General features: G+C 46.4%; 1 protein-coding gene across 1 annotated transcript; it reads right to left on the reverse strand.

The window, feature by feature from the left end:
• Positions 1–51,627: 51,627 nt before the first annotated feature.
• Positions 51,628–121,455, reverse strand: MYD88 (MYD88 innate immune signal transduction adaptor). Its single transcript, XM_085628863.1, has 6 exons — positions 121,136–121,455; positions 82,134–82,670; positions 71,064–71,195; positions 68,064–68,244; positions 56,704–56,795; positions 51,628–51,907 (listed from the first exon to the last, which is right to left on the reverse strand). The coding sequence occupies exons 2-6, from the start codon at positions 82,453–82,455 to the stop codon at positions 51,753–51,755; spliced, it is 882 nt and encodes a 293-aa protein (XP_085484989.1). The 5' UTR covers positions 82,456–82,670; positions 121,136–121,455; the 3' UTR covers positions 51,628–51,752.
• Positions 121,456–123,872: the final 2,417 nt, after the last annotated feature.

A 123,872-nucleotide genomic window follows, 5' to 3' on the forward strand; every position in this document is an offset into this window, starting at 1 on the left:
TCTGTGAATGCAGTTATTCCTGAGTCTTTTCCTTCAGTTATCTGGACTCTTCCTGCAAACATTTAGAACTGGTTCTTCAAGACAAAGGGAGATTTGCTACATTTGACATCATAAACCATCTGAAGGTTGGCGATCATGCTGCACAAGTTTATGTTAAGTTGAAGTATTCCTTCTGCAAAGTTATTGTTGTTACTCTTAACCTGTGAACTATATGTAACAAAAATGGAACCTCGATAAGGCCCCAAATGACGACTTGCATTTAGCACCAATCAACAAGAGGAGAACTGATTACTGCCTTATTTTGTGTGTATAGTTATGTTATGTTAATGGGTGACTTGTATAGCGCACGGCTACTCCAAGGAGTGTCCCGGCGCTTTCTGACCCATTACTGAGAAAGGAGAAAAGACAACAGAAACATAACAGAATTACTGATTAAAAAGCCAGGTTTTCAAGGCCTTTCTAAAGGCAAACAGGTTGGGAATGCGACGGAGATCAACAGGAAGGGAGTTCCATAGTTTGGGGGCGAGATATTTAAAGGAACGTCCACCTATTCTGACTTTCCTAATGGGAGGCACCATTGCCAGGCCAAGATTTTCCGACCGGAGAGATCTGGTGGGTTTGTAGAAAGAAAGCCGTTTCTGAATGTAGGAGGCCCCCACCAAATGGAGTGCCTTATGGGCCAGTGTAAGAGCTTTGAATGTGATTCGCTTCTTGATCGGAAGCCAGTGAAGGGAGGAAAGCAACTCAGATGATCTGGCTTGTCGGGGTAGGCCGAAGATGGCTCTTGCCGCAGAATTATGTACAACCTGGAGTTTGTGCAAGAGATAATCCGGCAAACACAGGTAGAGGACATTTGAATAATCAAGCCTGGAACAGATCAGAGCTTGTACTGTCAGCCACTGTGGCAATAGCCTTTTTATTCCTGTAATTTCCACTGGGTCTTTTGGGACGGGCAGGACACTCCCGTACGTAGTGCCCCTTTTTACCGCAGTACATACACAGACCCTGTGTTCTTCTGCTCTCTCTTTCAGTCCTTGACAACTGAGCACGGACCGCCCCCACTTCCATGGGTTCAGAGGCCCCCCCACTCCCTGTGGCTTCCTTACTCACTCTGTCGCCCCTAAACCTATCGCCCCCCCGGTCTGTAATCCTACCATCTAAACACAATGCTAGACTTATCAGTGCCTCGCATGTTTGGGGCTGGGGATCTATTCGAGCTATAACATCCTTTAAATCATTGCATAAACCCTGATAGAAAAGAGACATTCTTTTTTCTTCGGGCCACGCTGCTTCCGCTACCAATCGATTAAACGTGGTTAAGTAAGTTACTAACTCGGTTCTTCCTTGTTTTAATTCCAAAAGCTCCCTATCTGCACTGAACGTGGTAGTTCTTCTGTCAAAAACCCCCTCCAAAGCTGTTCGGAACTCATCCCAATCTGATAAGACCGGGTCGTTATGGCGTACTAAAGGAACCGCCCAATTGGCTGCATCTCCAGCCAAGTAGGAGATAGCAAACGCCACCCTAGAATGATTGGTAGAAAGGAGGAAGGCCTACAGGAGAAATGCATCAATATCTGAGTGAGGAACACCTGTATCTTATGGGGGTCTCCTGAATATCTCTCGGGGTTGGCTAACGGAATGGGGGGAGGTACCGTAACCTGTATCGGATGCACCCCTGAACCTACATCAAAGGGATTCCTCGACAGCCTCTCCACCTTGTCCCTTAAGTCCGCCGTTTCAGCCCTAGAGGCCGCCAACTCCCGCTGTACTGCGGCAAGTGCCGCTACAACCTCTTCCATATCGCGTCTCTAACCACCCCCGAACCGGGAGGAGTCTCAATACTTGGGTGCGTAATTCTGTCAAGAATCAGTCCCAGGTCCGATACTCCTCAGGATTCGGGCGACGCTATATGGGGTCCACCTCTCGACGTCACCAACTTCCTGCACTAAAGGCACGGAAGACTGGAGCAATCGAGCGAGGGAAGGGAAGGATGGGAACAGCGGGGAGTAGAACCTGTAAAGAAAGTTAACATACAAACAAATACATAATACAATGCAAGACAAAATACCTACTCTCAGTACTTCTCGCTACTTGGCACTTTTCTGTTAATCGGCTTCCATCACTTTATCTCGTAACCATACACAACTTGCACTCGCTGACCACACAATAGTTGACCCACGGTTTTCTGGGTTCTGACCAGGTAAATAATTAGAGGTACTGGAGATGAAATGCAGCCTCCTTCACTTCCATAGTTAGTGTGAGAGACTAGGGTATTTATCTGTGGAGATTTATACGGATTCTAAATCAATGCGCCAGACAGTATTCAAAACAACATAGAGCATTGCCCCCCCGTCAGTATTCCTTAGGAGAGAAAAGGTCTATAGGTTGTGGAATGGCACTATAAATAGTCTGCCGGATTGACTCTCCAGCGATGTACTCGAAAGAACAAAGAATGGCACCCCGCCTGCCTCTGCACCTGAACAATCTCGCAATCGCTATGACGGCGGTTTTCTCACCGCGGCGCTAGCTAATCAATAACCCCAGGTCATACCCTTGACCATTACGGGAGTTCGGGGAACGAAATGTATTTCCAAGAGGCCACTCGGAAAAGATAAATAGATCAGTTAGCAAATGTACTTGTCCACTTTGGGACTCACGCGCACACCCCCCTAACGGCTACTTGCAGTTTGCCGATACAACAGGAGCTCCGCATGCGATATCCAGGATCGTCGGATCGTGGACGTCTGACCCCTCCAGGTCTGTCGGAAGTCCGAACCCAAAGCAGAGACCGCCCCCAGCCACCAATTGTCTCCGCGTGGAGACCAGGACCTTGGAACGGCTCAACGAGGCTGGGTCTCGGTCCGTGAGACAAAGATGCCGAATAACCTCGGCCGCAGCTTAAGCACTCCCCGCGTCTTTCAAAGCAGATGCGGGAACGAAGATCTCCGGGATGCTGCTCGTCGATTTCAATTTCCTCAATTACGCACAATGTCGTGCATACGTTCCGGGCGTTTTATGCCCGTGGCTCCTCCCACTCACACCCATGTCATTCTGGGACTTGTAGTCGTGGCAGGCGCTCTGAGCCCAGATCCTGACAACCCCAACAGATGTGGTAGCTCCCCCAGCGATCACGTATGGGGCCCCGCAGGGACCGGGCCAGGCGCACGACAGGGAGGAGAGGCCCCCGGCGGGAGTGCACCACAGTTAAACTCACACAGGGAGCCCACGCTGTATCAGGCCTATTCTTCAGATCTCCAGAAGGCCCCAGCGCATCCCAGCAGCCTGAACCAGGAAAGCAGAGCCAGGGGTGACCATGGTAGATGTGCCCCAGCCAGAAGAAGGGGGCCCAGCAGAATCCCAGGGCCTCAGGCGGTCACATCCGATAGGGGGCACCCCTCCAGCGAGTCCCTAGGGGTAAGAGACCGGGGGATAGCAGAGCCAGTCCAGGGCCTATGTCCAGTATGCAGGAGGTAGCGGGCCCAGGAGAGAAGCCTGGTGTGGATCACTACTCACCTCATCCCGTGAGGATGGCACAGCTTCGCAGAATCTCCAGAGCACCAGCGATGGAGGAGAGAGTCAGCCAGGGGCCCCGCAGCACAGTCTCCTGCACCGCACAAAGAGGCGCAAGATTGCGGCAGTCTCAGCGCTGGAAGCACGACACACCTGCTGCGCATCAAGACAATGAGTGCAAGTCACTGCACCTCTGCTCCGATCCCCAGGTGGTCCGGCGAAGCTCCCTGGTGTGCCGCTGTGCGCCAGAAGGAGACCCTCGCTCGCTGGGCGTTCTCTGGAGCCGAAGGGATTTAAGATGGCAGCCGCGAGCTCCCAGGCCCGACACCAAAACCGCCAAAAACACAGCCACCAGCGCCCAAAGAGGCGCACTGGGCGGGCAGAGGATTCCCGGACACCTTCGATGCCCAGGTTGTCCGATCAGTGTCACGGTAATGCCCTGATGCCTCGATAAAAGCTTCAGAAGGCAGTGGCTGGCTAGAGCTCCCTTGGTGTGCATCTCACTCCATGCGTAGCGAGAACACGCCCCCGCATCCATTTTTTTAATGTAGTAATGTAGTCTCCTGCATTTACCCCAAACATTCTCTGCTTCTTTGCAGTGCAGAGTGAAATCATCCCTCAAGGTCATTACAGATACTGCATCCAGTCGAAAACTATTATGTTAAGCCTGGTGTATTCTGGGTGTTGTACTTTTGTTTGCTTCCATGAAACTAATTAGACTAACATGTCTGAAATCAATGCTGTATAGGCGAGAAGTTCAGGACCTGAGACTGTGTTTGTAGTGACCTGGCTTCAGGTGGTTACCCTATTGCATTGACAACAAGTTGATGGACATGAATGTGTATGGGGTGTACATACAATAAGGTATAATTTATGATATACAAATGTTTACATGCACATACATAAAGCAAGGTCTACACCTTGACTTTGATAGGAAAATAGAAACAATTTCATTAGAACAAAAGGTATGAAGGGGCTATGTTATTGTCTCCTGTGTCCATATGACATCATGCTTATTCCACGTTTTTTAGGTCACCTTGCCTGCTTTGCAATTTGGAACTGCTAGGCCAGTGGCAATCAAAATTAAAACCTAGTTTGTGCTTTGTGCGAGGGTCTGTGAATGCAGTTATTCCTGAGTCTTTTCCTTCAGTTATCTGGACTCTTCCTGCAAACATTTAGAACTGGTTCTTCAAGACAAAGGGAGATTTGCTACATTTGACATCATAAACCATCTGAAGGTTGGCGATCATGCTGCACAAGTTTATGTTAAGTTGAAGTATTCCTTCTGCAAAGTTATTGTTGTTACTCTTAACCTGTGAACTATATGTAACAAAAATGGAACCTCGATAAGGCCCCAAATGACGACTTGCATTTAGCACCAATCAACAAGAGGAGAACTGATTACTGCCTTATTTTGTGTGTATAGTTATGTTATGTTAATGGGTGACTTGTATAGCGCACGGCTACTCCAAGGAGTGTCCCGGCGCTTTCTGACCCATTACTGAGAAAGGAGAAAAGACAACAGAAACATAACAGAATTACTGATTAAAAAGCCAGGTTTTCAAGGCCTTTCTAAAGGCAAACAGGTTGGGAATGCGACGGAGATCAACAGGAAGGGAGTTCCATAGTTTGGGGGCGAGATATTTAAAGGAACGTCCACCTATTCTGACTTTCCTAATGGGAGGCACCATTGCCAGGCCAAGATTTTCCGACCGGAGAGATCTGGTGGGTTTGTAGAAAGAAAGCCGTTTCTGAATGTAGGAGGCCCCCACCAAATGGAGTGCCTTATGGGCCAGTGTAAGAGCTTTGAATGTGATTCGCTTCTTGATCGGAAGCCAGTGAAGGGAGGAAAGCAACTCAGATGATCTGGCTTGTCGGGGTAGGCCGAAGATGGCTCTTGCCGCAGAATTATGTACAACCTGGAGTTTGTGCAAGAGATAATCCGGCAAACACAGGTAGAGGACATTTGAATAATCAAGCCTGGAACAGATCAGAGCTTGTACTGTCAGCTTCCTGTGGGCTAAAGGGAGCAAAGGAAGGAATTTACGCATCATTTTAAGCAGACCAAAACAGGTACCCGTGAGACCTGTGATCTGTGTTTTCAAAGCCAGGGTGTTATCGATTTTGACCCCAAGGTTTTTAGCGACCAAAGAGGAAGAGGAAGGGGGGGACATGCAAACCGGCCACCATTCCTGCCAGGGCGGTTCTGCCTGACAGCCGAAGAAGAGCACCTCGGATTTATCAGGGTTGCACTTGAGGCTGCTCCGCTGAAACCAGTTGAAGACAGCCCCAAGGCAACCACGGATGCTCTCCCCGTCAAACTCCATGCCCTTCTTGCAGGTGAAGAGGAGCTGGGTGTCGTCAGCGTATGATATGATCTGGGCACCCATCGACTCCGCCAGTATCGCCAATGGAGTCATGAAGATGTTAAAAAGGGTCGGGCTCAGCACCGACCCTTGTGGGACTCCGACATTCATAGGCGGCACCTCGGCGGAGTACGGGGGGGCCCAGACCACTTGTTGACGACCCGCTAGGTAAAATCTCAGCCAGCTCAACACCGTCCCTCTGAGACCGATCTCGTGAAGTCTTCTCAAGAGGGCCTCATGCGGGACGGTGTCGAAGGCCGCCGACAGATCCAACATCACCAGCATTGCTCTTCCGCCTGAGTCGAGAACTTCCTTAATGGCTTCATTAACTTCCAGAAGAGCGGTCTCAGTGCTCAAGTTGGAGCGGAAGCCAGATTGGGTAGAGTGGAGTAACCCATGGTCTTCAAGGAAGGAAGAAAGCACAGAGTGGACGTGCTTCTCGACGATCTTAGCCAAGCTGGGCAGGAGAGAAATGGGCCTATAGTTAGCATGTATCTCTGGGTCAAGGCCTGGTTTTTTAAGAAGGGGAACGACCATTGCCTTCTTCCAGGCTGGCGGAACAATGCCGCTGGACAAAGATAGGTTCAAAACAGGAGAAATTAAGGAATTCAGAATCTTGGCAGTCCTGGCTAAAATGCTCGCCGGGCACGGATCGAGCGGAGAGCCAGATTTAATCCTGAGTAAAAGATCCAGAGAATTAGATTCCAATAAAGGAGGAAACTCCGATAGAATGGGGCAGGAATCAGGAGGTAAAGTCATCAGAATGGAGTCATGCAATGAAGCACTTGGGGCAGCTGGTGGAAAAGATTCTTGAATCAATTTGATTTTCGTATTAATGAAAATGGCCAGCTCCTTTACCCAAGATTCGGAGAACTTATGCTGGACTATGCTAGATTTGGGAGAGATAAACTCTTTAACAATGGTAAAAATTTCTTTACTGGAATTTGACGCAGACTCAATTCTATTTGCAAAATAGTTCTTTTTGGCCTCAAGAATGTCAGAGTGGTAAGATTTAATAGATAGTTTATAGGCAGACTTAGCTTCTTGGTCATATTGCTTCCGCCAAAGTCTTTCGGCTAACTTACAGTTACGCCGTGCCAGAGCAAGTGACTTAGAGAACCAAGGAGCCGAACTGCGCTTGACAGATGAAGAGGGGGTAGAAAGAGGAGCAAGATCATCAAGCCTTTCAACTAACCATTCCTGGAAAGTTTCAAGGTCCCTCTCCAGATGGCCGGATAGAATACAGGGACATTCGTGAAGCGCTTGAGCAAGATTCTCAAGGGTGATTTTATGCAAAGGTCGTCTGGGGTGCCTAAGGTGGTCTGGGTTAATATGAGATGTTTTACTTCTGCCCTGAATTAAAAAACTAATCAAAGAATGGTCGGACCAGAGAACAGGGGTGGGATGGGACATAATAAGGGGAAAGGTGGAGAACACTTGGTCAAGCGTGTGACCCTTATCATGAGTCGCACTTGAGATGTAAGGAGTTAGACCAAGAGGAACAGTGATGTCCTTGATTTTGACCGCTTCACTGTCCAACTCAACGTCCATATGGATGTTAAAGTCCCCTAACATTATGCAGTTTTCCACCTTCAAGCAAAGAGCAGTACTAACAGATTGAAGGTCGTCAAAGAAGGAACCCCACAGACCCGGAGGTCTGTAGACCAGAAGCCCAGAAAAAGATTGATGCGGGGAGAGTGCAATGGAAAAGGCGAGGGATTCGCAGCCAGAAATAGGCAGAGATGGGATAATTGTGCAGGCAAAAGATCTAAGAACTGCAAGTGCAACACCACCACCTTTACCCACTGTCCTATCCTGTCTGTAAACAATATACTCTGGCGGAAAGGCTGCCGCGATGTCAGGATTAGACGACTCACAGAGCCATGTTTCTGTGAGCAAGAGACAGAGTGGGTTCTCAGAGGTAAGTAGCTCAAAGATGTCCAAAACGTGCCTATGTAAAGAACGGGTGTTAAGCAATAAGCACTTAAACAGTTTGGGAGGGAGCGGATGGGAACCCTCAGAAGCCCGGTATATGTTGGGATACCATCCACAACCTGGACAGCAGCATTTACCTTTGAATCGGCCAGGAAAGACATACCGACAGGTAGCGGTATTAAGGTTGAATGAGAGTAGATCCGCTGCAGAGTAGGTAAGCCTATGGCCAGAACCTGCCGTCGCGCCGTCCGCTGCCGTGTCGCGGACGGGCGCAGACGGGCAGGACTCTGGCACGACTCCGGCGCAGATCCGGCGCGCCCGCTGATCGCTTCCGCTGCGCGGAGTCATCCCTGCCCGTTTTTATAGTGCTCTCAATGGCGTCCCCAACCCAGCCCAACCCAAGATGGCCGCCAAAACCGGCGCCCGGTGCTCTCAGCCGAGAGCAGGACCGGAACAGCAGGACGGGTAATAGTAGACTTCTGGGTGCTGCTGGGCGCTGGGGGGTCTCAACACACCTCTAAGATCAGGTGTGGAGCAAAAACAGGTACAAATACAAACGCTAATAAAAACGAGTTAAAAGCGATTTAAAACACAGGGACAGACAGGAGACCTCCCGGCTTCCGCCTCAGGAGGGAAAAGGTGCGTGCAGTGTCAGAATAGCCGATTACCTGCACCTGGCGCCTTTTATAGTGCTCTCAATGGCGTCCCCAACCCAGCCCAACCCAAGATGGCCGCCAAAACCGGCGCCCGGTGCTCTCAGCCGAGAGCAGGACCGGAACAGCAGGACGGGTAAGAGTAGACTTCTGGGTGCTGCTGGGCGCTGGGGGGTCTCAACACACCTCTAAGATCAGGTGTGGAGCAAAAACAGGTACAAATCCAAACGCTAATAAAAACGAGTTAAAAGCGATTTAAAACACAGGGACAGACAGGAGACCTCCCGGCTTCCGCCTCAGGAGGGAAAAAGGTGCGTGCAGTGTCAGAATGTACATAGTGTGGAGACTAGGATTAGTAGTAAAACATCTCCATACAGCTACCCACTCCACCATCCAAATCTGCATCTATACCTGCTAACACACCTAAAACACCTTACAAGCAACTGGACTATGCCTCCTCCTGGGCTGAACTGAACTCATCACTACCTAATGTTCCAGCAATCTCAGTTTAACAGTTCTATCTCCTGCTGACATCCATCCTTGACATCATCCTGGCAAGAAAGACCACCCCTTGCTCTCACCAGCATCAGAAAACATTCAAGAAATGATCTCTGTAAAGACAGCAAAAAGACAAACAACCCAAAGACAAACCACTCTAGAATCTACAGAGCAACTCTATATGGGAAACCCTTTAGTACTTTCACTGGATACATGAAGCAATAAATTCAACCAAGAAACATAACAAGATAATTGCTAAAATCCTAACCCCAGAATGCACAACCTCTAAAACCACTCCAGCATAAGAATTAGGTGAACCCCCGCTTACCATTCCTTTCCCAAAGCAAACGATATTGAAAATGATCTTGAGGCTTAAACAAAGAGTAACCTTCAATTCAACTCACACATTGCCTTGATATCTCAGACCATGCCTCAATGCAGCCCTCATCTACGGATGACTTCACCAGTCTCACAAAAGTCTGGATCACCAGTGCAACCCTTTCAGATCCATACATATTCCAGGATATCCTCATCAACAGCCATGCTGCCATCTCAGCCAAAGCTATTATCAACCATTCCTTGGAGTTGGCCTATTCCCTAAAGAACTGAAAACTGCCTTCATAAAATCTATTTTAAAACAAGAAACTGAGCACGCACCCGACCTAAAAGTCCTCTTAAACATCACACAATTTGTAACGGTCCATTCTAAGCAAGTTGGTTAAATGCCTCCCTGTATACAACTATCAGCCTGCACCCCAATGTACTAACAAGATGCCACTCTAGTGGTAGAAGAGAATCTGCAAAATTACAACCTTGCTTGATGCCAAGACTACTGTGCATTCAAATGGACTACTCTGCTTTTGCATCTTTCTGCAGCCTTGGTTTATCATACCACTCTGCTCCACGACTGGAATTTACAGGTATTCAAGACACCATAATCCGCTGGAGTGAATCTTTCCGTACTAAAACATCCCTCTTGCTTTCCCTCCTTCCTTTCTCCTCTGATCCTTTTTCACAGAAAACAGGAGTCCCCAAAGGATCGACCAGCTTCCCACATTATTCACTACTGACGCTGATCACCTTCAAAATGAGCTGCTACATCTACACAGATGACAAGGTATTCTAAAACATCAAAGTCCCTTCTATTTAGACTCCTGTGCCTTCACTCAATGCCTTCTAGCTATGAATCATTGAATGCAAATGAATTACTTCAAATTAAACATTTAGAAAATTTGGATGCTAGACTAGGGGAAATGGACCATGTACCACCAGTTTATCATTTGAGCAAAAGAGCTTTGCCTCCCCCTAAACCATCAGTCCAACCAAGGAATCTAGACATGATTATGGATTTGAACCTCACCCTGATGCCTCAGGGATCCTTCCTAAAAGGGCGAAACAACCGTGCTTAGGATTCTGACAAATGGACCAAGTAACATCATTAGCCCAGTACTATCCAGTCTGGACTACAGCAACAGTACATACTGCAGAGCACCAGACCAAGTGATTAAAAAGAATCAGAGTCCATAATGGAGCTGGGAGATAAAGGATTAACCTCAATAGCAGGCTACACATTAACCCTTCTCTTCATCTACACTGACTGCCTGTAGTTAGACATATCACCTTCAAAGCAATGTGCATAGGTGATCCAGCAGTGAACCAGCCACAAATACTCCAATACCATATACTCACCTGGGCCCATAAACTCACAATTTTCACACACACACACTGACCAGTTAAACCGCTGGAGTCTAAGTTTATGTTGTTTCTTATTGCAAGATTAGTTTCCTGTCATTCCTAACTAATCTCTCACTGATCAAAAAGTTCTTTCCTCTGGTCAATGGACCATTAGTTGAACTAGTTGACGGTGAAATGACATAAATGTAATTCTCTTTGTAATTAAATAATCACAGACTCAGGAACGTTTTAAGGCTTTATCTAAATTAAATGCATGTGAAACATTTCAAAGTACAGTACAGTCTCCGTTACTCAAAGGAAGGAAGATTCGATTAGTCAATTAAACAAGCAAATTTATCATTACTTTACATTGACGGAGAGGAGAGAGAGAGAGAGAAAAGTACATTTGAACATTCACGAAAATATAATTACCTAGGATGGTGTGAGAACCAACCCCCTGGCCAAGGAGCTGGGAAGGGTCCCCTGGGAAAGATCAGGCGGAAAAGACTTCAGGACAGGATAGATGACCTCTCTAACACTGACGCTGGCATCGCACCCCTCTCTGACACTCTCTTCCTCCTGGAGATTCTTCCGTGATCTTCTTCTAATTTAAGTTAGTCTAAGGTGATGTTCTGCAATATTCTTCATCAGCATTCGCTCATTACTCCGACAGCATCCCGAGCTCTGCAGCATTCAGCATCTCTTGCGCTAACTAACTAACTAAGGCTACCTCAATTATACCTTTCTATGCTCATGTACCACCCAGTAATGTTTCAATATCATGTAATTTCTAACTCTGATTGGACAGGCAAGGGGGGATGATCATCACACCATGCTTATTTTCCTAATTTGTCTTTCACTTCATTGTTCAATGATCCCACCCCTTAATTTTAATTCATGATTCTTTATTCCTACACATATTCACATCTTATTAGAAACAAGAATATAAAGTTTATAGGTTCCCATCCATTTCTCCGGGCTGGTTCCCAGGGTATCGTTTTCGTCCTTGGACTGTTTACAAGAGTCACATCTCTTCCGGCTCGCTCATACCACGCATGTGCAGAGGCCACGTGGGTTATAGACTCCAGAATCTCACAAAAGTCCCAAATGTGTACTAATAAGAAAGTCAAAAGAGATATATTAATTTCAAAATAAAATGGTTTCACTGTATACCACCTATCTCTACTCGAATCCCATTTAATTATAAATGCTCTCCCCGCATTAGCATTAGTAAATTAGCTGGTTTTAGTTTGAGCAAAGCAGATGCTTAGCATGTGAGCTTTCAAGCAGCCATTTTAAAAGCATCTGCGCAGGTACAAGAAAATCCCACCAAACGTCAGCTCGTCATACTGCGTAGATGTAGTTGACGCATGCGCAATAAAGTTTCCCGCTTTAGCAGCCATTTTAGATCTCACTCAAGTTACTGGTTAGTAAGACACATAGGCAAGCTTCTTCTCTCTATTATATCAAGTGTGGTGCGTATTATTAGTATACACAATACACAGTTAATAAAGGGTTATGAGTTATATGAGGGTTTTGCTTCCGAGCAGGTCTCTTTTCTACGAGTCCTTGCTCCATCATAGGCTCCGGTCTGACAAAAACATCTCATCAGAAGAAACCCCTCCTCAGTCCAGACAAATAAGATATGGAACTCTCTAATAGAAATAGTAAGAGTAATGTCAAACCAGATTGAATTACAGAGAGCACTAAAAACCTACACTTATCATTCCCATGTTATAATTGACCCTACAGATGTGTGGGTTTCCATGTTTGCAAAGGGTCTATTCTAATCAGATTGCTCAACATTTCATGCTTCACAGCATGAACTACATTCTACCATGAGTACAGAACCTCTTCAAATCTCATGGAGGTCAATCTACAACCAACACCCCATTCAACCTTGCACTCTAAAGGGGTGCCAAAGATCCTGATGCAAATCATAGGGCTTCAAAACTCCATCTGGGCTATGAAGATCTAAGTAAATGCAAAAATACAATACATTGAACAGGGCATCCTGCAGGCCCCGCAAGGCACTTAACTTCGATGGAACTGCTAACATGACCAGGGATCAGGCTTGATAAAAATGTGGTTAGCCTAGATTTCGTAGGTGTGACCCAGTCTCGTTGTTAAAAAAGTACACAACAATGTTCACAAGGAACTCATTTAAACTAAACAATGTACAGTCTGCAACTAAAGTTGTCGCTCTGAATTAATCACATTCATATAATTCAAATGACCTTATAATGAATCACAGTATTAATCATATACATTTATATTCCTTAATAAGCCCACAAAAAACCTTTTCCTTTAGGAATATACCTAACTTCAGCCGAAGTAGGTATTTTTATTTTGCAATTGTCGTCTGTATCACAGACATAATATCAAAAATGTTTATACAAAAAAGATTTATATTTTTTTTACATTTGTAGTGATATTGTGACCCCAAGTGAAGTGACCATAACCTATTTTAATGAATTTATGTGACAAAGTGAAAAAAACTAAGACGGTTATTGTAAAATTATACAAGGACAGGCTTAATACAATATATAATAATTCAATCAAAGCTATCTCTTTTATATGTTGTCGCCGGCGTTTCGACCCTCTCTAGATACGGGGTGTAGGAACCTGGGGTCACCAGGCCCTATAGGCGGTAGCGTGGCGCGAGCCGGTCGGGCAACCAGAGGGCTATGTGTTAAGCAACCATACACCACACGCTTCTCATGGACTAGAGTCACACACAATAAGGGACGCCACACCGTTTAAATTATGCAAATACTTCAAGTTTATCCAAGTATAGCTGGTCAGATGCAGTTCAGGAAATAACAAGGTAATACATGAATCATAATACCATTGTGACATTACATTCGACACTCTGGGTGATATCTATGCAGTGCCTAACCTTGTTCTAGCGCCGTGCGCGCTTACGTAAAGTCTTTCCCTGAACCGGACGTCTAACTAAGCGTAATACTTGAAAGGGGACACATTGGGTTCACTTAACATGGCGCCTGTAGAACTGAGCGCTCCTCGTGATCAAGGGCCCCTAGTACTGTGAAGCAAGGCATATAAACATAGCGCTACGCGCAATCAGTTGCATGTGGATACGTTTGCGTAGAACATTTAATACATCGCGTGACTCGTAATCAGTCGCATGTCATTACCTTTGAGCAGAGCATATAACACAGTGCGCTACTCGCATTCCTGGGCATGTGACTACTTTCGAGCAGAGCATATAACACCATGCGCTACTCTCATTCCTTGGCATGTAATTACTTCCGAGCAGAACATGTAACACAGTGCGCTACTCGCATTCCTTGGCATGTAATTACTTTCGAGCAGAGCATATAACACAATGCGCTACTCGCATTCCTTGGCATATAGTTACTTTCGAGCAGAACATGTAACACAGTGCGCTACTCGCATTCCTTGGCATGTAATTACTTTCGAGCAGAGCATATAACACAATGCGGTTACTCGCCGTCCCGGTCGCTCCGGCTGAGGAAGCAGAGTCGTGGCGTGAAGCGCCACACGAGAGTAATGTTAGTCAGTACTTTGAACGGCTTCCAGCGGGGAAGATTACTGGACTTGAGGAGCGAGTCCCTATGCTCCGGTGCAGTTCACAGAGCACCGCGCTCAGTATTACAAAAGGGGGGACACGGACAGGATCCCTCGGCGGGGTCTCTCCGTCGCGCAGGCAGGGGAGGGGACTCCCACGGAGGGGACAACCCGGGCCAAGAGCGGTGTGGTTTCCAGACCAGCAGGGGGCGCACCAGGGGGGATCTCGGCCTCCGGGCTTACCTCCGTCTCGGCGTCAGCAGGCGTCCGTCCTCACGACGTTGGGGGAACTCGGCCCCGACCTTGCGCACCTCCTCACACGGCTGCGACGGCAGCGACGGGGCCCCGGGCTTCGCCTGGGCCTCGCGACACAGCAGGGCACTCCTCCAGGCCTCCAGGCCGCGGCGGTGAGCGCGCTGGCTTCGTCGTCGCAGGGGGGGGCTCAAATTAAGGATGGGGTAAAGTGCTCAGCGGAGCATGCTGCCGGGGGTCCCAGACCAGGGCAGGGAGCGCGGGGGTCACAGCGCTAGTACCTGGTCGATCCCCGGTGACTTGGCAATCGGCTTAGTATTTTGTTCACTAGGGTAGCTTGGACACGCAGTCTCAGCTCTGGCATTCAAGGCTTACAGCTCGCTCTTGTCATGCAGTCTCAGTTCTTAAAGTTAGGTTTCAGTTCTCAGTTGACAGATGAAGTCTTTTGGCGCAGATGTATCTGGCGCCCTTAAGGGGTTCTGTTACAGGGGTAGGGATGGAGAGGGCGACTAGGTCCTTCCTAGTCAGGCTGGCAGAGAGTCTCTGGGTCCTCCTACTACTGGGCAAGATCAGTGGGATTCACAGGGCACCTCACTCACTTAAGAGGCAGTACCTAAATCCTGTCACTCTCAGAGGCATAAGTCCCTGGCTAGGCCCTACCGCCTACACTCCTGGTGGATTCTTCCAGCTCTGCTTCACCCCAATGGCCAACTCACCACAAAAGCTTCCCTCCCACTCTTAAGTAGCCCTAGGTCAGGTGACCTCTAGCCAAGGCGGCAAAAGTAAAACCCCACCTCCCTTCTAGAAGGTTCCAGCTTCTTCCAGGAGCTTCCCCACTCTAACTATGGGACAAAAAGGCGGGCTGGTATCGCAAAATTGTTGTGGGTCCCAGCCAGCTCCTGGCAGCTAGGGTGCTACTATGAAAAACGACCACCCTGCAGTAGCAGGGGTCTGTGGCAGCCATCTTGGGAGAAGGGAGCACCTGCACCTTAACACTGCAAAAACGAAAAAAATGAGGGAAAAAGGGCCAAGTCCAACATAACCCCCTTCCAGCCGAAAGCCAGGGTAGACCGATCAATGCCTTGATGGTCTTCCCTGCTTGGGGCGAGAAAAGGTGGACGCAGGCCCGCAACGGCAGGAGCACCCGCAGGTTCTCCGCCGCTCTGGAACCCAATGGTTCCCTAACAAACCTCCCTGGACCAACGAAACCACCCCACTGGGGCTCCCTAGCTAGTTGTGGCCAGGACCGGCCCCTGGGCCGTCCAGATGTCTCTGGCCCGGGTGATCTCGCGGAGTGGGGGGCAGTAGCCCCAGGCCTGTAGTGCCCGTTGACCACTCCGGTCCTCCTCCTTGCAGTCCTAAACTGCCTCTGGTCCTTCCTCCTGGGGTTCACACCCTTAGGCTGACCAGCCTTCAGGGGCGAGGCTCTCCTCCCCCTAACTCTCCTTCTGGGGTTCCTCACCCTACCCTGCGAGGCACCCTCAGACCACCACTTCCTCCTCAGTACAGGGCCTTGACCCTTCAACTGATTCCTCAACCTAGGGTCTAAACCCTTAGGCTGAGTCGGTGCCCGAGGCGAGACCTTCCTCCCTCTGCACCCCCTCCCAGAGTTCCGCACCCTCCCACCGGGAAAGGTACCCCTGGAAGTCAATTTCGGGGGGACCCTGTTAACAGAGGCCCCACCCGCCAGGTCAGGCAACCCCTGAGCCTGGCATCCCAGCACAGGATCTAAACCCTGCGACTGGGCCAACCCCAGAACCTCAGGCGCGCTGGTTACAGTCGCCCTGGGTCCTCCTGACACTAGGGGCTCCCCTGCACTGTATGGCCCATCGGGACAGCCTAGGCTCCCAACCTGGGGCTCCCTTGCGGAACTCTCCAGGCCCTGAGACTGCGGTTGGGGCACCTCGGGACACCTCCCCGTCTCACGCCTTCCTATAGATAGGTCGTGAGGCCCTACAACCCTCTCTCCCTGGGACCTAGCTGGGCTATCTGCCACTTCTCCCACCTCGCTGGGTTGGGAGATCCCTGCACCACCCCCTTCAGGTTCACACCCCAATGCCTCCTCCGACACCCTGGTGATGTCATCCTGGGGTAAATGAACCTCTAGCTCCTGTGGAGCTTCCGGTATGCTGCCACCAGTGTCCTCACTGGACACACTCATCTGGAGGGCACGCAGCTCCAACTCCTTCATCCGAAGCTCGTACGCCATCCTCCTCTCCTCCATTGCCCATTTCTTATTCTCCCTTTCTTGTTCCAATCTGGCCCTTTCCCTTTCGTTCTCCTGCTCTAATTTGGCCAGCTCCCATTTTAATTGCCTCTCTTCCCTCCTGTCCTCGTACTCTTGTGGAGACGCGCTCCTCCTGGACCCTGTCCTACTACTGGCCCCAGAACGTCTTCCTGGGGGCACATTCTCAGACATGTCTACATTCAAGATGTCTAGGACTTCCTGGGCGCTCTCCTCCTGAGGTGCCTCTGGCGCTTCCTGTCCCTCATCCCCTCTCCCGTCTGGGTGGGCTTCTACCCATGCCCTAATGGCGGTACGGAGTTCCGGCCCTTTGGCCCTCCGCATCCCAGGCACCCCCAACTCCTGCGGGAACTCCCTTAGTTGCTTCGCTGTGTACCCCTCGAGGTCAGCTAACCGGGATTCCATTCCGGCAGATGGGGACCTAGACACTAAGGAGAAAATTCCTAGGGTGTAGGCAACAGTCAATAGCTAACCAGGCTTCTTGCACTCTCTACCTGGACAGTGGAACTAATGATCCAGCAACAATGGTTTCTGAGCTGTGGAACAAAAAAATGTAGGATAGGCGTTTAATTGTGGCGCCCTTCGCCTCACGGAAGGGTGCTGTATGGTCACAAGTCCCAAGGATCCCACCGCTGGCCAACAATGTAGGAACCTGGGGTCACCAGGCCCTATAGGCGGTAGCGTGGCGCGAGCCGGTCGGGCAACCAGAGGGCTATGTGTTAAGCAACCATACACCACACGCTTCTCATGGACTAGAGTCACACACAATAAGGGACACCACACCGTTTAAATTATGCAAATACTTCAAGTTTATCCAAGTATAGCTAGTCAGATGCAGTTCAGGAAATAACAAGGTAATACATGAATCATAATACCATTGTGACATTACATTCGACACTCTGGGTGATATCTATGCAGTGCCTAACCTTGTTCTAGCGCCGTGCGCGCTTACGTAAAGTCTTTCCCTGAACCGGCCGTCTAACTAAGCGTAATACTTGAAAGGGGACACATTGGGTTCACTTAACATGGCGCCTGTAGAACTGAGCGCTCCTCGTGATCAAGGGCCCCTAGTACTGTGAAGCAAGGCATATAAACATAGCGCTACGCGCAATCAGTTGCATGTGGATACGTTTGCGTAGAACATTTAATACATCGCGTGACTCGTAATCAGTCGCATGTCATTACCTTTGAGCAGAGCATATAACACAGTGCGCTACTCGCATTCCTGGGCATGTGACTACTTTCGAGCAGAGCATATAACACCATGCGCTACTCTCATTCCTTGGCATGTAATTACTTCCGAGCAGAACATGTAACACAGTGCGCTACTCGCATTCCTTGGCATGTAATTACTTTCGAGCAGAGCATATAACACAATGCGCTACTCGCATTCCTTGGCATATAGTTACTTTCGAGCAGAACATGTAACACAGTGCGCTACTCGCATTCCTTGGCATGTAATTACTTTCGAGCAGAGCATATAACACAATGCGGTTACTCGCCGTCCCGGTCTCTCCGGCTGAGGAAGCAGAGTCGTGGCGTGAAGCGCCACACGAGAGTAATGTTAGTCAGTACTTTGAACGGCTTCCAGCGGGGAAGATTACTGGACTTGAGGAGCGAGTCCCTATGCTCCGGTGCAGTTCACAGAGCACCGCGCTCAGTATTACAAAAGGGGGGACACGGACAGGATCCCTCGGCGGGGTCTCTCCGTCGCGCAGGCAGGGGAGGGGACTCCCACGGAGGGGACAACCCGGGCCAAGTGCGGTGTGGTTTCCAGACCAGCAGGGGGCGCACCAGGGGGGATCTCGGCCTCCGGGCTTACCTCCGTCTCGGCGTCAGCAGGCGTCCGTCCTCACGACGTTGGGGGAACTCGGCCCCGACCTTGCGCACCTCCTCACACGGCTGCGACGGCAGCGACGGGGCCCCGGGCTTCGCCTGGGCCTCGCGACACAGCAGGGCACTCCTCCAGGCCTCCAGGCCGCGGCGGTGAGCGCGCTGGCTTCGTCGTCGCAGGGGGGGGCTCAAATTAAGGATGGGGTAAAGTGCTCAGCGGAGCACGCTGCCGGGGGTCCCAGACCAGGGTAGGGAGCGCGGGGGTCACAGCGCTAGTACCTGGTCGATCCCCGGTGACTTGGCAATCGGCTTAGTATTTTGTTCACTAGGGTAGCTTGGACACGCAGTCTCAGCTCTGGCATTCAAGGCTTACAGCTCGCTCTTGTCATGCAGTCTCAGTTCTTAAAGTTAGGTTTCAGTTCTCAGTTGACAGATGAAGTCTTTTGGCGCAGATGTATCTGGCGCCCTTAAGGGGTTCTGTTACAGGGGTAGGGATGGAGAGGGCGACTAGGTCCTTCCTAGTCAGGCTGGCAGAGAGTCTCTGGGTCCTCCTACTACTGGGCAAGATCAGTGGGATTCACAGGGCACCTCACTCACTTAAGAGGCAGTACCTAAATCCTGTCACTCTCAGAGGCATAAGTCCCTGGCTAGGCCCTACCGCCTACACTCCTGGTGGATTCTTCCAGCTCTGCTTCACCCCAATGGCCAACTCACCACAAAAGCTTCCCTCCCACTCTTAAGTAGCCCTAGGTCAGGTGACCTCTAGCCAAGGCGGCAAAAGTAAAACCCCACCTCCCTTCTAGAAGGTTCCAGCTTCTTCCAGGAGCTTCCCCACTCTAACTATGGGACAAAAAGGCGGGCTGGTATCGCAACATTGTTGTGGGTCCCAGCCAGCTCCTGGCAGCTAGGGTGCTACTATGAAAAACGACCACCCTGCAGTAGCAGGGGTCTGTGGCAGCCATCTTGGGAGAAGGGAGCACCTGCACCTTAACACTGCAAAAACGAAAAAAATGAGGGAAAAAGGGCCAAGTCCAACACGGGGTCTCTTCAGGACTGTATTTCTGGGGACTGAACAGGAGAAAGAGGTATAACCATAAAGGTAATGAACCTTAATGATGCAATTTGATAAAAAGGAATTAGGGCTTAAGGGGCACACGGCCGTAGCTTACCAGTATAGCACATACACGTGTCCATGTAGGATCCAGTATGTTAGTTGATAGGCAGAGTGGGAAGGATATCCGGACCTGCAATCAGGGAGTAGAGTATTATGATTCCTAACCTCAATTAGAGTGGCCACCCAGGTGATATAGAAAGGGCAGACTTACTGTAATTTATAGCCAGGGTGTGTCTGATAATTATAAATTGTGGTTCCTTGTTACAATAAGGATATTCCACGGTATAGGTTCCTTATGAGATTAATCACTCAACGGCACTGACCCAACTGTAATGAATTAAACAGGGGTTAACACGTCTCCTCCATCTCTCATTATTGTAAAACACATGATTCAGGCGTATGCGTTAAGCACTGCACTTACTAGATCTCAGTCGCCTGTCTCACGATCGAGCTGCTTCCGTATGTAATCCCGCTGGCAAAATTTCCGCTATTCCAACCGGAAGTAGGAAGTGCCTATATGCACGTAATATACGTTGCTAGGAGACCACTTGGATAGTGGTATCGGTGGCCATCTTGTAGTGGTTACGAGATTTGCAACAATCTGACCTCATCTCGGATAAACAATGTACTAGCTGCCGCTAAGATTGGCAAACGAATAAAAAAAAAAAATTGCATATGGCTGATCCTAATATCAAGTACATCTCATACTTGAGTAATGTTATATGATACACTAGGCGTTTTATCAGTAATACGCAGTGTGAGCACTTGATAAAACATATGTTACAAGAAGTCCTGCCATATATACAGTATTTTTACAGTCTCAATTCAGTGTGAAGCTCGAATTTACACACCATGCTGTTCGAATCCTCTCGTGATTTTAACTACAAGGCACACAAAGTACATTGATAATATACATAGTAAGCATTTTCAATTAAAACACAGTGCAAAAAACATGTAAATGGGTATAATAGGGATATATTGACAAAACAACTGGATAGTTATTCCTATGTACTGTATTTACTATTAAACCCAGATTCATCTTATGCATTTGATAAACTATATCTGATACTGAGTGCCATAGTATATACAGTGAACAATAATATACACATCTAATCTATATACAGTAGCAATAGAATATCCAGTATTCCGCATCATATTCCTCTAGTCCACACTGACATTTCGGGATATATCCACAGAACACTATCGATTGTTTCTATGCATAGGTCTATAGGATTACAGTATGCACTAAGTAGGATGCCTTATATACAGTATATCTCATGGTGTTACTACCATGTATATAGTTCCTATTGTGTATTGACAGAGCCCTGTCTGTTTAGGAAACAGGTGAGATAGCCTGTATGGAAAGTATTAGTGTAGGCTTATAAATCTGCGCCACTCCTCAAGACTATTCAGTCCATTGCGGATGAATCTACACTTATTGATCCACTTACACTCCAATGATTGTAAGATGAGTGAAATGTCTCCACCTCTGGGTAGCATTTTCGCTTTCTCTACCACTTGCCATTGCACATCATTAGCAGAGTGGCCTTTTTCTTTATAGTGATCCACCAATGGTGCATTTTCTACTTGACAGCGAATTTGGCTCCTGTGTTGGCCAATACGTGCTTTCACCGTTTGGGTAGTTTGGCCTATGTATATCAGTTCACAGGGGCACCAAATACAATAAATTACATTCGATGTGGCGCAGTTGGTCAAGTCATGCAGTTTCACTTTAACATTGCCATGTGTGAAAAATTTTGTTTCCATAGTAAAACCACAGGCCACACAATTCCCACATTTGTAATGGGCTGTTAAAGCAGGTAGTGACCATAGGTCTTGTATGGTCCTTTTGTTTTGATTTACACTGGTATCTGAATGGACCAGATGATCTTTGATGTTTTTACCTTTCTTAAAGGAGAACATAGGTATTTTACGGCAGGAGTCAAGAGTATTTAGTGTAGGCCAATGCCTTTTGATGGTTTTCTGTATCTGTGTGCTCAATGGACAAAAAGTAGCTACACACACACTTCTTTTCGTACTCTCTCTAGTCGTCTTATCTAACAACACCTCCTGGGTCTGAACCATGCGCTCTTCATTGAGGTTTTCACCAATCTTTTCGGGTATCCTCTGTCGTGTAGTCTGGAGCTTAACATGTTGGCTTCCACAAAGAAGTCCTCCTTTTCTGTACAATTTCGTCTCAGTCTCAAAAATTGGCCATAAGGCAGGCCATCTTTCAGGGACCTTGGGTGAAAGCTAGTATACTGCAGCAAGGTGCTCCTATCAGTGGGCTTCCGATACAGCGTTACATTCAAGTGGTTCTCACGACATCTTATTTTCAAGTCCAAGAATGGTACCATTTCTTTGTTTTTATGGCATGTAAAAGTCAATGCTGATTGGCATGTATGTAGGTATGTGACAAATGAGTCTAGATCTTCCTCAATTCCAGCCCAGATAAAGAACATATCATCAAAATAACGCTTCCAGCATCTTATATTTGTCAAGAAGGGGTTGTTGACATTATTGATGTATTTCTCTTCTAGGTCACCGACAGAGATTCGCCAGATTTGGTACAAAAATTGCTCCCATTGATGTTCCAGAACATTGTTGGTAGTAGTTCAAATTAAATTTAAAATAGTTCTTCGTCAGTGCGATTCCCAGCAGATCAATAATAAATTCAGTCGGAACCTCGTTGTTGACACTTCTCGGAGCAAAAACATGTAAGGATTTTCTCCTCTTCTAGCCAAGCTTCTTACAAGAACAAGTTTATTTAGGTGTTGCACTGTGAAATTTGAAAGAACCATTGCTTTTTACTATGTCTTGGAGTACCTCCCATGTTCTATTGTTTACATGCTTTTGATACTGCACAGTGTCAAAAGATAGCACTATCTTAACAGCTGTGTAAAAATGTCACTGATTTACAGAACTACATAGGTATTATAAGCATATCGGTAAGAAGACAACTGGAAACCGTCATTATCGAAAGAAAGCACACATACCTACACTAGGGTCTTCCATTTTCCCAAACATCAACAGTGTTAGAATTGATCAACACTATAGCATAAGCTCTTGCACTCTTTGAGACAAAATCAAGAGATGGAATTGAAAGATTGTATCAAGAGATAGTTTCCAACCACTCCCTTTATTTAAGTGAAGTCCAGTTAGTAAAAGCAAACTTCTTACTAGAAGAGGCAGATCTTTCTCCTGGTCTAGCAACCAGGTTGTGAAATATGACCCTCTAGCTCCGAGTTGAGAGGTTTGCCTTAAGGACATAACTGCATGAGAGAGACTGTATATCGCTATATCAATTATTACATAGAAGGTGTATCCTTGCAGATAGTAACTTGAGTTGGCAATTTGGGGGCCACAGTGTGCAGACTACTATCATATCTCTAGGCCATGGTGCTTGGACGGTGGTCACTTTCAAAGTTTGTACACAATTAGAGAGGAAGAAGGAAAACTAACCAGGCACGTCCTCCTGTCGAATAACTATACAGACACAAGATGCTTGGGTAGATAATACTTAAAGGAATGAATTATTTTCCTCAAAGTAGAAGTCCTCCTTACCTATAGGCTCAATGAGAGATATCTGAGGGCTCGACTCACCCACAAATTTTCGTGGGATGCTTTATCGTCGGCAGCCCCCCACACTGGGGTAAGATTGTATTACATCGGTGGACTCAACCATAACTGAGAGTTCTTTGACATTAGCATGCAGGACATTACAGCAAGGTCCAGAAAATCGGTTATAAATATCCAAGGGTATACCCCAAGAGTATTTCTTTATTATGGAGTACACTTGATATATTAAAAATAGATAGGGACATGGTTAGAGAGCAGAATTAATGTTTCACTCAACCGTACAGGTTGCCAACATTTTTAGACCAAATTAGTTGCCAAAAACTAGTCACCAGTCTTTTTCAGGACTAAAATGTTTTCCTTATTAATCCAGGAGGGCACTCTTTGGCTTGTAGATTCCTAGTCAATAAACCTTCATGACGGTTATAGTCTTGTATGCCCGTGCAGTTCTGTTGTAATCTCAGAAACTTGCCGAATGGTAGATTGTCACGTAACTTTTTGGGATGAAAACTTATATACCTTAAAGGATTGTTACGGTCTGTGGGCTAATAGTGTGAATGCACTTTATTGGTTTATTTTCTTTAGTCTGTTACTCTGAGTACCATACACTTGAGGATTATTAGATTTTATCAATACTATATGTGTAGTGTGTGACTACAGGGGAAAAGCCCCCAAGTCTGATTCATGGAACACGGACACCCCCAGAATAGGTTAAGTGGCCATCAATTATATTAGTCATTAGTATCACTTGCATGCATACTCACATTGATTTATCTTACAGTTTTGATTACAATACTTGGATCACACACGTTTTAGAGAGATTTGCAGTGCCCACAATTGGGCCGAGTATGCGAAGAATGCTTTTGCAACGGTATCGCGGAGGCACAATTTTTATCAGACTACTTGTCTTATTTATCACTGCAAAAAGTATGGTATGTATTTTTTATTGCGTTTGATAATTGCACTGTACTAATTTCTTTAGGGCTCACTGCTGTTGAACAACATACAGGTATGAGAGTCTTATGTCTCATTTTCTTCTTCCATGCCTAACACTCATTGACTAGGTTGGGATTTCTGTTTCCCTGAAGAAGGACGGTGACCAGTTTTTGGCAACTAATTCAGTCAAAACATGTTGGCAACCTATAGGGTTGAGTGAAACATTAATTTCGCTGTCTAGCCAAGTTCTTATCTGTTTTTATCATATCAAGGGTACTCCAAAATAGAGAAATATTCTTGGAGTATACCCTAAGGTATTTTTAGCTGATGCAATGTCCTGCATACTAACATCAAAGAATTCCCAGTTATGGTCAAGTGCACAGGTGTAGTAGCATGTTACTCCAGTGAGAGGGGCCGCTGATGATGAAGCATGCCACAAAACGTTGTAGGTGAGGTGACCCCTCATATATCGATCATTGAGCCTATGGGTAAGGAGGCCTTCTACTTTGAGGGAAATAATTAATTCCTCTAAACATTACTTACCCAAGCCTCTTGAGTGTGTACACTTTCAAAGTTTGCCATGCAAATTGGCATAATCACTGATTCAAGAAAGGATGCACCATTTTTTTGGGGAAAAAATACACATGCATTAACTGATTTGTTTTAGCATAAAACTAAAATCACTGATGCAGCTGGTTGTGCAATCAAGTCTTGAAGAGAAATGGGAAGAATTCCTTTTTAACCCCTTCCCCGCTCATGACGGAACCACTCCGTCATGAGCCACGGTCGGGCTGTGCTCATGACGGAGTAGTTCCGTCATACTACGGCCGTTGGCGGCCGCTCCACCCACGCGGCGCTAATTCCCCGCCTGTGCGGGCAATTAGCGCAGTGGGCGGAGACGTGACAGAACCACTCCGTCATGAGCACAGCTCAACCGTTGCTCGTGACGGAGCGGTTCCGTCACGAGCAACGCGCCACCGCGCTGCCCCCACCGCGGCGAAGGGGTTAAATGTCTTTATATAAATATATTGTATTTCTCACAGAGGCTAAGGTATCTGTGAAAGGAATCCAACATTAGTTTTTAATTTCACTGGCATGACAGCAACAAAAAGGCCTAGATGTGCATAGGGCATGTAGTTTTCACCAGCACATATTCAATCTCAGCACAACTCTTGCACAATTGCTGGCATCCTTTCAAACATCAATGTAAATTCAACACTGTAACCAAACAAAACTGTGGGATTGATTCACAATAGTCAAGACATTTACCACCTGTAGCGGCTGCTACTAGATGTGTGTGGTGAGGCGGGGGGGGTTAATTAAGATTTTTTACCTTAGAACGGCCGGCCGGCCGCTGCCTCCCCTGCGTCCTCTTTCGTCTTCCTCTGCAGCAGGAAGCACCCGGCACAGAGGCTCTCCTGAGCCAATTACAACGTTGCAATTCAGCGTTGTGATTGGTCTGAGCACCGTGGATCGGCGCTCAGACTCGAACAGGGAGCCTGTGTATGTTCCTGACCAGGCTGTGTAATGCGGCCTGGCAGGAACATGCAAAGTGCGCATGAACTGTTTGGTCGACCCAAACCACTCCTTCCCTGGCAAGCCCTGCCCCGCCTCACACTGCACACAGGCTGCATGGATTAGGATAATTAAAATGGCAATTACGATACGTTGTTATTTTATTTTCATTTTTGTATAGTGGGGCAATGCTCCTCAGCGGAGGAGCTGCCACTGTTTACAACCGTACACTTACTCCTGCAGATGGTGTAGATATACGACTTTTGGAATATTTCCAGGAATATGTCCAGGACTACGCCTGGTAAGCTGCATCAGTCAAAAAATGTAGGTGTGATACTGAGAAAGTAATTTAAAAATTTTAATATTCCCATTTTTACACACACTACTTACTATTCCACATTGGGAGAAGCCAATGTATATGTACAATTGCATATTTTATTTATTTTATTTCCATGGGGAAAAACATTCTGCTCTATGTAGAAAACCCTTCCTCCAGAAATGTGGGGGTGTTCATAGTTACCTTCATAACCTGTAAAGGGTTTACCCCAGCCTTTTGCAGAAACAAATTGTCAACCATTTTATGAATGGGAAGGGATCATAGGGAAATTCGTCAAAGCCCACAAACGTACACGTTTATGGGTAATCGGGAATTCATAAGGCTAATCACCCCTTGTGCAAATTTTACCTGCATATCTGTATGCACAATTATACAGATGTAAATAGATTTATCCTGCTAGACATCTTCTTGTCTAAATCTAACAGGTGTAAAACCAGCCACTTTCGGTTGTAAACCGAGGTCTATGGACAAAGAGAATTTTGTGAATCCAACCCCTTGTGTTTTCGAATTATGTCAGTTAAGAAATCCCTAAGCAGGTGGCAGACTTACTTCCTCTTTACGAAAGGGAGGTAATATTGTGGAATAGTAGGCATATAATAGGTTGGGTTGGACTTTTTCATTCAATAGTGTTTTGTTTCGGGTGCAGCTGGTTTACATGGTAGAAACTACTGGCTATATGCTTCCCTTCATTTGTCTGCCACGTTTGTCCTGATTCAGCTATGCTGACGTAAGTGTGTGTTTCATGCTGCTTTAACCATAGTTTTGCGTAGATAATGTGACGTTCAGCACAGCAGTTAGCATTCTAGTGTACGCGTGCAGAGCCCTGCTAACCCTTTGTTTGTTTTACTGTAATACTGCTTAACAGTCATGGACAACATCTTACAATATTGAAAGAGCCTGTATCTTCTGCTATACTAAAGCAACTTGAAATATGAGACAGAGAGGCTGAGCAGATACCAAAGTCCCAGACTCTGATGGATCCAGTTTTGCTGAGGTGAACCCTCATGGAACCTCCCATTGAGACATTTCCAAGAGATCCTTTCCTCAATTGGTGGAATGGTGCTTCATTGCCACAGTACATCACATGTTCTGGAATAATGCTTTTGTTCCCTTGTTGATGCTGAGGCCTGGTGAACCACTGATTTCCACTCATTTAGAGAGAAGATTGGCTCCGGGATCCTGAAATGCACAGTGAGAATAATTGTTGTCATTGAATGAAATTATTCTCTGCTACGGCTAACAGGCCTGCCTGGGGACTGTGTGACCCCTCCCTTCCCCCGGCCCAACCATTGGCAACCGTTGTTAAAAAAAAAAAAAAAAAAAAATTGCCATTCGTGATACCAAAGATTTTAGGATGGTAGGAGAGCCTGAAGAAAAGGAGGATGCCTTACAGCTTAGGTGCTGCCCTTAAGCTGTTATGCTAGCAACAATCCTTACAAGTTACTGTTTCTTATAGCCAACGGTTATATATATTTCTTACTGCTTCATTGAGTTACAACACTTGTGTGTATTATGCTTTTAGCCAAATCCGCTGCTTCGTGTCAGATCATCATCATCCGCAGTGATGGAATTTCTGTGAGAAACCTAGGTCTTCTCGGGCATTACACTCAAGGGTAGATTTTAGAGTGAGTTAAATGGCTAATTTAATATTTATTTTCATTTTCACCATGGGACTCGCCATGCAGCAAAGAAGTGCTCACTCGGGCCACAACCTCACCAAAAGTGCGTTAAACTCGAGACCCCCTTCAGTTAACCTCACTGTGACTTATATGTAACTTGTCAGAAGGATGTCAAATGTCTTGGTATTGGCGACTAATGTAATGTTGTGCAAATGCACCATACAGTAGACCAGGTAGGTGGCACTGCAGGACCATGCCTCAAAAACGTTCATATGGATTTGGCTAATTGGAAATAAAGCAAAAATAGGATGGACCACTCACCGCATCTCATTATTAGTGATCAAACCCACCCTGACAACTGCACCAGGTCCGTTTTCCCTAAACGTAAAAGTAAAACTTCAGGGCACACTCTAACACCACATTAGATAAGCAACCAAACAATATTGATTTCATCCCTGCAAAACCCCATATTCCTCCCAAAAGGACGTTTTTTTGGCTTGCTTTGCGACCCACTTAATGAGTGTCCAGCTATCCAAATGGAAAAGAAAGCCACCGCCGGTCCTGCCACACAGCCTGAAATGAGAAATAAGAGTCAACAACCACTTACAAGCTAAGCATCCTCAATCTTCCTAATGTACCAAAGACCAATGACCCAATCTTTTGACCTCACGGAGAGAAAACCCCAACTTCGCTGCTTCAGAAGCAGCTCCAATTATAAAAGAATGAGTGCCAAAACGAAAAGGATCTTACCCAATATGACATAAAACCTTTCTCATTACACCCAACACCTGTAACGCAAGCAGCCACAAGCCATCTTGGTGAGCAAAGACTGAACCCGATTCAGCCTCCCCCCCGCTGCTTTGAGATCTTGCCACGTAACCACTGGACACACCAACCCATTGATTTTGTTTAGTAACACCTTTGCCCCCTTACCTCTTTAGTCCATTTTAGATCATTCCAGAAAGATCTGTGTTGCTTCTCCCTCCCACTTCACAGGCCACTTCTCAGCACACCATCTACTGTCCCAGAATAAACCAAAACTGCTGGAGCCAGCAGCATCTAGGAAAATCTGGACCATCCAAACAAAATCCAAATCCAAGGACCACATGGTGATGCCGTTGAAACCTTTTAAAAACATAACCAAACTTCAAAATCCAACTTCATTGCGGAAATCCTGATCCTGTGATGTGGTAATTTAGTTCCTGACATAGCAAAACCTAGCTGCCAACAAAAAATCTTGCCTGCTCTTACACACGAACAACAAAATTCAGATGACCTAACGCTCATTAAACTTGCTTCAGTTGTAGCTTAGGTGCTATCATTGTTTCTTCAAGTAACGCAACAATTTCTTTAACCTTCAATTCAGCTAACCTCGCCTCTATTTTAACTGTGTCCAATTCAATTCCAGGAAAATCTAAACATGTACTAGGACCTTCCGTCTTTTCAGGAGCCAAAGGTACACCCAACACATCTGCCATTTCCTGAAACTATTTTAAGGCTACCTCAAAATCCTGAGTGCCTCCTGCACCTACAAACAAAAAAATCATCCAAATAATGGGTAATCAATTTACTGCAAAAAGGTACTAAGACCCACATGCATCAAGCTAATTTGTGACCGGAAACATTGCGAATAGGTAAAAAATGCCTTTTCCGATCGTAAAATAGCTAGTTCTGATGCATGAAGCAAAGCCGCACAAAACAGTATTTTTCGCAATTTTAGCGCTTCATAAAATACAGAATCAGTAATACCGAATCTGTATTTTAGGAAGCGCAATTTAAAAAATCGCTAAATGGGATGCATCAAGTTTTCGCAAATACAGAACTAGCCAAAAATCGTTATTTGCATTCCTTAATCTAGAAGAAATCAAATCAGGTGGTAAAAATTACACATAAGCAAAAACAGGTGGAAATCATCAGCAAACAACCTAAATAGTCCCAGAATTGATCACAATGACCCACTATGGCAGCGCTCTACATCGTGGCTAGGAGGATGAGGCTGAGAGCAGCAGCACAGAGGAGAAGGAGGATCCAGGAGAGAATCTTTAGAGTGCGCTTCACATTGCTAGGGCAGACGGAGGAGGAGATCTATGATAAATATAGGCTGAATGCTGCAGCTATCTTAGATCTAATTGCTGAGTTAGACCCTATACTGCAGCGGCAGACCCGCAGGACACATGCCATACCCACCCATGTGCAGGTCCTGAGTTCCCTGCATCTCCTAGCTTCAGGGACCTTCCAGGGAGTAATTGCAGCAGCTGGAGGGGTCTCCCAAAGTGCCATATCGCGTTTTTGTTTTTTAACAGTTTCCTAAATGCCATGTTGCAGAGGATACACCACCACATCAGGTTCCCACGACACCACAGGAATTGATGCAAACCAAATTAGATTTTTATCAGGTAGCACAGTTCCCACATGTGATTGGTTGTATCGATGGGACGCATGTACCCATATGTCCCCCTGCAGTGAATGAGTATATCTACCGCAACCGGAAATCTTACCATTCACTCAACATACAGGTAACATGCAACTCCAAAGCACTAATCACTGACATAGTGGCAAGTTACCCTGGCAGTGCACATGACGCCTACATCTTCCGGCACAGTGGTATACACAGACGTCTACTTGCGGGGGAGTTTGGAGAAAGATATCTTCTGGGTAAATCTATGTAATACTGTATTTCAAAACTGTTCGCCATGGTGACACATAGCAGTGACTAATGTATGTTCATCTCTCACATCCTGTAGGTGATAGCGCATACCCTGTGAGGTCTTACATACTCACCCCATACCTGAATCCTGCCACACAAAGGGAGCGACGTTACAATCGTGCGCACATTGAGACGCGCAATGTGATAGAAAGGACATTCGGGGTACTGAAATCACGATTCCGCATCCTACACAAGACCGGTGGGGCAAAACAGTATAGTCCGGAGAAATGCTGTAAGATTGTGGCAACGTGTGCTATATTGCACAACATAGCCACTAATAGAGGCATACCCTTGGTGGACTCTGACAGCAAGCTAGAACAGGACATACAGCCGACCCCCCCCCCCCCCCCCCCCACCCCCATGCAGCAGGCGGACCAAATGCAGCAAAGGGCAGACAAAGAAGAGCAGAAATCACGCAACATTACTTCTAAGGTGGAGAGGAGTGGTGCAGCGGCCAGGGCAGCTGACTTCAGAGCACAGGATTCATGGTTCGATCCCCGGCTCCGGCAGCAGCTCAGCACCATGTGACTCTGGGCAATAGCTCACTTAATTTCCACGATGGCCCCCAGCGCCTTGAGACCCGTAAGGGTGAGTAGTTTGCGCTTTACAAATACGGATTTTAAGGTGAGTAAGCACATGACAACAAAGTATTTGCTTAGAGGTTTAATGTGACAGTTGTGTGGTTCTGTTAATGCACACATACCATGTACAGACAATTACTTTCCATTGCCTTGGGACTGGAACTACAGTGGGAATTAGTAACGCATATCTGGTTACCTCACCAGATTGTTTGAATGTCCAAATGTCTAACTCTTCCTGTGACGCCCTCCTGTGGCCCTTGTAGTAGGCCCAGTTACATCTGACATGGTGCCTTCTGTGCCTGCCTGACTCTGCTACTGCACCTCCTGCTATGTGCCACAGGCTCCAGTAGGCTGCTAAGGCTGGAGACCTCCTCACTGTCCCCCCTCCATGCATGAGGTTCCCACTGGCTGCTGCTGTCTGTAGCCCTTCCACAGCAGTGGTGACCCGGATTAGGCCCCTGGCCACATCCCCACAACAGTGGGTCATCTCAACCTGCATGCCGACTGCACGCCTGTAAAGCTGAGCTGTTGTAGTACTCAGCCTGTTGATGGCCCTGGTGTAACCGCGCATGCGCCCAATAAAATGGTGTTGCCTCCTGGCATTAGAGACATGCTCAGCCTGGATGACCCTACACATCTGTTCAATGGCTGTTGCTACACAGTCAAGTTTCTCATTGTGTGCCCTGAGCCCCTCAACGACTGCAATTGTCTGCTCCTTCCTGAACTCACGTATACCACCCACGTGTGTGACCATTGTTCCCAGTTGCTCCTGCATAATACGCATGTTCTTTTGTTGCAGGCGCTGGACCCTCAGCATCTTGGACTCCAGCACACTGCAGACAGCTTCACCATCGTCCCCAGCAGACCTCGGAAATGCATTTGGCCTTCGCCTGCGGAATGGACTGTGACGTTGTGGGATTGTTCCCTCTGGTGGTGGTATATGGGCAGTGCCCTGTGGGTGCGTTCCTGTTTGGGTGTCCTCCTCACTATCCAAATCGGGCAGTGGTTGAACTCTTCTCCTGCGATGAGTGGGAACAGGTAAGGGCTAGGATGCTGGCATCTTTTGTTCTTCATCTGGCTGTTCTGTATGTCCCTCAGAATCGTGGACGTCTGCCACGTCACTCTCCTGTGATGCATCTGTGAGGGAAACAGTGCAAGATCATTTTTTTTTAGAAAAATGAAAAAAATTTTGCACATGTTTGTGTCATTGCGCTTACCGAGGTCTAATAAATTGACTTCTGTGATGTAGAAAGCCTACTGTTGTCTCTGCCTTGCTGTACTCTGATGTAGTTGAGCTGTGCTACTCCCTCCATGCTTTGCCATTACATTTGTATGCATACAACTCCCACAATGCATTAGGGGGTTGCAAAGAAGAGTTGGACTGGACTCATGTCTGCTACACTACGCAGGGTATGCATTTGTGGCAGTTTGGGTTACATTTCTATGGGAATATGTTTGGTTGTGCTCTTACCTTGGGAGGTCCCCACATGTCCTGAGGTGTCAATCTACGTGATCCTGAAAACTGCCTCTGGCTGCAGAGTGGATTCCACCAAGTCGTCCAGTGGGGTGTTTGCAGACTGAGTGGATGTTCCCCCTCCTGTTTTTCTTGCAGAGGCCAGCCTTTGAGCCACTCTCTCTTTTGCCCGGCTGCGAAGGTCATACCAGCTCTTCTGTAGGTTGTTGATGTCACGGTGTGTTACCCCCACAGAATTCACCTTGGCTTGTATCCCAAGCCAGATCTTCCTCTTCACTGACTCAGCAACATGCAGGGATAGTTTCCCAAACAGCTGGTCATGTTTTTGAACAACTTACTCAATGAGTATTTCCAATTCCCGCTCACTGAATTTAATCTTCCTTTTCCTGCCTTCTCCTTTTTGCTGTTTTTTACCTGTGTCCATGGTGTTTGTTTGTCTCAACTTCTGCAGGACAAAGTGTTTTCCAGGCTGAGCACCAACAGTCTTCCTCCTCCTCAGTCTCTCCCTGTGCACAGGTGTGTGAAATCTGAGAATCATTTCCTGCTTGTGATGTCATCTCCATGAGACGATTGATGCTTTCGCAATTACCGATTCTGTAATTGCAAATTCGCAAATATAGATTCGGTAAATAAGTAATTGGTAAATATTTTTGTGATTTTTAACCCCTTGAGTGCCCCGCCCTTTCCCCGCCCTGTGCCGGCCCTTTCATTAGCGGGCGGGGTTCATGACGAGATAGTCTCATCATGGGCACAGCGCAACCGCGCTCCATGACGAGACCATCTCGTCATGGGCACTGAAGGAGTTAAATAATCACAAATATTTAAGGATTTTTTGGGTGCATTCGGTTTAACGAATCAGTAATAGTGATTCCTTATTTCTCGCTATTTTTGAATCGCTAAATCTCCATTTGATGCATATGGGCCTTTATGACTAAAACCACCTGCAAGAGAGGGCACATCCAATCGGTAACACTTTATCAACATACAGCTGATTTTCAAATTGGATACCTGATAAAAAAAATAGCCCATAGGATGAACTGGGATCAGACGAAAGGCTGACTTGATGTCATATTTTGCTAACTTGGCTCCTGGGCCAACCAATCTGACTAGGGCAACAGCTAAGTCCAGCGAAGCAAACTGCACTGCAGCATTCTCTTTATATATAATCATTCACTGACATACCCTGGGGCCATGAAAGCTGATGAATCATACACAATTCTCCCACAGCTTTCTTAGGTACTACTCCTAGGTAAGAAATCATCAAATTAGTCAAAGACCAGGATGTCAAAGGACCTGCCATCCTTCCTTCCACTACTACCTTGTCCAGTTTTTGTCTAACAATATGATCATCTTCTTTCGCTCACTTTAAATTCTCTGCAAACCTGCGTGTCCTAGGAGCCCGATAACCAAGTCTGAAACCTTCTCTGAAACCCCATTCTAACCTTGTTGCCTCATCTCTGTTAGGATACTACTTTAACCAATAACTTAAACATTCCAACTTAATTGGTGTAACATCCTTTGTAACCAGGTTGAAAGGATCAACCCCTGCCTTGCCTGCTCCCCCAAATCACTGGAGAACTGCGTGCTGACCCCCACTTTTAGAAAGCTTGTGCTTATGCTTACAAGGGGTTCTCAGGTAATATCCCTCCCCCACCCGAGTTGGGTTTCCCGAGAAAAGCCCGGTGAGGAACTGCCACACCACCTGAGGTGCATTGTTAGAGTAGGTCTCTGTGGATACATCCATTAGACCCATAGCTCGTTGTCCACTCCCCCCAAAGGCTTATCAGGTATAGGCACCATACATGCCCAAAATTCCTCATTGTAGTGCTGTCATGCAAAACCCCCAAACTCTGTATGAATGGCATCTATATACTTAAAAAGGGATACCGTCCTCTCGGGTAATTGTTCGCAATAGATGCTGGCAAATATTAAAAATGCAGATGTCCACGTGTCTATTGTGGTGGGCACACTAGGTCTTTTTTCCAGTTCCCAAGCCTCTTCTCTAAAACCGTTCTTAGATTGTATTTTTCTATGTAATAGTTTGTATACATCAACAAATTCATCCCTCCAAATCTTCTATTTCGTCGCATTGCTCAAATGCGCCCCCAAAGGCATAGATATCCCCATGTAGGGCAGTCTTTTCAATCCTTCTGTTTTACTTTTTGCCCCATCTTCATTTGGTGGCACTTCTTGGTCTACCCATGACTTAGAAGTGTCATCAGTGTTACCCTTTACCTTGGCATCCTCTCCTGCACCAGCTACTGTATCTTTCTTACCCGTTTTCTCTCCCTCCTGAGCAGTAGAATCTGTACCCACACCTTTATCTACTGCTATAGGTCCAGTTTATTTGTATACTTTTTTGTGCTGTTCTTTCGCATTACTGCCCTACCAGTAACACCACCACTCTCACCTGTGCTTAGTCTGCTCACCGATTCTGGAGATGCTCACCTTCGAGCTCCTTTTTCTGGTGTTCTTCTACCATCCCACCATCTATCCAGTGACTCCTCTTACGAGTCCCCGCTTGTAAGATATGACTTTTGGAAACAATTTTACAGACCCCCCCCCCCTTTCCATCGCCTCTGCTTTTTTATCTCTTTTTGTTCTTGCCAACAAGGTATTTCCGCTTCCTGTAATTCATCTTCATCATAGCTCCTCTGCATGCACAGAACTCACACCAGGATATTCTCCATCACCCACACCCCATCAAAGTGTTTCCAATTCACTTTTCTGGGGCCTGTAAGAAGTACAGATGAAGTCGTCTTCTTCCACTCTGTGCGGGATGGTGGCACCAAACCGCTTCCTCTCTTCAGGCCAGTCCTCCCGGGTCACTGAAAACCCAGCTGCATCAGTTGGCACCATGCAGCATTCTCTCACCAGTGCTCTGCAAGCCACCACAACCTGCAGAGACTGTGGTCCTGCACTCTGCCTGACCTGTATTACTCTAGGATAAGTCAGCCTCACCAGAGACCCAAACCCCATCTACTGACAGGTAAAACTCCTTGGGGTCCAGTATGACCCTGAAATAACTCACTGGTCATCGCTTTCTGACCTGAAATGAAAATATACCCTGCCTACTAAGAATATTATTCTTTTTTTTTATACTCAATTTTATTGGGATTTAAATCAACACCAGACAAGACAACTCAATGCACTCGTCAGACACCCTGTTGCCTAATACATCTGTTTGCTGGGCAACCGCACTCACACATTTCAAGAAAATTATAAAGTTTAATAGTAAGATTACGAATGCCGTTACTCCCGCCCTTCCCCCCCCTCTATCATTCCAACAATCCCAGCCAATTACACGTTTATGTTTGAATGGGCAACCCCTGGCCTCATACACCAGTCCAATCCTTTCCACCATTGGGTAACAGCAGGGGGGTTTGGGTCTTTCCATTTGGATGCAATGTCTCTCTTGGCCACCATTGTGGCTGTGCCCAGGAATGTTTTGTCTGCTCGAGTCCCGGATGCCCTCCAGGATCCCCAGCAGCAACACCTGGGGAGTGAATGGGACCCCTCAATCCAGAACCTCTCCTAATTTGGCTACCACTTTTGCCCAGTACCTCGATACGATAGGACAGGCCAGGTCATATGATAGACGTCCGTGGACTCAGTCATACATAGTGTGCATCTTGAGGTTGACAGACCTCCCGCTCGGTAGAGCCTGGTGGGAGCGAGATATGCACAGTGGAGATAGTAGGTTTGGATCAGTCTCCGCTGGGCTGAGAGAGTGATTACTCAGGGCCATAAGGGCGTCCCTCCAATCTTCATCCTCCATAGGACCCAACCATCTCTCCCATCTGGCTCTCAGGTGATTTAAGGTGGCAGGAGAGTCATTAACTACTGTCTTGTAGATCTGTGAACCCCTCCCCCTTACCCTACTCCTCCTTAAGGAGTTTGGCTTCGAGGGGTCTGAATTCAAGTAGGGTGGTACCACCGGGGATGTGCATCACGAGCGTGTGTCGGAGCTGCAGGTATTTGTAAGATTGTGTGTTGTTGAGGGAGTGAAGACCCTGCAGGTCTTGGAATGTGTGAATATGATCCCCTCTCCATACATCGCCTTCTTGGGTAATACCAATGAGATTCCACTTTTTGAACCCCTCCAGCCTCGTCACTTCTCTCAACTATGTACCCTGCCACAAGGGTGTTTACGATGTGATTCTGGCTTCCCATTGGGTGTGTCCAAGTGCTGCTCGCCACGCGAGGAAGATTGAACTGGTTACGCTTGGGATGGTGAGAGGAACTGACGTACCATACGGCATTACCTGGATCCGCGAGAGCCCCAGTTCTGCACAGTAGGATGGTTCTGATCACACCCGAAAAACCAGTCATTAACCACAAGTTAGAGTGCGGCCATGTAGTAGAGGAACAGGTTAGTCATCCCCAGCCCACCATCGTATGGTGCTTTTTGATAGTGGACCAGCGCCATTCTCGGTCGCGAGTTGCCCCATAGAAACGTGGTCACCATTTTATCCAGGGGTGAGAACCATTGCGTCGGGACATGAAGAGGTATGTTCTGCAACACGTACAGGAACCAGGGAATAATCCTCATTTTGTAGAATGCGTTCTAACCCATCGGGTTCAGTGGGAGAGCCCACCACTTCCAAAGGTGTTCTCTGGTCTTTTTAAGTAGTGAAGTGAGATTTAGAGACCAAGTTCGTTGCGGATGGAGTGCCACCCAGATTCCCAGGTAGAGAAAGCTGAGCCGCCTGATTGGAATGTTAGTTTGCCATTCCCCACATTCCCGCGAGAGGTGCAGTGGGACCAGAACTGATTTGCCTGGTTGAGCTTCAGACCAGACGCTTCTCCGAAGAGTCGCAGGATTTGCAGGGTGTGGGGGTCTGATCGGGCGGGGTCAGCCATGAATAAAAGCACATCATCCGCATGTAGAGCGATACGCTCTTCGTTGGACTCATTCCACTGCCACCCCCGGATATGTCCATCTCCCCTGATGAGACAGGCTAGTGGTTCTATGGTGAGAGAGCAAAGTGTATGGGGGAGAGGGGTCAACCTTGTCTCGTCACTCGGCCAATGCGGAATTCATCCGATAGGACTCTTTTGGTCAGCACCCGAGCTGATGGTTTGGAATATAGTACTTTTACAAGCCCTCTAAAATACAGGCAGAATCCTGCGTGAATCAGCACGGCCTCCAAGTATCGCCAGTCATCCGTGTCAAAGGCCTTTTCAAAATCAATCAACAATAGGGCAACATATGGAGGGAGAAGATGACTGGGCCAGCGCCACGTGCAGGTGTCTCAGACAAGGTCTCATGCCCCAACGCGGCATGAACCCACATTCGTCAGGGTGTAACAGGGTCGTGATTACTCTTTTGAGATGAGTAGCTAGAATTGTGGCGTATAATTTGACTTCGGTATTAATTAGTGAGATCGGACAATAGTCAGAGCATAGGTTGGAAGGAGGGTCCGTTTTAGGGATGACCACGATTGTGGCCACGTCTATATCTCGTGGAGAGGTCCCTTTCTCTATGGCCTCGGTGTATAGTGCCTCAAGTTGTGGTACGATGATCTCCCTAAACACCGGGTAGTATTCGGCAGGATATCCATCTTGGCGTGGGGTCTTGCCTGTGGCTAACATTAGACATAGCCTGGCTTATCTCTTCTTGTGAAAGAGGTTGGTCAAGCATTTAAATCTCTGCCTCAGGCAGCCATGGGAACGAGATGTCTGAAGAAATCAGCGCCCGTCACCAGATTCAGGCTCCTGGGTTTCGAGTAGACGATTGTAGTAGGACGCGAATGTCTGTGCAATCACCTCTGATGCACGTTGGGTGTTGCCATGTGCGTCAACTATTTCAGGTATTACTCGGTTGGCTAGGGATCGAGAGGCAAGCCAGTAAAGGAGTTGCCATTTTTGTCACCCCATCCACACACGTGTGGTGGAGGACCTCCACATTTGCCTGGCCGAGTCGAAGGAGAGAATTCGTATTTCTTCACATACTAGATCGAGCTGACCGCTTATGCTACCTTCGGGTTCTGCGTCCAATACCTGCTCCAGTTGGATTGCGCGGGCTTCCAACCGGGAAAGGCGTTCGTCTCGGGCTTGATATGTCTATTTGACATATCCTTTAGCGAATCCTCTGATCTTCACCTTGCCAGCCCCCCATAGCGTGCTCGGGGAAGTAACCGAGACTTCATTCGTTTGTAGGTATCTTACCTGCTCGCTCCCGATTGCATCTTTGCATTCTTGCTTTTGTAGGAATCAGGCATTACATCGCCACATAGGACGGAGCACATCTGTGGGTCCTCTGAGGTCCAGAAGCAGGAGTGTGTGATCGGATATTCCTTGGACGAGCGTGTGTATGGTCGCGACCAGTCGACGGTCCAGAGCGGGTATGAACAGGTAGTCAATGCGCGCCCAGGTGTGGCGGGCAACTGAAGTGCAAGTGTATGGACGGAGACGTGGGTTCCATACTCTACGCACGTCGCATAAACCCAGCTGGGTGGCCCAGTCTGTAAGTTTCTTGGCAACTGTCCTCCGGTGCGAGGGGGGGGGGGGGGGGGGGGGTACACCGGTGGCATCCCAGTCTGGGTTCATGACTGCATTACATTTCCTTGCTAGCACGGTTAGCCCCAGGGGGGAGAGACAACAGCAGGGTTGCCAGATCGCGCAGAGAAGATGCAAGAACCGCAGGGGGCATGTAGGCCGTAATCAGATTAATTGCACGCCCTCCCACCACCCTAGTGAGAGCCAAGAAACACCCTTGAGGGTCGCTGAGTTCTCACGCATCTGCAAAGAGAAAGTGACGGTGGAGCAGGATTGCTACTCCTCGGGACCCCCGCCTGAAGCCTACATGGTATACCATGTTAAATCCTTGGCAGGCTAGAAAGGGGCAGTGTTTACCTAATAGGCGGGTTTCTTGCGGCATAAGGATGGAGGAGGTGAAGCGGTTTGAGAACTTGAAGACAGCAGTATGCTTCACCTTATCCAGACCTTTGACATTTCACGAGAGGATGCGTGTGGGTTCTAGATCAAGATTGGGTATTGCCATGGGTGTAGTCACTGGAAGGGTTGTATCTAGGGGTGCGGGGGGGTGTCCGGGCCATTTGTGTGTACGATCAATGAGCTGGCTGGGCAGGCGTGTTCTTGAGGAAGTGTTGTCGTGAGGGTGATGGGAGCGCCACGTCTTGTGTCTTAGGCACCTGAAGGGAATAAAACAGGAACCAAAAAACAGAACCCCCTACTGTCCCTTCCCCTCCCCGTACTTTGTCCCTGGAAGCATCTGTCGCCCAAACAGTGTAAACAAGAACAAGTATTGACATTGCCCGTTGAGGGCAGAGCGGTGGACCCCTCCACTTATCAGGATTTATACTTAGCCAGAAGTCCAGAAATGTTCCCATCAGTCATGACTGAAGTCTTACGACAGCCACAGCCTTGGGGTCTACCGATCAAATTGCTGGGCTGAGCGATAGGTCTGAGTCGCCGCTTTCCTCTATGACTGGGGTCGGCGATCGGGTCCCTTGGCTTGGGTTCCGCTCTTGCGAAGAGGTATGCGTTCTCACTGCTAAAGGAGAACCGGAGGCGCTTCTTCGAATACCCTCTGGCGAGGAGGACTTTCTCCTTTGTGCATTGTGGCCCCACCGGGATCGGGTATGTCTTTGGTGCTGTCTCGCCGCTCTTTCCACCGTGCTTTAAGGCATTTGTGTGGGAGAGGAGGATACAGCTTTACTAGAACGAGGGGGCGTTCCTCTGTGGCCCATGTCCACGCCGCTTCTGGGGAGTCGAATAAGTGACTCTTGTGGATAACCTTGAGACGGGCAGGGAACAGGAATCTATACGAGAGATTGAGAGCTTGCAGCTTTTGTTTGATTGCAGTGTAGGATATCCGTTGGACCTGGACCTCCTTGGTTTAATTTGGGAACACCATAACTTTGGATCCCTGATAGTCAAGAGTGGGTTGCAAGCGGGCTTCCTGAAGAATAGCGTCTGTCCTTGAAGTTAAGGATTTGTGCTATAATGGGCCTGTGAGGGGCTGCCGGGGGCGGTTTAGGTGTAAGAGCTAGGTGCACCCGTTGTACCACAAACCACGCGGAGAGGCGTTCCAACGGCATCCTCGATTTGATCCAAGTTTCAATGAGCGCTGACACCGGATTGGGTTCTGATCCCTCTGAAATATCCACCAGGCGGAGGTTGTTCTGGCGGGACCGAATTTCAGCATCCTCTGCCGCCTGTGTAACTCGGCCGTGAGAGAAAGGAGCTTTAAGACTTGGTGTTTCATAGTGGAGACCTTGTCTTCAACAATGGATAAACTGGATTCAGCTTCTGAGATTCTGGCTGTAGCATTCCAAAGGTCTTGCCTAATAAGTTCCACATACACGCGTACCTCCACAATCTTGGTTTCTACGGAGTCCTGGGAAGTATGGATCGCTTGAAGGATGGTGGCCAGGTCACCCTCTGGTATCGGAGGCCTGGACGTGGCAGCGTTGCCAATGCCAAACAAAGAAAACTGAGTCTGAAATAGTCAGGTGACCTTGAAAGTGCTACACTACAAGTACTACATCAAGTCTGAATATTAACACAAAATAATATCACACTGGATATGTGTATGCATAGAGAGTGTGTATGCATAAAAGATTCCCATCACCCACTAAAAGTGGCTCGCTTCATCATTTGGGAACCCAGGGACTTCCCAGAGAACCATCCACTACCAGATGTAACGTAGATACAGGTTCAAAGTGTGTCCCGGATGCATCTATAGGTATGTTACTTGAGTGGAAGGAACCAAAATTCAAGATGGTGCGGGGTGATGTATGCAGTGCGAGTGATGAAAAAAGTGTGATGAATAAAATTGGTTAACAAGGCACAAAGAAATTTTTTATTTGGGTGCTACCTTGATGCCAAATTAAAACAGTGCTGTTGGAGGGAGGACCACCGGGGAGTCGGGGAGACTATTCCGGGGCACCTTCCTACCGCAAAAGTATAGCCGAGCGCCGCTGAGAAGCCCCCTTCGGGGAGGTCCTTCTCCTAGGATCGTACTAGGCCCAGTAACACCACCACACAGGACTCAATATCAGTTGCTTGACTGGTTCTTTATCAGAAGTAGTACGTTCAATATTTACAGTGGGATCGAGGGATCCAGTAAGAGTCTCAATGTCTGTTAGAGGGATAGGGTAGCGGGACAGTCTTAGTACCAACCAGGTACGGGAGGGCTCTGCGCCAGACCTTGCGTGCTGATCTCAGAGCAGCTCGGACGTGGGGAGCCGCGACGGCGTCTGCAGGGCTCAGGTGGTAGTTCCGCTTGGGTCGAGCCGCGACGAGGTCAGCTGGGCTCTGATGGTAAGGTTCAACAAGGTCGGGCCGCGACAGCGCCAGCAGGGCCCCAAAGGTTCGTGAAGGTCTTTAAGCACGGTGGAGCCGCGACGTCGTCAGCAGGGCTCAGAGTGTGGGTTCAGGATGAGTCTTCTTCCGTAGGGTCAGCTGCGATCCGATCAGCAGGGCTCTTGACTCCGGGATACAACCTTTGTCCTGTTGTCGGATCGCCCCAGATATAGGACTGGAGCCCTTTGATGTCCGGACCCTTGCGCCCGGAGGGGGCGGAGAGGCCGGGTGGGGAGCAGCCAGACGCCCAGCAGGAGAGGCGCCAGGCCCCAGAGAGCTGTGGGGCGATCGCACCTAGGTGTGGAAGGACGGTTGGGGGTCCCATCGATACTGCCCTCCGCCGGGAGTGGGAAGGGTTCACGTGGTATCCCCCGGGCCAGGGGTTGGCGCCTTGATGTCGAGCCTCGCTGGGACAAAGGCCGGGTGAAGCGGGATCACGCAGGTGGTCACATGGAGTGACGTATAATCCAAAATGGAGGAGCCCCGAGGTGCATGGGACCTCGTGCGGCTTAGCGAGGGGGAATAGGACCACGCCACCAGGCCGGCTCCCACACACGTCCCCCCCCAGCTGAAGGCAGGGAGAGTCACCCATCTCCTTGGGGGTTCTCCTCGCCGAGGCGGAAGAATCGGGACAGGCCGTCAGCATTGGCGTGGTCGCTGCCGGGCCGGTGTTCCACAGTGAAGTCCATCCCTTGCAGCGAGATGGACCATCGCAACAACTTGGGGTTCTCGCCCCACATTTGCATGAGCCACCGCAAGGGCCGGTGGTCAGTTTGGACCCTGAAGTGGGTGCCGAAAAGGTAGGGCCGGAGCTTCTTGAGGGCCCACACCACGGCGAAGGCCTCCCGCTCGATGGTGCTCCACCTCTGTTCTCGCGGCAGCAGTCGGCGGCTGATAAAGGCCACAGGTCGGTCGAGGCCCTTGGCGTCCATCTGGGAAAAGACCACTCCGACCCCGTACTCCGAGGCATCGGTCTGGACTACAAATTCCTTGCTGTAGTCAGGGGCCTGTAGCACAGGGGCCGCGCACATGGCCGCCTTGAGGGCCTCAAAAGCGGTCTGACAGCGGGGCGTCCAGTGCACCGCCTTGGGCTGTTTCTTGGAAGTGAGCTCCGTAAGGGGGCCCACAATGCTGCCATAATCCTTGATGAATCGTCGGTAGTAGCCTGTGAGGCCTAGGAAGGCCCGGACAGCGGTTTGGGTTGCGGGGGGCTCCCACGCCTGGATGGCGTCGACATTTAACTGGAGGGGTGCCACCTGGCCACTCCCCACCTGGTGGCCCAGATAGGTCACAGATCCTTGACCGATCTGGCATTTACTGGCCTTAATGGTGAGCCCGGCTCTTTGGAGAGCGGGCAGGACTTCCCCGAGGTGTCCTAGGTGCGCGGCCCAGTGGTCGCTGAAGACTGCGATGTCGTCGAGGTAGGCCGCGCTGAAGGCTTCTAGTCCGGCCAGGACCTTGTTCACCAGTCTCTGGAAGGTCGCTGGGGCGTTCTTCATACCGAAGGGCATTACCCGAAAGTGGTAGTGCCCATCGGGGGTGGAAAAGGCGGATCGTTCCTGGGCGCCGGGAGTGAGCTTGATCTGCCAGTACCCAGCGGTGAGATCAAAGGTGCTCAGGTAGCGGGCGGCCCCTAGGCGATCGATCAGCTCGTCTGCTCGTGGCAAGGGGTGGGCATCGGTCTTGGTGACTGCGTTCAGGCCCCGGTAGTCGACACAAAATCTGAGTTCCGGGGCAGTGCCGGGGGCGGCAGCCTTCGGCACCAAGACTACCGGGCTGGCCCACGGGCTGTCGGAAGGCTCGATGACTCCGAGGGCGAGCATCTTGGCGACCTCGGTCTGTATGCAGGCTCGGACTCGGTCAGGTACTCTGTAAGCGCGGTGTCGCACAGGGGGGCTGTCCCCCGTGTCCACGTTGTGGACGCACCAGGGGGTCACCCCGGGCGTGAGAGAGAAGAGGGCAGCGAAGGGTTGCAGCAGCTTCTGGCAGTCATGACGCTGTTCTGGTGTCAGGGTGGCGGAGAGGCGGACGCCCTCCAAGGAGCCGTCTTGGCCCGAGGACCCCAGGAGGTCTGGTAGGGGCTCGGAGTCACTTTCGCCTCCATCGTCGGTAGCCAGCAGTAGGCTTAGTTCAGTTCGGGCAAAGTGGGGCTTGAGCCGGTTGGCGTGCAGGACCCGGAGGGGGTTCCTCGGGGACTCCATGTCGACCAGGTATGTGACGGGGCTCTTCCTCTCAACTACCTTGAAGGGCCCGGTCCACTTGTCCTGCAGGGCGCAGGGGTCCACGGGTGACATGACCCAGACTTGCTGGCCCGGCTCGAACTCGATGGCTGAGGCATTTTCGTCATACCAGCGTTTCATGTCTTCTTGGCTGGCTTCGAGGTTGGCTTCTGCCAGGGCCCGGAACTTACGAGTCTGGTTCCGCAGGGTCAGGAGGTACCGGAAGACGTCAGGAGGGGCATCTTGGACTTGCGCCGCCCAGCACTCCTTGACCAGGCTGAGGGGCCCTCGGACGGGGTGCCCATATAACAATTCGAAGGGGCTGAAGCCCAGGGATTTCTGTGGTACCTCTCGATAGGCGAACAGGAGGCAGGGCAGCAGGACATCCCATCTCCTCCTCAGGGGCTCTTCCAGGCCCTTGATCATCCCCTTCAAGGTTCTGTTGAACCGCTCGACCAGTCCGTTCCCCTGGGGGTGGTAAGGGGTGGTGAATTTGTAGGTGACCCCACATTGTTGCCAGAGGGATCTCATGTACTTCGAAATAAAGTTCGTACCCCTGTCGCTCACCACTTCTCGGGGGAACCCCACCCTGGAGAAGATGCCCATCAGGGCCCGGCCCACTACTGGAGCTGTCACGGTGCGGAGTGGGATGGCCTCGGGGTATCGGGTGGCGTGGTCGACCAGTACCAGGATGAAGCGGTGCCCCAGGGCGGTTCGGGGGTCGAGGGGCCCCACGATGTCGATTCCCACTCGTTCGAACGGGGTGTGTACGGCTGGAAATGGTTGGAGGGGGGCTTTCACTCGCCCCCCAGTCTTCCCGCTAGCTTGGCAGGTCGGGCAGGACCGGCAGTGATGGTCCATGTCTCTTCTCATTCGGGGCCAATAGAAATGGGTCACTAGGCGGCTGTAAGTTTTGTCCCGCCCGAGGTGTCCGGCGAGGGGCACGTCATGTGCCAGGTTCAGGAGGAACTCTCGAAATCGGAGGGGGACCACCAGCACCCAGCCGGCCCCTAGTTCGGCGACTTTCTGCTCGCTATACAATAAGTCATTGTCCCAATAGACCCAGTGGGTTCCCGTGGGGTCCCCCGCAGCCTGGGCGGCCGCTTGCTGTCGGGCCCCCTCGAGGGACGGGCAGGCCTTCTGCTCTTGCTGGAATTGTTCGCGGGTGGTGCCCCCGTTGTGGCGCCACTGGGCCAGCTCGGGGATCTCGCTGAGGGAGGCGGCCTCGTCGGGAGAAAGTTCGGATGGCCCGGCCTCCTCGTCAGGTTCCTCCGTGCCGGAGGAGGGTGATAGTTCGGGGCCCGTCGGCTTGTCGGGGGCCGTGGTAGCGGCTGGTTGGGCGGTCATGGACCGGGTGGTGGCGCAGGCCCACTCGGGCAGTCCTAGCATCCCCAGATGCTCTCGGCGTTCCACCTGGGCCCAGGGTGAGCTCTCTAGGTCGTTCCCCAGGAGGCAGTCCACTGGGGCGTAGTCGCGGACAGTTACTTTTAGGGTGCCGGACACTCCTCCCCACTCGAAGGGGATCCTGGCCATCCGGCACATGCTCTCGGTGTTGTCTGCGGTCCGGACAGGGCATAGGACATGCGGCAGGATTTGTTCGGGGGTCACCAGGTGGCAGCGGACAGCGGTCACACTGGCCCCAGTGTCCCGGAGGGCCTCGGCCCGTCGTCCATTGATGGTGACCCACTGTTGGTACTTCTGGGTGTTGCTTGGGATGGCGGCTCGGGGCACCATTTCTCGTGAGCCCAGGCATACAAGCGACATGGCAGCTGGTTCCCACTCGGGGGACCCGTCGTCGTGGTTTTCCTCCTCGTCTTCTCCCTCCCCCAGGGCTGCGGCGGCTATTTGTCGGGGAGGGGGCCCAGCGGTCCCGTTCCGTCGGTTCACGGGGCAGGCCGGGTCGCTCGCATAGTGGCCGGTCTGCTGACAGCCGAAGCAGGTCACTGTCGGTCGTGGTCCAGGCCGTGCGATAGGGGTCCCTCTTCGGCCCTGGGTCGGGGAAGTGTGGTTGGTGGCTTGGCCTCGTGGTGGGCTTCTGGGCGGCCCGGCCGGGAACTCTCGACTGCGGTGGGACCCCCCTCCTCCGCCTCGCTGGCGGGGAGGTCCCGTGGTACTCCGTTGGTAGTCCCCCACTGGGTTCCGGGGGACCCGGGTGTTGACCCATCAGTCTGCTTCGGCGGCGAGCTTCCGGGGCTCGGTCAGTTTACTGTCCAGGAGGTGTTGCCTTAGTTCAACAAAGCAGTTGTTGGCGAGGTGCTCCCAGACAATGAGGTCGAACAGTTCATTGTATGAGGTGACCTTGCTTCCTTTTATCCACCCTTCCAACGCTCGGCTGAAGAAGTCCACGTATTCGACCCATGTGGTACCGGGGAGCTTCTTGCAGTCCCGGAAGCGCTGCCGGTACATCTCGGCTGATAGTCCGTAGCGTGTGAGTAGGGCTTCTTTCATGTGGTCGTATGAGGTCATCACCGCGTCGGGGAGTTGCAGCAGGGTATCCCGGCCCTCGCTGAGGAACCTCCCCCATAGGCCGGCACCCCAATCCTTCCAGGGTACCCGATGGGAGGTCATGGCGACTTCGTACGCTCGGAACCATTGCTGGATGTCGTCATTTTTATAGTACTCCTTGACGACATCCTTGGGGATGTGAACCTTTGGCTCGGTCAGGGGCAGAGCGTCCCGGGCTCCGGGGTTGCTGGTCTCCCCCGTTTTAGCTTTTAGTTCAAGTTCCTTAAGGCTCCTCTCGTGCTCGAGGGTTAGCCGTCTCTCCTCTAGTTCCCGATGCAGTTTCTTTTCCTCGATTTCCTCTTGCAGCCGTAGTTGCTCCAAGGCTATCTTCTTCTCCGCCAGTAGGAGCTCACCGTCCAGCCGGAGTCGGGCGAGGTCCATTTCGTGTGTCCGGACCCTCTCCCGTTCTCGCATTTCTTCGGGGGAAAGGCTGGTTTCTGGGACGGTTCGCCCCCCATCTGTCGGGGTTGGGGTCGGCAGGTTTCCATCCCGGGCCGAGGTCCCTTCGGCTCGGGGTGGAGTGGTCTCGGGTTCTGTCCAGGCTTTCAGGGCTTTCTGCATCTCTTCCTTGGTGCCCAATCCTGTGGTTGGGATCCCTTTGTCCTTGCAGAATTGTTTCAGTTCTTTGTGGGTGTATTCTTCCAACCTTTCCGGCTGGAAGGTTGCGGCCACGGTTGCCTCCTGGCCTTCCATGGTTCTCTTTTCTTTTTCCGTCTGGTTAGGTAGTGGGTGCGTTACTTGCCTGTACGATTGCGTCTGGCTCGGATCCCGTCGCTGGCCACCAAATGTTGGAGAGAGGACCACCGGGGAGTCGGGGAGACTATTCCGGGGCACCTTCCTACCGCAAAAGTATAGCCGAGCGCCGCTGAGAAGCCCCCTTCGGGGAGGTCCTTCTCCTAGGATCGTACTAGGCCCAGTAACACCACCACACAGGACTCAATATCAGTTGCTCGACTGGTTCTTTATCAGAAGTAGTACGTTCAATATTTACAGTGGGATCGAGGGATCCAGTAAGAGTCTCAATGTCTGTTAGAGGGATAGGGTAGCGGGACAGTCTTAGTACCAACCAGGTACAGGAGGGCTCTGCGCCAGACCTTGCGTGCTGATCTCAGAGCAGCTCGGACGTGGGGAGCCGCGACGGCGTCTGCAGGGCTCGGGTGGTAGTTCCGCTTGGGTCGAGTCGCGACACAGTCAGCAGGGCTCCGGTGGTAGGTCCGCTTCGGTCGAGCCGCGACGAGGTCAGCTGGGCTCTGATGGTAAGGTTCAACAAGGTCGGGCCGCGACAGCGTCAGCAGGGCCCCAAAAGTTCGTGAAGGTCTTTAAGCACGGTGGAGCCACGACGTCGTCAGCAGGGCTCAGAGTGTGGGTTCAGGATGAGTCTTCTTCCGTAGGGTCAGCCGCGATCCGATCAGCAGGGTTCTTGACTCCGGGATACAACTGTTGTCGGGTCGCCCCAGATATAGGACTGGAGCCCTTTGATGTCCGGACCCTTGCGCCCGGAGGGGGCGGAGAGGCCGGGTGGGGAGCGGCCAGACGCCCAGCAGGAGAGGCGCCAGGCCCCAGAGAGCTGTGGGGCGATCGCACCTAGGTGTGGAAGGACGGTTGGGGGTCCCATCGATACTGCCCTCCGCCGGGAGTGGGAAGGGTTCACGTGGTATCCCCCGGGCCAGGGGTTGGCGCCTTGATGTCGAGCCTCGCTGGGACAGAGGCCGGGTGAAGCGGGGTCACGCAGGTGGTCACGTGGAGTGACGTATAATCCAAAATGGAGGAGCCCCGAGGTGCATGGGACCTCGTGCGGCTTAGCGAGGGGGAATAGGACCACGCAACGAGGCCGGCTCCCACAAGTGCTATAACAGTTTAAACAAATAACTGTGTTGAAAAACTGGTCTACATGTTTCAGCTTATGGATAAATTATATCCCAGCTTTCGTCAGGACCATAAAAAGCTACTGCAATTGTATAAGTGAATAACAGGTAAATCATACAACCTGAACCTGTGAAAGGTATAGGAGAAATTGCCCGAGAAGTTCTGGGTATGCGCCTCGCCTGGCAACTGCTCAGGCTGAGGAGGCACCGCTCTATCCGTCGGTACCTCGTACGGCTGCCGAGCCAGAAGGGGCGTTGCCAATGCCTACAGTGTTTGTGGCATTGTTCCATTCGAGTCTGGGAGGGAGGTGGCTTCACTTCTCGGTCTTTGCCCATATTTGAACTGTTCTGCGTCACCCCCACCGAGAAAGGCTCGGATAGGTTAGGATGGAATAAGACTCACCCGGGAGAGCTTTCACCGTCCTATACCCATTCACCCTTGTGCTCTCATCTGCGCTGCCTCGTTAATGAGCGGGCCACTGGTCTTCCTCACTGTGGGACAAGCCGTAACTGGACTTCTGGGGTGCACTGGGTCAGCTTTCATTTCTTTCGGCTTTGCTTGTAGGGAATGGGTCTGTTCTGCACAGATCTGTGGCTGGGGTCTACTAGAGGCAGTGGGAGGGGGTCTCAGCCCATCTGGCACAAGCGGGAGCTTGGTAGAGTCACTCAGGATTCTTTAACCTTCTGTGAGCCTGCATGGGTCAAAGGTCTCGAGGCCCATTTGTGGAATAGGGGTTGTAAATGGTCAGAATGCCACCCCTGTAAGCTCATTTTTGGTTTGTCTCATTGTCCTGCGTTCCTCCCACTATTGGTGCCCCCTGTTCAAGGAGCAGGGGCCTAGGCGAGTGTGTGATCTGCATCTCCCTCCTGATGGGCAGGGGGGATATAGTGGGGCCTTATAGCACCCTAAAAGCTTCAGGCGCTGCCTCTGGCCACATGCCTGCCCCGCGTTCACTCCCCGGAGCAGGCCTTGGTTCTGGATACTCGCAATGCCCCCAAAGGTGGGGGGGGGGGCTCTCTTAAATTGTGCTAGTGCTCGTGCCGGCTCAGTAGGACCAGGCCCATGGTCAAGGCCTTGGGTAACTTCTGCAACCGCCTCAGCTGCTTCTCACCTGTAGGGGCGGCAACATTGGAGTGGTCCAGGTCCGTGCGCTGAACTACTGCTTATACAGTCCCTTAGTCGCAGGCCCACCAATGTGAACCCTCTGCATCTCTTCGGTCACTCCAGTGGGCCGCAGTCTCCAGCAGCAGATGTCGCATCTGGCGGCTCGGCTTAATTGGGGGCCCCTCCACTCGCCCAGCTCTTGCCTGGACTGTGTCGGCCTGTTGCACCGTGAAGGGCCTCTCGGCGTCCTCGAGGGAGGGTACGGTTCATCTGCCACGTCCTCTCCTGTTGTCAGCAACCGTCCAGAGCCATCCCTCGCTCCCGCCCGCTCCTATGCCAGCAGCCTATTACAAATTGATTTTTCACTGGCACAAGAGTCAGAGCAGCGATGGTTAGCAGCCCTGATACAGCAGACAGCAGAGGGGGGTCCTGTTGGACTGCGAGTCCCCACTCACTTTCAGCCGACCATACTCATGCCTCACCTCCGCTGGAGCTCACCGCTGTGCGGGCACTGCCATCTTGTGCCCGGGTCCCCTTGCTCATTCAAGGCAGTCGCTTGGGTCTTTCTGGCACCCCTGTGGCACAGGACGCACCAGAAGAATTCCGGCTACATATCTCTGGGCTGAATAGAGCGGATGACGGAGGGGTCCCGAGCCCTTTCAAAATGCGACCGCCATCTTGACACTCAAAGAATATTCTTCTTTATGTCCTGCGTATCAATGGCCTCATTACTACTTGCCACCATCTGTTGACCTGCCAACAAACCTGCCTGAATTGCATTTATCATAAAAGTCCCCTTTGAAGAGCATGTAAATGCTGAAAGCGCTCCCTCTAAATTACCACCATCCTCCTCTTGAGCATCCCTACATTGCAATAAGCGTCTTAAAATAGCCACATTTTTAACAGGAAAGCTCTTGCTTAACAGCACGTGAGCACTCTGCTGCCCCCTGCTGGCCTGCATTAGATACCGCGTGGCTCGCATTCGGTGCCAGAACTGTGTACTGCGCATTCTTACCACGCAACACAAAAGACTCCCCTGGGGCCGCCTTTCACTTGCCGTGAGATTGGTTCCCGACGCATGTGTACGCACGCGATCCTGCCTCCTCTCCCTCTAGTTAAAGCCGGCTTCTCAAGCAGTGAGTAATACAATGCATCTGCTTCAAAGGAGTTCACTGGCGTCTGCACGCTTCCCTCCCCTTGGCAACAAGCACCTTGGCGTTTAATTTTTTGTTGTGGCAGTGAGCACGCGAAGACCGCCACAGCAACCCCACTGGCTGCAGCACGTTTTGGAGCTCCATACTCACCTAGGCCTGCAAAAGCACGCCGGGTTGAATGAAATCCTCCCTGCCTGCTTCACATAACATCCTGAGTGCCTCTCCGACTGCCTCAGCTTTATCCGCCATTATACCCCAACCACCACTATGAGCCCAACTGGCTAGGGACAATCAATCAAAATACCCCTAATCTTGCAGGACCACGGGGTCCAAATAACGCAATTAAACCAGAGAGCCCTAGCAGTACTTATAACCCCGCCTCCCATGCAATTCTGACCAGTTGGAGATCCCCCAAGGGCCTGGAATTCACCATTCACCCAATGCTGCCCGGGGGATGTCACCGCCAGGAGCCTACATTCGAGTCAGTGGCTGCAGCTTGTGAGCCTTCCTGCTAGCTGTATGGGAATGCCACCACAAGTGATACATTCCTCATTCTACTGTGACCCGCTGTTCTGTCACACAGGACGTGCTGAAATGGTTATCTTTATAGGAGCTCGCACACGTAACCGGTCATCCACGCTCTACAAGCAAAAACAACGTGATTTCCCCTGGCGGCCACCTCTGCTGAAGTTAAAAATATGCATATTTATTAGTACTAAATACTATGTGGGGATTGGGAGGACACGTCATCAATAATGAGGATATCACGCAGGAAATACTCATGGCATTCTAGAGTACATTTGACGTTGCTTTACATGATCATTGTCACTGGTTGCGGGACCACTTCATGCTGAGAAGTGATTGTAATGTGGAGACTTACTATCGAGGTGCGCTAAAGTACTTTATGATCACAACATACAGGTTTGTGGCCAAACTGTGTACTAATTATTTATTTACTTATGGCAGAGTCAGGTCTGTTGGTAAGGATTCTGATGCCAGTTCAGACACAGTGCCTGTATAGAATAACACAACACAGCGTTGATACACAATAAAATCCATGCTACTTGTAACTATGTATAAAGAATTGTGTATTTATTACAAATCAGATACAAAATAACCATTTACAGAATAGTTTCCTAAATGTTCATATACTGGAATGCATTGGACGGGGTCCTATTGTGTGCCTCTTTTCGTTCACATATTCGAGAGAGCTCTGGCCAATCTATTCCAAAACCAGCCTTGGGTGCAGGGGTTGGTGTAGTCGCACACAGTGATGAACCGCAGGATGCTTGGAAATTCTTTCTTCATGGGCTTATACTTGACTGGAATAAGGCGTTTCTCGCGGGCACCTGCATGGTAAAGGTGGAGACATTAGAATATACCACATTACCTAGGCCATAATATTCCAAAGGTGTGATTTCTGGCAATGAAAAATAATTTACACCGTCTGATAATAGCACTTTGTCGAGTAACAGCTGTGGTACACTATTTATTATGGTATGAGCGTCAGTGACAGATAACCAGGGATTAGCAGAGATTCCAACTGCCATCCCTAGTATCAGTTGTCATGAAGGCAACATCAATTCCAGAAACAGGGTTCTATGAGCTCCCTGCCCCCAATTCCATATAGTTGACTATTGAGACACTAATGCCCCGATTACAATTCTGCAGGTTACGCCAAATTTCCGAACTGAAAACTCTCCGTGGGAGGCAATTACCACACCTCATAAATAAATACCTTACCCCTGGATATGGGTATTTACTGGGTATCAAACATACCTCACCTCAACCTTCCCAACCTGAAATCATGGCCTAAGGGGTCAGACCTGTTAAGTCAATGAGTTTAAGAGTGTATTATGGGACTTTCTCTATCAATGTTATTTTGGTGAATCGAAGTCCTTGGTTAAGAACACGGTGGTATCCCCATTTGTAATGCAGGGAGGAATAAAGGGACATCGATGTTGGTCAGCTTCAGCAATGGAGAGTTCTCCTATTTAATAAGGGTGCGCCTACTGGGGGCAGTTGAACTATACACTAAGGGCTTGTGTAGTTACAACGGGTTACAGGTGTGAGCTAATTTTTTATGGCTAACTTACACCCAAATTGTTCGCCAACTACATCCACAAGCAATCGTCTATGCCAGGATGTTGCTACCTTGCCTGTACCACTCCCTCAGTCTGTTGATTCTCTGCACCACACCTCCATGGAACCCAGAATCTACCTGGCTCCTCTGATCAGTACCCAGAGTTCGTAGCAGTCAATTCTGCCACATCTGTAACGTGCTGACAGTTACATGCATTAATGACTGTCAAACAGATGCAATATATATTTTCCACAATTCTCGTATTAAATGAATATTCATTGCGCAGATTAAATCAGCATTGAGGGTAACTCGTTTAAACTGTCAAAAAGCATGCACATTTAAAGCACTAACTAAACATAGATCTCGAGAAACAGTTATGTGACATAGCTAGCGATCAGAGTTATAGAAGAAATGGCGTGTTAAGACCATGTGGCTAAGCTTTCCTTGTCAAGTATGCAAATGGAGCCATCTTATATTCCTGTAAGCAAATGGAGGATGGCTCCATTGAGACAGCTTGTGCGTCAAGGCAAACTGAGAGTAAAAGGCCTCAGGTGGTGCAGAAATATGCGAGGAAAATCCATACCCTGGATAAAAACGCATAAGTGGTTACAAGTTTTGGTACCTTCACATCAATACGTACTCTGGTAGCTCAGTGGGAAGTAGGGTACAGTCACTCAAGGCTAGTCTTAAAATAAGCGCTTTGTTATATTGTATTAAGCAAGGACAAAAAAAATCTCCACAGCAAATGAGTATCTGCTCAAAGATCTTAGAAGAGTGTACAGAAGCTTCAATATTCCCAGATTTCATACTGTCAAATCCCTCTTGTACAAACAGGTTTGCATTGGTGGTTTCACAATCCTACCACTAAATCCAAAAGTCAATCATGAGTTCATGAAAACCTATGCAAACATGAGTTTGAAGTCTAGACTATGTGACTCTAGATACCTGGATAGGGGTGCACTACATTCAGATCTCAACAAAAATCAACATTATAAACAGCTGATTATTATGGTGAGATTTGTCACAAGAAAGCACCAAAATATTGCTTAGTAAGGAGTATTTTAGGTTACATTTAAATTGAGGCAGAAAAGATAGTTAGCTAGTTGCTCAGTGTAAGTCTGTGAGTTTTCTCCCTGATGCAGTTGAAAATATTATACCTAAGAAATGGAGATAAGTTGCCATGAGCTACTGAGATATTTTTTCCTCACAACAATTTTCCCTGTAATCCATACTTTGTTGTAGGCTTTTTTGCTTAGAACTATTGGGATTTTAATGGATTGTAGCATACTCTGATGTGAAATGAATACCCTAATTATAGAGCAATATTAGTTATACGATAATACAACATTTAAATCAGTTTCATTCTGCAATAGCTCATTTAAATTAACTGGAGCATGCCAACTTCAGGGATGTTTTGTTTTACAATTAAATACTCAACTGCAAACCTCATGTGTTAGAAATGCAATTAAGAATATATTTTGATTGGGTAGCCCTCCTGAAAATAATAGAAGGCGAGTGCTACACATTCTACTCAGACATACTCTGGCAATTCATGACACAGAAGGATGATTTGAAGGGTTTTTCTAAAAAAGGAGGAGTAACCCTATTGTTGAATATAGGGACGGGGTAATTAGACAAGAAAAAGAACAAGTCCCTAATTTTGCATGTGAATCAAGTGTTGTACATAAACATGTACAATGACGGTGGGGTCCTTTTTCATAACCTGTTAAAAATAATCTAGACACATATAAAAATATATTTGCCAATAGTCAATATTTATAGCACACAAATGTAATTTATGAAGGAACAGTACCACATACGAAGGACATTCCTGATTTGAACCAAAATCTACTGGCTGAATGTTTCCCATCTGAATCATACAGGGGTTACATTTACCTGATATTTTAATAGAAATCTCTGTCCTGAAGAAGGTAGTTGGTCCTAATCTCAGCGAAACGCTGCGTCGACGTATGTAGTTTTCTTGTTTATGCAATTCAAATATGAATTTTGTGTAGTTTTTTTGCTTATTTTTAATCACTAATTCAAATGTGTTATAAATATTGACTATTGGTAAAGATATTTTAATATGTGTCTAGATTGTTTTTAACAGATTATGAATAAAAATCGATTGTGTAATTTTTTAAACGTTTTGTGTTCGGTATTATTGTTTTCTGTGCATCCACACGCAAGTGTGTTATCTGGGAGTCGCCATACGTTCAAGGGATATATGATGCAATTGCTGCTGTCCTTGTAACTACAAGTTTTTCTAAATAATTGAATACATTTAAGGACCTCACCGTCATTGTACATGTTTATAGTACAACACTTGATCCACATACAAAATTAGGGACTTGTTGTTTTTCTTGGCTTGATGGGTTTTTCACCAGTATGTTTGTGATGGCATTTGCTACTATATTTCTCTTTATTTTCTTTTTTGAAGGCAGTAATTGGTCATTAAGGTAGAATCAGCTGCTCCGTTCTTTTTCAACAATAGAATAACGGTTACCTTTCCCAGCTAAACAGAACAGATTTAAAAAACTGATTAAAAAAAAAAATGCAAAACCAACACTGTCTAATTTAATCTTATTTGCTTTTCAAAGATCTAAGTGTGAGCCAGATTTAAGTTTCTTTAATTGTCCCTCAACCAGTGATGGCATGACTTGTTCCAACTGATCAAAGCATCTCAACTCAGATCTGAATCATTTAGTATGAAAAGAATAATGCAGCAGTAATCGCTATGTGCAGCTGTCAAATTAAAGCTACCTCTAGTCTTTTCAATTTTGTCTAAAAAGAAGTAACCTTGATGCAAAAATAAAGACACTGTGAGCCTCACACTTCGGGTTAGAGAGTTCTTTGGCTTTGGCTAAAATGCCCTTGACTTGGTGAGAAGCATTTAAAGTTCACCAGGTATGCTCCTCATGCACTTTGCTCCAGGCTTTTTTGAGATAGTTAGGCTTTTCCCAAGCAAGGGTCATTAGGTGAAGATTATTGGGGCGTTTTCCTTACCAGAGTTAGAGTCTAGATCCTCTGTGGTCAAATGATTACATTCAGAAATTGCTAAATCAGTATAATTGGGGCTCTTGCCTCACTAGCCATTCATGGAACAGCTCACTCATTTATTTTCCTCATTCCCATATTTATTTTCACCAAACATATTTTCAAAGTCAATAGCCGAGAAACGGTTACTATTTTTTAATGTTTTAACCTCTTTGTCTTGCTGAAAGCAGGAAGCAAATGACTTTATGGACCGTAGATGTCAAGAATGTACTGATCAGGTAAATAAAGAAAGTACTGATCCGTGACTTACTCCAGAAAGAATTTTTAAAAAGTGAAATGATTGGACAATTTAATGCAACTTAGAGTGTGTTCGTTTTTTATTGGTAGTTTTGGTCTGTCCTTCATTTAGTTGTATATTGTGTCCTTTCCCAGTTTCTTGGCCACTAAGTCGGTTTCTTTATTTAGTAACACCTTTATTCAATGTATGAAAAACATTTTCATCTTCATATGCGTTTTGAAAACAATACATGTATTCACTGTACTGGGGAGATTTGTTAATTTTTAGTTTCGTTGTTTTTTAATTGAACGGCTTTACAAATTACTTTATTGGTATATTCAGTTGTACACACTGACAACCCTATTGTATGTACAGCTGAACCTAGATTTCCTCTTACCACAATGCATGACTAACGGTAGAGGCACAATATGCTTAGAAGGACTCAAGTGCCAATTAAGCCTTTTTTTTACTCTAGTGTTTTCTTGGCCAATAAATAAAAGTATAGTTCCTCACACAAGGTGATGTTCTTCCGAAATAGTCTACCCATAAAGAACCCTTATATTACCAACTAGTTAATTTTTTGCATTTATAAAAGCTTATCAATTGTTCTGACTTTATACTTCAGACCCTAGTGAAGACAATGTTTGCATGGCTTTCTTTTAAACATGACCTTCAAACCTAGTTCTTCTTACACTTTATTCTGCGTGAAGGTTCATTAAATTACTTGTGGGTACCTCTTTTTTTTTAGTAATTTCATAACCTACACACTGGTTTGTGTTTTATCTTACCTGGGCATAGGCCAAGCGCAAATTTGGTCTGGAAATCACATTCACTGCTGGCCAAATAATCATCTGAAATGACGACCACCATCTTCTTACACCTAGAATGAAAAGAAGTATTAGATAATATGCAGAGCCACACAAATACAGAGTCACAAGTATTCACACAGAAGACAACTGTGCCACCAGCCTTAAGTGAGGATTTGTCAAGTCCCTGCTTGGTATTTGGGCCGAACGTTTTAAAGGACTGTCCCTTATGCTACCATGTCTAAAGATGCACAATGGTATTGAACTGACATCTACACTAAAAGGAAACATTTTTAGAGAACATTAATTTTTTTGCAGTTATAGTTGTACATTTTATGACTGTGGCCCTAATCCCAGACCTAGTGATGTCTTGGCAGATGGGAACAAGGAGGAGCATGTCTGTTAGAAGTAGAATAAATGCTAAAATATATTTTCATCAATTCTTTTAACTTAACTTGCCCTATACCTTTGTGAGACACTGGGAGCAAAAATGTGATCAAAACCAGAGTGAGTGCGCGCAGTTGGTCTAATTATGAAAATAATTTTTGGATCTTATCAAGATTATCATTTTTCTTTTTTAAATCGCCAGTGAAATCTCTGCTTGCAGCCTACAAACACTCAGAGAGAAATTGATTGCTTCCAGAGAATACATTGGTTTAATATAAATCTTCAAACTGTGAAGGCTCAGAAGTATGCTTTACTGGGTGACGTCCAGCTGCAAAACCATTTGTAAGATTTCCAGGAGTCCCTCTCTCCATTCCCTGTTTAGATTTGGACTTTCACAAACAATTTACAGGGTACTCTGCCCTACACTTCGCTTTCAGAAATTAAAATAGAAGGCAAAGGGATTTGAGCTGGCACTGGACTCAATTTCTGACCTCCACTATCCTCTGTGGAAGCCAGCATCTCCCAAAGTTTGACATGAATTCCAAAAAAATAGGTATGCAATTTCATGAAGTCCGTACACAACAAGTTAACAGAAACTCTGAACCCGCCTCTTAAGTAATCATTCATGATATTTAAAATATGGTATTGCATTGATATTACTTATCCTCTGTGTCCTGATTCAGTAATCGCTTCAATATTTGAACTACAGTTACATTAACTAAGGGTGTGAAAACGCCACTGGTTGTTTATCAAACTCTGACTCTGTTATCTTCGAAATATCATCATGAGTGGCCTGTTAAATTCCCCATTATGTTCCATCCTTGGAACTACTGTTACAAGGGGTCCCAGTAATTTTGGGGGTGCATAAATAATAGGAATTATATGTTTTGGGGAACACTTGTAGGAATCAGCTTCCATGCAGATTCCTGCATGTTTTCACTCGGAGTTTCAGAAAGATGTCGCTGACTTTCAGAAGTCAAACTCTGTGAAAATAATAAAACGTATAATTGCAATGGGTCTGGTAACGCCTGTTAAATGGGCCCATTAGAAATTATGGGCAATTCGTAGCAAGGGCCATAGCTGAGATGTTCAGTACCCACTAACCATTTAAAATGGCAATCATGCGACTTAACTCGACAGTCAATACAAACAAAAAAAATGGATTACCCGCACAAATGAAACACATTTAGCCTCATCTGTAAAGACAGTCACATGAACTCATCCCATTATCTCACAAACTTGTTCACTTCCAAAAACTCGACCAGAAATCTGCATTCTAGCAAAGCCCCTAACCTTTTCTCAACCAATTGAAACAGTAACATTTTGGACATGGGCACTAAAATATGGAACTCTTTCCCTCTAATCTGCAAAGAAGCTACATCTCTCAAGATCTTGAATTCCAAGTTAAAATGAAACTTTTTGCAATATTACCGCTCTGTACTCGAATTAATCACTGTAGTCATATACACTATATGTATGGCTCCACTGATTTGGTCACGCGTGATGGTTTATTTACTTTTCTATCTTATTTGGCAACATCTTGTAATCTTTTCATACATCCTGAATAACCCTCCTAATAATCTACTGTCATTTTCTCAATCCCTTCCACTTCTATCTCTAGCTTTACTGTGCCTTGAAACTAGATCTGCATGGTGTAAGTTGTGCATGATAAAGAAGAACAAATGTTACTTACCTGTAAACTGTGGTTCTCCAGTATTGGTGTCTTTCATAGATTCACATGCTTGAATATTCCCCGTCGTCGAAGTGGGAGTCCCACGGTATATATAAAAAGCAATAAGTATCATGTATATATACATATACACATACATAACCACATAAGAGTATATACATACCCAAATAAACTTATATATATATAGTTCAAATAACATATCAAGTTAAAATACCATAGGATAGCATTGAGACATAGGAAAGCATTGAGAAAAAGAATCACTTTGCTAACATATCACTGTCATTTTATAGTCCAAACTCCGGCCAATCAGGCGCTAGCACCCTCTAGAACCTTCTCCTCAGAGGCTCAGACCCTCAGATTTTCGAGCACGAGAGTGACCATAGAGCCGAAAGAGGAGAAGAGAGCCTCTGAGGGGAGGAGGGTGGGTCGCATGTGAATCTATGAAAGACACCAATACTGGAGAACCACAGTTTACAGGTAAGTAACATTTGTTCTTCTCCAGTATTTGGGGTGTCTTTCATAGATTCACATGCTTGAATAGAATAGTAAGCAGTAAACAGTATTCGGCTGACCAAGCCGTATTGATATTGCATGTAATACAATGACAATGTATTTAAAACGCAATCAATAATACCCCAGGAGGAGGGAAGTAGCAGAGGCTCACCTTATTTAAACAGATTTCGTAGAACTGCCTGTCCCACAGCCGTGTCTGCTTCGTTAATGGATTCCAGACAGTAGTGCTTCGTAAACGTGTGCCTGCTGGACCACGTAGCTGCCCGGCATATCTGATGGATGGGCACACCAGCGAACAGGGCAGTGGAAGATGACATAGCCCTCGTTGAATGGGCTCTCACTCCCGAAGACAGAGGCTTACCAGCCTTTTGATGGCAAAAAGAGATTGCTGATGAAACCCAACGGGCTATCGTAGGTTTGGTGACCGATTGTCCTTTGCAAGTACGCCCGTAGGCCACAAACAACTGGTCAGATTTGCGAAAGGATTGAGTTCTGCTAATGTAGAATTTAAGACATCTCTTCAAGTCCAGAGAGTGTAAGCTTTGCTCCGCCGGGGTTTGTGGATGCGGGAAAAAAGTCTTTAAAAGCACCGGTTCGTTAAGATGGAAATCGGATGGTACTTTAGGTATAAAAACCGGATTAGTGCGGAGGATGACACAGTCCGATCTGAATTGAAGGAACGGAGGCTTTATTGTAAAAGCGTGAATGTCACTGACTCTGCGGGAAGAGGTCAGAGCAAGGAGGAGGGCCACTTTCCAAGTTAAAAATTTAACATCCGCTGAGTGGATAGGTTCGAAGGGCGCCTTCATAAGCTGAGCCAGCACGATGTTCAGGCGCCACGTGGGTGGAGGACGCCGAATGGGCGGGAACATGCGGAAGAGACCCTTGAAAAATTGTTGTATGACTCTGGATGAATAGAGAGAGGACGAGCCATCTTGTCGGAAGCGAGATATTGCCGCTAGAAAGACCTTTAAGGTAGAGTGCGATAATCCAGACTGCGCTAGTTGTAGGAAGAACGGCAGAATGTGTTCTGGAGGAGCGTGCACAGGATGAATGTGGGCGGAAGCACACCAAAGACAAAATCGCTTCCATTTAAGCTTATACGTTTTCACTGTGGATGGAGCTCTTGCCTTAGCTAACACCTCCCTGCAGGCTGGAGGAATGTTCAAATGAGCAAATTCAAGGTGCTCAGGTTCCAAGCCGACAAGCTGAGAGAGCTGGGATTCGGATGGCATATCCGACCATTGTTCATTGTCAGCAGATCCGGCTTCAGGTGAAGAAGGATGGGCTCGCGTTGGGATAGGAGAAGCAACTCCGAAAACCATGCTTGCCGAGGCCACCGTGGAGCTATTAGAAGTACATGGCACGGTTGTGGTCTCATCTTCCGCAGCACTCGCGGAATCAAAGGAATCGGCGGAAAAGCGTACGCAAATATCCCGTACCAATTGATCGAAAGGGCATTTCCGCACAACCCTTCGTGGGGAAACCAGCTTGCGTAGGACTGGCATTTTGCATTCTGCGGGGTTGCGAAGAGGTCGATTGTCGGGTGACCCCAAAGGTTGAAGACAAATTCCAAAGTCGGTTGATGTAACTCCCACTCGTGGGTTGATGATGCTGACCGACTGAGTGCATCCGCCAGAGTATTGGAAATGCCGGGCAGATGAATTGCTTGTAACGTCATCTGATGGAGTATAGCCCAACTCCAAATCCTCTGTGCCAGACGGGAGAGCAGTGGAGATCTTGTCCCGCCCGGTTTGTTCAGGTAGTGCATGCACGTGGTGTTGTCCGTCTGAATGAGGACTGACTTCCCTTGGAACTGCAGGCGGAAGGATTTCAACGCCAAGAAAATGGCCATCAGTTCCAGTCTGTTGATGTGCCAGCAACGCTGAGCCGCTGACCATTGGCCCTTGACGGATAGATCTTGAAAATGTGCGCCCCAACCCTCCATGGATGCGTCCGTGGTAAGGACGAGTTCTGGGGTGGTCGACAGAAAAGATGTTCCTGCTGCGATGTTGGCTGGATGGGTCCACCAATGCAGCGCTTGAGCCATGCGGGGTGACACCACGATCTGATCGTTGAAGGAACCGGAAACCTGGCGCCACTGCTTGTCTAACTCCTCTTGGATGATGCGACTCTTTAGTCTGCAGAGAGGGATCAAAGCGATGCATGAGGACGCCATTCCCAGAAAGGATTTCAATATGCGGACTGAAACTGACTGCTTTGCTGCGATGGAGCTCGCAAGCTGTTGAATCTGTTCTTGACGCTCTGCTGAAGCGAAAGCCATGGCTGTGCTCGTATTGATACAAGCGCCGAGAAAGGTCTTGCACGTAGTCGGCGTGAGTTGAGATTTTTGTACATTGATCGACAACCCCAGGGACTGGAACAGATCGAGACAGCGCTGGGTATCGAGGGCCGCCTGGTGGGAGGATTGAGCTTTGATGAGGCAATCGTCCAGGTAGGGGTATATCTGAATACCCTCTTGTCGTAAGTGAGCCACCACCGGGGCCAGGAATTTTGTAAAGACCCGCGGGGCTGAGCAGAGTCCGAAGGGTAGGACTTTGAATTGGTAATCCTTGTGGCCCACTCGAAATCGTAGGTATTTCCTGTGGCGTGGTAGAATGGGCACATGGAAATATGCGTCCTGCAGATCGATCGTTGTCATGTAATCCTCCTGAGAAAAGAATTGGAGGATGTCCTTCAATGTGAGCATCCGAAAGGACTGAGTCTTGAGAAATTTGTTGAGCAATCTGAGATCGAGGATGGGACGCCATTCCCCTGATTTCTTTAGTATGAGGAAAAAACGGGAATAGAATCCCAACCCTCTTTGATATTTCGGAACCACTTCGATGGCACCCTTGTTTAACATTATTTGGATCTGTTTGAAAAGTTCTTTGAGATGGGCGGGTGGTGGCCCGGATGGAGGTGTGCGTGGAGGAACCTTCACAAACTCTAGGGCGTGGCCCCTTGAAATAATATCCAGAACCCAGCGGTCCGAAGTGATTGAGGACCAGGTTGAAAAGAACTGGGAGATTTTTCCTCCAACAAGAACTAGAGGATAACTGGGAAAAGGAAGTTTTTTCCGTACACAGTCACTGCTTCTTGGTTGAATTCCCTCTGTAATTCGACTTTCCTCTATATGACTTGCTAGTTTGCTGTCTGTAGGACTGCTGCGGTTGTGAAAAGTACCGTTGTTGCCCTTGGTTGTACGAGCGGTATTGGGACGAGGAGCCACGTAAGGATGATGATGAGGAGGTGCCGCGGCCGCGCGCACCTCGAAAGGGCTGCTTCCTAAACTGTAGAGTGCTGAGGGAACGAGCCGTATCCGTGTCCTTTTTTATGGTTTGCAAGGCATCTTCCACATGCTGGCCGAATAATGACTCCCCGTCATATGGCATGTCCAAAATCTTAGCTTGGACCTCTTGCCGAAAAGAGGTTGATCGAAGCCAGCCCTGTCTTCTTAGGACGGCTGCTCCCGCCAATTGGCGGAAACCGGTGGATGCGATGTCAACAGAGCAGTCAATGATCTCGGATGACGCCCTCTCACCCTCTTGCAGGATCTTCTGAGCTTCCGCTCTAGAATCCTCCGGTATAAGCTTGACCAATGCAGCCATGTCCGACCACATCTGTCTATCATAACGGCCGAGGATTGCCAAAGAATTCGCAGCCCGAACCGTTGTTGACGCCATGGTTGAAAACTTCTTGCCTATGGCATCCAGGCGACGGCCGTCGCGATCCGGAGGCGCCGACATTGGAGATGATGGATTCTTGGAGCGGCGCTGTGCCGCTTGTGTGATCACCGAGTCCGGCTTAGGTTGAGACACCAAGCAGGCTGGGGAAGAATCCGGAGCTTTATATTTTTTCTCCAGGCGTGGGAGCACCGCCGGAATAGAATTAGGTGTCTTCATTAACTTTATGCCTTCATTCCATATGAAGTCTATGATTGGCACAGCTCGTACTTGTTTCTGAGGCTGGGACTTGAAGTCGTACAAGAAACAGTCCTCTTCCCTAACCACCATGGGAAGGTGAAAGCGTTGCGCTGCTCTCTCCATCAGCTGATGGAACCCTGTTATGTCGACAGGTGGCGAGTTGACTGGTGACCTTGGCGGTGATGCGGGCGAATTGATTTGGTAATCATCCCAGTCCGCCATAGAGTCGTCCTCTGGGAGCTCACCCTCTTCCGTATCCAGATTGTCCATATTATCATCCTCTGCATTGGAAGGCAGTGCAGGTGTGGAGGGCGTGGGTATCGTTGGCAATATAGGATGAGGTGGAACCTCAGATGGCGCTTCACGTGGAGAATTTTGAGAGGATGCTGGAAAGCGACGATTATAATCTTCCAACATATATTGGAGGTTGGAAATAAGCCGCACAGGAAGCTGCACCATAGGAACCGGAGCAGAGGAATTTTGCTCTTCTTCCTGTTCATAGTATTCATCCTCCTCAGACTCTTGGCACTTTATATGTAGCTCAGAAGGACTATGAGCATCCCGAAAAAGAGACTGATCGCCCTCATCCGAATCGTCCTCATCCCCTGAGGGAAATAGTTGACGAGGTGGCCGTGGTCCAGGTGGCAACATAACTGGGTCTAGCATGGCCTTACGACGTAGCATTAAGGAGCTGTCCACAGACCCCGGTGCTGGCGTTGACATTGGCACCAATGGCATTGTCGCAAAATTTGACCCCACCGTCGTCGAGGCGACCGTCGACGAAGTAATCGTCGACGGAGCTGTCGTCGACGAGGAGGCTGCCGTCGACGAGGAGGCTGCCGTCGACAGGGTGGCTGCCGTCGACAGGGTGGCTGCCGTCGACGGTGTGGCTGTCGTCGACGAGGATGTCGTCGACGATGAAGATTTCCTCTTCTTCTTTTTATCCATCGTCGACGGAGTTGTAGACGTCGACGGAAGCGCCAGCTTCCCAGTCGTCGACGAAGAAGTGAGTGGTATCGTCGACGAGATAGTTCTAAGAGACACACATACTACCGTCGACGGAGAAGACGTCGACGAAGTCAGTGTCGTCGACGAAGGATATCTGCTCGATACCGTCGTCACCGTCGTCGACGAGGCTGATGAAGTAGCCGATCTCGTCGACGGAGGGGCCGTCGACGGGCCCGTCGACGGTTTTGACAGTTTCTGACTGGAAACATGTACTGACGGAGTCAAAGACGCCTGAGAGCTACGTCTCGGGGGCGCAGACGTGGTAGCAGAGACTTTGCCTGTAGACACTTCCTCAAGGTGAAGTCTCTTCTTTTTCAGAAAAGGAGATGGCAAGTCCTGGACACTTCCACGCTTTGAGGAGACTCCTGTTTTGACAGAGGCTACACTTTCCACCTCAGAAAGTGGGTTGTCTGTATCCTTTAGTTTTTGAAGCCATATTAAAAGGCGACCTTCTCTATCTTTCAAAGTTTTGTGAGAGAAAGTTCTGCAGATCTTACAGTTAGCCACCTTATGATCAGGATACAGACAATAAATACATTTCTCATGGGGATCCTCAGAGAAAAGTCTTGACTTTCCGCAAGATGAACAAGGACGGAAAAGAGATTTCTTACTTGCAGACATGATGAGAGACAAAAAACCTCAAACCAGATGAAGAACTGAGCAGAGCTCAGGGAGACTCCCTTCACACGACGTGCGGTAGAAAATCTGAGGGTCTGAGCCTCTGAGGAGAAGGTTCTAGAGGGTGCTAGCGCCTGATTGGCCGGAGTTTGGACTATAAAATGACAGTGATATGTTAGCAAAGTGATTCTTTTTCTCAATGCTTTCCTATGTCTCAATGCTATCCTATGGTATTTTAACTTGATATGTTATTTGAACTATATATATATAAGTTTATTTGGGTATGTATATACTCTTGTGTGGTTATGTATGTGTATATGTATATATACACATGATACTTATTGCTTTTTATATATACCGTGGGACTCCCACTTCGACGACGGGGAATATTCAAGCATGTGAATCTATGAAAGACACCCCAAATACTGGAGAAGTATGAATACACGTGTTACTTTCTGTACATTTCGTACCTGTCTAATTTTTTTTATTGCATTTTCAACTTTGCATATCAAACCAGCTCCCCTCATATGTCAGATGGTTTTGTGTACTAGGTGTGTTCCAGTTCTCATGCATTCATTTTTAAATGAGAGTACAGGGGCAGATGATGTCAGAGAGAAACTCTGGATCAGGATGGTAGGCTGCATGTTATACGAGGTAGAGTGCTTTGAACTGGACCCACAAAAAGGGGTTTAAGGAGTTTTCTGAAGAGTGAATAATAGGACATCTGGGACAGCAAATCGTTCCACAACTGTGAGAGCACAGGGATGTCAGAGAAAAAAACTCTGGGTCAGTGTGGTATACTTGATGTTATATGAGGCAGAGTGCTTCAAGCAGGGGGGGTGGGCTGGAGGGGGCGGGGCAGAGTTAATATCACAAAGCCTCTGACAGTCCAATTTTTGAAGACCACAGATGAGATTAACTGTAGATTTTGTAGATATTGAAGTTTCTTAAAATGCATATTAGGGTAGCTGGGAAATCAGGCACCGGTATGCTAATTTTAAAGATACAATTAGCAGGGCACACTGTAGATATGGCCTATAAGGCAAGATCTTTCCTACAGTGTGCAGAAGCAGAAATCAGAAGGACCAAACCTTCTACATATTTGTCTGAAACCTCAAGTTTGGTATAAACCAGCCTTCAAGTTTTCTTGTTCTGGTTACTGGTGCAGGAAGATACCCAAGAGGCAAAACTAAAGGCTTGCCACCCATCACCACAGTCTCTGTTTTTCTGCTGTAACTTCAAGAAGTTCTTGGCCATCCAAGTCAGCACAGCTGGCAACCTATCATCCCGGTGACTGATCCAATTTGAGGAGGAGTAGTCAAGCCTCGGTAGCAATTGTGTGCCATTGGTGTATGTATAGCCATTAAAGCCGAAACCATGAAAAACCTCCTTGGGCCTAGAAATAAATGTTAAACAAGATGGGACAGAGTGCTGACAATTAAGGGACCCCACAAAAACATGTCTGCAGGCTGGAAAGAAGTGAGAACCACAACGTGTGTCAAGCCGCTGAGTAATGATCTAGGTCCGGGGACCTGTTGGGGGTGGGGGGGTGGGGTGGAGGCGGTCCGCAAAGCCTACTCAGGGAGTCAGCAGCTGCTTAGTAAATTAAATAGTATTAACAGATAATAAAGAGTACACAAATAAAGAAGCAAAAAGTAAAACTGAAAATTGTATAATTTTCTGTAAATGTGAAGGAATTTGAAATTGGAGGCCTCAGTTGAATGTAGAAAAGCTCCAAACTTCGCATGATTTTTTCATATTTGCTTGGGAATTAAAATAACATTTCATCATTTACGTATTTCTTTTATTAATCTTGTGTTTTTTTGTGTATTGTTTTGCGGTCCAAATAATCAAAATTGCTTTGGCCAGGGTTTCCGTCTGCCAGTAACGAGTCACTGATGTCCCAGATTTCAGTAATGATTAAAAGGGGTCCACAGAACTCAACAGGTTAAGAACCTCTGATCTATACCATTTCAGAGCCAGGCCAGCTAGCCTAACCTTACCTAAAGAGACGATCAGGATGGAATTGCTAACAGTATTAATAGCTGCTTAAAGACCCCAAAACAGCAGCATGGCAGGAGGCCCTATTCCACTTAATGTGGTTGCCAAATACAGAATATGCTACCGATGGAACAAATAATGTACTCTTAAATGTCATTGTAATTGAATTTATATAGCACTTACAACCTAGACGAGGCATCGAAGCGCTTTTCAGCGAGTAGCGCACTACTCAGGAACCCAAAAAGGATTAGTGGCATTAGTATAGGTAAATATGAAATTAATTTGAGCGGTGGGAACCATATTTGAACTAAATGGCTATTGCCTGCTTTATTTAAGAGATTTTCATTTGATCTTCTGAACGTGAGACTTTATTGGAAGGGACGCTCACTCAGGCAATGAGGGAGAAGAAAGCAGAACGTTCATATGCTTTTGTATCAGCAATGAAAGTTTAGATTGCGGATTCTAATAAAGCAATAAAAATGTTTAACACCAAAAATAAGATACATTTTTTTTGTTAAGACCCAAGTATCTAGCCATTGATAAGTTATTTTGCTTGTACCAGCTTTGGTCGAGTACAGTGCAATGTCAGAGCTGAGTGACAAGTTTTATGAGCATTCAAACATTAAATGAGTAAGATGAACACAGTAGATCTTGATACATTTTATATGACTAATTGAAAATAAAAAGGGCACAATAACAAAGTCTTGGATTATTTTAATATTACACCTGGAAAACCACAACTCATTTGCACATTTTTGGGAAAATACTTGTTCCTTATGTCGAAATGATATTTTGTTGTTGTTTTTCTCCTTTTATAAAAGTCTTTTTATTTTTTATTCTTCAATTGGCAATATTAGAACTGGCGAAATTAAACGGTGTAAAATTAAATGTTTGAGACAATTATTTGGGCAGGAAAATTAGGTGCGATTTGGACCAGGTAATGTTAAGGGATTATGGTTGCATTGTGTATGTGGTAGTGCGTATTAGGATACAAGAGTCAGGATACCTGGTAAAAAAACTGATCAGCAAAAAATGTAATAAACATTTTGTGTGCATGGGTCTTTTGAATCAGGGACTTCTGCAAAGAACTCTTGAACATGGCTCTGTGGGGTGATGGGTAACAGCAAGAGCCTCCTGTGAAAGCAGAAGGCCGTTTTCAAAGACAAGCTGCCCCAACGTAAATAGAAGAGTGAAGGTACCTCTTTTCTATAAGCTCACTTGTGATGGACCACACGCAGGTTCCTGGCAGGACGTCTCGATCAAAGACACACAGCTTCAGCTTATACTCCGTCTGCTCGAGCTGCCTGATCATCTCGTGGACAAACTGAATGTCATTTTGGCAGTAGCAGATGAAGGCGTCAAACAGCTCCGGTGCGTTCCCTGGGAAGAGAGCAGAGTTAGCGCTACATGACCATAGCTAACTGGAAAAATGTTCTGGTAGAGACCGTCTTCTGCTAGCATGTTATCACAGAGACCAAGTTTCTCCCTGTCTCCCCACAGCATGGCAGGCCTGCCCACAGTCTTCTGTGTGGGAGACCACTGGGAACAGCCGACAGCAGGTAAACCTAGCAAGCAGAAGAGGGCGCAGTCTTGGAAAATTAAGCCCCACCCCCCCAACACAAATAGATTTTATCCTTACAACAGTTGGAAGTGACACCTAGAGAAGTGAAAGGAGTGAGGAAAGTAGGAAAGAGAAGGCTATGATATTTTGTCAGCATTTGACGAGCTACTTATTACATTTTGCTGAAACCCCATACTAAACCACAAAGAACCAAAGTTGTTGAGAAAGTGGGGATTCTGATGCTGTGCGATTTATACAGTCCGGGGCAGTTTGACTGAGAACTTAATTCTTTTTCAATATCTTGGTCAACAAACACAAAAGATCAAAGTTAGGAGAAAAAGGGTAAGCTGGAACAAAAACAGGAGGGGCAAAAAGGCTAATATGGAACCAAAACAGGAGGGAAAGGGTAAGATGGAATAAAACCAGGCAAGTACAGTGACAGAGATTAGGAAATGGTCAGGAGAGGCCAGAATGTGTACCGGGAATGAGACCACAAATTACCAGAAAAGGGAACTGAAGCCAGGGAAGGCGGTAAAGATTATGGTGGGGAACAGAATTTGACAAACAGCGGAGATACACTTTATATTACTTAAAGATCTCTCCCTTTAACTAAAGGCTCGCTTTTTGGGATACTATGTGAAGCTCAGGGCTGCAGCACCAGGGTCCCTGAAAGAAATGATAAAGCGAGGTGTCCACGATGAAAAACTAATGTGGGAACCATATCTGAGAAGGCCCTGGACGCGTCAAACATCTTTGATCTTTGGACGACAAACAAGAACTGGCTCAAAAAACCCAGGCCAGTTTATGTCACTCATAGTACCGAGACCCGGGGAAAGCCGTGTACGCGGCCTGCCACATTACACTGCCCGTTAAAAAAGATCGGTTGAGGCTGAGATGTGGTTTAATCCCCCTAGAAGGCTATAAATCTGAGCTGTTAACAGGGTCTGCGGAGCAGCACTGCCACCTATGCAACTATAAGAAGCAAAGTCTTTACCACGTCATATGCGTGTGCCCAGTTTTGGAAAATGTAAGATGTTTCTGGTTGAAACCTCTGTTCCGTAAACTTGGCATAAGAAAATGCAATATGACTGTCTCTGCACGTCTGAGTGGTGTGAACCCACAGCTATCCGCTAGATGTGTGAACTTCCTCAAAGAAGCTTTAAAGCTACTGAATCTATTGTCAAGAGTTTTTAACTACCTTACTCATTGAAGAGTCATCCATTTTTAGTTGAACTACACTTATTTTTCTGTGTATGGAAGGTTGCTATTTTCACTTCATTTGACAAACTCTCTGTGTATGGAGTAGGTGGTTATTTTTGCTTTATTTGATGGCCCTTTTAATCTCAAGAGGTAGTCATTGCACCTTAAAGTGGATCTGGCTCCTTACGGAGTCGAGTGCTGCTACATATCTTGGTGGCTTAAGCTATGAATTGTTTGTTGCTTAGGTTTATGTGTTTTACCCAGATTGCTGTTTTTATTCAGTGATGGTTTAAATAACGTGACACAATAAAATTCCAACTATCTATCTATCTCCCTTCATCTCTTCCATTGTTCAGATTCCAATCTCCTTCAAGCTGTATCACAATCAACACATGACTCTTGAGGCTGCTAACAGTGCAAGAAGAAGAACAGAGGAACCTGCAAATATTGAAAGATACAGGCTGAATGCCCAGCAAGCAGGCATGGTTGATTACCGTCGGGCTCAAAGGAGATATCGTCCACCATGTCACTGGGAGACTTTTGGTGACGACTTCATAAAAGCCTACTTGGACAGTGCACTGGTGTAGGGCATATATTTCCTTGGCAGGGGACTTATAGGATACAGCAGAAGTGATGAGCTAATTTTTAACATTTCCAAGAGCTGCTTTTAGCCTGCAAAGTAGGCCCTTTCCTGGCTTTAATCCCGGCAAAAAACGAAAACACCAAGCGTGAAATTTGCAGAATGAGCAATACGCGGCAATTCAGTCATATGCTACCTTGAAAATCATGAAAGCAAACAAATACTGAAATTGAATGCCTAGCATGAACAGACTTCACTGGGCACGACGTGTAACCGAAATTAAAAAAAAAGGGGGGGGGGGCGGAGGGACACTAGAAAACACTGGAAAAGAAACTCTGTAAGTAATGTGCACCGCAGGTATGATCACTGTCGCCTCTTCAATACAATCTGTATCCCTCAGATTAAATGACTGCATGAAAACATATGTAGGATAAAGGTGAGAAACTAGAGTAAACAACTATTAAAGGTATGGAATTAAACAGGGGAAAATGTTAATATTTTATGGTTGAATTCTCGCACAATGAACATCGGACTGGACGTCAAAGAGGGCGGCTAGATCTTGTATTAATTTTATTGTACTTCAGTTTACAGAATGCGAGCGCTGCAATAAAGCCCAGCCAGAGACGGATTCAAGAGAAAGTCAAGAAGCGATGGCAAAAACTATGTTGTCAGCAAACAAGCCGGTACTCAGAAATTGCCTCTTCGTGTTTGCAGAAAATTACTCATTGTAGAACTTGGTACACGTGGTCTTTACTTCACGGAGTAAGCACTTTAATTCAGCAGTTTACACTACTTCTTTCTCCAAGGTGTGCAGTTCAAAGCACTCCCCTACAACTAAATAGCAGTAAAAATACTTACCGAGAGGATCATCTCTGGTTGTGATGCCAGACAATTCGTGAGACCTTGGGAAGCTGCTCCCCACCACTGGATCCTGCAGAGGAAGGCTGTATTGCTTCTGTTGTTGCTCAACATACTTTTTGCAGTCATCTTCTGCAAGTTAGAGAGGAATAAAAAAAAAAGATACATTCAAAAAAGGAAGCAGGGACCTCTGAGTAATTCCTATGTTTTAGGTGGGCAACAGCTCCTTTATATGGAACACTCCACAACACCACACACTCTAAATCTGCTCACCTCAATTTCCTGTTTTTCTAGCATAGATTTTAAGCATAGGATTAGCATAGTGCCATCCACGTAGAGCTGCAAAATGACAAATATATATATTTATGCCATGTCAGTTAAAATAAATGTGGCCCAATAACACATTTGGAGCAACTGTACTAGTAAAAGAATCTCACACACTAACGACTACAGTGAAAATTCCATGTTGTCACCACAGTGCAGCGAAAACACTGTCTCACACTAGCATGTTACTATGACTTTGCATAGGTGACATCTTCAAGGTTATGGTGAAAATATAGCTATTGTCAAGCGCGAGAACAGACCCTGGGAGTACACACAAAGGCAGAACACCTAATCAGGATTTTCTTTAAAAAGTGTTTGATACACATTGGAGATCAACATTGGAACATCTACTTTTTGTTACTTTCAAGGTTATGTTATCTCAGTGCATGTATATAAACTCCTGCATCCTGGTTTGGTTAAACCTTTTTTCGATGTATGTATATGAAAAACACAATGGCATAATACCAGTATTCATGGGTGTAGAGTGGAATATGCTACTTGTTTACATAACTAAGGAAGGGGTTGGCTTATCAGATCCACTCAAGGTTTCGCCTCTAGCGATTCATGGCAGCCTCCCCATATTCAGAAATGTTACACTCTAGGCATATACATATATACTATATATAAATAGATTCTTAACAACGACAGATACTTGAACAGTATAGCCACACAAAAGAGTATATAAACACCTTTGGTGAAATGTGAAGAGCGAATAAAGTTCAAATAACTCATCAATACGTGCTTCACTTCAGAGCATACTTATATTAAATAAATATAGGGCCTTATTATAATGGTGGTCGGACAAGCGTCCGGCCACCATCATTGTGGAATGGATACTGGCCGACATTTTGTCGGCATTTCCACCCACCAAATTTACGATCTGATCGCCGTGCAGGTGGTCAGAAACAGTACGTTTTCTATTGCGGCTTATGCAGCGGCCCGGAAAAGGCATCAGAATGAACAGGAGCTACAGAGCTACCACCCTCTGTATTATGGAAAGCCCTTGGGCATTACCACAGCAATACAGCCACACCAGGAAACCATCTCCCTCCAGTCATCTATGTGTGCTCTCTCACTATCTTTCTTGTTCATATCAGGAGGGAGACTGTTACCGCCGGCTTAACAGGAATCAATTGACAGGTGGGCCGCCGTTTGCACCACCGGATTCATGACACGTTTTGCCATTCTGCAGTCCTGTGAAGGAAGTCGCGCCAAGAGTGAAGAATGACACGTTTCTCCGCATGTAGTCAACTACATTCCCTCCCTTTTATAAAAAAACAATCCATCAGGGTACCAGCATAACATTCTTATGGCCAGCATAACATTCTTATGTCCCCTTACTTACTCTAGTCAAACATGCAAGAGCTAAAGCTCTTGATCTCTCTTTAATAAAGAATTGCAGGGGGTTCGAGGCAGACAATACTGTAACTTCAAGTTCATCTGTTTTCAGATATGCTAAGGCTTTCATACTGAAAAATCTGCCTTGGATTCCTCACAACAAAATCTCAAGTGAATCTTCACTAAGTTTTTTTGTTGGGAATTTGACGAGTCTTATAATTAAGTCACATGGACCCCCAGGCCTCCCCCAGCAGGAGGGTGCACACTATCAACGAGAGGCCAGGTCTTCGCTTACATTGAAGGCATACCAGCGGCTTCAAACAGGAGATTCGCCTTTCATTAATGCACAATTCACAGTGCAGGCGCAAGATCGCATCTGCACTGTGACCAGACTATTTTTGTAATCAGGCCTACTGTCCTGGTAAATACTGGTTGTACTCAGCTGAGGGTGAGCTGCGGCATAAACAAGGATGGCGACAAAACTATAATTCGGGCACAGGTTTTCTGCTTGCCTTATTTTTACTGTACAACTCTATGTTTTGGATAAAAATAAATTGAAATAAACTTTACAAAATAAATACTTGTAACTGGTATAAAGATATATTAAAAGTATCAAAGTACCTGCCCTGGGCAGATATCTAGGTCATATTCCCCTTTGTCGACTGTGAGGCCCTCTACATCAGTTTTCAAACATGGCCTTGATGCTACCAAAAGAAATTCACTTACTCAAGTGGGTGCTGTGTGGTTCTGCTAAGTAGACTATGCGTGGATTTCATATTTTGACTGAATGGTCCTTATACAAGAACACGATGGGCCTCTAAACAAGAGTAAGAGTAAAAGGCCGACCATCAGCTTCCTTTGCCCTTGAAGAGGTCCTTAGGGTATGCACCTCTAAGACCCTGTGGCTGTTTCACACTTCTGTTTACTGGCTGCAAGACGTCCAGAAAGGTTCGGCCAAACTACTGTAAGTGAACAGATTATTTTGTGTGCCGAGGGATTAGCTCTGCTGAGACCAAGGGCAGCCTGCCTACAGAGGGCATGTTTGACTTTGGCCTGCAAGCCCACAGGACGATTCTTACAATTATTTTTTTATCTCAGTCTATTTAAAACAATAGACTGAAATCATTTTTTAATATATTCTTTTATAATATTGGAACATATGCACTTCATATTGTTTTTTATATGGCCTCATTGCAATGACTATAATTAATTGTGCAATAAAATTATCTATTATCTCATAGGCCCTATTCTTGTCCTGTTTCGTCAAAAGGAACTTGTTTTACCAAGAGTTACAAATCCTCCGGAATTCCTCCACTTGCCTCATCTTGGTATTTAATTGTTGCACCACCATCTCCTCCTCACATTTAATAGCCGAGGTCAAGAGAGTGGTTTAATGCCACTGTACATGAAACACACGTTTTCAAGGTACTGGCCTGAGATGTCTATGCCACTGCTTCCCACACCTGTGAATTTCACTCCACCTGTGTTCTGAGCTCCTTCACAGACGGCTTTCTCCATCTGCTCCCTCCATCCAGCGCTCCCATCTCGGGGGATGTGCTTAAGTTCAAAGACAAACTAACAACCTTATCTCTGAAAGCATCTAAAAGGCTTGGCTGTAAAGTGCCAAAATTCAATCCACAATTTTGTCTTTGCATTTTTTTTATTTATTTGGTGCCAGCTGCCAGGGCACCCTCTCGGGGTAACCGCAATATTCTGTACATGTATGTTCATGTGTTCAGTCATTCAACTGCGGTTCCCCAAACATCCATTCAGCATACAGTGTAAAGAGTACAAATATTCCTTAAGTGTACTCTTCAGTGTACATGCATATTTTTGTTAGTTGTGACTTAATTTTGATGGCAGCACACCTCATACTAACTTCTGAAATCCCATCAAAGCGCCCAGTTTCAGAAGAGTCCTGTCGTGCTGGAAGGGGTACATTTATTACTTTGAAACTCAATAAAAAGCTGTACAATACGAGTTGAGAGAGGAAAAATTACCCGGAATAAAAGTCTTTCGCCATTTTCTTTCAGGATCAGAGTGAGTCTAGGGGCAGAAGACATCAAGGTTGCTGCCCCACGCTTGGAAGAAGAGGAGATGGACAGCTCTGAGCAGTCAGGAGCTGCCTGGATGGAGGGCAAGTGTGTATACTGGGTGTGTGCAGGTGTTTAACACTGTTGGTCTATGCCTTTATCACGAAGGGGCTTGGGGTGGGGTGTGGTGTGTGGTTTTGCGGGAGCGAGGTGCTTCCTGGTCCTACGGAAAGCACTGAGAGGGGCGAAATAAGTTATTGCTCCCGACCCCATGGGCCAGGGTGAGAAGCATATCTGTGGTATTCTCCCAGTCAAGGGCGATCTGGTGAAGGTGACATGCCACCATTACCCCCAGGTCCCTCCGTCCTCGACACCGTCAGTGACAAATGAGATTTACTATCTCAATGACAGACAAAAGAACGAAGGAATGCTGGACCTACCCCTCCCCTCCCACTGGGAGTACTTCAGGAGTACCGTCCCAGCATTCCTCCTGTTCTTTTTTCTGTCTTACTGACAGTGTGGACGCGGCAGGAGCTGGACGCTCCTGCCTTCTTCTGGACTTACTTGGGGGCTGCTGGTTCTCATTCCAGGTACCGGCGGACCTCCGTGGATGTCCTCTCCCCCCCCTGCCGGGCTTGGGGGGAGTGGCGCGGGCTTCTTCATGTCTCTGGGCCTCGCGGTGGTGTAATACCGCGTTGGCTTTCTCCTTGCCCGATGGCCGCCCCTCCTGGCCTGCCTGGCTTGCTAGGGGGCACAGCCGAGCTGCTCCGATTGGTTGTGGCTCCTTCCTCTTCCAGTTTTCGTCTTGCCTGACTTCCGGTTTATGGCTTTGAGGACGGAAGTCAGGCGCCTCGAGGTTCCCGGCTGGGGGAGGCTCGTTAAAACGAGCAGAGGGGGTGAGTACTGCATAGCGGTTGTTATTTCCTTGTGTTTTGGCGGTGGTTGGTGTGTTGTTGGCGATGGGGAAACATTCCAGAAAGCGTCATCACAGGGAGAGGTCTTACTCTTCTTCTAGTGCTTCCGGGTCTCCCTCCCCTGCCAGGTCCAGGCGCCGTGATGCTGGTGCTGATGCGCATATTAAGCGCTTGATCAGGGAAACCTTGACGGAGATGGGGGATGTTGGATCCCGTCGCAAGTACCCTGCTCCTGTTTCTTCGGACTCCAGTGGCGAGGAGTCTGCGTGGTTGGGGGACGAAGAGTTGAAGGGAAAATATGTGGACAAGGATGCTTTGACTAGTATTTTGCAGCATGTTAAAGAGAACATGGGGTTCCCTGACGGGGACGTGCCTAGTACCTCTAGGGGCCCTTTGTTGCGACAGTTTCAGAGTGCTGCCACTGTCGATGTGCCTGTCCATCCCTTCATCAAAGATGTTTTGAAACGCGAGTGGGCTGATCCTGATCGCATCCTGATTCCGCGATTCATGGCGAAACTCTATCCTCTGCAGGATATGGCTACTGAACTGCCTGATTCAATTCCTATTGATTCTTTTGTGGCGAGTTTGGTGGGGCGTACTTCCCTTGCTGAGGACGCTGTGCTGAAAGATCCGGTTGACAAGAAGGCGGATGTGGCGCTCCGTAAGGTGTATTCTGGTTCCCACCTGGCCTTGAGGGCGGGCATCTACGGGACTTATGTGTCGCAGTCCCTGTTGTCTGACCTGAAGTCCCTCTATCAGTCTATGGATAATGCCACGGACTGTTCTGGTTTACTTGAGCAGATTGAGCGTCAGGTGGAGCTGCTGTCTGATGTCTCCTTTGACGTTGTGCGTGCTTCTGCTCTGTCCGGAGGGGCTTGTGTGGCTGCACGTCGCAGTCTTGTCCTTAAAGACTGGAAAACTGACTCTGCGCAGAAGGCATGCGCATTGAGGTTGCCCTTTCAGGGTACGATGTTGTTTGGGGGGGGAGTTGGAGGCCAAATTGCACAAATTGTTTAAGGAGAAAAAGCATTCTTCTTCTTTTAAGGTCTCTGATGCTGCTCCTGTACCTTCTAAACCCAAATCTTTCTTTCGCCCTGCTCCTCGTAGACAGTTTGTGAGGGGCCAGGGTAGGTTTGCTTCTGGCCGTGGTCGGGACCGTAAGGCTAAATCCCCTCCGCCTGCCAAGCCGCGTTCCTGACTCTTTGGCGGTGGTTCCCGGGTTGTTGGTTGGAGGGCGGCTGCGCTTCTTCCTGGATGCCTGGTTCAGTCTTGTTCCGACGTCTGGGTGTTGGAAATCATTCGCCAGGGTTATGTTCTGGAGTTCACGGCTCCTCCTCCAGACTCGGGTGTTCGGCCGACTCCTTGGCCTTCGAGTCGTGTGAAGCGGTCTCATCTTTCTCACGGGATTCTGGACCTTCTTCGGAAGGGTGCCATTCAGGAGGTTCCTCCGGAGGAGACGGGGTTGGGTTTTTATTCCCTGATCTTTCTGGTCCCCAAAAACACGGGGGGTTTCCGCTTGATTTTAGATCTGCGGGTGATGAACAAATGGGTGGCCAGGATTCCTTTCCGCATGGAGATTTTACAGAGGGTGATTCCTTTGGTACTGCCGGGTCACTTCATGTGTACCCTCGATCTTCAGGATGCGTATTACCATGTTCCGGTCCATCCTCGGTCCCACAGGTTTCTGCGATTTTGTGTTCAGGGGCGTCATTACCAGTTTATGGTGTTGCCTTTCGGTCTTCGGTCGGCGCCAAGGGTGTTTACAAAGGTGGTAGCGCCTTTGGTCGCGTGGCTTCATCTCCGAGGGGTGATGGTTTACCCCTACTTAGACGACTGGTTGATCCATGCTCCGTCTCGGGTCCTGTTGCTGGAGGCCAGGGAGGTGGTGTGCTCGGCGTTGCGGGCCCATGGTTTCCTGATCAACTTGCCCAAGTGTCAGCTGACGCCGTCTCAGGACTTGGTTTTCATCGGGGCCCGCTTCCGTTCGGATCTGAACCGTGTGTTCCTCCCCGAGCCTCCGGTGGTGACGTTGGTGTCTCTTGCTCGTCGTTTCTGGGTGGGAGGTGCCTTTCCGGTGCGCCTTTGGTTGCGTCTTATGGGTCTGATGGCGGCGACTGTTTTTACGGTGGCATGGGCACGTTTTCATCTACGCCCCCTTTGGGTGTACCTCCTGTCTCTCTGGGATCCCCTGTCCCGCGATTTGGAGGTTCTTGTTCCTGTGTCTCCGGTGGTCCTCCCGGTTCTTCTTTGGTGGTCTGTGAGGGATCATCTGTCTTTGGGTCTGCCCCTGCAGTCTTCTCCTTCTCTGGTCTTGACATCGGATGCCAGCGCCTTGGGTTGGGGTGCGACCTTAGGGTCTCGCTCCCTTCAGGGTCGTTGGTCCGTCATGGAGAGTCGCAGATCTTCCAATTGGAGAGAGCTCATGGCGGTGTCCCGGGCTGTGATGGGGTTTCGGGGACTGTTGCTCGGTCGGAATGTGTTGGTACGGTCCGACAATATGGTGACGGTGGCTTATCTGAATCATCAGGGGGGGATTCGTTCGGCATCTTTGAATGCGATAGTGGTACCCCTGTTTTGTTGGGCGGAGGGCCATCTGCTGTCTCTGACGGCGGTTCATATTCGGGGAGTGGACAACTTTGTGGCGGATGCCCCGAGTCGGTGCTTTCCGGATTCTCTGGAGTTGTCTCTCACCCCGGTTGCGTTTCGGCTTGTGTGCGGGAGGTTTGGGCGTCCCTTTCTGGACCTCTTTGCCTCCCGGCACAATGCTCCGCTCCCTCGGTTTTGCTCCCGGTTTCTGCAGGAGGGTTGCTTGGGGGTGGACGCGCTGTCTCTGCCGTGGCCGTCGCGTCTCCTCTATGCCTTCCCCCCCCTGGCTCTGGTTCCGAGGTTTCTGGCCCGTTTGTGTCAGGAGGATCGGGAGGTGGTGGCGGTCCTGCCGTTTTGGCCTCGGAGGTCTTGGTTTCCGACGGTGCGTCTTTTGGCGGTGCAGGGGCCTTGGTTTCTTCCCCTGTCTCCGTCTCCTCTGCGGTCTTCCCCATGCCGGTCTCTTCTCCGGTTGCGGTTGTCGGTGTGGAGGTTGAGAGGCAGGGTTGGAGACGGCGCGGTTTCCCGGAACACTTAGTGGTGGCTCTTCAGCGTTCCCGGCGGCCTTCTACCCTTAAGGCTTATGATCGACATTGGGGTAATTTTGATCGTTGGTGTTCTGCGTTGGGCATCTCCCCTTTGTTCTGTTCCTTGCAGGTTGTCCTTCAGTTTTTGTGGGAGGGTTTCGAGAAAGGTTTGGCTGTTTCTACGCTGCGTGCCCAGTGGGCCGCTGTTCGGGCTTTTCGTTCCCCGTGGGGGAATCTTTCTGATGTTGAAGACTTGGTCTCTCGTCTTCTGCGCAGTTTTACGGTTTCTCGGCCTGTGCCTCACCCTTCCTTTCCCCTGTGGGACTTGCCTTTGGTCCTTCGGATTTTGATCGGTCCTCCTTTTGAGCCTTTGGATGAGGTGGATTTGAAGTTTCTCACCCTCAAGGTGGTTTTCCTGGTGGCTGTCACCTCTGCTCGTCGTCTTGGGGAGTTGGGGGCCTTGATGGCGCGTGCTCCTTTTCTGTCCTTCACGGAGGGTGGGGTGGTGCTCCGCCTGGATTCTTCCTTTGTGCCAAAGGTTTCTTCGCAGTTTCACAGGGGCCAGGAGTTGGTGTTGCCCTCCCTGGGCTCTGTCTTGGATTCTCCTGGTGGTACCCAGTGGTCTTTGTTGGATGTGTGCAGGGCTTTGCGCATTTATCTTGACCGTACTGCGGTTTTTCGCAAATCGGACTCCCTTTTTGTCTCCTTTGGTGCGGCATCCCTTGGGTGTAAGGCTTCTTCTGTGTCCATTGGCCGTCGGCTGAAGCAAGCCATTTCCTTGGCCTACTCTCTGTCTGGTTCTCCTCCTCCTTTGGGGGTTCAGGGTCGTTCTACGAGAGGGGTGGCTGCTTCTTGGGCGGAGGTTCGGGGTGTTCCTCTCTCTGAGATTTGCAGGGCTGCCACGTGGGCCTCTTCTAATACTTTCATCAGGCATTATCGACTCCTCAATCTTTTGGGGGATGATGGAGGTTTTGCTTTGGGGGTGTTGAGCTCTGTTCGCTCCTAATGTTTTTTTTTCTGTTTCTTTCCAATAAATCTCTGGGTTTGTTTGATATCCTGGTGGTTTGTTGTGTTTCTGGTATGAATGCCGGTGTTTGCTTTGGTATTTCTCATTTGTCACTGACGGTGTCGAGGACGGAGGGACCTGGGGGTAATGTCCTATTACTTACCGGTAATCTTCATTACTCCGGGTCCCGTAGTCCTCGACACAGTCATGACTTCCCTCCCTCCCTCCCTGTCTGCCGGCCTTCATTGGGGCTTGGTATTTCAGGAGGAATGCTGGGACGGTACTCCTTAAGTACTCCCAGTGGGAGGGGGAGGGGTAGGTCCAGCATTCCTTCGTTCTTTTGTCTGTCATTGAGATAGTAAATCTCATTTGTCACTGACGGTGTCGAGGACTACGGGACCCGGAGTAATGAAGATTACCGGTAAGTAATAGGACATTTTTAGGCAACCGCCTTGGCTTCAGGATCAAGGTAGGCTTGGCCGCAAGGGGAGTGCTTCCCTGGCACATGGGCCACAAGACCTGCCTCTACATCCACATCCACACCCCAGCCCCAGCTCCTAATCCTTGTCCGCCAGATTCTAATCCCTCTCCTCCTCCAACCCCGCCTACTGGAAGGGGAGAAGGCCTAGCTTATTCTTATTTTTTTGGGTGCCCAACAGACTTGGGAATCCGGAGGGCATTAGGTGGTAGCTTTTTTTCCCCACACTCGTCAATGCCCAATCATATTTACATAATGAAGTAGGTTTCCTGCGGTTCTGAAATTTGTCCCTACTCAAACATGAGGAAGCTTTTTATTATTTTAAAAAAAACGGGGCCCTTCCATCCCCAACAATGAATATACTTCGTCACAGTAGAAAATCCTGATGTTGTAAATAAATACATAAAAACCTCACTTCCCTTTATTTACTTGCATATCTGTGCTACGTGTTTGCCGTTTTAAAATGACATTTCTGCCATTACGATGGCCCCAAAACGTTATTGACAGTCTGTAGGGTCCCTTTCCATACCATTTTATGCATTCACAAGAGTCAGTGTGGCTGAGAATCCTTGCTCCTGCTCTACGTACATTACTTTCAGTGCCGGAAAGAGATTTCTACTGATTTAGTAGGTGGTCCCAGGTTTTGTGTATGAATGTGGTGTAGGACAGTCCACCATTCCTATTAGTTCTCACAAGTAAACATATTATTTTTGATTCCGGTTTTTACTTATACACTATACAATCACAATACACTACTTCACTGGTAGAAGCCACAACAGTTTGGTTTAATATACATGTGGTCATGTAAAAGAAATTCCATTGTCCCAATGTCCCCTCGAAAAAACAGGCACAGTATCCCCAACATGTCTGGGAGGCTCAGAGACAACATTTGTATCTGATCAGATACCTTAAATGTATGAACATATTTAATACCTCATTTCATGTGTACACAACACCTATCGTTAATGTGGCCACCATTCTGTCCATCATGCTTTTCGTTAATCTTTATAGCAAGGGTTAAGCTGTGGTAAACGGTCTATGTTGCGTGGCGAGTCTTGAAATGGGCCAGCATCCCAAAAGTGAACGTCTGACCACTGTCTGAAGCACTGAGTTAGGTGCACAAACTATACCTCCGCTGCGTTGCTATCTGGGTGGGGGAGCAGATGTGGGTCATGTGGGCTGTGCGATGTGTCCTGATACATTTGCAATGAATGCTGCAGGCTGTGAAGTGCATGTCATATTGTGGAGAAGCATCCTGAAATCTATCGAATGAGCATGGTGTGGTGCTACGTTCCTTAGGTTGTGGTGTGGCAGCTCTTTTCTGTGGCAGACGTGTGCTTTTGCTTCTGTGTTGAGTGGGTTCTACGTTTTAAGGGCATTTTGATAAGTATCCACACAGAATGCTGCATTGTGCATGTGAAGGAGTTTGGAGGGATTTAAAAAATGTTCTGCTGTTTCTAGGAATGGTGGTGTTTTAAAAGAGTCGACTATACCTTTCGGGCATTTTTAGCCAGCTGTGGGACTTTACAGCTGTGTTGTGCATGTGAGGGAGTGGCTGCATAACAGGCACACTGGAACTAAATCCAGCACCACAAAGAGTGCAAGGTGTGGCAGGGGAGGTGGCAGACCCCACAAGACGTTAATGTGAAGTTTCTCTCATTCAGGTCATGAGCCACATAACAGTCTGAATATGCCTAATGTGGTTAGAGCGTACATATTCTATTAACTATTCTTTATATATAGTTCAATTCTTCCAAGCAAATGGAGTCATCTTTCTGCAGGGTGAAGTGCTACACACATTTTAAATCAAATAAATACAAGAAATAAGCAGCAAAAGCACAGACTTTTGACAACCAGTTTCACAAACCTATCTTCTGTTTGAGGTCGGTGAGAATGTCGTGCCTTTCAATTTTCTTCAGAATTTCCAAGAGGCCACCGACTGTAGCACGAAAGCACTTTCCTTGCCAGTCTTCCAGCACTTTCGCCGTAGGGTTGGTAGATGACTCAAAGTTCTTGATCTCCAAGTAACTGTAGCCCATTTCCTCAGCTAGTCGGGTCCAGTCACTCGCCACCATGGTCTTGGGGTTCAGGTACATGGACAGTTTGTTTCTCACATGAAAATTCAGGGCAATCAGTGGAGTGGCATCCATATCACAAGTTACTGGGTCAGGGTCGGTAGCCTTAGCCATGACTGCCTTGCCAAGCTCAAAGAGCTAAAGAGTACTATGCAAATAAGAGTTGCTCCTTCACACGTATGTCACTTGATCATCAGCATCCAACGTCTACAAGCCTGAACGCAAACAAATTACAGCTCGCTGGCACACCGAGGAATCAGTCATAGTCTTCAGTTTCTCTTTTAAAAGTTGATCAAAGGGGCATTATTTTGCAAGCGAAGTCATCTTGGCTGAAAATAGAGAGGTAGAGAATGAACAACATTAAAATCTGCATACATTTGTTTTTAGCATGGCATAACATTTTACATGTTTATCTTGAAGGCAATCATTTTTATTGTATGTAGGAGCAATAATCTGTCTTTTGACTACATTACATACACCAAGGTGTAAAGAAAAAACATAAAAATGTAAAAGTGCTTCAGTAGGCGGACTCCCTGGGAGGAGACACTGAACTGTCAGAGGTCAGGGCTGCCATTAAATCTATGGCCAGGAACAAAACCCCAGGCACTGTAGAATTCTACTCTGTATATGTAGAAAAGATAGGCCCCCGATTAGCAGAACTATATACCTCAACGAGACAGACGGGCAGGCTCTCAGAAATCACTCGGGAAACCCTGGTCTTGCCTCTTAAGACCCAGCAAACTGGCCTTTGATAAAACAGCCTATAGACCGTTGTCAATGCTTAATTTAGATTATAAGATCCTGAGAAATATTCTGGCTGTGCGTCTTCTCCCACATATGGAGACTTTCGTTCAGCGAGACCAAGCAGGATTTATTCCCGTCCGCAACACAGCTCTTAATATTCAAAGACTCCTACGTGTGTTGGAAGCTGACTCGTATGATAAGGAGGAAGCCGTGATATTTGCGGTTGAAGGACTTTGATAGCCTGGAATGGCCCTATCTTTATAGAGTGATGCGAAGGTTTGGGCTGGGACCTGGATTTGTGTCTTGGACTGGCTGGCTATACACAGACTCGTGGGCTAGAGTGCAGACGGGGGTACATTCTCAGACAGCTATCAGGTGGGCTTGGGTGCCCGTTATCGCCCCTCCTTTTTGCTCTGGCGATGGAGCCCCTGGCCTGTTGTGCCAGATCTGGACTCCCCTACCAGGTCCTGAAGGTACTGGGCAAAGTTCAACATATCACTTGTACGCCAATGATCTTTTGTTCTTCCTCCACACTGTGAGGAAGGACTTTGTAGGACCGAAGGAGCGCCTTACACACCTCAGAAGGGTCTCCGGCTTACTAGTCAACTGGAGAAAATCGTGCTCGTTTCCCACTGAATCTGGCAGGGATAGACCGGCAGTAGTGGGTGATTTGTTGTGGGAATACAGGTGCCTGGAGGTTAAAAACTATCACGACCCCGCTGATCTTCTTGAGGGCAATATTGGAAAGGCCATCCGGGGGGGGGGGGGGGGGGGGGGGGGTGAAGGCAAATATGGAGTTCTGGTCTACACTTCCTCTCTCTGTGATTGATAGTCACCCTACTGCAAATGGGGGCTTTGCCACAGCGGTTATATTTCTTTGTAGTCTTCCTAATATGGATCCCAGCGGGTGTATTTTGGGACCTTCGATCATTGCTAACAGGGTTTGTCTGGGGGTCCGGCAGGTGCAAAGTGGCACTGACCAGATGCAGAGACCTACTGCAGCAGGTGGCTTGGCCCTTCCAGACTTTGAGAGCTATTACCTGGCTGCGCAGCTACAATGGCTCATGCAGGGGGTGGCTGGAAGGGTCTGTAGGATGGAGAATTTGGGCCCTTCTGTGCCGGATCTGTCTGCTTTCCCGCATTGTATTGCAGCTACCTGCTCCAGGAACAGAAGACAGTTCTGAATTTAGAGCACTCCACAGGTGATGGGTTAGGAGCCTACAGAAGTTGAAAACTAGGCGGCCCCATGCTCCAGAAATCCCATTCACATTTCTTCTAGATCTTCCACATGGCGGAAACTGGCACAGGCGGAGGTAAAGGGTGGTAGCTGGCGCAACAATGATCGGGGTCTTGTACGAAGATGGCTTCCTATTGCCATTTGAAGAATTTAAAGAGCGTTATGATTTACCGCAAGTGCACTTTCTCTTGCATAGGGCCCTCACAGCAGTGATCCAAAAGCCCTGGGGGTTGGGGCTATCGGAACCTCTACTCCCGGAAGGGGGTCAATATATAGTGGTTTTCTCGGGCATGTATAAGGCAGTCACTTGTCTGACTCGACAGCGTCGGGGGTGAGGTGTTCTCCCCGCTTGATAAGCTACGATCGTACTGGGAAGAAGACCTGGGAGCTCCCATGGAAGAAAAAGTCTGGGATGGTTTGGTGGGCCGTATTCCCACTGTATCTAGGAATGCCCGGTTTAATCTCATCAACTTCTGTGTACTTTATAGGGCATATCTCAAACCGGGATGAATATACCGTTACTGCGCAAAGGCGGGTGCTAAATGCCCCCAGTGTGAGGAGTTCCTCCTTATGTTTTTGAGCTGTCCAGCACAGGGAGACTACTGGAAGACCGTAACGGGCACCTTGACTGAGGTGATCGTTAGAGAGGTTCACTGTACACTGGTGAAATGTCTCCTTCACTGGTTCCTGCGCACTTCTAGCACTAAAGTGACTAGCAATTTCCAGGACCTGGTGCTCTTCCTGGCCAAGAGGGAGATCACCAGGCACTGGAAGACCCCGAGGGGGCCCAGCGTTGAGGGATGGAGAAGAGAGGTTCTGTGCTGGACGGATTATGAGGGGGCTATCTGCCTGAAAGGGGCCAGACAGGGCCGAATATCCCATGCCCTGTAAGGTGGCAGGGCATGGGAGGCGTTAATGGAAGAGTTGAAACATCCAGATCCCGCCTCCTTAAGAGGAGCCACCAGACACCCCCGATTACACGGGTAGCAGACTAGTAGACCACATTGGATTCCCGTTCTGAGGGCATGTAGCCTTCACTAATATAGGGGTCTGTGGGGGGAGGGGGGGGGGGGGTTACAGGCACTAGATGGCAATACCGCTATGGGGCACCGCCTTGACTCCATGACTTGGAAAGTAAAGATTGCTGTCTCACAGTTGGTAACTGACCCAGCCATGGCACACCTGGGGAGGGAGAAAGGGGGGGGGGGGGAATTATGTTGTTCCTTATAGTCAGGGACACAGTACATAGGCCAGGGGACCTTTGGGTATATACAGATGGGCAATGCTCAGGATAACAAATGTTTCCAACCTTGTAGTATCCATATTGATCGTTGGGCTATTATCATGCCACCCCAGGCCCCCACATGTGGGAGGATGCATGTGCCTTCAGATTGTTTGGATTCATCAGCATTTGATTGTTCATTTGTTTCCTATTGTACCAGGAAACTGGTTCTTCTTGAAAACAAAAATTTGTTTAAAGAAAAATAAACGTGCTTCAGTACTTTGACCATATTCACTACCATTTTTGATTAACCAAGTTTATGTAATTACAGCCAATAATGGTTCAATTTAAAAAAAAAAAAAGAGACTTGTTCTTTTCCTATCCCTTTCAGACCTTCATTACGACTGTCCCGGAACAATCATCGTTTTTTAACCAGCCTGTGATTACTGTTACCATTGGTCCCCACGCAACTTTAAGTGGGCCAGGTCCCTTCAGGTTTCATACCCGGTAGTAATTAATAACGGTCATTTAAACATCTTAAGCAGATGCCAGGAAACAGAGGCTTTCTCATTAAAGCAAAGAGACTACTGACCCCTCGTGTGACCCTGCCAGGTACGTTGGGGGGAGGGGGGGGGGGGGAAGGAGACTGCGTGCAACTGGCAAGGCTCAAAGACAAGACATATTGCAAGCGGACCAGAAGGGCGGAGCCACCGGTACATCGTGCCTGATAGGCACCGTAGGCACCTGAGAAGGTTCACAGGAAGGGAGATCGCAAGCTTCACAGACATCTGAGAAGACAACCGCCAGCACTAGGAGTGCTGCGAGGGAGCCAGGAGGAAGCCAGGAGCAAAAGCTGTAGAAGCAGTAGGAAGGAGAGAGCTCAACAAAAGGTCTGGCAAAATCGGAGGCGACAATACTCCGGTCAAAAGGCGCCACAAGGGAGTGAAAACAATTTTGTAGTCTACAGCACTGCAGTGATACGGGTCAAATTATCAACTGGAGCGCGGCGAGACAAGAGCAATGGCGGTCCAAAATCGAAACTAAAACTAAAACGGACCAGCAGCAAGATTAACGTCCCCGCCACTTTAACAGGGAGCAGAGTTTAGAATGAGGTCGGTGCGCCATAGTCTATGAGGAAGCTGCCCTCTCTCAAATCAACTAACGGGAGTACAAAACGCAGAGGCACATGGGGGGTGTATAAAGGCGCAATGCAACAGTCACAACAAGTGCAGTGGTAGGGAGTCAACAGCGAGAAAGAAGCGCACAGAGGGGGGACCAGAGCGGGGGGACACAGTGCAAACAGGTGAGGGACGGCTATCAAGTACAAGAGCAAAGAACAAAAGAGAAGAGGGGGCGAACCCGGGAGGGCGTGCAGGAAAGAGGCCACAAAGGAGCCCCACAACAACCACGCAGCAACCCCTCCCCCCAGCAGCCCCACAGCGGCCCATACCTACCCCCTGGTGAGGAGGACATCCCAAGAGGGAAAAATTGAGGTACAGCGTGACAGCGCAATAGGTGGACAGAAAGACAAACCCCCTCCATAGGGTGGAAAAGCGATAGAACGGGTTGCATCTGCACCCGACACCTGCCACACCTACCTGGCTCCTCTGCCTGGACATGACATACCGAACCTCTGGAGCCAAAACAACAGACCCCAGGAGCCCCGAAGGAACCACAGCCAAGGAAAGCTTGCGCAGAGTTCGCTCCTAACAATCATTGCACTGGCACAACTCAAAAGAGGAAACAAGATATGTGATACGATCCCAGACAGCTCCAGGACGAGATAAGGAACACAACCAGAGGCGAGTGTTCAGGTGACGCCACAACAGAGGACAACAGTGGAGCCCAAACATCTCCGGCAAACAACGCGAAACCACAGTGGACCGGGCACAGGCACAGACACAGGTGGAAGCAGGAGGGGGCAAGTTGAAGTTCACCAGGAGAAGAGAGGACTCAGGACCATGGCGGGAAGTGAGGCAAGACTCCAGCAACAGCTTAAAAAGAACAAAGGCGAACCCGCATTATCCGACTCACCACTTAAACAGAAACCAGACATCAACGGCACCCTAGAGATGATCCTAAAAAAACTGGCGGACGTACATGACCTAGCCAAGACAACAAAGCAAACTACTGACGCAATACAACTAGAGATAGCAGCGGTCACGGCGGACATGCACACAGTTAATAATAGACTTACTGTGGCAGAACAGAGAATAAGCGATATCGAGGATGCGGACCTAAACATGAAGAAGAGCTGAAGTCTTATTACAAGGAATCTCCAGAAACAAACGGCGGAATTGGAAGACCGCAACCGGCGGGGGAACATCAGAATCCTAGGAGTCCCGGAGTGAGTGGAAGACAAGGCAGTCTCATGCTTGGCCTTCCTCGAAGATATGATACCGAAAATCACAAACCTAAAATTCAACCATCAGTTTGAGCTGGATAGAGCCTACAGAGTCCCCACCTTCAAATCCACAACAAGGAGCACGGCTCGCCCAATAATCTGCAAGCCTCTGATATCTCAACACATAGAAGCCATCTTCAACTTTGCATGGAAAAACCACCAGATCACATGGAATGGGCAGAAGATTATTCTCAGGCAGGACTACTCTAAACCCACAGTGGATATTAGAAAAGGCTTCCTGTCACTACGTGATAAAATGAGGAAGAAAAACATTCAGTTCTCTTTTTTGGCCCCGCCAAATTCAGGATAAACGACAGCGGACGTTCCCATCTCTTCGACGACCCGAAAGAGCTAACCAGATACCTGGATGGTCCAACAGCCCAAGAAAAGGAGACATCTCAAGCAGGAACCAGTAAAAGGAGAGCCTCGCCGGAGCTGGGGGGTGATTGAAGCAAAAACCGACACAAGAATAGTATCAAACATCTACTGTAACAACCTGATCTTCCTCATTAGCTACCTCAACAATCACGCACAAACTACCTCAAAGGTACCTCAATTACCTTAACAAACTCATGCACCTTGGCCGAAGGGCCTGCAGGACGGACACAACCGAACTAGCACCTCGACCTCGACAACCAGTAACCGATAAGCTGAGGGAGCCCCCCAACGCCCAGCTCTAAAGTCCGCAAAAAAGGAGAACATACCCTGTGCGATGCACGGGGGAACAATGTCTGGAACAATAACTGTAATCTGCACAAGCTTCCACACCCAACACCTGCCGCATCAGCTTTATCTACCTCCTTAGATACCTCAGCAACTACCTCGCAGCGGCGCTAACTCGACAACAGACACCGAGATCTGTAGGGGGACAAGCGGTACAATATGAATATTCGATATCTTGCACAGATGACGGGACACTTTTTCAAATCCTTTTTTCCTATAAAGATACGAGGACAATGGATAGAGGCAGGGGGGCACAAACAAAGAAATGACACAGCGAAGAAACTGTAACTGAAACTGTAGACTATCTTGGGATCATAGAGTCAGAGAACTACTAACCAACAAACTACCCGAGAGACGGGATGGCGACCCTGCCGTCGCACGTCCAGCATATGATGTTTCTGTGATGGGGGGAGGGGGGGGGGGGGGAGGAGGAGGAGGGAGGGAAGGAGGGTGAGTCGTTAAGCTCTTTGTTTTCTTTTTTCTCTGTCTTCCTTTCCACTTTCACCTCTTTGATCACACTTCTCTCGACAAGAAGGTTCATACGGGTAAGCTTAACCGGTAGAAGAGAGACCTAACACTGTTGCTAATACAAGGCAGACACCCGTCCCACTTCAGGTGGCCGCGCTGTGTGGGAGGGGAGGAGTTAGCACAATTGAGAGCTGGGTAGGTAGATTGGGTTTACCAGACATGCCTCACCCTAGATAATGACACTCACCAACAATCTTAACCTGGCTTCTGACATAAAGATAGTATCCCTCAATATCAAAGGGCTCAACCATCCCATTAAATGCAAGAAGGTCTTAGACTACCTAGCTAAAACTAAAGGAGATGTGGTCCTGCTACAAGAAACCAAACTTTCCCTGGGGGATGCCAAGCTAGTGAAAGGTAACTGGATCTCACAGGTGGCGTGCTCACCGGCAGAAGGGAAGAAGGGAGGGGTAATCACACTGGTATCTAAAAGTTCCAACCTAACTCTAGAATCACAGTACCATGATGAAGTAGGTAGACTCTTGATAACACACCTGAGAAGGCAGGAGGAGCTTATCCACATAGCCAACATATACGGCCAAAACACAGATGACCCCACCTTCTGGGAAGGGGTGTCGCAAAAGCTCGATAGCCTCCCACAGAACGACCTCACGGTGGTGGCGGGGGACTTTAATATGCCTCTGGACCATATATTGGATAGACAGTCACCCTGCCAATACCAGCCTACAAGTGCACACACCACACTAAAGAATATCTGCTCCAAATTCAACCTCAAGGATCCATTTTTTTTTATGTTTTTTGTTTTTGTTTTTGGAAAACCTTTATTATTCACAGTTGCATCATCATATAGTGTACATGCACCATCCATGGTGTCAAAGCAGCTATGCAATAGGTAAATGCTTTTCAAACAATTTGACACAGCCATTCAGCTGACAACCCGGGGGTCCGGCGGCGTTGTACATGGTGACATTGCTGTAGTCCTTGGACACGCACCTGAGCAAGTGGTAGGTCTATTTTGTTGTTTGTGTGTGTTTGGTGCTCCTGATTCGCAGTGTCGGCAGCAGGGTTGGCGTCGCGCCTCAGCCCGCGCCGCAGCCACCGCCCAGGCCTCATCTAAAGTTGTGCAGAGCATCATTAAGAATCTCAGACTTAGGGGCCCCTAGTCTGTACAGCACCAGCGCCATATCCGCAACGCGGGCCGGGCGCGGCGCCAGTGCGCCAGCACAGCTCACTGTGGCATAAAGAAAAAAAACCTTGCACTTAAGTCAGGCAATTCTAGCCTGCAATTTCGTATTCGGGTCCATGTGTGCGTTGTGTGATGCACGCCCAGTCCCCGAGCGCTGTATCCCTCAATCCGCTGGTCATCGGGGCATGCCCAGCTCTCAACACTGCGCGCCCTCGACAAGAGTTTACTGCGAGCTTCGGACGCACCCATCCCTGGCAGGGCAGGTGGGTCATCGCCGCTCCACCGTCTGAGAGCAGGGCACGCAAAGCAGGGCAGCGCTCCGGGGATGCCAGACAGCGCAGTCACCATTTGCTATCTGTGATAAATCAGGAATCCAGTCGGGACACGCAGCTGTTAAGCAAGCTGCTCCCGACGCTTATGCGGCGATAGGGGGGGAATAGGGAGGAGGGTTATTAACTCAAACAGGGTCAAGGGGGAGGGGGGGGGGAGGAGATCATTGTGCGCCAGTGCGGAGGGGTCAGCAGCCGCCTAGCGGGGCACAGCGGGGCTGTGCGCGGGAGATAGCAGCTGGGAGGGGGGGGGGGGGGAAGGTTTGAGGGGCCCCCGGGCTGATTGAGAGTCCAAAGCATCTACGCAACGCCCACACTTAGGTTCGTGGTATGCAGGGCGCTCTGCTACGTTAAAGGGGGAGTGGCAGGTTGAGATGAAGTGGTCGCATCCTCCCGCCCGGGCCCCAAGCCAGGCGCCATTTGCACTGCTTCGGATCGGGGCGGCAGCATGCAGTAGGTGTGTGTGTGTTATCCATTTATTCAACCTCAAGGATCCATGGCGGCTTCAGCACCCGGACACTAGGGACTTCACATTCTACTCCAACCCACACAACTCGTACAGCAGGATAGACTACATATTAATCACAGGTCCACACACACACCTAATAGAACATTCAGACATAGCGCCTAGGTTAGTGTCAGACCATTCATGTATCAGCCTAAAGCTGAGCAGCTGCCACAACGAAGACATCCCCCGGAGGTGGCGGTTTAACAGCGACGTCCTAGCTACCCCCGAAAACAAACAAAAAAAAAACAAAAAGAAGGATTGAGGAAGCCATAAGGGAATACCTTAGTCACAATGACTCACCGGGGATTGGCGCCACCACCCTATGGGACGCTCTGAAGGCTACCGTCAGAGGCACAATAATCAAAATTAAATCCAAACTAAACAAAAACACAAACTTCCAGCTGACCCAGCTCGAGCAGGACCTCAAAAGCCTTGAAACAGCCCATGCCAGGGCCACTCACGATACCAAACTCCTAACGGACCCAACTAGAAAAAAGTATGAATACAATAAGATCCGGAGTGAGAGAGCCGGACTGTAGTTTAAGAAATAACCTCTGCGAAGCAAATAAAGCGGGGAAGCTACTAGCCTCCTACCTGAAGCATAAGCATAACCAATCTACCATCTCATCCATCACAGACCCACACAACAGAACCCACAGCGCCAAGACGCTTCGGCATTCGTGCGCTATATAAGTATTTATCCTATCCTATCCACACGAGACACAAAGACATCCTCAAGACCTTTCAAGAGTTTTATCAGGAGCTCTATAAAAACGACCCGATCTTTGATATGGAGGCGTGCACAAAATACCTTAACAGACTTGGCCTCCCACAGTTAACCAGTGTAGAAGCACAGAGATTAGGGCAAGAAATTAGCATCGCCGAGATTGAAATGGCGGTCAAATCTATGAAGGATAACAAAGCCCCAGGCCGGGATGGGTACACAGCCATCTTTTACAAGTCCTTCCTAGAGCAGCTGAAACCTACCATGAAGGGGGTGTTCAATCACTGTGCGGAGAATGGGTTGGTATCACAATCCATGTCCGAAGCCAACGTAATAGTCATTCCAAAGGAAGGTAAGGATCAGTTGTTACCCAAGAACTACAGGCCCATATCCCCAATTAATGTGGACTGCAAAATATAAGCAAAAATCCTGGCAACCAGACTAAATTCCATCCTACCCAACCTAATAAGCAACTCCCAAATAGACATTCGGGTTCTTAGGAAACCTAACGACAATGCCAGACTCCTTTGCCACATACTAGAACATACAGCAAAAAAAATCCAGAGCCAGCGGTAGCTATCACCCTTGATGCCGAAAAGGTCTTCGATAGAGTATCATGGACCTTCCTGGAGTAGTGCATGCAATCCTTCAACTTAGGTGAAGGTTATATACGAAAGGTGATGGTGCTATATGGGGATCCAAGAGCACGCATAGTCATTAATGGGTCACTCTCCAAACCACTTGCGCTACAACGCGGCACTAGACAGGGCTGCCAACTGTCACCGTCACTTTTTCCTGCTGGCATTGGAGCCCCTGATCCGCGACATCAAGGCAAACACGAAAGTAAAAGGTTTCAATATTAATGGCGTTGAAATAAAATTGGCCGCATACGCTGATGACATTCTAATCGTAATGGAGCAACCAAAGACCTCAATTGAGGCCCTGATAGACACCATAGAGACATACTCAGGACACTCAGGATATAAGCTCAACCGGGACAAAATCAGAATGCAATCCCCTGAACATCCACTGCACTAGGGGCACCCTAGGGGGAAATCGGGCCTGGCCTGGCAAACAGGGTTTATCAAATATCTAGGTATACACTTTGGTAAAAACCTCATGAGCACACTAGGCCACAATGAGAAACTATTGCTAGAAAAAATAAAGAAACTCTTGGAGGCCTGGTCCCCGAAATGAATAACTTGGTGGGGCAGAATCGAAACGATCCAAATGATGATCACCCCAATGATCAACTACCTGATCAGCATGCACCCACTCCTACTCACAGATGACTTCCACCGTAAAGTAGATAACCTGATTACTAAATTCCCGTGGCGTGGGAAGAAGGCACGGATAAGCATAAAAAAAACTAAGACTGGAGAAAAAACTGGGAGGGGTAAATCTAGCAGACTTTAGAGTCTTCCAAACAACATTTCTGCCAAAACAGGGGGCCTACTGGATATCACCTCCCCACGGATACACACCGGTATGGCTACAAGTTGAGAGAACTATACTGAACAATTTAAACCCAATGGCACTGTTAACAGCTAACAAGCATCCTCACTCCTCTAGCTCAATTTTTTAAAAACACAAAAATTGCCCTACTAAGAATAGATAAGAAAATCGAGAACAGCATAAAGGACTTGAAACTGGAGTCACTCTGGGCCAATAACAAGATCAGATACAAGGGACAATGCCTAGCCCTCGACACATGGATAGAGAAAGGCATCTCCCACCCAGCTCAACTAGAGGATGGGGGATACCCCACCATGTTTGCCGTACTGAAATCTAGACATAACCTAACAGACACTGAGTTTTACAACTTCCTGAAAATCAAAACAGCCCTATCCACAGCCAAACTATTGACTGCCAAACCGTCAATCACACAGTACATGGCAAAGATCAACAGACTAGGTCATCAGGAGACTAGGTCATCAGGTATCACACCTCTACAAACTTCTACGCCCAAACTCCACCAAACTTAACGATAAGACAACTAACTATTGTGTAGAACAAGGAAATATCGCACTGAATGAGCAAGAACTGACTATACTATGGACCTCTGCCTCACGTAATAAAATCTCCCCGGTACTCTCAAACAAAATTCTGGCTACTACACAATGCTTTCTGGACCCCCCGCTCGATTATTCTCACTAGGCCTCAGGGAAGTTGATCTATGCTGGAACTGTAGCAGGGAAAAAGGGGACCTAGCACATCTTATCTACTATTGCCCATCACTCAAAACGTTCTGGGAGAAAATCTTTTGATTTCATAAATAAAGCACTGGGCTGCACACTAAAATCTGAATGTTCCTCCCTCGCCACCGCATTCGTGTCCACAGGGCCAAGATCGGAGCATGACAAAGACCTACTAGACGCAGCTGTAAAAATGGTCCTGACCAACTGGAAAGACACAACTAAGACCTCATACAAAGGCTGGGTCAACTGGGTGACACATCAGAGGCGCGGATAACATTTCTCCACAAAACTCACCCTGGAGGCCAGCAACCAGGGGGATGTGGAAGTCACTCGACACGTACCTAGACTCTTACGAAGCTCCTTGAATCCATTCCGACTCCCTCCCACCTCCACCTCGGGGCGTGTGGAGAGCGAGTTGGAATGCTACCACCAGGGCCGATGAGGCGTGGGGGGCCTTCTAGGACTACCGATCCTGCCACAAGCTATCTAGTGGGGGTGTCAGCTTTGTCACAGGTCTATAAGCCCAATTAGGCTCATTGCTACAGAACCTCTTGTATCCTCTTTTCACCCCTTTCTTCCCTGCTTCTTTCTTCTATCATCCTTTGCCTAATTTTCCAGCAAGTCAATGTAGAGGGGATGAGCTAAACATATTTCAAAGTACCTGTAATCACAATCTACGTCTGGGTAACCTCGTAACAGAAATGCTAATGTATCGGTTTATAAAAAATTAATAAAATACTTTGGAATAAAAAAACAATAAAAAAGAAAAAAAAGAAAAAAAAAAAAAATACAGGTCCCCATCAGGCCCTAAATTTATGCCCTCAATTTTACTGGCAAAAATGCTGATCGATTTCTGACCAATAAATGTAAACTTTGTGATGATAATCCATGTCAGATTTAAGTCCCGTTTATATTTCACATGTTTTACTTCACCTTAATTCCCAAGAATACAGTGTTCCTGGATTTTTTTGTGCTGCATATTACTTTTGTATAGTGCATACTTTGAACTTAGTCGCCTCCAGGTGTTTATAACTGGACCCCACTGAGAGCTCTGGAGTGGAGGCTGAAGGCAGTGTTACTTTCTTACTGTGGCTCTTAGTGGGTCAAAAAGGTGTTCCGAATAGATGTTCATCTAATCCTTGGTCTCTTAGCAGAGAGTGCATAGAGCAATGGTTATGTATTCCAGTTGCAATTGCGAGTCTGTGCAAAACAGTGAAAGAAAATGCACTGTTTAGTCAAGAGTGGACTACGTGCGTTGTATGTTTGGAGAATGGTGAACTGAAGGCGATGTGAGGAAGTGCATTCAGGTGAGAGAGTGAAATGAGGGCGCAGAAGGGAAAAGTGATAAGATAACTGGTGGGATTGAGACACTCTGGAGACCCCTTTCACTAGCCTCTGTAATGTTGAAGACTGTCTTACAGTTTACGATATGAAACATTTTCAGTATTATTTACAAAACAAACATTATTTGCACTCATTTATCTTAAAAAGCTAACCACCACTGACAGACAATAGTTCTGGATGGTTTTAGGAGTATGTCAGTTGTGTTATATACCTGGATGGAATAACAAAAAGCTCAGAGAGAGACCAAAATACAAGTCAGGTGTCACTCTACAGGAATCATAAGATTATTTTAAGCCACGCGCTTAATTACATAGGTTACATCCATGTTAGAGACCCCCCCCCCCTACTTTTCTAATACCACTTAAAGCCCTGGGTCCTGGTAGTTCCAGGGGTGAGGAAATAACAGGGACAATGAGATTCTGAGGAGTAAAAATCAGGAAATTGTGTTCTCGCCCCATAGTTGTGTGGTGGAGTGCCACAACTAATAACTCTGAACTACTGTTACTTAGGACACTGGAATTTGTGTGTCACTCGTAATGCGGGCCTTAGTGATGTACAAAGCAAGCAGATTCCACATCAGCTAACCTGCCCTTCCTGTACAAAGACCATATTCTTTTCTGTCCTGGGAGCTTTTGCCGTCTCTCCCCCCCACCTTAATACTTCATGCTGGAGCCTCCCTTAGTCTCAAAGTCCTTACAAGTATCATATCATACAAGATAACCAAGGTTATTTGACTTTTTGGTGGGAGTACTTTTTCATTGCTTAATTAGTCTCCATAGCTTTTTCCGATTATTTTATTTGGATGTTAAGCCTCTCTTTGTAGCCTTAGCAAGGACTTGGAACTGTCCAATCCAATTTCAACCCTTATTGCGTCACTAAGGGTTGAGTGTGTCATGCCAAATATTCTACGCCAAATAGTTCCTTCCAATTTATCTGTCTCCCTGCATAAGGTCTGAAGACAATACTGGGACCATGGAGTCAATCCCTGTCAAAATGTGCATCTTATATGCTCCATCGCTGTAGGCATTTGGGCCAGGGCTTTCACGGTGGTGTTTACTAATAAATCTCTTAACTTTAACAGTAAGAACCAAGTTAGTCAGCAGTCAAGCCTTGTGGTATAGTTTATGGTGCACCATTAGTAAGTCTTCATATTCATAGAACTGGTGACAAAGCCCATGAAATCTCAAGGAGTAGAGGTAACCTGCTGCTGGTGATTGAAATGAAATCTGCTACATTTTTGGTTGTATAATTTTGGATCGGTTGTAACGTAGCAAGTATACTTTTGGATGCCCCTACACAATAGTAATGCAAAGTCCAACCGACCCCACTGAGGCCCTCAATGTGCTTTGCAACTACAGACAAAAACGATCTCAACTTAGCCATTAGTTGAATATAGTATCAGCATGTTTCTGCATGGTAGTTTATACGTCCCCTCTTATGACAGAATTTGAAAACTATCACTATGAATGTCACTCAGTTTTTGAAATGCCTACTTCACCCCTTCCTCCCTCCTATGGAATAAGCTTAGCTGTAGCTCGCAACAGCAGTTAATTTGTGCTAGAACAGAGAGAAAAAACTGTCAAGCGTCCATAGCTGGATGTCATTTACCAACTTTGCGAAGGTCAGACTCAATCCAAAAATCATCGCTCAATAGGGGTAAGTGCTGGATATGGACAGCAAAGCATTTCACCTCCAATTAACTAATGTGACAGTAACATACACACGTTGAAGACCCCGGGGGATAGAGGACTGTCCTGGGGCACTCTGAAGCAACATGCTGCTACTATGGTTGGTACCAAATCTGTTCGATTTTAATGTTTTTTTTTTTTTTAATTAAATGTTTTGGATTAAATCAACATTGACACAAACATGCAAATGTTATTAACTAATTTTTATTCACGTTTAGTTTGACTGTATCTACTGTAGGACTGCGTTTGAAATGGATGATATTGGGTACTATCTTGCTTTGTGACATGGGTGCATTTTATTTCTAGAAGAAGGTGGAGTCCTAATCCTCCAATGCAATGTCCTTTTGCTTTCTTCCCCATGTGAAATGTTTACTTTTTACTGTGAAAGTCATGGAATGTTATAATTGGTAGCACACTCATGGAGACACCTGCAGAGAACAGGCTGGTCCCTGTGTCATTTTGTTACAGATAAAGCAAGTCTGAAGGACGCAAAAAGAAGCTGTACTGTCAGAGGACCTGAGAAGCTAATGAACACATTGATGGAGCAAGGATTCGAGAAAAAACTTGCTCGGCTCAACCTCTCGTTAACAAACACTAACAAATAGGAATCATAGATAAATGAAAACATACATACGATATTCATACACGGGAAAATAGGCATTTTGCTGCTTAAATAAAGAATAAATTCGCTATGTGATTAAAATCCCGCTTGAAACCGAAAATTGCTTTGCGAATCCGTCACGTGCAAGAAACCACGTGATTAGCCATGTGAGAGAAAAACTCTCACGCATGCGCTAAAAGTTGCTAACTGTAGGTCTCGAAGTACCGCATGTCAAGCACATGTTTGCTGGATCTTAAAAGAAGCATTTTTGCTACCAACGCTTTGCATAACAAATAATAAAATAACATGGGATAGAATAGAAGAGGGAGGTAAACAGTGATAATGACATATTTGAGAAATTAACATTTGTTTATGATTCTTTTGTCAATAGTGAACGTTTTGGGCCCGATATGATAAGTTGAAAGAAAGATGGCGGGTGAGACGCAGTGAAAGTTGAGTCTGTGCAGTGAAGACCGAGAGTGACCTGCTGACCGGGACATTGGTCGTCGGCCAAAACCCAAGGACGAGAGCATGAGAAAGAATCCTCAACTGAAGAAATTATATAAAATTTGTATCTATCTATTGTGCGAGATGTATGGGAACAGGAAGAGTCATGAAAAGTGAATAAATTAAGAGGGAAGGGTTTATTAAACAAAGAATTAGTTAAGGACTTTGGAATGACCGCATGAGGTGATGACAGCTCCCCTGCTCTGGCCCAATCACAGTTCAGGATTCGTAGACATTTACAACCTTTGAGGGTGGGATATGCAAAATTAAAGGATATAAATTGAGTGACTTGAGAGATATAGTTAGACTGGGGTTATTGATGAGGTGAGATGATGAGAGCTGTGCTGCTGCTGAGAAGAATCGTTGATGCTGAATAGGCAAGAGAAGAACAGACTGGGAATATTTAATATTGGGAGACAGCCCGATTAGATTGAAGATTTGCGGAAGAATATTGAGGGAGAGAGTGTAAGAGGGGGATGCGCTTCGATGCGTCGGGTTTCTGGAAAAGAATAGTAAGTATAATCCTATCCTGCACTTGTCCTCAAGTTTTTGTCTCCTTACTCTTAACCAGGTGACCTGCATCAATCCTTTTGGCCAGGGGTTGCATTTCCTGTTTATTTTGGTAACTATCACTCCTACTAAAATTTTCCAAGAATTTTTGCAAAGTATAGAGTTATTGTGTCTTTTTGTCTCTTCGTCTATCACTCGTAATGCGTTTGAATTTGTGGAAAGTCTGTATTTTGAATGAAGTTTGATAAATTAATTTTTCTCTCCCATGAAAGTTAATGGACTTTGCACTGTGAATCTGTACAAATGAGCGTTCATTTTTGATTGAAATATTAGATAAAATATGTTGAATCTTACCTGGAGTCTGTGATTATTTTACTATAAAGTGATAAGATAATTAATGAATGTGTTAATATCACCATCAACTACTCGACTAATGGTCCATTGACCAAAGGAAGAGTGTTGATCTGTGAAGATTAGTTAGGCATAGACTAATTCAGATCAAAGCAAAATAAAAATTGATCCCCAGCGAAATAGTGAGGAAAATCTAAATGTATTTATGGGCCCATAGTAAGTGATACGTTGTTGTGTGAAAAAGTTTATCCTGGCCTTTTGCTGGATCAGGATCGTATTATTTCACAATAACCTGATTTCAATGCATTTTAAAGGAGAGCAGAATAGGAAATTTAGAGTAGTCTCTTTTTTGGAAGAACTGACTTGCCTTTGTCTTTCCTTACGAGGCTGCCTTATACTGGTTCACCCTCAACTTTAATTTGAACCTCCTAATAATTGATGCATTCATATATTGATTATTGATTGATACTAACTTGATGATTTTGCCTTCCATAAACCTTTAATAAGCCTTCATGGTTTAACAATTAATCATTCTCGGTCTTCCTTGTGGAGACTAATGTCCTTCAGTAATTGATTTGTAGAAAAGCCTCAGTTGTGAATTTCGATTCTTTGGATAGAGCCTTATGAGCCCAGACATTAGCAAAGGTGAAGTGTTAATAGTCTAAATATCCATCTGCAAAGCAGTGATTGCATTGAACTGTATGTGGGACTACTTTAGAACTACACACGTCTGTCTGATCCTGCTAACTCACTCCCACCCCTTCCTCCTTTGTGTCTCACGCTCATCGTTCCTGCTCCTCCATCACACGTTGTTTCTTTCTGAAGTGTTTTACTCCTTGTTTCATCCACACACTGCCATCTCTCATTTCTCTCTCCCTACAACTCCCCTACCTTATCCCACACACAATAAACTTTATTTAATCTAAGTAAATAGACCATAAAAGTACAATAAAAGAAGATACATTAAAATACAATTAACATTACATTTGCTATTATCAGTACATGGTAAAAGCAATTCATAAGAGAGCACTGTCCAGGCCACGACATACCCTGATCCATGACATCCGAACAGCGACAATACATATTGAATAGAATTCGAAGGGAAAGGGAGGAGATCAAAAACCTCAACTAAGGTAAGCTATGAGCTCCACCCAGCATAATTGTCACTTCTGAATGTCTAAGATGTGCTAAGGGGAACACGTAAATGCCAGCTCACCATAGATGTTAACTGCAGAAAAAATGGGGGCCGAGCTTAGTCAAGGATACAACCAGCAATAGCTGGCTTAGTATGGAGATCATGATGCCAGAGTCCAACGCCATGTTCTCACACCTCGGGGTGAAGAAAAGAAAAAAAAGCCAAGGGGGCCACAGCTCCAAAAAGTGAGAAGGGGCAACCTGGGGTCAACTTACTAAAGTGCTGGTAGTGCAAAAGAGGTATTAAATACGACTTAAAACAGTCATCACTTATCAATGCACAAATCTAAGAGTTTGATGGTATTATAAAGTGCGGGTTCGAAATCAGGTCCCCCCTATGCAGAGTCTCTCTCCGCAGGCACACTAACGTAGGGAAAACAGAAGGAAGGGGGGGGGGGGGGGGGAAAAAACACATAGTGAACAGCCACGGAACTGCAACGTCATCTTATCAGGAATCATTGATCGCTGGGCAGCCCAAGGGTAACTGTCCCACTGTTCCCCAAGGACCTCCTAATCTTTGTTACCAGTCGGAGATAGGAATAAACAGTTTATATCATTTGGTAGGAAGCTAGGTGTTGAAGGAAATAAGTGCCTGCGAGAAATGTATTAAGGAGAGTTTGTTCAAGAGAACTTGAACAGTACATGGATCTAGGTTTAGAATAAAACCTGCAACAAAAAAACATAACATGTAAAATACTTTGTGGAAATATCAGATCGCAGGGGCATGGATCAAGGTCACACTCCGAGTTGTTGCAGTGAGGGAATGCCACCAGCCAATGGAACAGGTTACGTCTGAACGTGGATAGGAGAAAATTCTGATGATACGGAGTAGCAAATAATGCTGCATAACTTCCGTAGTGGCCAGAGAAGTATACAATATGACAGAGGGCACGTTCCTGACCTTCTCTCACCTTGCTGCCCAATACTTTGCTCAACACAAATCCTGCAAGGACCCTCTGCTGAGTGAAAAAAGGGATGAGGGATTCCTAACAGCTCTGGTCTGGACATGGCCAGAGTCAAGTCCCTAATCTCCCTCAGCCAAGGAATATCAAGGCTCCGATCCAATGTCAGGCAATCTTCAATGAGCACTCTGTTAAGTACCAGAGCATTGTTGGTCAAAACTCGTCACCACCGCATGAGGGGGCGGGTCTGTGTTTTGTCCTCTAAAGGGATTAACCTCAACTCATTGAGACAAATATTATCACCCCCCTCTTATCCACTCTGTCTGCTTTCCCATTTAGGAGGCTTTTCAACGTATTTGTATATTTGGGCTTAATAAAATGAATATAGTTGTATAAATCTATTTACCCAATTACATATATTGTATATCTCATTTGCCTAGAGAGAACCAGTGAATCATATCGTCTTTGACTGCGCAAACATTGCCTTCAGTCATATAATTGACGCCCAACCAAATCCAAGATAATTCAGCTCTCTAATTTTTGGTATTCAGTAAGTGAAGTAGCCTTTTCTTACCCTTTCCATTTGTAGCAATATGTGATGTATTGATGGGTACTTCAGCTACATAAGGCTATCTGATTTGACTGCTTTTATTTGTTTGATCTTTCTTCTGAATACTTATTCTTTATTATTCTACTGTTTTTCTAAAAATGTCCTTATTTTGACTTTTTCTGAATATTTGTGTTCTCTTTGTTTATTTAAATAATTAGCCTTTGTATAGACAGGATCACTGTATTATAGTAGTGTGAATAATGAATAAAAGAAGATAAGGAGATTGTATATATGTATATAACTAATGGAATGTTTTAAAGATTGGGCACGCTCTGCTCTCAGTTGGTCATTCTATCTTTTTGACGAGCAATCAAATAGGAATGATTAATTTGAGATGTCTATTCGAATGCTTAATATATCATTTTGTACCCCCCTTTTTTGTCCTGTTTCAAACTATTCAGTTATATATATATATCTTTTCCGTAAGCATTGTACTTAAAGTGTTTAAAATCACGGTGCACATGTATATAAAACATTAGAATGTAACCACTCTCTTACATGTTGTTTATATTTTTTTCAGTTTCAGTACAATAGACGGTTTTCCTGATGAAGGCAGTTATGCCGAAACGCGCGTAGTTCTCATCTACTGCATTGTTTTTATTACTCACATGTCTATGTAGTTTTTTTGCTATCTGGTTTCACAATATCTCAATTTTCTGTATTCCCTTCCCCCATTTTCCTTTTTTTGACTGCATTAACTTTATTGTATTTTGTTTGTTGACTTGTAAATATTGTCATATTTAATTGTTATACGCTATATCAAACTAAGATTGAATAATAATACACAAAAAAGAATATGCAATGAAGAAATAACAGTATTTTTCTAATCATAAGCGTATATAAAGTTTTTGTCTATATGATTGGCACTTGAGTGGTTACATTCATGATTTACATTGGATATATATTACTATGTATATTCATCCACTTGTTATAGTTCTTTACCTACATGCTTTCCCATTTATTCCACCGAGGCTAGGCATTTTTTTTCACTTTCCTAGAAAAGTAACAGCTGTCTATAAAGACTCATCTGTATTCAAGAGCCATGTTTTTGTTTTGATATCAAATGAAGTTCAGTGGCAAGGAAGCTTCATCACAAATATTATTTTGTATGTCGAAAAAACTAAACGAGGACTATAATGAAGGCTTCCTAGCCATCCAACTTTTATTTGGCATTGAAACAAAAACAGGACTGTATTGAAGAAAGCTTCCAATGTAGATTGCATTTCAGTTTGTCAACTTGTGTAGATTTAAATGCTCTTATGCCGTGTACACCTTTGCGCGCTAACCAGACCTGCGGGCTTTGCCAGTGCTTGTTCTTCTTTATGATGAGAAGAAGAACAGAAAGCTAGCAAAGTCTTTTATGTGCATGGGGTGATAAAAGTCAGACACGTTGGAATGATGAAGATGTGTTTAATATGTACGGAGCCATCCATGTGTATTCTGTAATGTAGGCTGTTGAGGAGACTTGGGCAAACATAAGGTAGCTTTACTTATGGAATTGTTGAAGGGGTCCTGGGATTGAAAAAAAGTATGTTGATGGTGTAGATCATGTTCTGTATGGGTGCAAAACTAATTTTAAAAACAACTAAAATAAATCAGCGAGACAATTTAATGCAAAAATGAGAAAATAATAGGTTTGAAAGAAAAAGGTGGACGAAATACAAATGATAAAGATAAGCCATACATTTAAAATAGTAAAAATGTGTATATTTTATGAGTCATAGACTTCTTCTGAAACGGAAAGTATTTCTCATTAAAAAAAAATTACAAAAAAATCGAAAGCTCTTTGCACAGGTCTATAAACTTGGAAACGTCTGCACTGCAAAGGTTAAAGGTACCCTTTAGCTTTATAAGAGGTGCCGAATATTATACGGTGGCCCAATATACACCTAGGACTGGAATTACTATACTTTTGCACCAGTGCACGTGCGAAACAAAGGAGTGTAAATTACAGTGTCAAACAAGTTTCTCACAAAAATGTTTTTTCTGCCGAACAGTTGGCACACCTGAACTGCAAAACACCGCTCGCTTTTTTTTGCACTGTGCAAGTGCAGCACATGACATTGGCGTGCTGCTTTTTGTACACGGAATGCTGCAAATTGAATGCTGCAAAATGCATTCTTTGCGCAATTCAGCGCTACAGAATTTCACAGCGAGGCACAAATTCATATCTGGGATACTGAATAAAAGACAAGTTTTTTAAAAAAATGGGATGAAGATCAGTAGGGTTCCCTTGTATCCTTACCTGGGAATATTATTGGACGACAGACTGACCTGGCGCACTTTGAAGACCAGCAGGGCAGCTGCCTTGGCCAAGAGCACAGAAGCGGTCCTAAGACCTGCAACCAGACTAAGCAGCAAACCAGTCAAAGAGCTGAAATCTACAAGGACAAGTGTCATTCAGGTGCAATCTATGGTGCCGGTGCCTGGGGCCTCTGCGACGAACCAGGGTTGGAGAAGGTAGAAAATGGGTTTATTAAAAGGCTTCTTGCTGTACCAAAGTCCACCAGTAGCTTTATTTGTCATTCAGAGACAGGACTGGGGTATACAAGTGACCTTGTGAAACTTCAGCCTATTATTATAGCTGAGAATATGGACGGAGTAGACTACATTAAACCGTCTAATTGTGGCCGACTGTCTAGAACTAGATAGGAGCTCAGAATACCCTGGTTGTCATAAATAATCCACATTTGTAAAGCGCGAACAATCACCCGTTAGGGTCTCTAGACGCTGGGGGCCGTCAGTTAGATTAAGCAAACTATTGCCCAGAGTCACATGGTGCTGGGCTAATCTGCCACCGGCACCGGGGATCGAACCATGATCCCCAGATTCCGGCGTCAGTCACCCTGGCCGCGGCGCCACACCTCTTCCAATATATATATATATATATCTATCTAAGAGCTGTAGTTGGCTGGACTTAAATGAGCGGCTCTAGAGCCCCGCCACCTTTAGAGCTAGTTTTCACAACTCTTTGAAGAAACCTTTGTAGCAAAATGCATAGATGAAAGGATGAGAAATAATTTGAGATTGTCTACAGTCACTGCTCACGTAAAAAAAATAAAAATAAAAAAATAAAAAATAAAAAAAAACGCATCTGCCATGGCCCTGAACCGTACCTTGTATGGGTCAAAAACGTATACCATAGATTTTTGCTAATAAGACTGTCTTAACAGTGTTGTTCACTTTGTCGCTTACGTGAGTCAGGGTACATTCTCTGCGAAGCTTCCGGTTTGTCCAGGCAATGGACTGTCTGCACAGAGCACCTTGCACTTTATCCTCTTCTGCAAAACACTGGGGTCTGCTTATATTTTACCACTTTTGAGGTAAAATTTTGAGATTTAAGGCAGTGCAGGGTTGTAATTGAGGTTTTGCAGAAGTCATCTACTGAGAGGTTATGTTACTCGATTGCAATTTTTATACAGCGAATGAGTGATACGTCTACGTTCTACACATGTCCCATGAAACTGGGCACTTTTGTTCATGACCCTTTTTGTTAATATAGTATGTTGATTTTATATATGGATCTCTTGGACAATGAATCTGAGAGACTTTTAAATCAAGGCTAAAAGGGAAAACAGCACTTTTTTTATTTTTGTACTCTATTACATTGTTTTATTTATTGTTCGTACAAGGTACATAATCATATTTTGTTACATGGCGGACTCACTGAGGTTACTGTTGGAGGATGTGGTTGTGTAAGCAGCAAGCATTGCTGTCTCACTATATTGCACTGTTACCTCTTTCCTTGTATTCAGCAAAGATCTGTCGTTTTTTTCATATATATATATATATATATATATATATATATAAATGATGTATTTTTATGTGAAGTTTAATGATCTTTTTCTTTTAAAAATCGAATAAAGGATTGAATTGCATTGAAATTAACTCTTCGCATCGCACCTAGTTACAATAAACCTAATGTTGAAAGGACCCTGGGTCAGAGCGCAGCGTTCCTTCTTGAGGCTGGGAGGAAGACAAGTCAGTCGACTGGCAGAAAGGTCCTTGCACACGTGAGCATCAAGTGAATATTTGTTTTAATTGGTGCAGAAGCAATGGGACTAAAGGGCCAGAACTCGGCTGCAGCACTAAGTGAATACATGGACTTTGCCTATGCACTGGCACTCCACATTGGTGCCAGGGTCTGATGTTGTAGGCCATCGGAGGCTGAGTATTTTTGTGAAACTGCAATGCACAAACTGGCTGCTTCAGCCGCCTTCCCCCTCATGTCAGAGAGACGATGGGGAAGTGTAGGCCCTGTGAAAACTGGAATTTATACAGCAAGCACACCAGGAAGCTTGACACATGTCCTGTTTGATCACAGAACTGCAGACAGCGCCTGGAGGGACCGAGATCTCCAAGCACAAGGCCACCTGGATGGAGAGGGGAGCTACATAGATAGGCAGAATGGATTGTAAGGGTACGATCATGATGCTTGAGGTGCAGAAAAGGCAGCGCAATTCTGAACGCGTGAGCATGGGATCAGATTATGCATGGCTGTCCATTGATAACGCCTGATAGCCACCTGCTTTCAATCCAAGGTGAGGACTCACCAGATAAGGGTGGACCTGTGGTTGTATGTATAATATCATTCTAATGGTGGCGGCGTTTGTTTGATCGGGAGTACAATAGTGTTGCATGATGTTCATTATTTGCTGCAGTTTCTTAGATGGGTGCCTCAATTCTCTGCCTGTTAATGAGATTGCACTTTGAATTTGGAAAATGCTAATAAAGTTTGTTACAAAAAATCATTGGCTGTCTAGATAACTACCTTATTGTTATTTTTTTTCCATTTATTTTGCCAATTCATCAAAACTGTGAAGAGAGTATTTTTAATATGTTTTCCCTTTTCCTTTCAGGCGTTTCACCTAATTTGACGTGCAGCTTTGAATTATTAGGTCTTTTTTGGTACCATGCAGTTTATCTAACTCTTAGCATTACAATGGAAGACAAAGTCTGGTCTAATCATAAGGAGAGCTAGATAAACTAGGAGACAAAGAGTAATGCATGCATCTACAGATGGTGCGATCTATTGATAAGGAGTGGCACAAATGGCTTTGTGGTAAAAACAATTTGCAAGGAAATGGTAAGTCCACGCTCTAAGCCAGTGGGTCTTCGATATAAAAAAATAAAAAGGAGGAAGCCGCCTTCTGTTTCTGCCCCATAACAAGCTTATGGCCAATGATGGGATTCGCCACTTATCTCTTCAATTTCTGAGGGTTCATACTGATGCTGTAATGCGGTGAAATAAAGGCCTGCCTCTCAGTTTCATGAGGGTAATCAGCAGTGGCAGCCAACTGGCTTACACAGCGACATATGAAAATCTAAACTTAAATCCCATCCTGGACATTAGCAAAAATATTGTAAAATTAGCAGAATGGAAAGAACAATCTTATCTAGAAGTTTGAACACAGATAGCTTTCTTAGACATGTCATCCAACAAGATGTATACTAACAAAGATACATAAATAGATCCCTTTCCACCTGAGGACTGATTAAAGCTGGAATTGCCTCTCCAATTTTGAGGCGCTCTGAGAATGCAGCTCATTTCTTTTATTCCTTGGTTACTAAAATATTATCATTCATTTGGGACACAAAGTATAGTCTCAAACTAGAGGATGTAGAATGGACACCAGTTATAAGGATGACTACTTTAGATATGTGCTCATTGTTTACCAATTATCTAAGCATCAAGGCAATCAAACACTGCTTGCACTGTAGACATTTCAACCTACCTGAACACAACCAGGTGTTCTAAATAATGATGCCTTCATACACGAACAACGTTTGCTGATTGCTGTTATTCTCCTCCTGAGGCTTGAGCCGGGAGGTTGATTTTTTTATATAGTGTGCTGTATCTTATTTTCCTCCCTTGTGTCCGCTCCCCCCTTAAACTGCTTTTAAAATTGAAATCGATTCCTCTACTCAAGCTACTTGAGCGCCGCTCCCCTTACACAGCTTGGACAACGTTATTTTAGTTTATTTTCACTCTTGCCTGTCCTGGGAAGCGGTCGACTGTTAGACCGGCTCCAGGTGGGACTGCAGAGTGGTAAGGAAGTCAGGCAGCGGCCATCTTGGTGAGGGCTCGCGCTGCACGTCGCGCTTCGAGCGCTTAAAACCATACGTCCATGGCTCCGCGCAGCGGACGCGCATTGCGGGCACGCCGATCGCGCGCCGGAGTCAAGCCAGAGTCCTGCCCGTCTGCGACCAGACGGGACGCGGGACAGGAGACTCAGGCCACAGGGGCAACACGCAGGCATCCGAGAGAGCGCTCTTTCCTAAGTCAATCCGCTACACTCGCGAGGCGATATTTGAAATCGGTAAGACCCCCACCCCATCATGTCATCACTCCATAGATCCTAACGTACTATCATCTCAATGCAACTCATGCTACTTTCGCCTTGATGATGCCTCCATCTCTAATAACCCTGTAACCTGTCTTAACCTGATGCTACTTAATTGCAGATCTATGGTTAAACACAAACTGGAACTTCGCGACCTTCTACTTCATAATGATTTCGATATACTGTTCCTAACAGAAACCTGGCTAGAAGAATCTTCATCTCCAGACATACTCGAGGCTGTCCCTCTTAGCTACAGCCTACTGAGAATTGACAGGCCGATACAGCGCGGTGGTGGCCTTGCAATGATCTTCAAAAAAGAACTGGAGTGCACCCTCACTCATAAAGGCATCACTAATAGCGAATGCGGCATTTTTACCATTAAAGTGACCCCTAACATGTCCATAAATGGGCTTCTTATTTATCGGCCCCCTGGCAGTGCTACTCCTTTCTGCAACCAACTAATTGAAATAGCGACGCAACTAGCTATCAAATATAACAACTTCATGATACTAGGCGACCTGAATCTCCATTTTGAAGATCTACTTGCCAAGGTAGCTCAACTCCTTAAGACAGCCTTGCACGCTCTGGGGATCACTTTGTTTTCCACTTCACCCACACATAAACAGGGCCACCTCCTCGATCCCATTTTCGCGACTTGGGAAGGCATTAATATACAACCTCCGGTCCCTATCATATGGTCAGACCACCACATGATCACGTTCAATATACCCAAGACCAGGATTAAGGATAATGCCCACAAACCTGTATATGCCAAACGTCGAAATTGGAAAAACTATACCCCAGAACGCCTCTCTGACGAATTAAAAATTCACCCCCCCCCCCCCCCCCCCCAAGGTCTATCCCTCCAAGACACCTGGAATTCTTACGAACTCTGGTTGGGTAAGGCACTTGATAAAATCGCCCCCTGGACTTGCAAACCCCCTGCAAGGCGAACAAAATCTGAACCGTGGTTTTCAGAAAAATTAAAGGCAGCTAAAGCCCGGTGCAAAGGGATTGAAAGAAATTGGAGAAAGAACTACTCCACGGAACTGAAGGAAAACTACAAACGTGAATTAAAGGACTATCAGAGACTTATAAGAAAGGAAAAAAGTCTCTTTTACCAAAATAGAATTGAACAGTCTATAAATCCCTCTAAAGAACTGTTTCAGATTTATAGACAACTAACAGACACATCGAGCCTGGATACGCAAGACACATACTCTGATGAGTTATGTGAAGAAATTGCTGATTTCTTTGTCAACAAAGTAGACAAAATTCACGCTACTTTCTCCGCTCCCCCCACTCTGGGTACGATACCTCCCCGCCCTCATAAATCCACTCTTACCCATTTCTTCACTCCGGACAAAGCAAAACTGTCTAGCATAATCAACAGTATCCACTCAGGCTCCCCAAACGATGTGTGTCCATTAGACAAATGCAAAGACATCATGGACAGTACTCTCTTGGATCAAATATGCCATCTCATCACCCTATCCTTCAAAGAATGTCACGTCCCTGAGGCTTGGAAAAACGCCCAAGTCATCCCCCTGAAAAAAAAAAAAACGAACACTCCTATTACTCGCTTTCAAAACCTCAGACCAATATCTCTATTGCCTCTTTGCGCCAAAATAATAGAAAAAATAGTGAACTCCCAACTCATGGCGTATTTAGAGCAAGAAAACATCCTCCATCCCACCCAATCCGGCTTTAGACCCAAATACTCCACGGAAACTGCTGTCTTGTATTCCACGGAATTTATCCGCAAGACGGTGGACGAGGGTGAAACTGCAGCGCTGGTCATGCTGGACTTAAGCGCCGCTTTCGATACGGTGCTACATGCCACGCTCTTGTCCCGACTCTCCGACATTGGAGTAAAAGACGGCGCACTGGAGTGGATTAAATCCTTTCTCTCCAACAGAACTTTCCAGCTTCACTGCCCGCCTTTTAAATCATCCTCGCGGACCGTGAGTTATGGGGTTCCACAGGGCTCTAGCTTGAGCCCTACTTTGTTTAACATCTATATGGAACCCCTGGCTCAAATCATAGAGAACTTCGGCGTGGGCATAGTTAGCTACGCCGATGATACGCAGCTCATGTTCAAGCTTACTCCGGATACTGACAAGTATGCCTTAAACTTCTCGGAGTGCATGACTGCTGTCGCTAGGTGGATGGACAGTAATTGCCTCCGGCTAAATGGTGACAAAACTGAGGTGCTTGTGATTGGGAACAACACCTCCCTTTGGTCTCAAGCATGGTGGCCTACATCGCTTGGCGAATGTCCTCAACCGGTTGAGAAAGTCAAGAACCTCGGGATCATGATCGACTCGGATCTTTCAGGTAAATCCCAAGTCCACAAGATCATTGGCAAATGCATCGGAACACTAAGAATCCTTAGAAAAATCATTGACCTTATACCTATTACAGCCAGGAAAACCATTGTACATGCTCTTATCACACCGCACCTGGATTATGGGAATGCCCTTCTTCTGGGCATTAACCAAAAACTTCTTCACCAGCTGCAATGTGTACAAAATGCAGCCGCCCGGGTGGTACTAGGCCTTCCGAAAAGAATCTCGGCCAAGACTGCACTGTCCAAATTGCACTGGCTCCCCGTAAGGGAAAGAATAAAATTCAAGAGCCTCTGCTATGTTCACAGGATAGCCCACAACAAGGGCCCCTCATACCTAAGAAGCCTCATGACCATCCATCGCCCTACTCGTCATCTGAGGTCTTCAGGAATGTCCCTTTTCAAACTACCCCGCGTTCAAAAAGCTAAAATCGGTGGCCGCTCCTTTAGTTTTCTAGGAGTGAAACTCTGGAACGCTCTTCCGATTCATTTAAGAATGGAACCCTCTGAAACCCTTTTCAGAGCGAACTTGAAAACACACCTCTTTCCTCAATAACTCGGGTCCCTTCCCGTCCTGTTGTCGCGGATGAGATTTTTCAGCAATCAGCGCGGGGATACACAGCTGTGCAGCCATGCGCTCAATAAATGTTTTATTATTATTATTATTATTATTATATCCTTGAAAACAATAAAGAGACGTTTTACAGACAGGGGCTACAACAAAACTATCTTAGCCAAACAGAGAGCACTAAAAACTAGGAGCCATGTGTTGCTATTCCAAAACAACATAGGACAGAAGAAGGTGAAAGAATAGCCCTAATTGTACAGCTCAAAGGCTCAGACAAATATGGGCACTCCAGCACTGGCCAGCTCTCAGATTATAAAATTACAGAGTTTAGTTACAATTCAAAGACTATATACACAATTCATGACTTCATCAACTGTAATACGAAATCTGTACTATGTTATTCAATAAGAGTATCAAGCTATGTAGGTAGGCCGCAATATTTCTTGCTTAAAAAAAAGGACTCAAGAACACATCAGAAATCAACAGATAACCTTCTGAAAACAATACATAATGAATCACATTCATCACAATATCATAGATTTAAACTTTCATGGTCTTCAAACAGTACAAATCCATCCGGGTGGAGGGGAAATGGGCTCTAACATTAGGAGGAACTTCAAGCTAAATGGTTTGTTAAACTAGGTAGTATTGACATAGGACAAGACAAAGAATTGCATTTTTTCTAGGAAATTGAAATATGTGCTTGTTTGAGAAAAGATCATGACCTACACACCCCTCATATATGTAGTATTTTACTTCGAATTAGAATGTATATTAATTTCATTATTACTGTATACTACCTATATCTTATGTTTTAAGGTTGATTCTACAAAATGGTTTCTTATTTGCGGATTAAGATTATTGCAATATAGGCTCTGTTATTTCTTGTACTCTTGGCTCCTTATATGCCTGATACACAAATGAGTAAATAAACCTCCAATGGTATGAAAACAATAGGTTATAGATTATTCCACTCACACATTCCTTTTTTTGTTTTTAACACAATTACTAATTATTTCCACTTTACTTACAAACAGGAGTTACTATTACTCATTCCAAAATGGCATCTATCCCTACCTTGAGTATCTTTAATGATTATAGGATTTAACTTATTGGCTTTCGTGGGCCCTTTTTTTAACACCAAGTTGAACTTACCTCTTACATTATATCAGGCAGTATAAAACTGCATTGAGATTTAATTCTTCTCTACAAATGCTGCATAGTCATCAAAAATAGAAATAATTCATACTTACTTCTTCTGAGCATTCTGTGATAAATATTACTACTTTACTTTCTCAGGATCGCCACCCAAAAGGATTAAACTACTATAGAGTAAATCACTTTTAGATAATATATATATGGTCCTCTGCATGCTATCACTAACATGGCACAGGTTCACCTCACTCTTCTATTTTTTCAATTTTTGTTGTTGTCCGTAATATTCTTACTTCTTATCCCTTTTCTGGTGACTCTCCTGGATCACTTTTTATAACAAATAAGGTTTGCTGATGCCACACTGGATTATACTTTTCCAAGAGGGGAGGATATGTTTGCTGACTTGCATTCGTTTCAGAGTTTTAATAGGTCACCACAATTGATTCATGTTTGGTACTGCCTTTTGTAATATACACGTGATTTAGTGAATAAATATTATTATAGTTGCCTTTTTATGCTTGACAGCTTTCAAAGAGAACTACGTAAGGGCGAACCACATGTTGGGTGCTGCGCTCTTAACCACAAAGAAATATACACAACACTGCAATCAATTAAATATTGTTCATTTGAACAGGAAGAAGAATAAAGATTTTTTTAAGATTACTATTGTTATATCAAGATTAAAATGATCATATCACAAAGCTGATGATTTATTTAAGGTGTGCACCAAACCTTGATATGCACTGCAAACGGCTATTGGGGTAGTGCATCATAATAAAGATAACTGTGTGCAAAAGGCCTTTCACACTTTTGGTGAGTACCACTCAGTTAGTAATTGCACCAATTTATTTTCTGCAATGCAAGAATGTTGCAGTAAGTTCCATAAAAAAACAGGCATCTTATTTTAGAAGCTTTGTTACGTTTCAATTGTGTTATGCCTTGTGCCTCCAAACTAAAGGGACACGTCTGTACCATCACAGGCCTCTGTGAAATCCATATATTTTTCAAATCGATCTACAAAATTATCTCCGATTTTTATGTTTGGAGTTCAATACTCCAATTACAAATTAGTTGGTGAACACAAATACAAAGAGGGGGTCAAGCGTGAAAATTCACAGAAAGAGCTGATCGAGCGCAGAGACAGGAAGGGGTCTTACTTGGCTGTAAGAGCACAAGCCGAGTCATTAAAAGATTTGGGGGCATATTATCAAGAACGGCGCAAACATTATCGCTGCTTTAACGGCAGGAAACTGCCGCTAAAGCGGCGATAAGGGGCTTGATAATATGCCCTACAGAATTCCAATAGAAGCCCATGTTTGATGTCCTTGACACCAGAGCCTGGGCTTCTATTGCTATTCTCTAGGGCATATTATCAAGCCCCGGCGATAATGTTTGCGCCGTTCTTGATAATATGGCCCTCAGAATGGAAATTGTGGAGCCAACGTCACCTAAAAAACACAATAGATTCTTTTTAGTTAAAAATAGGTTAGTTTGAGAATGCTTGTGTTTCTCTTCAGTACAATGGACTATACATCTCTGCACTGACATTTCTCAAAATACTTTTTTTTTTTTAAACAAACGTTTTACTACCTTCAACAAACCGACAAAACTGCAATGAGCGAACCAAGAGATGTCTCTAGGTCATTTACAACGTATATCTTGGCAAAATCATTGTTGTTATGTGGAGCAACATTACTGTCTATTATACCATATGTGGACATTTTGTCTTCAAGGTGGTCCCAGATTAGTAAAATGATTTGCATAATATCGCACAGTGTGATCAAATGAAGCTGAGATCTGAACCACGTTTTCCTGGTCATATAAAGAATTAATTCAACCACTGGCTGAATATCTCCTTCTCTGCCACTTTGCTCTCAACGGAGAATGCTTTGTGTTCAATTAATATTCGCTTCAAAAGACGTATCAAAATGTCAACACTACTTTCTTCCTCAATATAAGAGAAGGGAGGAGGCTATTTTTAAGTTGATGGCACGCCTCTCCCTTCACTGCACGAAAAGTGAAGAGGGTCACCACCTCAATGACGGCATTTACACTGAATTATCAAAGCAACAGAACCGACTCTCAGTCCCCACAGGTCTTCAACGAGACGCTTGTGAACTGCAGCTCACACACAGCAAAAACGCACCTTTTTAGATTTTGAACCATCAACTGTCAAGTGGTTAAAACTTTCTTTTTATCCTTTAATATTGCAATAGGGAGGGGGCAAAGTAGCTCTATTGTGACTCGCAAGTGCCCACGGCATGGGACTAGGGCCAAGCCCGAGCCAGTCATTCAGCCTGAACCTTGCGTGGCTTGCAGATAATTACAGATACAGTCCCACGCCTGCCTATCTTCAGATACAAGCAGTCCTGTAAAATAGTGTAAAATAACCCATTAAGTTTTCTATGATATTCAGGGGCAGCTTGTTTAGGCAAACTATTTGTGATGTACCACCAGCCGTCAGCCGCGGTGCGTCCATTGGGGCGTAGGGGCGTAGCCCCACCAGCCACTTGGACCCGCGGCTGCTCACGTATGCTAGCAGTGCAGCGCTGTCAGTTTCCTTTTCCTCTCCTTCACAGTTCACAATAGCGTGGGTGGGACCGGCCGATGAAGGGGGTGGGGCCGGGGGCGAGCACTCCGTTTTGAGTGACAGTGCACAGTGCACACTGAAGGCCAGCGGCGCGCGGCGTATGCGCATACTCGAGTTTGGGTTGTGACCAACCCAAACATGCGCACTGTCAGCCAGTCAGCCACTACTGGCTAGGAGAGCGAGGGAGGGCCGAGGGGGACCCGAGAGGCCGAGGGTTGCTTCATGCAGCAGCCCCCGGTCTCTCCTATGGGCGAGCCCTATCTGTGCCCACACGGTGCTGTAGCCAATTCAGGCGCTGCTAATGTTGCAGCGTCTTCTTGATTGGCTGAGAGACACCGCGCAGCCTGCAAACCAGGCATTGGGTGCCACGCAAGGTATGGCCAATCACTGTGGCTTATGCGAACAGTGATTGGCCATCATCGTTAGCAGGTGCGCACTGGCAGTCCGTCGTCACCGCGCCACACACACCTCGTGGCGGTGTACACTGTGTGGTACTGGCTGGCTGCTGCTCCTGCTCGTGTTGCCAGGTGAGTTTGAATTGGAACTGTTCCCAGACGTAATTGAAGCAATTTCATATTACATAAGTTATTTGAAATGTCAGAAATGAAGCTGGCGTGAAAATGTAGACTAATGGAACAGAAAATGTCTTGTAAGAGCCAGGTTCAAGCAGTAAATGTGTTGGGGGAGGCATTTTCTCCAAGAACTAATCCCCTTACTGGCATTCCAAGTGACAAAGCAGTCCTAAGTGACTTTTGAATTCGAGGTATGCTCTTAAATTCAATTTTCACTCAAAATACTCCGAAATGATTTTTACGTAATTTACACATAATTTCATGTATTTTCCCCAACATTTCGCATAATTCTGTGGATTAAAATTACACAATTTTGCACACCTTTAACTTTATCCTAAGCAGTTTCAGCACAGGCTGTCTGTCGGTTTATCCTCTCTTTAGTGTTTTTTGTTGCAGAGTCTGGCTGGCCGCTGAACTATGTTTCTTTTACTGATACTGCCCACATATTGACCTCACTAAGAAGCGATAGAGCGCTGCACAGGATGGTCCCCGTCTCATGGCCCATGTTCCAGAACACAGATTCCTTACTTTGAAAATGTGCGAACCACGGGGAATATTATCAAGAAACGGCGATAAAATTATCGCCGCTTTAGCGGCAGAAAACTGCCGCTAAAGCGGCGATAATGGCCTTGATAATATGCCCTTGTGAATTCCAATAGAAGTCCATGTTCACACCAGAACCTGGGCTTCTATTGGAAATCTCTGCGGCATATTATCAAGCTCCTTATCGCCGCTTTAGCTGCAGTTTTCTGCTGCTAAAGCGGCGATAATTTTAACGCCGTGCTTGATAATATGCCCCCACGTTATCTTTTCTTACTTCTGTGACTTGTATTTAAGTTTTACAAGACTTCTGAAAGATGACTGAATGTTCCGTGCCAGTGCAAGATTAAATATTTATTTTTCGGTAGAACATAGTATACTAATATAATGTTTGTATTTCATGTGTTTGTATTTCAGTGTGAATGTATATATTAATTGGCTCCCTTAGTTATTCTAGGCCAGCTTATGTCAGCATTTATCGGATGTAAGGAAACACACAAGACTTCCGAGGACCTATAAGCATATGGTATATGTTGATATTGAGACTACTGTAGTATAAATTACTTAATGTTAAATGTTTTATTGTATTAGGTTAATTCTGTTTTAGCGGAGCCATCACCACTGTTTCAAGAAGATGCCAGCTCTGTAAGTCTTCCTCCATAATATATAGGCAAATAATAGGTTACACCAAAGAAAAGACTGGACAAGATATATACCTATGTTTGAATCATGCAGAGATAAAGTACATTTTCTTTCTCAGCTAGAGATTACTCATTGGCTTGTCTGGGAAAACTGAGTCCAGGGCACTGTTTCCTCTCTTCTTTTTTATTTCAATTTCCATTTTCTCCCACTGACTTGACCGCCTCTTCACTATAGTAGATACAGACGTGTATGTTAACTAGAGTAGGGAACTATGGCATAATCTTCCAGCGTTTTAAGATAACCACCCCCTCCTCTCCGCAAGAATCAAAATACAGGTTAGCGTATTTACTAGGTTCTGAAGTATCCAATTTTCATTGGCTTGAGGACTTTTGAAACATCATCAAACTTGGGACTGTTCCCTGTGACCTGTAGCTATATTTATGTAATGGTTGCATCAGAGTGGAAGGGCGGGGAGTAGGCCCTGAGGAGTACTGTCAATGGATATAGATAGTGAAGAACCTGGGGATGGGAGGCCTTCAGGGGCTCTGCATGTGACCAGGTAGGTGGGAAAATGACCACTGCTGAATTAGACTCTTTGGTTGTGTTATTCGTAGAAGAAAAAGCATCATTTCATTGCTTGGTCTAATACATGTGCTACAGATCGCGAACGGCTTACTAGAATGTTGTGGTTGACCACGTCGAAGGTGGTGGAGAGATGAGGTAGGACTTGCATGTTGAAACATTTTCCCAACTAGACTTTCACCACTTCAACAATGAACATTCCTGGTGGGTAAATTTGAACATACCATTTGTTTTTGGAACACTAGTGGCTTTAGAGAGATATTGCAAAAGTGGTGAGAGTTCGTGGACTTCTTTGGTGTAAATAATAGAGAGATGAGGATTATATGAAATGCCGAAATATTCAATGATGCACAATGCATGATATGTGGGTGCCACACACTAGCATTATTGAATTGATCAGGTGCATTCATACAAAAAACGCTACCAGTCATTTCCAGTTGCTGGTATAAAGTGGTATAAAGTGCAGGAATTAAGGTTAAACTGTAAAAGAATTATTTTTTACCATGTGGGGTCTGTATAGATTTTACCAGTGCTTGCTCGTAGTGTGCGTAGTGTGAAGTTTTTCTTTCCATCTTACCAACTAGCCTGCGTATAGGTGTAAAATTGCAAATGGATCATGAAAATGGTGCATACAGAGGCAAATGTGGTATGGATGTATGTACCTGGGGATGGATGTAGTGTCGGCGAGGCAGTACTAGTGATACGAGCTGGCCAGGGAGACATTGCAGAAACGGCCACCTCCTCCTCTGCATGTCTCACCATATCAAGCATTTGATTAGCATAAGGAGGTAGAGCACATAATGAGGGGGCAAAGTATCAGTTTGTCAAGGGTTAGAAATATCGAGACACTCACCACATGCATAAAGTGCATTGTGCAGGCACAATGAAAACAAAGCCACTTTACAGAATGACAATGCTCAAGACCACCACACTGTGGTCCACAGACACATGCAGGTTACAGAACTGGAAGGCATATCAGCAATGTGACAATTACAAGATTTCTATAGGAACCTGACTGGCAGGACAGTAAGAACTACCTGTTTGGCTTGAGAAGGTAAAAAAGCAGATTGTGCATGGCGGAAGAGGCTGTTTGATTGGGTTCTAGTTTGAAAGACTATCAACTTGAGCAGGATTGGAGACAGGGAATGCGCTGAATAGTCGGTGAAGCCTTGTTATAGATCAGGGAATCTTACCATCATGTGACTTCTACATCCATTCATTTACTGATTTATTATTGAGCTTTCAGTGCTTCATTTGTAAATAAACTAGTGCCAGGGCCTACACTATTGCCCAGGAGGCCACTGCAGCTTCTACTACTGACTGGAACTGCCATTACAGCCACACTCAAGTATAAATGCTCCATATTTTTCTTGTAAATGTTTTTATTGAATGTCCAGTCATACAAAAACAACGTTACAAGATACCTGCATTAATATGCCACCTACATTAGCTTGTAGAAATCGTATATGCATAAAATGAGAAAGGATGTTACATTTCTGCCTGTAAGCACATTTACCATCTAGAGTCTGACAATGAAACCTTTGGCATTACATCGGAATATATACAAGTGAATCATTCAATAAACAACTTGCAACAATTTACTTGGAAAAACAACCCTCCCCCACGGGTCACCATAGGAAGCACTTCTCCACATATTACAGCATGGACTAATCGATGTATCGCCCTAGACTAACTGCTGTACCCTCATTCTCAGGACTACCCTCAGTCTTTGATGACAGTTTATAGGTCACTGTGCTAGATTACTATTGTCACTTATGAACTGCACAGTAACAAAAGAATCTGTGACTAAAGCAGTAACCCACTAACCTAGGCACATAAAAAATGATTTTCAAAATGCATGGTACACGTTCTTTGCAGTAGGCATATTAACCCTCTGTGCTACATTAGATAAGTCAAAGCTGCCACTTGACACAACTCTCATCTCTCTCCAGCAGGTACATTAATCACCGACGTAATCTTGACACTTTTATTGTTGCTGGAAAACTGCTGATTCTACAAGGAACTTTTTTGTGCTTTTAAAATTACTGCCTGAGGACCCCCTGGGAATGTGTCACGGACCCCTGGGGGTCCGCGGACCACAGTTTGGGAAACACTGCTTTATACCATTTATATTTGGGGTACTTGCGTGGACCTATGTGAAGTGTGTGTACAAAGTTCAGCTCAACCAGAATCACGGTAACAGCGCATTGCGCTGCCTCTTTTATATTCAGTATATTGTAAGACTGTTTTTCTTCCCCCGCCTTTCCTTGTTTTGTTTCCCTGTTTTCCCCTTGCTTGCCATTCGTTACTCTAGAGTCTAATATTCAGTATGTTGTAAGACTGTTTTTCTTCCCCCGCCTTTCCTTGTTTTGTTTCCCTGTTTTCCCCTTGCGTGCCATTCGTTACTCTAGAGTCTATTCTAATAGAGTCGGAAGGCCGTAGGGGAAGACTGTGGACTTTTCTTCAAGTTCCTGACGCTCCTGCGGAACGAGCCTGGCAACCATTACACTGCTGTGCAACTTCTTCTACTCTTAGAGCTGAGATTTCCATGAGTCTTATAGTCTGAATTCAGCACCTGAGCATAATAGGAAAGAATGTATGAAGCTCTGTGGTAATACTGAATAAGCAGCTACCTATGTTATGCCATCTATTAATGTAATAACTGCACTTTCACAATTGCTTTATTAACCTTCCTGCTTTCTCAAATTTGCTTGAAAATGCACGATTTTTCTTCTTTTTTTTCAAAATTTTCTTGGAGGGGGGTAACCCCCCCAAACCCCCCTTTTGGGGTTCGGGCTCGCTCGCTGCGCTCGCTCGCTACGGTGCTGTATGCTAATTCGTTTGCGCCCCACCACTTTCAAATCTCACCCACCGCCCCTGCCAGCCGTCCGTGTGCTTATGACAGCCTCAGCTGGAGGGGGCATAGGCGGCTTGTTGCCAACAGGCTTCCACGATGGTGTCCAAGAAATTAGACTGTGCTATCTGCTCTCAGCGATATGGACCTGATCTACTCTACAGGCGCAACATTTTTTGCACAATTAGAGGGGTTACTGCATATGCACCACCATCCGCAGCATAATTTGCAGATTCCAACAAAAAGTAACATCGAGTTAAATTTCAAATAGGTCAAAAATGACTAAAAAAAATAGCAACGCATCGTTAGTTGCTGCATTCAGGCGTTAACATGGCACGTGAATCTTTTCCCGCGACAGCGAAATTACCGCGAAATAATGGTGCCATCCTATGCCACATAATATGCATTCCTTGCCGCAGAATTTGGTCGTCCATTTCTGCTTAATTCCAGTGGCTATGTAAATACTTTATGAATGTACAAGGTAACGAGTATTTGGATAATTATAAAGTTCGATAGCAGTAGAATACTCCTTCAAGAAGCTTCATTATTACTTTGGCTTATTTTAAATGACCGATGTCTTCTATTCCGCCACCATTCAAAAACAACCGGACGTTCCGTTTGCACCACTAAGCGCTGTAGCTAAATTACTGAACCCACCTGACGGCTTGCAGCACCGTACAAAAAAACACAACAACATTGATGCGCTTTTATTGATGATGTTCGCGAACCATCGATTTTCTAGGCCAAGGTTGGTAATATGGGGTCAAATAACAATGTCCTCTAATATAAACATAATATCGAAAAGGCGGAAAACACGAAGAAAGTACCCGAACACAACAGAAAGAAGGCAGAATGGCCAATGCAAGCACTACCGTAAAATGTGCACCGATTCGTGGTAAAGAAGTGAGCCGTTCCAGAACCTTTCACAAACACAAAGGCCTCGTCAGGTTAGTAAGCGCTGTATAAATTAGGTTACAATACAATGCATCATAAAAGCATGGCAATCGTAGGCTACTAAAAAGGAAATATGTAAAATGAATAAATCCAATCTATTTAAAGCTAATGCCCTCTCAAAACCTGCAGCCTTCATCTAGACATTTATATTACATTTTCCTCTTAGAGGCCGTACCTGAGCTGCGGAGTCTGCCTATGTCGAGCTGGAACCAGGAAGCGCTTTACTAACTTGACAGCCAGGCGTAGAGCCACACACCCTGCAACTAAATTCTGTTTTTTTCGGGTTAAGCCATATGAGAAGTAGGGGGGGGGGGGTTAAGGCCGTTGTAACGTTACAAGACGCAAGTGCTCCGTTTTTCAATGCAGGGGAGTAAATATTTCTCGTGATGTTTGAAACACTTTCAAGAAATTCGTAGGCAGCTGTCAGTTTGCAGGGAAACAAACTGGGAGTTCGCGTTGCTTAAAAACTTCACCTTGAATATTCGAAAGTGGATTGACCCAACACAGGAAGTTAGTTTCCTGGCAGGCTCCCCCCAGCCGCCGAGGAAGTACGTGATATATTTTGTTGCTTAATATCTGACTGGGAAACGCCGCTGATGTTTTTACTTCGTCACCAGAATGTAAGGGTGCCGCGAGCTAATCTTTGCGTCATCGCCCTGTAATGTTGCCTGTGTATTTCAGTTCTTTATTTAGTTGCAGGAATTCGATCACATACACCTGAGTGACGTGGGAGACTCCTTCTTTTTTCTTGCATAAAAAGTTTCTATAACTTATATAGGGATTACTCCCTCAGTCTAACGCTAGGTAGTGGGGAAGTTAAAGTCTCCCTATTTCTTCCTGGGAAACTTCCCTCTTAGCTGCTTCCAAAAGATAAAAACTTTAGAGGGCGACAGCCTGACAATGCTCTAGTACCTCACAACTATCTTCACCGGCAAATTACAGAAGTCTCAAATTGTCCCGGTTCATGTGGGAGTAATTCATCTTTCCCAGGTTTTTGTTTTGAAGATTGATTTCTAGTGATGATTGTATAATGGGTTAACCAGGACTACAAACCCCAAAATGCAAATGATGGGTTTCAGCTGGACCTGGAAAATATGAGCGCACCATAAACTAATATGTAATGATTCTTCTCTTCCACACTACACACAAAACTCTTAAATCAAGGGTTACTGTCTAGCTCTATGTCTGTCTTGATAATCAGGGCTCCGTGCATTAAAGTTTTGCAATTTGCAAGCTGGCTTGTGACTGCCACGACACATCGTTGCTATGCACTAAAGGTACCAAATGCCAGACTCGCAAAAATGGCTAGCAAACAAATTTGCTAATCGGTAAATTAGTGAATCTCCAAATTGGCATTACCACATTGTGATTCACAAATTATATTTACTAAAGATTTGCAAATGGTGGCAAAAACAGCATTTTGCACTAGTCAATCACCATGAAGTGGCAGTAGGTAGGTGCCAGGTGCAAAGCTTAATAATGGGCCCACAATGTTTTTTTTCTAAAATGACTCCTCTGTGTGCAATGGTGAGGGTAATTGCCCGATTATCATACATGCTAACGTTTTAGAAGGTAAAGGAGGAAATACAAATTCTGTGCAATGTATTTCTCCCATTGACCTCTATTGAAGCCTGAATCGGGTCTATTGGCCTGTATGGGATTTCCAAGTGTGCTGATGCAGGATCGGATATGAGAAATGCTAATATATGTTTTTTCCTTACCTGTGAGGAGCACAGAGAAAGCACTATATCCGGCAGAGAGAGCGTCACAAACATGTTGTACAGTCTCCTGCAGGAGCAGGTTACTGGCAGTGCATACTCCAAGTGACTCTAAACCAGTCCCTGACAGCTCAAGCTCAGCGAGAAATCAGGTATCTGCATGCACGAATCGGGACAAGGGAGAACATCCTTGAAATCTGTAGTCTTACGCCTGAATCAGGAGGGTTGGCATGTATGGATTACTTCAAGTCAGTAACCAAATTCCCTCTTTGGTCCGTCTGTCAAATCATTTACAATCCCACAGACGGAGGTGCGGTCCCCGTGTTATTACGTGGTTAAGGAGCAATCCTGTGGTAATAATCCCGAAAACTGAAGGAAGGAAGTTACACAATTTGGAGGAACACAACCGTCTATATTGTAGCGGACTAGTCATACTGGACACTTTTTGACCTGACAGAGAGGTGCTGACCCTGTCATTCCTATCCCCACTGGCATAGGGTGTCATCTCTGAAAGATACAGATTTCTTGATATTGGACCAAATAGAATTCAGTCCCTCATCGTTGAAAGTCCTATAGTGTATAGAAATAACTCAGGAATCTACGTTTGACATAACACAACCTGCTAAGATAATACAGTTCATAGCCGGGAGATATCAACACTCCTGAAGGAGGTGGTTTCAATAGACTTCAGCCTACTGAAACGCGTCGATGCCTTTTTATGTATAGACACTAGATGGTTAGGATGTTTGTGAGTCATTGAGAAAGATATGTTAAGCATTTGACTGTGACATACAATCCAATAGCCATTGGTGGTTTCGCACAATGATATGACCTCTGTGTCTACTGCCTTCTCCCGCTCTTATGTCTAAAAAATGGTGAAATTTTATATCTGTTATTAGAACATTGGAATGTTGGAAGCTCCATTGAAAACAATGGAGTGCTCCGGGCTTATAATGGCTGGTAGAAGCCCGGAGCACCAACATTCCAATGTATCTTTGTTCACAGCTCTGGCTGTGAACAAAGACTTCAGGGAGCCTGAGGGGATTTCAATCCCCTCGCGCTCCCTGAAGACTTTGTTTTGTTAGAACATTCTGCCCTCTAGTGGCAGAATGTTCTAATATCCTTATAGCCCTTCGTAGCAGGGCTATACCGGCTTTTAAAGTCCCTCTGCTTTGTTAAAGTCTCTCGCCTTCG

This window comes from Triturus cristatus, chromosome 10, assembly GCF_964204655.1.
Source record: "Triturus cristatus chromosome 10, aTriCri1.1, whole genome shotgun sequence".
NCBI lineage: Eukaryota > Metazoa > Chordata > Amphibia > Caudata > Salamandridae > Triturus > Triturus cristatus.

Bases quoted from the DNA above. Each gene is read 5' to 3' on its own strand.
- MYD88 (XM_085628863.1), bottom strand. From the start codon at position 82,455: ATGGCTAAGGCTACCGACCCTGACCCAGTAACTTGTGATATGGATGCC. The intron at 71,196-82,133 runs GTTTGTGAAACT...TCTAACTTGCAG, and splicing joins CGACCTCAAACAGAAGATAG to AAGATGACTGCAAAAAGTAT. The intron at 51,908-56,703 runs GTAAGATAAAAC...TTTACCATGCAG, and splicing joins TGCGCTTGGCCTATGCCCAG to GTGCCCGCGAGAAACGCCTT.